This window comes from Silene latifolia, chromosome 11, assembly GCF_048544455.1.
Source record: "Silene latifolia isolate original U9 population chromosome 11, ASM4854445v1, whole genome shotgun sequence".
Classification (NCBI taxonomy): Eukaryota; Viridiplantae; Streptophyta; class Magnoliopsida; order Caryophyllales; family Caryophyllaceae; genus Silene; species Silene latifolia.
The window spans coordinates 135,558,745-135,702,923 of record NC_133536.1 but is presented as its reverse complement, the minus strand read 5'-3'; the positions used below and the strand labels follow the sequence as shown (position 1 = coordinate 135,702,923).

The window sequence follows — 144,179 nt, the reverse complement described above, 5'->3', positions numbered from 1 at the left end:
GGACCGTCACTAACTAGTCCCAAAACCAGCCCAAACTCGGCCAAGGTCCAGTGATGTGACTCGTTGCGGAGTCGAAAGTGAATGCAGGAACTGGAGTTGTCAGCAGTGTAAAAGTCGGTGTCAAAGGAATAGGAGCTAAAGAACTCGTACGTAAGGGTACGAATGGTAGCCTCCTCCATGGTAATCAGACCCGACATACCCGTCCCGTTTAATAAACTACAGACCTCCTCGTAGATGCCTAAGGTCTCTAGGTCAGCTCGTGCAAGGAAACGGGTGGAGGAGAGGGGGCAACGAAGTAAGGCGGCTAACCGTGTCCGGTGAGCCTCTGAAGTGAAACGTACCGAAGGCATCTTCGGTAGAGGTGCAAGTGCGCTCTCCCCTGTAGCAACAGCCGCAGAAGGGCTGGAAGTGATGGCTAACTGGCTAGCCTGCTGGTGTGTCCTCGGTGGCACCATACCAAGCTGCGGGAAACGGGGCCTGAATCCGCATTCCAACAAGGAGAAAGGCCTGGGAGTGATGGCTGGTGAAGCCTGAACCGAGCTCCCGGCTGAGCTGGGTGCGCCGTACACTGTCCCTGCAGCTGAGACAAGTAAAACTGGTGCTGTGGTGGTGACTGAGGCAGAGCTAGTGGTAGCAGTAGGAGCCACTTGCTCGCTCACAGAAGAGCTGGAGGACGTACTACTAGAAGACAGAGAACTCGCGTCCATCCTGCAAAGTGTCAAAGGGCACGAATAAGAAATATGCTGCTAACCGTGATTAAAATGAAGCGTTAACCAGCATGTGACAGCAAATAAAGGCCCTATTAGTCGGGAAAACCGACTTCCAGAAATCAAAAACAAGCAATTCCTCAAAAATTTTCGAAAAAACAGTATGTGAGTGGCAAGTGATAAAACAGTGACTGCAGAAGGGTGAATACAGCATGAAGCCGAAAATGGGGGCATGTATCACTCCTTGCAGGCGAAAATAATCACTCACAGTGCAAGATTCCCAAAGAATTCACAGCATATAGAGGCGATAGGGGACGGGAAAGCAGTTAACAGCGGTTAATAACAGTGACAGGAAGGCGATAACCGCAATTACAAAGCAAAACAACCGTCTGACAGTCGAAATTTCCGACTCACAGTGACCCTAGTCGTGGAAATCGCGCAAAACTCGAATTTAAAATGCAAAAACAGTGAGGAATTGCTAAGATAACATCAACAAGCTAATCAAGGGCAAATAAACACAATTTAATCGAATAAATTCGACTATACATGGGATTTTCGAACCCTAATTCAAATCACCTCATAAAAATTCGAAATAATCGAAGATAAAATGCAAAGAGGTTGAATGAACACTTACTTGATGATGATTGACCTACAATCTAGCAATTAAACTTCAAATAGCAAGCAAGCAAGGCGGATTTTCGATCAAGAAAACCGCGAACCCTAATCCCTTTTAAAAATCGCAAAAACGAGCAAGATGGAGGGGGAAATTAAGGGGTTACTGAAGATTAATTGGTTAACAATAGAATGTAGGTGGTGGATTGAGTATTTTGGGCAAGAAATGGGGATTTGGGGGAAAAAAATCAATCGCAATTAGGGAGGGGTTTAGGAGAAATTAGGGACAAAACATTAGAAATGAAAAACTGAAATAAGGAGTTAAGTATAGGAAAAACTCCCGTCACTGTTCATTTCACTCGATCGAGTGATTTTAAGTCCCTCGATCGAGGTCTTTTGGATGTCCCTTTACTCGATCGAGTAACAGTCCTCTCGATCGACCTGTTCCACTTTGGCCTTCCTCGATCGAGTGGCCAGCAGACTCGATCGAACCATCTTTCACTCGATCGAGTACAAAAGTACTCGATCGAGGACTTCCTCGTGTATATTTCCTTGAATTTCTACCTTTTCTTCCTCGAAATGCGTGCATTTCCCAAACCTGCGTAAAACAATTCCAAACATATCCCAAATACCAAAAACGCAGCAAAACAGTCTATAGTCTTAGTCTTACGCTAAAAGAATTGTCTAACTAATTGTCCTAATTAAAAACATAATAAAAGAAATTCAAAATAATTCAAACGAATATCTATTACAATTTGTTACACGGGGCATTTCCCCGTTTAATTCCCATCAGCTGTCAGTAGCCCCTTCGTGGGCTTCTGACTGGAGGACGTCACCTCAGCGATACTAACTGTCCTCTTTGACTTCCACGAGCTCGAATTTCTGTGAGGAGGAGGAACATAATTCCAATCTACGTAGGTCCGAACTGCCTTCGTTTTCGCCCCTCTGTCATCTTCTTTGGCATCCTTTGCTCCGGGTTGATTGATAATGGTCTTACCACGTCCCTTGACAGCTCCTTTCTTGCCTTCATCTGTACCTGCGGTAAGGAAAACAGACGCATCTTCCTCCTTTTTGCTATCAGTATGAGGCGGAGGGTTGGCAATAATAGCAATATTCTCCAAAATTGGAGTGTCGATAATAGGGTCAACAGAAGAGAGGGCATTGCAAGGCTGAGCTTGCATGGGAGCCCTCCGGAACTTGGACTGATGAAAAGTCAGCTCCTCATCCCCTACCTGGAAGGTCAAAGTCTTCCCCCGACATCTATCACCGCACGAGCAAAGGGACAAAAATGGTCTCCCTAAAATGATAGGGGTATGCACATCTTCGGGGATATCTAGGACGACAAAGTCGACGGGAATAAAGAACTTCCCGATCCTAACAGGTACGTCTTCCGCTACACCTAGTGGCCGTGATAGACTACGGTCGGCCATCTGGACAATCATATTGGTGCAACTCAGCTTGGTCACACCAAGTCTCTTAGCTAGAGACAAAGGTAGAACACTTACGCTAGCGCCTAAATCGCATAGCGCATTATCAATCAACTGCATTCCTATGTGACAAGGGATCGAAAAACTACCCGGGTCTGATTGCTTAAGAGGTAGCTTATTTTGAGATAGGGCTGACCCCATCTCAGTCAAAGCTACAGTCTCATTATCATTAACGGTCCTCTTACGTGCTAAAATATCTTTCATAAATCGTAAATAAGAGGGTACCTTCATAAGCAATTCAGTGAACGGCACGGAAACTTCCAAACTCTTCAACAGCTCAACAAATTTGCTAAACTGTTGATTAATCTTGGTATTCTGCAATTCCTCGGAAAGGGAACCGTAATTGGAATCTCAAGTCCCTTGTTTCTCGCCTCCAAAGTGTCTTCCGGCGCAAGTTCAGTATCTTTTGGACGCTTCTTACCTCTCGAACGAGGTCTTTCTGGTGATTCCTCGCCTAAACGAGCACTAGCAGGCTCTCGAATAAGCTTCCCGTCAGTGATATCACTCGATCGAGCAATGTGTCCACTCGATCGAGCTGTTTCTTCAGCAACTTCAGTCGATCGAGCAACAGTCCCCCTCGATCGACCTTCTTCAGCTTCCTGGTCACTCGATCGAGTAGAGTGACTACTCGATCGAGGGCTTTCCTCATCAGTTCCACTCGATCGAACTGTTTCAGCACCAGACTTCAGTCGATCGAGTAACTCTTGTGTCGTGAGTCCTTTCTTCTTACCAGAACACTGTTCATCGACAGTTTCAGCTATTTCCAGGTCTGATTTCTTCATTTCTGGTCCCTCATAAGAGAGACCGCTTCTCAACTCTATCAAATGTACCGTCTCATTTGGGTTCTTGTCATTTTGAGTCGGTAAATGACCGGGCTTCCTGGAGGATTGATTCTCAGCCAATTGCGCAACTTGAGTTTCAAGTGCCTTGAATGCCGTGTCCTTCTCCAGAATCGCTTTGCAATGGACTGCATCATGGTCTTTAGCTCACTTATCTCACTCACCCCACTAGATGACGAAGCACCTTGGTTAGGAGGGTTGAAAGACGGAGGCTTCGATAGCCTTGTTGCTTCGATGATGTGGCGGGATGTAAGGTCACGATTTGGAGGAGCGGTGGGATTGAGTACGTTGCTCTGGTTACTCCACCTCAAATTGGGGTGGATATTTGGCTCATACTGGTTGTTGTTTTGCCTATAATGTTGAAAGGCAGCACATTGCTCATAAGGACTAGGACAAAATCGAGACATGTCCGTCCGCCCGCACCTCGCATGCACGAAGGGACCGTCTGTCATAGCATTAACCTGGTACATCCCTGGCTTGAAAGTTCCCCCTAGTTCATACTTGTCGAACCTAGCAAGAAGGGCTTCTAATGCGGCTATCAAGAGGATTCAGCAGCTCTCCTTTGGTTTCCCCTTGAATTCCCGTACTCAGCCCTATGAGTGGCTAAATCATCTATGATTTTCCAGCCCTTCGTCGGCCCCAAGTTGTCAGAAAACCGACCGTTGGCTGCTGCATCTAGTATAGCTCTCTGATCATCATATAAACCATTGTAAAAATGGTTACATAGACTCCATTTCTCGAAACCGTGGTGCGGTATGGTTCGCACTAGTTTCTTAAAACGAAGCCATGCCTCATGGAAATTCTCGTCGGGCCCTTGTTTGAAACTGGTTATCTGGGCTCTGATGGCTATGGTTCTCGAAGCAGAGAAATACTTCTTATAAAACGCCAATGCTAGCGAATTCCAATCCGTTATGCCGTGAGCAGCTCGGTCCAAATCCCTGTACCACTCCCTTGCAGCATCGCGGAGTGAGAAAATGAACATAGTTTCTTTGATTTGATCACCATCACACCAAAGGGGGAGGAGGTATGGAGCAAAGCGATAATCAATGAAGGTCTCCATATCTTTGCCGCATCTTCTTTTGCAGCTCCCCCGAACTGGTTTTTCTCTACCATGCTGATGTAAGACGGCTTCGGTTCGAACTTTCTGGCATCTCCCGGCAGTTCGAACCCTTTATAAAGATTGTCAGCTGTGGGCTCGGAGTGACTAGCAATGGTCGCTTCCTCGGCCATTTCTGGGAATTCTGGAAAAGTGATAGACTCGAGTGATGAATTTGAAACTGGAGAAGATGGTGGATTGTCTTCGAAAAGCTCGTTCTCGTAAAAATTTCCGCGAGAACTGGGCTCTTCCTCTTCCTGTTGCTCTTGAAATAGCAGTCTCCTTTTTACGCGAAGAGATCTCTCAATCTCGGGATCAAAAGGTAGTAGTGGACCACCTTGCGACCTGCGCATAAGACGAAACTACAAACAAGATATGAGAATAGTCTAAGGAACGATGTTCCTTAAACTAAAAAGAAGAATTAAAAATAAAAACAGCTGGTAATTGGAACAATTGCCTCCCCGGCAACGGCGCCAAAATTTGACACGTCTGTCGCGTACCTGTCAAAAATAAACCTAACGGTCTCAACTAAAAATGTAGTAGAGGCAGTCGAGTATCGAATCCACAGGGAGGAATGCAACTACAGCTATCTATTTCTAATTCGATGGTAACAATTGGCTTGATTAATTTTTGGTTCCAAACTACGGAGTTGAAAGGAAGAGAAATAAGGCAAGAGCAGCAAAGCAAGAAGACGATTTAAAACTATCAATAAGAGGAGGACATATCGGGAACTCGGTTCACTACGGCAGCTCAACAACTTAGCAGTAAATGACTCAGACGAACTAATGCGAGACGGATATTAGAAGGTCCTTTCGGTCCACTTCCCACCCTAAAATACCACTAACTTAACTTTCGTCCTCGCTAGGCGCTCATCATGTTTATAGCAGGCCTAATTAATCCAATCTTTCGATCCAGGACTAATTGTAGCCAGATTAATGGGTGACATAGAAGCGTGCACTCAACTAGGTCGATAATTACATTTATATTGCTATAGTGACAGAATCTCTTTAACCAATTCGTCTAATTCATTTACTACGTCGTCATTATTCTACCGCAGATCCCCTAAACCCAACATGAAGGGAGATTAGCTACTCATATCTATTGGTAAACTAACAGCATGTAAAATTCCAGCAGAAAACATAGCGAAATAATAATAAAAAGCAATGATAGTAATTAGGGCAAGGAAGAATAAAAACAATAACATAAAACAGGAATTAAAACAACAAAGGAAGGTTAATTATTATTAAAAAGGGGAGAGAGAGAATTACAATCCGAGGAATTCCGGCGTAAAGAACAGAATCCGATCAAAGCAATCCAACGTCGAAAGTAGCAGTCTAACGTAAAAAAGATGATAAGAGAATAAAAGATAGTAAAAAGGATTAAAAGATGACTAATAACCTAGTTAAACATAGGTTATATAGCCGAAAAGCCTAAGTGTTTATGCGTAATTAATAAAACACGGACTAATTAAAGCCCACAGACGAAATCCACTCGATCGAACAGCAGGGTTCTCGATCGAGGGCTTGATCAAAGGCTGGTTACTCGATCGAGGAAGGAACCTCTCGATCGAGCTCAGGGAGCTTCAAGGAACCTCTCGATCGTCCTCCAAACAGCTCGATAGACCACTTGGGTCTTCAATTCAGCTCACGTCTTCACCCAAATGCTTCGTAATGCGTGCCACGACACTTCAGGTGCAGCATCTCACTCTGGGACAATCCCGTCTCCTCTAAATGCATGCAAAAAGGACGAAATGGAGCATGGTTTCGCTTCTTTCGCGATTATCCCTACAAAAAGGACAAAATACACCAAAGTAGCCAATTCGGGGCAAAATACTATAAAAACAGTATATAAATGCATGGAAATACGTGCTGAAATAGGCCAAAAAGACCGTACATTAGGCACGTATCAGTAATCTTTATGGCGTACTTGGCAAAGATTACTTAAATTCGATTTTGAAACAATTCATCATACTCAAAGTATATGAAGTGTTATACATCATTACCTTTTAATTGATTCGGCAGCGGAAGCAAATGGAATCAATCAAATATGTTCAATTTAATTGAACTAGTCATGAATCTTATCAACATAAGACTTCTTACTGACGCTAATATCATGTGGATTTATCTTCATAAATCCGGATATTCAAGATGTATTATAATACTCCAAAAGTCTTAAATCATTCTTGATGATCAATATGTCATCCACATATTGGACTAATTAAAATTTCCGTAACTCCCACTAAACTTCATGTATAAACACAACTTCTCGATTTATCGAGAAATGTTTTATCACATGATCCAAAATGTTGATTCCAACTCATTGATGTCCTACTTAAGACCCTCTCTTAAGTTTCACATTATTTTAGGATTGCAAGAATCTTCAAAACTCAAGACATGTATTGAATACATTCCTTCTATTGAAGAAGTGGGTTTTAGATTCACTCGCTATGTATTTCATAACCTCATGATGAAACACAATCCCTAAGAAGATCCAAATAGACTTAAGCGTTTCATTTGGTGCAAAACCCTTTGCAACCAATCAAACTTTGAAATTTGTCTTTATTAGTGCAAAACCCTTTGTCACTAATCAAGCCTTTTATTTCGGACTTTTATGGCTCTAAGCCTTGTATTGAGTTGTGACTTAACCAATCTTATGTAAGTCATATGTTCATTACTTTCTAGAAGTAATCAATTTGAATCAAACGAATTTCTTTGTAAGTTATAAGCTCTTTACTTTCTTAAAAGTAACATGAATTCATCATTTTTAACAAGTGACGAATTTTAACCTCCTAGGTTTTGAAGAAACAATGTCTTACACAAAACGTCTCATGTAGCCAAGAAAGACCAGTTTCTTGCGACAACGTTTTACACAAAACATCTCACGTAGCCAAGAAAGACCAGTTTCTTGCGACATAACATCTTTGTGGCTCTTTCAATAATTTCTCCCACTCTGTCTTCTAAAAATAAACTTGTATTTTAGAAAGACAGCTTCATGAGCCGCAAACCCGTCGTACTCGTGAAAATAGAAAGGGAAAAATGAGCATTTGTTTCTTGTGAGAACTTACAAGCATGGTACCCTTACCATTTCATATCTCATATGATTCGTTTTAGTGGAAAAATAATTTAGACAAAAAATGATAAAATCCCCAGAAGAATCAAGTAACTCAAAGTAACTTGATTGAAGTCCAAACCATATCGAATAGCGTTTGATTTCTTATCCAATCACACATTATTTCATAATGCGTGCTAAGAGAGATTAACTTGTGATATTAGATCACATTTTCATTGGCTTATATCAAAGTCTTCACTTTGATAATCCCATCACGACTAAATCGTGATTTCTTTAACTCTTTAAACTTCTTTAAAGATTTTCTATTTACCTTATTAAGTTAACACATTAGCGTCAACTTAAATCGTTGGTAAAAGAGAATGATCAACCTATTATGGATCAATGATTTATAACCTCGATCTCCTTTTCAACAAAAAGGCACGAGACATCTTGCTTTGAATACAAGATACGCATATACCATTAACAATCTAGTGGTTTCAAGAGTACTCGATAACTCTTTGCGTTCATCATTCCAAAATATTAAGGTTTAATCTTGGGTTACCAATTTGAGTCTTGCATCATCTTCATGATATATTATTCTAGTTTGGTTTAGAATATACTCACCTTGATAATGGGCTAGCCATACATCAAATCGTGGTGTATAGGGTTACAAAAGTGAAACCTCTTTTGTATCTTAACAAGTTTATATTCTTATTTAGAGTTTATGTACTTAATAGTCACAATTAAGTACAACTCCAAATCCAAAAACTAGATTGAGTACACAATTACTCTATCTCTCGACATTATTGATGCTAGTCGTCATATTCTAATCATCTTTTGTGTCGAAAACAATGATGAAAACCTCCACTGGTTTCTAATATTGACGAAGTTGTACTAGCAAAATTTATGTTTAATCAAATAAACATTTTAAAGAAGAAGGTCCCATTAGATGTCCCACAACTAACTTGTTGATTCTTCAATAATTTGGGGTAGTTTCCTTTCTCGTGTCCAACATTTAAGACAATAGAAACTATATCGGTCGGGATTGATAGGTTTAGTATCGTCATTCTCAACAACTTTACCTTTAACATTACCTTGTATCAATTCCATTATTATCTTTACTTCTTGAACCTCGTCCTCATCTTAACGGTTTAAGAGAATGCTCCCACTCAATTCAATGAGTCTTTACTTAGAGAAGCAAAGTTGAATCTTATGAAGATTACTCTTCATTTGTTCGTTTTAGTCTTAAAACTTTCATTGAAGTGGTTGCGTTATTTTGGTCAATTACGAATTCCAACAAATCTAATTACCAAAACAATTTATCGCTTCAAGATACTTAATTCAATTAAGTATATGAATAACAATCCATTGCAAGTAGATGTGTTAGTCAAGAATCAAAAACCTGTTTGATAATGAATAACTTTAATCTATACTCTTTACAAGAGATCCTTAGCAATGGTTCATTTGAGGTTTTAGAAGCAAATTCATATTTGTCTTTAGTTACGATATTTTTATGGAGATTTGAATCAAAAATCGAAATGATATCGTATATGAATTGTGAAGAAATAGAACAATATGATAACGGAATAGTGGAAAACTCAACATTTATCGTTTTAATAATAATACTTGTAAATAAGTATAGCATTTACATAGTGACCTCTACCCAACTATGATAAATGATTCCAAGATCCAAATTCATATTAACTTAGGCACGGGGTAGCCGATGCAACCTTCATCAATATAACTCGGTGGATTAACCTTTTAATCGATTCTACTTTTAGAACTCTTGGTCGATAAAATTACTCTAATGTTTATCTATACCCCAAAACACATCAACAAGGGCACGGGGTAGCCGATACATCCCTTATTAAATACTTTTGTTGAGTTCAATCCAAATTTCGAATAAATGTGTCCATTATCCAAACCCACATCAACTTGGGCACGGGGTAGCCGATACATCCCTTATCAACATGAATTCGGTGGATTAACATTCATCACCCACTTCCCCTACGTAACAAGGTTTGTACCCCGGTGTGGCCGAGTGCACTCCCTCACGAAATAGGTTTTCATGGTTTCTACTATTTGGTAAGGCTATGTCTCAATTAATTGTTTTAGCGAGAGGTCATGTCAATTTATTATCTATCACGTTTTAAGTGAACTAAAGCGGTGAACTACGATAATTCTAATTGACACGGTCGATAAACTCGATAAGACAATGCATGTTTAGTTATGGCGATTTAGCGATGCATGTGACATAAAATAAAATGCAAGCATAAAAGAATAAATAAATCCTAGTATGGCCTTTCCTAAAATAGAAAAACTCTTTAACTATTACAAATTCGGAAACCAACTCCATTGGTCCCTTGAACTTCGGTTGTGGCACGCATCTCGAGGTAACACCGTCTTTATGTATCGCCATTCTTGAAGAAATCCGTCTTTAGGAACTCCGGAATGAATAAAATTACATAATAAATTACATAATTTCCTATTATACATTTGTAACTAAAATAAAATAAATCTATTAAATTACAAAACGGTGATACGAGATCACAATAAAATTACAACCGAATCGATATTCCCATACATTTCGGGAAATACCAATTAAAATCTAAGGCCATACTAAGTAAAATTACATAATTCAAAATTACATAAATTAAAATTATGACAATCATAAAGTAAAATGCAGCATTATAATATGTATGAACATGCTCAATTTTATGCTAAATCGCCTTTAATTTGCCAATATCGTATATTACTCGGTTTTTACGGATTTGCGTGATTTCAACATTTTATAATCACAAAAATGCATAAACTCATATTTATGCATAAGTTAATTACCCTAACCTCTTAGGACTCAAAATATAGTCTCCACTAGTAATTTGACCATAATTAACTTTTATTTACAAAATTGTTCATAAATGGACAAAAAAAAAATTACAAAAATAAGCTATTAAACTTCAAATAAATCCAAAAATTTCAAATAAATTCAAAATTCAAAATTTAAATTCATGAACATTCTGGAAAAAATTCCATGACACTCATAATGTTCAAAATCTTAGGTTAAAAATTTCGAAATTTTTCCGGAAAAACAATGTTGCGGTTTATCGATTTTTACTAAAATAATCATAAAACATGAGGAAAAATATAATCATTAACTTTTCAATTTTAGATCTGAAAAAGATAATAAAAAGCAACATTAGACGTTTTTCCTAAGTCATAGATTATGTTTTATTAATTTTCAACTAATAATGTCACTATTTATGCCATTTTTCTTCAAAAATTCATAAATCATGCTAAAAGACTTCTTTATAGCCAATTATTTTACACACATCTTGTAAAATTGCATGTGACAACATATTAATTTTCTATGACCAGATTCGAAATTTAACTCATATTAACCTATTTTTCTCTTAAATCCGAATTTAATGATGAAAAATTCATTTTTCGAGCATAACAAGTCCAAAAATTATGAAAATTTACAGGTTATCTCAAAATAATATATGTAACAACATATCCAAAAACCAAGTGAAAATTCGAAGTATAGCTAATTTTCGACCAAAAATGACATTTTTACTCATAAAATCACATTTAAATGTCATTATTATTAAATATGAACAATAAAAATCCGAAAAATTAACCAAAATATCCTAAAACACTTTAGGACCAGAAATATTAACATGCATGTAATTATTTCGTGATATATCATAATAACACAAATTTTACAAGTTTTATTTTGTTATTCATATAACTCGGAAAAACTTTTAACCAATTTGCATGCAAACAACCGTGGCTCTTGATACCGATTGAAGGAAATGTAGATTCATATACACTTTAACATACTCATATATGTCTAAAATAATTTGTCATAAAATTAAAACGGATTTTATGCATGCAAACAATAATATAAAAGAAGAGAAATAATGTCCTTACATTCAATATTTCGGTTATATTGGGCACAAGAGAGATCACCTTTCTCTTCTTGTTCTTGAGCTATTCCAATGGATGAACAAGATCTAAGAATAAGATCTCTCCCTAAGCTTTATACCCAAGGCTTTCACTTAATTTGATTAATATTACAAGAACTAGTATAATATTAATGTGGTAGAAAAATTGAACCAAAAACATTTTTTTTTTTTTGGTAAAATGTAAAAAATATATTGATGCTCAAAAACCATGTACAGAAATTGTTGACAACCATGTTCCTATTACAAACTCATCTATATCACCTATCATACTACAAAAACTAGAAAATCATACTAGCTAGTGTAGTAACTTCTCAATCCACTGCTTATCTTTTCTTGACACTGTACCCTTCAACTGTTGCTGAATCCTGTTCCTGATGTCAGCTTGTATCATCACCACACACCTGCCTGGACTGAGTATAACACTCTCATGTCTGCTTGCATTCCTCTGGTTCCAGATATAGTACATAGTAGCATTGAGAATGCTATTCAGTACCCCATTCTTCAGCCTCGTGAACCTCCTGTGCTGCCACCAATTCTGTGTATTTGCAACTGACATAACCACTCCTGTCCATTCCTGAACTCTCTGAATAATTCTCCTGCTGTATTGACACTGAAAGAAGAGGTGAGATGGTGACTCTTCTTCTCTAGCACAAATACAGCAGTTGCTGTCAGGGACAATACCAAGTCTGTATAGCTTGTCTTTGGTATTAAACCCTTGCTGGTAATGCAACCAAAAACATTTATAAACACATAAATGTTTCGGTTTTATGGAGGAAGAAGAAGAGAGGTTTTTGTCTCTCTAGAATTCTATATTTTGGATAAGTAAAAGAATGAATCCTCACTAACACATTTTAGTGTAATATTAGGTAAAATTGGATGAAAAACCAATGATGGTTTTCACATCAAAAACCGGGTGGAGGGGGGTTTATTGGGTAGCCAATGCATGCATATATTTGTCTTCACAATGTTTAGTAGGCTTGCATGGCTACTAAAGCATGTAATGATTGTGTTTACCACTTAATAAAACAACCACAATATTAGCTTAAACCTCCTCTTATTTTCGGCACATATGTTAATATGGTATCCATATTATTTTTGTCAATTGTAAATATGTCACATGTCATATGTGACATAAATTTGTTATGTATTTTTAACATATTAAAAATCAACGTATTAATAAAAATACGTCACATACAAAAATCGACTTAGTAATTTCATAATTACTTGTGCCAAAATATTTTTACCATTTATAAATTACAACCGATTGTATTTATAACAATTCATTCAAATTTAATTGTTACATTAAACAATTACTTCATCCGAGTAATGAAACAATTCGATTACTCAGACCGTATCTCATTTAATCACATTTCAATATGATACGTAAATTTTACTTCCAAAATCGTCCGTCAATTTTCAAGTAATTTAATTAACTCGTAACATTATACGATCAATTAAATAATCAATTAAGAGTATTGCCCTTTAGGTATGACCTAGGGGGTCAACTGATCACCACCGTCACACGACAGTAATGTCAAACTCTAGTCAGCCAATCATTACCGATATATGTTGACCAGTTGACAGTAACAATATTACTTCCCAATTGTATTCTTTAAAATGAGATTTAATAATGATTTTAAATCATATGATCGCACTATTGTTGAGGACACATTTCCCAACACTATATACATAAGACACCCGAAAATTTAGTTAACACACTATATATGACGTGTAATGTAAAACAATTATGTAGATTGGACTGACTATATTTCTCCTCTTGACATTAGTTGGTCATGGAAGAGAATTACCCATATTATGCAGATTTTCAAGTAAGCATACATTAAGAATATATGGCTTAACACTGATAATGATTACAATATGAAAGATGGCTATGAATGGTTGAGGAACGGCAGTCCTAAGGTTGATTGGGGGTTCTTAAGCTGGAATTCTATGAATATTCCAATGTGCTCTTTTATTTTCTTGGCATTTAGTCATTGGAAGCTCCTCACTAAAGACAGGTTGTGATTAAAATGGGGATGCGTGTGGGATATGTGAGATTTGTTGTGCTGAACCAGAGGATCATACTCACTTGTTTTATCATTGTGTAAGAAAAAATATAAATAACATTTTATGATCACTTAGTAAACACAAGAAATAAAATCGATAAGGGAGTTCATAGTCAAAAATGGTGAAGTATAGAAACTACAATTTCACACTTAATTTCAATTTTTGACAAATAGATGAGTTGCAAAGTGCACCTTACTTGTTCCTGAAAGATCATAGATCCATATTAGACTTTATAATAAAAATTAAATTATCTCATAATTTATCATTTTGGTGATCTATGTAACATGCATGCAAATATAAAAGCATGCAAATGAAAGTTTAAGGAAAAACAATTTCCTTACATTGAGAAATGGTAGTATTTGGGCACAACCAAGATCACCCATCTTGGTTGTTCTTGAGCTATTAAGAATGGCAAGATCATCCAATCTTCAAATTCGAAGAGCTCATTTAAGTTGCACCCAAGAACAAACCTCCAACTCATATGATTAATTTTAACTAGAAATTAACCATATAACCCTTGAATATTATGTAAATAATACTAACACTCTTAGTATTTGTTTTGTTTTACTAACAATATTAGTAAAAATGATGCTTATGATTTTTAGAGAGATAGACAAATTATTTTTCACATGCAAAAGTGTACAAGTGAAGTAGTGTAAAAATGAACAACAATTGGAGTGTATAAAGGGGGAAAGTGGCGGGTGGAGTGAGGGAGTCAACTTGTTATAATTTTTGTCCAATATTTATCACATGCACATGATCATATGACAATATTATGGAAGAATAACAAGCAAAGTGAAATGTTTATAATCATCCACTACACTCCATTAACACGGTCCAATTGTCCCATTTACGGGTCCATTTTGGTTCTAATATTTGTCGCACAAATACTATGGGGTAATATCCGTATAAGACCCTTTAAATTTAGGACTATAACGTAAATTTAACATGTGAAATATGGTCATAAACGAAATACAACAGTGAAACGATAAAGATTAAGAATCAACCTCGGGTCCTTTGATGCACGGCGTAAAGAACAGAAATCAACAGAGATTTCCTCCTAATTGTTGCACCCAAGACCGTCTGAGACTATGCCCTTGTGCTAGAAATGCTTTCTAATTGACTTGCAATATAGAGAAAGCTCTTGTGAGGTTTTACGATGTGAGATCTAGGAATTTCAGAGAAAGTTGCACTGAAACCCTAATGGTTTTTCACTAATGATGATTAGGTTAAGCAAGAGGAGAAGCTCTCCTTTTGTTCTCCTAATCTCGGCAAAACCGAGAGGGGCCTTGGGAAGTGGGCTTCCACTTCCTTTTAGAATTAGCTCATGGTCCGGTTCGTAAATCGCTAAAATGTATATGACGCGGTTTTGTTATAAATCGTCATCGGTTATCGGTTATTAAAGCATCAACTAATAATACGGATTAGTTGAAACATTAATACATGTCCGACAAAGACGATATTGTATAATTATATTCAATATACATTTAATTAAATATAAAACGCTTATATTCAATTTACGAATTAACTGCTTAATTCGCCTTAGCCATTATTATTTAATCCGTATTAAATAACATATCTCAACATCACATTTTGACTTATTATTAGTCAAATAACTCGGACTAACTGGTTAGTCAATTTTTGGCATCTACATGACAGTATTTTCATACCATCACATCTCTCAAACGTATCCTATAGGTGTGACTTTTAGGGACCAGTTGATCACCGCCATCTGTATGACAATAACGTCAAACTTATCTAGCAAGCCAACCGTTATTGATAAACGTGGATCAACTGATAATAATACCAAAAGTATGCCCTTTGATCCTTTTAGAGATTTATAAGTCCTTGCACTAACTGTTAAGGACACCAACCCCAACAAGCTCCCACTTGTCCGTACAAGTGTATGTGCAATGACGTTATCCGCACTAACTGGAGGACACAAGCTCCAACAAACTCCCACTTGTCCGTACAAGTGTATGTGCGATAACCGATTCTCATATTCATTTAAAATTTCTCCCACTCAATGTAAAACAATTTGCAGATCTGGATCCACAAAGGTCGTATTTTACAATCGATCTGGATCAAGAGTGGTTTCCCCGACTAGAGAGTAACTTAACTGATAAAACGAATCCGTATCCGAGAATGGCCATGCATTTCGATTCTGACTCCTCGAGTGGCCCTGAGAAATATCGAGTACCCGATAAAGGCTGAATATTTCCTTCAACTCGAACTCCTTCCGATCTAAGCACAAAGATGAAATGACCCGTAAAAAATCTACTTGGCCCCCTGTTACGGATGACCGTGAGAAAGAAACCAAAGTCACCCAAAATCTGCCTTAGTCTCAAGAGACAGTCGATAGTCAAAAGAATCGACTCTTAGGATCACCATGGAAGTCTTATCCACGACCGGGCACCGAATGTTATAAAACATTTAGGACTCCACGTCGATGTCACAATTGTGTCCTACGAAATATCCGTATTAATCGCCTCTGTGATTGGTCAGTCAACCTTTTGACTCATGGCTCGTTGAACCCACCATCAACCAACGTCACAAAATAATTGCCAGAGTTATCAGCTCATGTGGGCAATTAAGGACTGAAAAATATAATGTTCGTTCAGTTCACTTTGTGGTGTTCAAAAATTGTCGTACAAAACCACATGAAAAACAAAATATATAAATAATTATCAAAACGATGATGTCGTATAGAGTACAAAGGAGAATGAATCTAATCCATAAAAGAGTACTACAACTTAGGAACACGTTTAATTCCCATGGAATTAACGTGCCCTTCATGCTTATCTTGTCATAATGGTTTAGTGAGAGGATCTGCTATGTTATCATCTGTAGCAATCTTTTCTATCACTACTTCCTTTTGCTCCACGTAATCCCGGATTAGATGAGCTTTCCGTTGTACATGTCTAGACTTGTTGCTAGACTTTGGCTCCTTAGCTTGGAAGATGGCACCTCTATTGTCGCAATAGATGGTGATCGGGTCATTCGAACTAGGCACTACAGATAGTCCATGTAAGAATTGACGCATCCATATCGCTTCCTTTGTAGCTTCGTACGCGGCATAGTACTCGGACTCGGTCATAGAATCTGTAACAGTTTTGTTTGGAACTCTTCCACCGATCTGCAGCGCCATTAAGAGTAAAAACGAATCCAGACCGAGATTTCGAGTCATCACGATCCGTTTGGAAGCTAGCATCTCACAGAATCTTAGGTTGCGCATAGCTTTTGAGGGCCTCCATAAGTCAATGCCCAATCTTTAGTCCTCCGTAGGTACTTAAGAATGTTCTTGACACCATCCAATGTGATTCACCGGATGCTTTGTTGGAATCGACTTGTCATACTCAATGCATATGCCACGGCCGGACGTGTGCATATCATGGCATACATGATTGATCCTATAGCCGAGGCATAAGGAATCCGTGTCATGCGCTCTTTCTCTTCCTGTCTCCGGTGACCGAGACTTGCTCAAATGCACCCCTGGAGCCATGGGAAGAAACCCCTTCTTGGAGTTAGTCATGCTGAATCTCTCTAGGACTTTGTCTATGTAAGACTCCCCGACGAGAGATAGCATCCGTTGTGATCTATCTCGATAGATACGGATGCCCAGAATTCTTTGTGCCTCTCCCAGATCTTTCATCTGGAAATGGTTTTTCAACCATACTTTCACCGAAGTTAAGAGAGTAATGTCATTCCCAATCAGGAGTATGTCATCGACATACAATATTAGGAAGACAATCTTGCTCCCACTCGACTTGATATAAAGACATGGTTCCTCGACCGATCGAGTAAATCCATTTTCTTTAATCACTTGGTCGAAGCGATGATTCCAACTCCGAGATGCTTGCTTAAGTCCATAAATGGAACGCTTAAGTTTGCATACTTTCTTAGGATGTTGTGGATCGATGAAACCTTCGGGTTGTACCATGTACAACTCTTCCTCCAAAAAACCGATTTAAGAAGGCGGTTTTCACATCCATTTGCCAAATTTCATAGTCATGAAAAGAGGCGATCGCTAAGATAATCCGAATGGAACGCAGCATGACTACGGGTGCAAAAATTTCATCGTAGTGCAAACCTGGCACTTGGGTGAAACCTTTAGCAACTAGTCGTGCTTTATAGATATCTTGTTGACCTTCCACAGAATGCTTTATCTTGTAAAGCCATTTGCATTGAAGGGGACGAACCTTAGCAGGTAAGTCAACAAGATCCCATACGTTGTTCTCATACATAGAGTCCATCTCGGATTGCATGGCCTCAAGCCATAGCTTCGAGTCGAATCGGTCATGGCACCTTTATAGGTTGCGGGTTCACTACTCGTTAAGAGTAGAACGTCATCTATGTCATGTTCCTCGACCATACCAATGTATCTGTCCGGAGGAATAGAGACTCTTCCCGACCTCCTAGGTTCCTCAGAATGTTAACTGCAGCGGGATTGAAGGAACAGTTCCTCCAATAGTTGCTCGGTACTTGGTTCTGGAATCTCCGACAGTTCGAAGGTTCTATCACTCTTTGCATTCTCGAGAAATTCCTTCTCTAAGAATGTCGCACTAGCCGCAACAAAAACACGTTGTTCGGTTGGCGAATAAAAGTAATGACCAAGCGTTCCTTTAGGATAACATATAAAGTACGTCTTGACCGCTCGCGGGCCGAGCTTATCCTCGTGTCTCCACTTGACATAAGCCTCGCAGCCCCAAACCCGTATAAAGGACAAGTTAGGGACCGTTCCCTTCCATAGTTCATATGGAGTCTTGTCAACAGCTTTAGACGGACTTCGGTTAAGTATTAGAGCAAATGACGAAAGAGCATAACCCCACAATGAGTCAGGCAACACGGTGTGACTCATCATGGATCGAACCATGTCAAGTAGTGTTCGATTTCTCCGTTCGGACACACCATTCAACTGAGGTGTTCCAGGTGGAGTTAACTGTAAGGCAATCCCACAGTCTTTAAGGTGTTGATCAAACTCGTGAGAAAGATACTCGCCACCACGATCCGAACGTAGTGTTTTAATCTTTCTGCCCAATAGGTTATGTACCCTATTCTGGTATTCTTTGAATTTCTCAAAGGATTCACTTTTATGTTTCATTAAGTAGACATAGCCATATCTACTTAAATCATCCGTGAAAGTCATGAAATACCTATAGCCTTCTCGTGCGGTGATTGACATAGGACCACATACATCCGTGTGTATGAGTCCTAATAGGTCAGCAGCGCGCATTCCAACACCTTTGAAGGAAATCCGAGTCATCTTACCGATGAGACATGATTCACACGTGCCATATGATTGAAAATCAAAGGCCGAGATAACTCCATTCTTGATGAGCTGTTTAACGCGTTTCTCATTAATGTGTCCCATACGGCAGTGCCATAGATACGTTTGATCTTTGTCACCAACCTTTAACTTTTTATTCATTACGTGTAATATTTCGGTGGTCTGATCTAAAACATAAATTCCGTTCATGGTGACTGCCTTGCCATAAATCATATCGTGTAAAGAGAAAATGCAAGTATTATTCTCTATTACAAATGAAAATCCATGTTTGTCAAGTGCAGAAACTGAAATAATGTTCTTAGAAAGACTGGGTACATAATAGCAGTCATATAATGACAACTCAAATCCGCTAGGAAGCTGGATCACATATGTCCCCTTTGAGACGGCAGCCACTCGTGCTCCATTCCCGACACGCAGGTCCACCTCACCCTTTACGAGGGGTTCGATGTTTCGGAGCCCCTGCACATGATTACACAGATGAGAACCACAACCAGTATCAAGTACCCAAGTTCCGTAACTTGCGTGGTTAATCTCAATCATATGAATAAAAGTAGAAGAGGATGAAGACATACCAACAGGTTTAACACGACCTGCCTTTAAGTCCTCATGATAAACAGGACATGTACGCCTCCAATGCCCAGTCTTGTGGCAATGATGGCACTCCATATTTTCATTCTTGCTCTTTGTCGTGCCTGATGAGGTGCTCGACTCACCAGGCCCACTCTTACCTGAACCTGACTTCTTGAACTTCGGTTTACCTACTGCTAGGTTTGCCTGAGCTTTGCCCTTACCTTTCCCCTTGTTTGTCATAACGAGAACATCCTGTTTCAAGCTCCCACTGAACTTCATGTCCTTCTCGGTTTGTACGAGAAGGGAGTGCAGTTCATGGGGGGTTTTCTTCAAATCATTCATATAGTAATTCGCTCTAAATTGCGAAAAACCATCGTGGAGTGAATGAAGCATGCGGTCGATAACAATGTTCTCGCTGATGTTACAATCAAAGGTCTCCAGACTTCTCGACATTCTCAATCATGCTTTGAGAATGTGTGGGCTAACAGTTGGCCCTTTCGGAGTCTCGCATCAAAGAAGCGAGTGGTATGCTCATAGGTCACGATTCTCGGTGCTTTCGAGAATTCCTTGGTGAGCGTGGTGAAAATCTTGTTCGCACCATGGGCTATGAAGCGTTTCTGCAAATTGGGTTCCATTGCAAAAATGAGTACGTTTTTAATCGCACCCGCTTCCATACAGAAATCATTAAACTTGGTGATTTCAAAGAGCTCTAGCCGTGGGACCTGGGTTTGCCGGGATGGGCTCTAATAGATATTTGAGCTTCCGTCGCCAGCGGCAGATTCCGTAATGCCGCCTCCCGGTCCGCGAAGTTTGATCCATCATTCTTCGATCGAGTAGACCGATTCATCCGATTCATGAAGATCCGAAGCCAGGACTCACGGTCCAATGTGGCACTTGGCATTGGGTTATCTGTAGAACCAGCCATTTGTTTTTAGCATTTTAAAAGTTCGTGATCTACACTGAAAAGAAAGAAAAACAAAAACGAAATAAGCAACTCATCGAAGTGATTTAAGTCTATTTAAAAAAAAATATTTTAACGTGTAGACTCGCACACTTGCATAATTGATCTCCCTCAAAAAAGATACAAGTGATCCCAAGACTCAATTTCTGTAAATTGATAAGCCAACTGTTTAGCTAATTCTTCCGGAAGAACTCTTGGTCGATAGATTTCCGTAAATCCTATCTATAGTCCACCATAGTCACAGGATCGTACGAGTGACCATAGTGTTGAGATAAAATAGGTCAATCGGTTCCAACTTACCCGACGTAGAAGGGGTCATATTATGCCTACCGACGAAGAAGGGACTCATTGGAGTTTGACCTATAAAGACTGTTCTCAATTTTTGTTTATACGAGGAAGATCCCATCAACTAAATTATAATTCATATTAAGTGAACGAATAACTAGCGTCTGCGTGAATGAATTAATTTAGGTGATGGCTTAGCATAGATCGTGTGACATGAGAATGTCAATGAAAACTAACTCGTGACCTCTATATGTGTCAGTTTTCATGCAATAAATAGGTGGTTTGGTTTTTAGGCGGAATATGATGCATATAATCGTTACGAAAAATAAATAGAAGAATGCAATACGTAAATAAAATTCCTAGTGTGGCCTATCCTAATAAAAGAACATAAAACAACTTTGGAATCCACCGTTGGACCCGAGAAGCTTGTCTTGATGTTCCATCTTGATCCATGTAGCGGGAGTGAGCATCCGATCTCCATCTTTGGTCTTCTCAAAAATTACAATTTAAAATTACAAATATAAACCTATTTACATTCTAATTAAAAACTGTAATTACAAGTGAAAATTCCAAAACGGAGATACGAGATCTCAAAATACAACCAAGACCGTGTTCCATCATTACGGTAACACGTTCTACTAAGGCCACACTAAGTTACAACTGATTGTAAAAATAAATACGTAATAAAAGGCATTCAAAAGCATTCAAAATTAACGATAAATAAATGCATCAACTAAAAACAAATTCATTCGTGACATAATTCCGTAATTATGTTAAATTTATCCAAACCACCTTTTAATGATTAAAATTCATGTGATAAAACCGCTTCTATCAATTTAATTTTAATCTAATACAGTCCGTTACTTTAAATACGCTTTAAAATAACTTAATGGTACGTGTGTGAACCGTTTCACAATCATAGCGAGTGTACAATATCCGTATAAAGTACATATTAAGGCCAAAAGAAAATTTAAAGCAAAAAGAATAAATTTTCAAAGCTGCCAAAACCAAATCCCTCGATCCAGGGACATTAGTGCTCGATCGAGGAACAAAAGGGCTCGATCGACTGAACTGCAAGTCGATCGAGAGGATGGCCAAACAGAAAGTGCTCGATCGACTAAACTGGTGGTCGATCGAATACTTTTATCAGCAAATCTGCTCGATCGAGTACGAGGACAACTCGATCGAGCAGTGGGGTTTTGAAAGTGGTCGATCGAGTACAACAAGGACTCGATCGAGTAAAAATAAGACAGAAAAACCACTCGATCGATTGAAAACTTGCTCGATCGAGTACAAAAATCTCTGGAAATGCAAAACCCTCGTGAAACAGTTTGTCAAAACAAAAACTTATTGCAATTTTAATCAAAAACGCATAATAACAATTTTGCAAACTGACAAAACTTGACATATTGTTATAATCTCCGTATAAAACAACAATATGCACAAAAACAAATCGAAAATAAGATGATAGAACCGTGTAAAACATGTCACGGTTTCAAAAAAAATTTCAACCGTGTATACATGGCACGGTTTTCGAGACAAAAACAACCGTTTCAAAATCGTTTTATGAAAAATCACAATGAAAATTTACGTGGCCTCGCTCTGATACCACTTGTGGGGTAATATCCGTATAAGACCCTTTAAATTTAGGACTATAACGTAAATTTAACATGTGAAATATGGTCATAAACGAAATACAACAATGAAACGATAAAGATTAAGAATCAACCTCGGGTCCTTTGATGCACGGCGTAAAGAACAGAAATCAACAGAGATTTCCTCCTAATTGTTGCACCCAAGACCGTCTGAGACTATGCCCTTGTGCTAGAAATGCTTTCTAATTGACTTGCAATATAGAGAAAGCTCTTGTGAGGTTTTACGATGTGAGATCTAGGAATTTCAGAGAAAGTTGCACTGAAACCCTAATGGTTTTTCACTAATGATGATTAGGTTAAGCAAGAGGAGAAGCTCTCCTTTTGTTCTCCTAATCTCGGCAAAACCGAGAGGGGCCTTGGGAAGTGGGCTTCCACTTCCTTTTAGAATTAGCTCATGGTCCGGTTCGTAAATCGCTAAAATGTATATGACGCGGTTTTGTTATAAATCGTCATCGGTTATCGGTTATTAAAGCATCAACTAATAATACGGATTAGTTGAAACATTAATACATGTCCGACAAAGACGATATTGTATAATTATATTCAATATACATTTAATTAAATATAAAACGCTTATATTCAATTTACGAATTAACTGCTTAATTCGCCTTAGCCATTATTATTTAATCCGTATTAAATAACATATCTCAACATCACATTTTGACTTATTATTAGTCAAATAACTCGGACTAACTGGTTAGTCAATTTTTGGCATCTACATGACAGTATTTTCATACCATCACATCTCTCAAACGTATCCTATAGGTGTGACTTTTAGGGACCAGTTGATCACCGCCATCTGTATGACAATAACGTCAAACTTATCTAGCAAGCCAACCGTTATTGATAAACGTGGATCAACTGATAATAATACCAAAAGTATGCCCTTTGATCCTTTTAGAGATTTATAAGTCCTTGCACTAACTGTTAAGGACACCAACCCCAACAAATACATGTAAATTTTATTTAAACATCGTACTATGTTTAAATACTTCCCGATTAATATCGTCTAAAACACTCCGTAAAGATACGTGTACCGCTACACATATAATTTTACGTACCAATATTAATCACATTAGTCAATTAGTACTAATTTAATAATTAACTGCTTAATCATTAATTCCCGTCTCAAATAATTATTTATTTAATTATCGCATTATTAAATAATAATTTCCGCAACTCGAGTTCAAACCTCGATATCTCTTTAAATCAATTTGATCGACTAACCTTTTAGTTATTTTATCAAGGGACTAATTTAAACTGTATTTCATACAATTAATTAGCATTCGTGTTGGGGCTCGTTCCTTTAGGTGTGACCGAAAGGGATCAGCTGAACACCGCCGTCTCACGACAGTAACGTCAAACCCTAGTTGACCAACCGTTATCGATATACGTTAATCAGCTGACTAGTTTTGCCAATGAATATCCCATGCATATTCCTTAATGAGATTTAATAATATTATCATGCACTATTGTGGAGGACAAAACTCCAACAATCTCCCACTTATCCGAGACAAGTTGTGCGATGATTATAACAGACAATTGTGGATAACTCCTTATCCCAACATTATCCTGCTTGTACTGTACAAGGGTGTGTTACCGATTCTCTTGTCCGTTTTAAGAACAATCTCCCACTCAATGCAAGGTGTCTTTCAAGCCGCACTTGCACATGAACATATCGCGAGTAGTTTTCTCGATCGGTAGTGTGACTACCTGACCGGAAAAATCTCTCACAGATTACTTCCGAGCGTCGCCACGCATTTGTAGTCATAACTCCTCGAGTGGCCTTGAGATGTTTAAACCCAACGTGGGTGGACAATTCCTGTCTGCCCTATCTATCCTTTTGCACAATACAGATCACCATGACCCAGTAGATGTCCTTTGGTCCCCTTTCACGGCACGACCTATGACAAAAACCAAAGTCACTCGGAACTGCACTTGCTCAGATAATAGTCTCCAGTTTAAAGAATCGACTTATAGGAATATCATAGAAGTCCCTGCCACGACCAGGCGTCTGTAATAGATCTAAGGGACTCTGTAAATGTCACTGCCCGGCAAAGTGTCCCACAGTCTGCCTATGTAAACGACTAGTCATCATTATGACCTTATGGTGCTGAACCTACCATCAATCGTCTTACAATCTAGTCACTCTGAGACATCACCTCATTAAGTGACTAGGGGCTAATACAATGTTCATCCTATTCACTTGAATTGGGGTTCAACATTGTCTCCACAACCAATTCGGATAAACAAGGTATTCTTGTTTTCAGTCAAACTGAATAACTGAGTTCTTAAAGAGACTCAAACAATTAATGCGAACATGACATACGTAAATATTAATATGCTATCCAATATTTACATAACGATCTTTAGCAATTAAGGTATACTCTTCAATCACATTGAGATGACATAACCATCATGTCTACCTTATGCCTACGACTTTGGTTAGAGGATTAGCAACAGTTGCATCACTCTAATTTCCATTGCTATTTTCCTTCGTTCTATGCAATCTTTTCATCACATAGAGCCTTTCTAAGTACATGTCTAAAAAAGTTTTAGACTCTAGTTCTAAAGCCAGTTAAACACTCCCACTGTTTTCACAGTCTCTCGGGGAACGATATTCGGCAAACAGAACTACTCTAGTTCCATTAAAATCCGGATATCAATTATCTCTTTTACAACATCGGATGCTGTAATGTACTTAGCTTTCGTTCATGATTTGTACGTATAACACTTTTACATACACATCCTTCATATGACATCTTTTATGTATGACTCCTCATACATGTTTGCTTTATACATGTATAACTTCTTATATACATATGTATAACTTCTTATACATATTATTCTTTATGCACATAGCCCTCTTACATGCTAAGCATTCCTTAACGAGGCCCATAACATCTTATAAGCATAGGAATGTTTCCGTGTAATCCTTTTACACAAAATTCATAAATTCCTCCAATCAAGAGTAAATCCTCAGTGCTTCTCAAGTACTCAAGGATGCTCTTGATAATCATCTAGTGACACTCACTAGAAAATGATTGGTAATGACTTCTCATATTCTCAACATGATAAGTCCCGACGAGAGAAGCTTTTAGCATTTTAATAGATCCTGCAGCGGAAGCACAAGAGATCATATTTATTGTTCAACAACTTAAACGAGTCAAGAATCTTATCACATAAGTCTCTTGACTATAATGCTAATATCCATGTAGATCTATCTCATTAGATTCAGATATTTATGATGCGCCATGCTACTCTAAAATATTCACCCGAGAATATTTCTAGTCACTAATATGTCAAGCACATATTTAGACTAAGAAACTCACTTTAGCTCCCACTAAACTCCATTTATCATCATGATACCTCGACACTCGAGTAATACCATTTTGATAAACTATATGATTTAACCCAAAGTTCCAACTCTTTGACGTATATAGATCACAAAAGGGATCTTTCAAGCATGCCATGCTTCTTAGCATTGACAAGATCAACAAAACTTCTCCGAAGGAGAAAGTTTGCCGAATCTCATCCTCATGAGAGGCTATATTGCTAAAAACATACGAATTGATAAAGGCATTTGAGTTGTCACAAACTCTCTATAACCAACCCAAATTTTAAACATCTTATGTAACCTTTACGAGAAGATCAGGGTAACCTACCAAAGTATTCACCTTAAATCAAGTCTCGAAAACATCTCGTGTTTCCTTCCTTATGGCATCGTGTGCAAGGAGATCAATTTGAATTGCATGGTGACACGCCATCACATATAATTCATACTATAGAAAAGCCTTTGATGAGGGTTTAAGATTCGTCACTTTTGAAAAGTAACGCAATAATATCGCAAAATTATCTCCTTATAACCACTGAGCCACAATAAAGAACGTCTTCTTGCATTGTACTCACCACCGAGCCTCAATAAAGAACGTCTTCTTGCATTGTACTCAGTTTGTGGGTCTTGTACTTCCGTAAGTTCAAAATTTCTCCCACTTTGTCTTCCAGAAAATGAAAAGCTTTCTACAACGACAGCATTACTAGCCACAAACTCTTCGTTCTCGTTTTGGAGGAGTAAAAACCAAGTGGTTCAATTTTGGATAACCCTCACAAATACATAAATTGGTTCTGAACATAAACATTTATGATCCCAAATGTATAAAAAGACAAGTTAGTGACTCTCCCTATCCATATCTCATATGGAGTCATTTAGGCTATTATAGTCGGGTTTTAAACTTTTAGTGAGAAAATAGCTTACAAAAATTGTGAAAAACCTCAAACTATATCTCATAAAGTTCGGTTTATATACTTGACTACACCATACTCTATGGTGTCCCAAGGAGAAGGTATTATGTGAACTGGTTCACAATCTTCTTAGTGATTCTCAAGGTCATTACTTGATATTACCCATTTGATCTTCAAAGTCATTACTTTGAAACTTCCGATCAACATCTTGATCTTGACGTGATTTTGGTTTACTACTTCATTTTGAAAATATTCCACGTTTCAAAAAACACTTTTATGTCTTATTAAATAGATACGAGGTTTTCATATCTACTTAACAATACCTTAAAAGTAACCAAGTATGTATATTACCAACTATCGGTCTTACACATCCGTATGTATATGGTCAATCACCTCACTATTGTGTTTCTTTTCTGCAAAAGAAAACATAATTTATGCACACACACCATAAGATTCTCAATCAAATGGTTGTTCGATGTGCTTATCGTTTATTCGTTTAAACGATTTTACTTGAGGTTTGATCAATTGGGTTCACCAGATTAGAGACTTTAAAATCTACAAGATAGTATAACATTTAGTTTTTGTGAAGAATGTAAAATTCCTCTAACTTAAGTGGTCTAAACCAACCATCAAGTTATCATAGGAGTAGGTACAACCTTTTATTTTAAATCACATAAGTGATTCCTTCTATGTATAAACATAGATGATTACATTCTTTTAAAACCAAATTTAGGTACATTTGTCCCTATCAAAATCATTGCTACTCTAGCACCATTTTGATACAAAATGTCCTATGCTAGACGTCTTACGTTTTATCAATTCATGTAAACTTCACTACAAAGAAATGACCCGTACTTGGTATCTCATACCAAGATCGTGGAACTAGCCTATCCATTGAGTAGATGTCTCTTTCAACTTTGTTCTATCGCATACATCTAGGGTTGATTCCTCTTAACTCCCACTCACTTTCATATTCCTCTTTGCTTCAATCAAGCAAAAATGAATCTTATGAAGACCTCTCTTCAAGTCATTCGTGATATTTTATACACTTAGTAAGAGTGAATTACTATAAAGTGAGTGCAACATGTGGCAAATTTCAACTTCTTGCGAAATTGGACTACCTAACCGTTCTATTGTTATCATATGCCTAAACTCTTTAGCGCATAAACAATTGATTTTGCCTTTCTCGAAGTGAGCCATTTGACGGTATCATTTTGGAGTATTCTAAGTCTTTTTGAAAAAACTCTTTTCACAAAGTTTTGAATTACTCTTGAGTAATTAAAACTAGTATGTCATCTTCATGACGGAGGTGTCACTTCCGAAATCAAGACTCTCTTGATAAAATGTGACTTCCTTTTAAACTCGTAATATGAGTTTGCAACATAAAAACCCCCTTTTAAATATGTATGGATGTTAAGTTGTATAATAATCGCAATAATTGTTGTAAGCTTATGTAGGTGAATTAGTAAATCATGTTACCAATCATTGCTACCAAATTCCTTCAAAGAAACCGCTTCCTATGAAGGAACTAAACGAGTATAATTATAAATAGAGAAAGGAGGATGAAGTGCGCGATGTCATACATTTATGAGAATGAACGAAAAATAGAAAAAATTAACATTCAATGTTTTAAAAATACTTGTGAAAACATGTTCAACAAGTTTTAACATTTATATAATGATCTCTCACTAAATTATATAAATGATTCCAAGACCCAAATATTAAACAAAAGTGAGCATCGCTTGGGCGAAACATCCCATAATTGTGTAAATTCGGTAAGTCACGTTGACTAATTCTACCTCTAGAACTCTTGGTCGACGAATTTCCTTAAATCCATCTACTAGCCCCGGAACACAAGACCGTCTTATATCCTGTTGAGTCCAACCAATTTTGGCATATGATAACCGCTTACCACCCTACTTATTCAAGGTAAAAAGAGAACACCCCGCTTGGGCGAGCGTGGCTCTAATGAACAAGAGATTCATAGGTGTTACTAATTGGTACGGCTAATCTCAATTTTAATTATGTGAGAGATCTTGTCAATTTAGTCATAAATTCCCTATAATTTAACTAAGTCGGTGAATGTAAATGACGTGAATTGACAACCGCGAAAATAAAATGCATGTGAATGGCGATTTTGGCATGCGCAAAAATAAAACAAACAAACAAGTAAGCATATGAATAAATCCTAGTATGGCCACCTAGTTAATAAAAACTAGTCTATTACATTTTGAAAACCAACTCCTTGGTCCCTTGCCTCTTCATTCCAAAAGTGGCTCCTTCTTGTGGGATTTGGAACACCTTCCAAAAATAGTCTCCGTCTCGATGTAATCCGTCTTTTGGAAACGCCGGTAAAAATAACTATTACAATTGAATTACATAGCCATTCCTATTATACATTAATTAATAAAATAAATAAAACTATTAATTAATTACAAACCGACGATACGTGATCGTATTTAATTACAAACAAATCGACATTCCCATTCATTTCGGGTAATAACGATTAAAATTAAACTAGGCCATACTAGGTACAACAAGATAAATACTTTAAATAAATGACAATCATTCATTCAACTTAAATAAATATGCTTAAAATGCTGTAAATTGATGCAAAAATTGCCCTATCTATCAATCGTTGGTACCATCTCGGTTTTTGGGGATTTAATCGATTTTTAACATGTAAAAATCAATAATCAACTCTTAAATCTCATTTAAGTCCAAAATAATTATCCAAACTGTTTTGAACCTCAAAATTAGTCCTCACTAATTTTATTATGAATAATTAGTTTGATATGGTGATATTTTGCTAATTTAATTGGTAAAAAATCATAATTTTTAAGTAAAAATCCAAAATAATTGAAAAATTACCCAAAAAATTAAAACAAAATTTTTGAGTATTCTAGAACACTCCCAAGAACACCAAAATGTCAGAAAAACTGCCACAAAAATCAGGATAAAATTTATGAAGAAAAAGATCAATATTTATCGGTTTTTAACCACCAAAACCAATAAACATCAAAACAAAGTGAAAACACATTTTAAAATTCATTTTTAAAATTTAAATAATATGTTTAAATGTACATAAATTTATCATGGACAGAATCAAATGTTTCGAAATTATGATTATTTTATTTTACTTTTATCGACTTTTATCTCATAAAATCAATAAACATGCAAAAAAATCAAACCAACCTTCAAACTTTTGCATACAATCATTAGAAAACATTCATGAAACACCATAAAAATTTCATGGTCCGAATCATCCTTTAATTATTTTTAGTCAATTTATAACTAAAATACGGCATTTTGACTCGGTTTTCTACCAAAAATCATTAAAAATAGCAAAATAACTTCATAAATCACCAAACTATACCACAAATCCTTTACTATCAGTAGGTGTACATGCCCCAAAAAGTTCGTGCTAAAACCTCTTCTAACACAATTTTAAGCATATTAATAAATTATCTTATAATTCATTAATATGCTTAAAATCAACATGCAAATTACAAGCCTAAGCTCTGATACCACTTGAAAGATCATAGATCCATATTCGACTCTCTAATAAAAATTAAATTATTTCATAATTTATCATTTTGGTGATCTATGTAACATGCATGCAAATATAAAAACATAAAAATGAAAGTTTAAGGAAAAACAATTTCCTTACATTGAGAAATGGTAGTATTTGGGCACAACCAAGATCACCCATCTTGGTTGTTCTTGAGCTATTAAGAATGGCAAGATCATCCAATCTTCAAATTGGAAGAGCTCCTTTAAGTTGCACCCAAGAACAAACCTCCAACTCATATGATTAATTTTAACTAGAAATTAACCATATAACCCTTGAATATTATGTAAATAATACTAACACTCTTAGTATTTATTTTGTTTTACTAACAATCTTAGTAAAAATGATGCTTATGATTTTTAGAGAGATAGACAAATTATTTTTCACATGCACAAGTGTACAAGTGAAGTAGTGTAAAAATGAACAATTGGAGTGTATAAAGGGGGAAAGTGGCGGGTGGAGTGAGGTGGAGTGAGGGAGTCAACTTGTTATAATTTTTGTCCAATATTTATCACATGCACATGATCATATGACAATATTATGGAAGAATAACAAGCAAAGTGAAATGATTATAATCATCCACTACACTCCATTTACACGGTCCAATTGTCCCATTTACGGGTCCATTTTGGTTCTAATATTTGTCGCACAAATACGTGTAAATTTTATTTAAACATCGTACTATGTTTAAATACTTCCCGATTAATATCGTCTAAAACACTCCGTAAATATACGTGTACCGCTATACATATATTTTTACGTACTAATACTAATCACATTAGTCAATTAGTACTAATTTAATAATTAACTGCTTAATCATTAATTCCCGTCTCAAATAATTATTTATTCATTTATCGCATAATTAAATAATAATTTCCGCACCTCGAGTTCACAACTCGATATCTCTCTAAATCAATTTGATCGACTAACCTTTTAGTTATTTTATCAAGGGACTAATTTAAACTGTATCTCATACAATTAGTTAGCTTTCGTGTTGGGGCTCGTTCGTTTAGGTGTGACCGAAAGAGATCAGCTGAACACCGCCGTCTCACGACAGTAACGTCAAACCCTAGTTGGCCAACCGTTATCGATATACGTTGATCAGCTGACTAGTATTGCCAATGAATATCCCATGCATATTCCTTAATGAGATTTAATAATATTATCATGCACTATTGTGGAGGACAAAACTCCAACAGTTCCAAGCCTCTAATTAGTAATTATCATCATCTTTCCGACCAAGTATTATAAAATTGTATAGTAAATCTCCTCATTAGATTTGCTATTATTATAGATTTAAGTACAATTCAAAGATTAGTAAGGTTAATGTGTTCCTATAAGTTAATAATTTTGTGTGACACATAATTATTATCATATCGCCTTACTAGTTACCACTAAATATTTATCGGATTTACTGCTACACAGTCACACAAACTTTAAATCCGTTGATAACATTTTCTATTCGCATGTATACTCAGACGTGCTCCAAGTCACTACAACGTAGATTCGGGATACGGCTCGGATGCGAATTTGGTACATTGGTATTCTAATGGCAGGGGGTCCAAGCTTCAGAGAAGGTATAGCAGCTTATGAAGGCTATTAAGGCAAGGTTTCGAGGCTTAATGTCGGTTTGGTCTTCACAAATGATATATAAGTTGGTTTCAACAATTTTGCATGATCGTTTTTCCGTAATACTAGGTGTTTTTCTTTGATGATGTATTGGTTTATATGAAGAGTTGTAAACATAACATTCTTTTGAGTTTAATAAATCGCTTAACTTTCCCCAAAAAAAGTAAAACAATTACTAAGATGGAAATGAGAAAACACAAAGAGATGAAAATGATTGAAATGAAGAAAATAAAACATACATTCCATTCCTCTAGTGTTATGTGATCATACAATTCTGGCGGTGTCCTTTGTATTGCTCCCGTCTCGCCATATAGCCACTCTCGGACTAAGGTGCATTATCACTTTCTCCATAAATTCCCCGCCTTTATGAGACACCAATTATGACGGTCTTCGATGACGGTGAAAGTGCCCTACACAAATGACAAATTAAATGAAGTTAGCAGAGTTTACTTTCTTTTTTATACTACACTTGTACTACTATGCATGGTTTATTTCAATTTAGTATGCATCTGTGTGATTCACTATCTTCTAATATATCCAGCAGCAATAGTTTTAGGTCATGCAACTTCAAGAGAAAACCACTCATGCACAAACTTAGGCCGTATGATATACAAGCATTCCTACAAATATCACTCAAAAGAACTCATGGTTTTTTTACTTTATGTACAACCAGTTTCGTTTTAGTTAAGTCATAAAGGGGGTGCCGTAAGGATAATGATTATAATAGCCTTCTGCTCTTTTGGGTTCTTCCAGTAAAACAGGTGGTGAGATAAAAGTTGTGATGTGACAAGCATTGACATAATAACACAAAACCCACAAACTACAACTATAATTTCCCCGGGATTAAATTTAGTTAACTCAAATATCCACTTTCTGAAACTTCATATGGTTCAAGTAGAAAATATTTAGCATTATATGACTTGAAAGGATAAAAATACACACTTTAGATACACATTTTGCACACCAATACACGATCCATGGGACTGTCCAAAGGACGGTCACATGTGGAATGCAATAGGGCATTAATTGGGCATTAAGCTTCAATTTACAAGGGTTGTGTTCAAAGCTTCATATCACCACTATTATATACTCGATTCCTATGGTTCTTATGTAAATGGAGAGATGAGAGTGTTAGCTCAATGTGAGAGTTGGAATCAAGTTCATATCTTTTATGTGGCTCGAGTTATAGTAACTGCAAGATGATGGCGCGGGTGAAGATTGTACAGGTCAGAATTGACCTAGAACTAACCTGTCAGCAAAGAAAGGACCATATCTCACAATCTAGAAGGTTTTTTTTTGTGTGATTCCAATTGGAAATGAAATCTAACTCAATTAGATTTCATTTGATATATGTTTGGGCATTTTTATTCGACTTGAGTTAGGAGATATGAAGTCTGAAGTTGTTGCTGCTGCACAAGGGAATGCTGAACTTTCAGAACAGATCTAAACTTGCTTACAACTTTATAAATCACAATACAGGCGATACTTTTGTATAATTCCAATTGGAAATAAGAGCCAGCTATTCTAGCTTTCATATGGTGCATCATTGGCTAGATAACTCAATCTGAGATAAGAGATACAAAGCCTTAAAGTTATTGCTAGAGTAAGGGTTAATGCTGAACATTTCTGAACAGACGTGTCGCCACTCAAACCCGAGTATAAACATTAAACACTTAAACCTGTGCTAACTTGAATATTTTTATTTGTAGCCTTGGAGGCAGTGCTAACCTGAATGTTTTAATTTTACACTATTTTATACATCAAACTTAACACCCCTTCTCCCCAAAAGACTAATTTACTAAGTATAAAATATATAACTAATAACATACGTATATATGGCGTCTTTCATTCACTACGCCAAATAAGTCATCCAATAACGGTCAAATAATGTAAATTACCGTTTTTAAATAGAAACACGGGTCTGTTATTGCAACGACGGTTGTTAAATATATACAACAGTTGTAGAATAGCAAGCGATCGTTATATAACATCAAGAACTGTTGTTAAATCTTAAGAATGGTATCAAATCCATTGTCGTAGTTTACTATTGACAACGTCTTATCGTTCCAAAACCGTTGTTAAATATTATATATGATAACGGTTCATTTCGTTATCTTATTTAATTGAATGTCAAAATTTAACAACTGCTTTATTGCGTGCAAAACCGTTGTTATATTCATCTGATGACAACGGTATGTAACCATTATCTATTTATATTGATGAAATTTTGTCAACGGTTCTGCTTAAATAAACCGTTGTAAAAGTTTTGAACTCGACAACGGTTATCGTTCATTATCTTATATTTTTGGCGGTTTGAATGGGAGGGAAAATATGTCAAACGGTTATTTATCTAAATAAGACCGTTGTCAAATAATTGTTTGCAACAGGTTGTTTTTAACCGTTATCATTTTTATTTTTTTATTTTTTTTAAAAGAATGATTTTAGCCTGTTCTAGCATCTCAAAATGCTATTTTTTCAAAGAATATTTTGTAGCATTTCTTTGAAATGCTATTTTTTCAAATTGCTACTTTGAAAAATAGCATTCCAAAGACTGTGGCGGTGCAAAAATTCAATCTCGTATAAAAATATTACACCCCGCAATCAATTAAACCCGTTTAAAAACAAGATGAAAACAGGATGATCAACAGCCAAAACACAACTGCTATTGAGAAAACAAAAGAAACCAATACACAATGGGTCTATATATACACACTCGTACATAAAGCATGAGAAAACTATTGAGACCTCGGTAATGAAACAACATAACTGGCCCACATATTTCTCATCTGGTTGATGTCCTCTGGCGAATATTCCGGGGCTTTGTTGAGTATTTGTGGAAACTACAATTCAAAATATACATAATATAAATAGATGTAATACATGGAAGTATACAGAACTGAACTCAATTTACGTCTGAAATAGGTTTTAAATCACACTAACCCATATCGGAATGGTAGATACTTTTCTGTGGATAACCTCCCACATGGACTGGCAAACGTAAAAACCGCATTGTTTGTCGTCTGGTGCTTTAGGAGACTATTATATAAATCACACAAAAATAAGCTAAATTAGATAATCAACCTCTCGCATAAACATTAATTAAATGATACGAGTAATTATTAAGAATACACTTACTAATGGCGTGATAAAATTGGGAACAACGTCGCTTTCATATTTCCCAAGTGGACATAATCTTTTTTTTGCTTCAAAAATACTAAATCATAAATATACACACATGCCATTATTATTTGCATATATATGTCTCAAGTCATACAATAACAAATGACATTATTGAAGGTTGTAAACTTACTCAGTTATCATCCTTACACAACTGTCAGAGGGTTTGCCTTCGTGAGAGTCAATCCAGTACACTATTTTTGTTTCCACTTGGATTGCCAGTAGCACCCAATGCTTCCATTCAATTTGGGACATTGAACTGTTAGTTCATTTACACGCATTTAAGAATGTTAGTAATAAATTTATAGAATCATGATTCATTACAATAATCACGTACTATACATACATATTCTCATTGTAGGGGGCAAGCCATAGTTTTTTGGACGACATCAATCGACGAGCGATACTATTGATTTGTTCTTCGTATGAAATTCTGTGCACAGAGAACGCCTTAGGACTCAAGAATCCGTAGGCCTGAAATGGGACCTTCCACTCACCGAACTGATTATTCAGGTACCTATTACGCCACATGGAACAAAGAATGTTATTGTAATTGATAATTTAAACAAAAATCATTATTCGTAAATGAAAATGACTTAATAGTTTTTTTAATAAAACTTACTTCATCCAAATCAAAATGTGAACAACATCTAAATTGTCAAGGTCGACGAATTCCATCAATTGCTTCGGGTCCAGTACGGCTACATCAGCTGCGCCCATAATTTTCTGTTCAATATTAATCATGACTACATCCCCTCTAGGTGACTTCTTTACAGCCAGTTTGTGCAAAGCCATCAGCGAAGCAGTTTTCATTTTTTTTCTTATAGTCACACGATTCATAATAAGAATCATAAGCAGGCTTGACTGCAACAACTTCTATTGACGTAGTAGTAATTGCTTTAGCTGCTGCCATGGCTTTGCTTAACTTCTGCAAATGTAAAGATTAAAGTACTTACGATGTGCTAATAATCGTACCCTAATATATTTAAAGAACAAGTAATAATTAAAGTCTGCGTATAGGTGCCTCGGAAATGACAACATTGATGAGGTTGTTAGTGTAGGGTAATATCCGTATAAGACCCTTTAAATTAAGGACTATAACGTAAATTTAGCATGTGAATTATTGTCATAAAATGTAAATACAGCAATGAAACGATAAGTATAAAGAATTAACCTCGGGTCCTTTATAGTGCGGCGTAAAGAACAGAAATCAAACGAGATTCCCTCCTAATTGTTGCACCCAAGACTTGTCCGAGATATGCCCTTGTGCTAGATGGTGTTCTCTGATTGCCTTGCAATATTGAGAGAACTTGTTGTGAGGTTTTCGAGATGTGAGATCTAGGTTTCAGAGAGAAACTGTCTCCAAAACCCTAGTTTTCTGTAAAATGAATTGTCTAGGTCACAAAAGGAGAGGAGCTCTCCTTTTGTGTGTTTCGGCCAAAACCGAGAGCCCTCATGGGGAAGTGGGCTTCCACTTCCTCTTACTTTTAGCTCGAGGTCCAGTTCGCCAAAAGCTAAAATGTATATGACGGTTTTATTATAAATCGTCATCGGTTATCGGTTATTAATACATCGACTAATAACACGGATTAGTTGAAGTATTAATACATGTCCGACAAAGACAATATTGTATAATTAATATTCAATATACATTAATTAATTATAAATCGCTTATATTTAATTTTACGAATTAACTGGTTAATTCGCCTTAGCCCATGATATCTAATCCGTATTAAATATAATATCTCAACATCACATTTTGACTAATTACTAGTCAAATAACTCGGACTAACTGGTTAGTCAGATTTGGCATCTACATGACTGTATTTTCATACCGTCACGTCTCTCAAACGTATCCTATAGGTGTGACTTTTAGGGACCAGTTGATCACCGCCATCTGTATGACAATAACGTCAAACTTATCTAGCAAGCCAACCGTTATTGATAAACGTGGATCAACTGATAATAATACCAAAAGTATGCCCTTTGATCCTTTTAGAGGTTTATAAGTCCTTGCACTAACTGTTAAGGACACCAACCCCAACAGTTAGGCCATTGCACATAAGAGCTCAGGGCTTCTTTCAAATACGTGACCTCCTCTGTAGGAAATTGTACTTGTACTTCCCCATACTCGTCTTTATATAATTGAAACACTTCCACTTTTCTGCAATTGTGACGAAGGGCTATACCATGAACCTTAACTTGTTGAAGCCAGTCGTAAGCGAACACGTATCCCCTGGCAACAACAACTTTCTGTTTCCCCTGTAAATAGAACAGACGACAAGGCACTTTGCAATCGCCCTTCACGACAGCTTTAATCAATTAGTACACATACATTCACTACCTTTAATAAATTTCATAAGTAAAAAATGTGTACTAAGATGAATAATTATAAACTAGCAGCTATTAACTTTTTCGGTGTTGAGAAGAACGTCTGATCATTAACGACCTCAATCTCTTCTTGTGTCACGGCCTTACTGGCTTCCTCTTCCTGTTCAACTGCCTGATATCGATCCTCGGCTCCCACCTGAGTCTCCTTTGCCATTTCCTTCTCCCTTGCCATGTCCTCCTCGGCTTCCTTCTGTACATTAACACTTGTCCATATACCACGTACTGATTTTCCAAATCATATAACACATTGTATATATATAAGACATAAATATTATTACCTCTTTTTCCTCCTCCTCCTCCTCATCCTCCTCTTGCTCCTCCTCCTCCTCCCTGATCCTCCTTCCCCTCCTCCTTCCCCTCCTCATCTGCTTCCTTTATGACTTCTTGAACCATATCCAACTCTTTTTCTGATGGCTTTTCCCCAGTTTCCAACATTCTCATAATCGACCCAGCTATTTTATGTAGCTATGTAGTAGGATTAATGTCAGCATATATAGTTATAAATTACGTTGGTTCAAATACAGTATTTATAGATTACCTTCTTGGAATCATCACCACTTCGAGTAGTTTTCCCAAAATACTTACTGATACCAACATGCGTCGATACCCCTCTCACACGACCTGGATGCTCTTCTTTGCCGATTGCCGTAGCAAGAATGTCATCACGTCCTTCAGGCTTCCATTTTCCTTCCTCTACCTCCTTCTCACAGATCCTCTACATACACATAAAACCATTAAGAAACACACAATTATATAACTCCGACTACCAGTGGTAGGAGTGACATATTTATTCAAACTTACAATTTTCTCTTTGATATCCTTATCATATTCAGTTTCCGTCTTTCCATTCTTAGGAGTGTGATCTTCCACCCAAGCGTCGTGACGACTGAATTTTCCAAGCTCTGCCTACAATTCATTCATCACATTGATATCCTCTCAAAATATGTATGATTACGATGAACATATATAACATCCGACTAAAACACCCAATAGTCTAATACTATAACAATTATGTACTTACAAGTTTCTTCTTAATCAATCTATAACCACCTCAGGAGCCATAAAAGACGGTCTTTTTGCTTTGAAATGTTTGCCTTGTTCCTCTCACTCATAGCCTTCATCAAATAAATTGTATCAAGAAACGTAAGCATGACCAAACACTAAACTAAGTATACTTCTTTACTTATTATTATTATTAAGTTACCTTAAACTTGTCAGACTGCCTATAAGCGATATAGCTATCCCAATGGTCTTGACTGACATACAGATACTTCTTTGTTGGTGGGTTCTTGTTCATCTCCTCGGTTTCCTTGTTGAACAAGTGGTTCTCAGCCATCTTTAACTTCCAAGAACTAAGGGCTTCCCTTGTCTTTGTTTTTAGGTACTTATCATACTTTTCGGGGACAACGTAAGCTAACTGCATATATGATGAGCATAGTTGGTACAAGTGTTTTGGCTAATACACATATCAAGTAGTAACTTAATTTCAGCAAAAAAAATTTATTATTGTATATACATACCTTTATTCTGCTTATTAGCATGGTGTTCCGTATTTTACTCAGTTCACTGATACGCGGCGTACCGAGAGGCACATACTGTCTTACACAACAACCAAATCACCTCGCAAAATACCCGGCATGCTCACCATATGTCAACCCCGTATCTTTATCCCATTGTAAAGGATTAGGTATCTTTGAATTTATTGCTTCTAGGGAAACCCTGTGGCGCATTCGACCCGAAGTGTGTTGCAAATTATTCTCATCACCTGAGTCGTCGCTTGACGCATTTCCATCGTTTCTTTTGCGCTTTTGGACCATATCTAAAGCATAAATTAATAAACAAATAATAACAATGCATACTTATAAAAACAAACAAATCTACCGAGAGGAGGGTTTATTACTTCTTTAAAGAGGAGAATCCGGATTGATCTGGCGGCGGCAATGGCGACGATGACGATGATTGCGAGGACGATGGGTAGGCTGGTGGTAAAGGGGAAGCTCAATGTTTGAGAATATTATGTGGGGGAGGGGAAGCTCAGAGTATATATGTGTGAATAATACAACAATTCTTGCAAGACCTTGTTTATTGGAAAGTAATAAGCGTGGTATAAGAAAAACCGTTATATTTTGTTTCCAAATAGACTACGATTATGTTTGAAACCGTAATTGATTCGTACTATCTACAACGGGTCAGAAATAACCGTTGTCTGTAATATTTTCATGTTGTTTGATTTTCCCGCCAATAAATAAAGCATCAGTTTTATATACATAACAACGGTCTGAACCGTTATAACTGTATACGTCCTTAACAACGGTTTGGGTATAACCGTTTTATTTTATATTTCATTGTGTTTGATTTTACCGCCAAGAAATAAAGCATCATTTGGTATATGCCAGCTAATTACAATATGTTTCTTAGAAAATCTTGCTTATATTTCCAATAATTTAAAGGATTATAAGTATACACATAAAGAGTACAAACTACCACCATACATAATAAACTAGGTAAATAACAATTAGAAGAAGAAATTTGACAATTAACTTAAGCCATGCCTCATTATTTTTGAGTTCTACGATATCCATGGTTAACTTCTTGCATTCTTCTTTTGCCTTCAATATTTCACTGTCAGTTCCCCGCTTCGATTCTTCAAATTGATATAGTATACTTCTCACTTGAGTAATCTTGATATCCATGCTCTTTTTCTCATTCACTAACCTGTTTATAACATTTCGCTGCCACGCATTTTAGTCTCGGGATTATAGAATTTGCAAGAAAGAAACTTTCTTACCGGATTTTGCAAAGTCCAAGAAGTCCGCAATGCTGCCGGAACTGAGCAATTACATACATGTCCCTGTTGAAATAGAGGAAGAAGAAGAGTTACCACTTGACATAATTTGAGTAATAAGAGAGAGAGAGAGAGAGAGAGAGAGAGAGAGAAAGAAAGAAATGAAGAAATAAAGAAAGAAGGTTATTTAAAATAATGTTATTCAGCAATTGCATAATTTAACACGGTTCTCATAAGAACCGTTGTAATTATCTTATTAATATCATCGAATTTCCATTTATTTTTAGAGGTGTTTATGATCTAACACGGTTTTTATGCACTACCGTAGTCATTATATTATAGGTTATTGTTTCATTCATTTGTCTGTTCGCAAGTTAATTAAAATCTATGTTAATAAGCATTTGCATGTAATAAAGAGTAGAACAATATATTAAAACGAGCATATTGTACAATGGCGTAAAAAAAACAGTACAACAAGGGGAAAAAAAGGAAACACAATAAAAAATAAAAAAAACCACAAAACAAATAGCTAACTAATTAGTATACTAATCAAACACCCTAAAAGAAGTTTGACTAGGAGGTGGGTACTGAGGATAAACATGATTATAAATCAAGCGTACTACATCGACATCAAGACGGGGATCAAAATGAGGCACTTCTTCGTCTTTCCATGATTTCGGTACATTAATAAAATTGTACGGAATGAGCCTTCTCATCAGATGAGTGTCCTCAGCGGTGGTAACCCATAAGTGAGGCCCAGCGTGAACATAACGATCCCTAGGGTCGTCGCTATAATAGTCACTTTTGCCCCTTTGATGGTCACGTGATGCATACCTTGCAGCGAGTTGTTTTGCTTGGTAAAAATCGTCAAGACCATCCCCTCGAAACACGATAAGAGCATATCCAAGAAACCCACGACCAGAAGTCCAAGCCGGGTAGATTGCCCTAACATTTGAAAACCCATTCTCAATGAGGATGTCCCTCAATGGGTTAAGAGACTTAGAAGCTGGATTCTGATGTGACTCATATTTGAGCACCTTTAGTCCCCGAATTAGCCTCGTTCCTATGCTTTATAGTGCATAATTGGGTCATTTACTATCTTTAGTTTCCCATTTTGCATATTCTTTGAGGTTTTGTTTCCTTGGTAGGAGAGGAGTGCAAATCTTGAATTTACATGGCGAAATGGAGCTAAATTGATTGCATCTAATGACCAAGCATCAAAGGGAAGACGATACTAGAAGGCCTATGTAGATAATGAAGTGAAACGGGCAATGCCGAAAGGATCCTTGCATCCCCGGATTGATCCTCGCGGATTATGAAGGAAAAAAAAGAAGAAAAGCTGACTGCCAAGGGATCCGAGCGGATCACAGAGGATCCGAGCGTCTCCCCACCACCATCCGAGCGTCCCGTGACCAAGACACTCGTTCTGAAGCAAGAAGATCCGAGCGTCTCCCTTGATAATCCGCTCGGATCGTACCCCAGAGAGCCCATGCCTGCTTTCAAGTCGCTCGAATCATGGTAAGACTCGCAAAACGGAGATGCTCATTTCCTTCGAGAGGAGCATTTTCTCAACTTTTCTTAAGGACTTAATAGTCATTTAAGCCCTTAGTAACCCTAATTTATGTACCTAATCTTTAGTATAAATACCCCATTGTACTACTTAGATTATCATGATTTCTTAATCAAGTTCTAATCAATTAGTAATCATCCCTTAATCTTGTAATCAACTCTTAATTTACTCTTAATACAAATCTCAATACTTAATCTTTCCTTAAATTCTCTATTGTTCATCATTTATTTTGGGTAATTAGAAGATCATTTGGGTTTATTGGGAGATTGACAACCTTCCATCAATCATCAAGTACTTCTATTATTCTTTGCATTATTATTTTGGAATCTCCATAGGTATAATTCTCTTAATCCTTGCTTTAATTATTGTTAATCATTTTCATTCATTCATCATGTTTTGCCTTGTTAATGTGATTGACAACCTTGTTAGCATGTTAAACTTGACCATGAGTGAGTAGTTTCTTTAGCTAGGGTTAATGGGTAATTAGGGGAAGCCAACATGGGGAATGATTCATGCTTAATCAAATATGTTCACATGATTTATTTGATTTCTTGTTGTGATTTCAACTTATGCACATGTTATGTTTGATGAAATGCGAGCCTATCACTACAACAAATAAGGTAATTGGCGACCATATAAGGCGACTGAGAACAGTCGCCATTTAGAATAAAGCGACTAAGGCCCGTCGCCCGCACTTCGTAGCAAGGTTTGGTCGCTTTTGGCGACAGTTAAATCGCCAATTTTGGCGATCAATTTTTTAAAGCGGGCGATCAAATTGTCGCCAAAATTGGCGATCATCATTAGTCGCCAATTTAGCGACTGCCATTTGTCGCTTTTTAAATATACACGTCATCTCCATATCCTCCAAAATGGCGACGGGTAATGGTCGCCATTTTGGCGACAGAACTTGGTCGCCATTTTGGCGACTGATTTCCGTCGCCAATAACACTGTTTTCCGTCGCCAACGTCCCTAAAATTAATTCATGACCAGAGACTTAGCGACGGAATGCCGTCGCCAAATGCCCAGTGTCCGTCGCCAAAATTACATGTTTTTTTGCCTAAAAATCGTTTTTGACCTAGCCAAATACGTAAAACCTGCAAATAAACCAACACTTCCAAAGAGAGAACACATGGGAAGCCAACACAACCAAACTTGATAAAGAAAATCAAGTTCCATACACACAACTACGAGTTCTACGAGTTTGGTCATCTAACATTATCCGGGAATAACTACGAGTTCTACTACATAACTACGAAACAGGGAAACTTGCTCCCGCTCCACTACCACCTCCATGATTAGGATCTCTAGGATCCTTTGGTTGCGGGCGCCACCCAGTGTTGCAATTGGCGAAGAAGGAGTTCATCCGTTCCATTTCCTCCTTCATCCTCCGAATTTCAAAGATCTCTCTCGGCATCCCGCCTCTCCCTCTCGGCATCCTGCCTCTCCCTGGCGGCTAATTGAGCTTGGAGCACACTCACGACACTTGGGGTATAAGGTTGTTGTTGGGAGGAAATTGACCCTCTTCTTCTTGTAGGAGGGTAGAAAATCTCCTTTGCCGACCCGGCTCCATACACATCTCCTCTTTGGAACCCCTCAACAAGATCAAACCATAGCTCATTGTCATCAATTTCCGGGTTGTTCTTCCTACGGACAAGGAATTGTTCCTAAAAAATTGATAAAACATTAATGGTTAGAGGTTACTTATCTAAAAATTGATAAAACATATACTTTAAAAAGCTAAGAAATTTTTATTTTTTGACACTTACATATAACTGTTCATCCTTTTCCTTCGCGAAGATCAACTTGCCCTTGCTTGTCTTCTTTGCGTGAGTGTCAACAAAGAGATCAACAATCGTGGGTACCTTACCCTTATTCTTCTTGGTCTTCCGGAAAAAAAACAAGGAAATTGTTACTCAAACATGATAATTAATGAGACTAATTAAATTAGAAGACTATTAAATTAAAAGCTAAGACAAATAACTTACATCTAATACCACACGATCATGAAAAGATTGAGACCCTCCATAATGAGTAGGCTCAACTTCCGCGTCCTTATCTCCTCTTTTCCCGTTGATCTTGTTCCGGGCCGATGCTTCCTTGAACTCAGGATTGTTCCGGTACTTGGTATATTCCTCATATGACGAACCCGTAATCAATAAAATAACAATTATTAATTAATATATTTTCAAAATATGTAATGAATTTTAACTAATTACGGGTATTAAAAGAAACTAAATACCTTTCATGAAAGATGGCGCCTTCTTCCTCTTAGACACCTTATACATGTTGTCCCTTAGCCTCTTCTTGCCAATGTCATTATACCTTTGCCAAACTAGGCGCTCAAGGTTGGTTGGCCAATAGAACACACGCTACAAAAAGTAAACACATAGATGAGAAACAAATTAATAATAAGGTAAAAAGAATAAATAAATTATATTTAATAATATATATTTTATAAATAGATACCCGGAAGTTGTTGAACCACATCTCCTTATCTTCATCACTAGCGTTACTCCAACAAGTAACGCCGTGTGTCATGTTCTCTTGGGTGCTATTAGTCACACCACGAACAACTGTTTGACTTCTAAACCTGAAATCAAACATGTTAAAAACATAATTATATAGGAAAAAAAAATAATGTATAATTAACATATGTCTAAAAAAAGTCATTTATTACTAAATAAAAAAATTACAAAATAGAATGAATAAAAAATTACCAAAGACCATTCGGATCAAGGATCATCCTGTTGTCGGTATGTGTCGGGGTATAGCAACCTCCTCCTCCTCCTCACTCACCTCCGTAGTAGAACGGTCAACGTCCTCCTCCTGCTCTCGGGAGCTACTACCTCCCTCACTATAGCCTCCGCGCTGCCTACTTCCTCCAGGAGCCATGTGTACTACAATTGAATAAAAAGTGTTAGCAAATATTACAAGATAATTATTATAAGATACAAAAAAATAAAACCTAATAAACAAGTATAAAAGACAAAATAAAACGCTAATAATTGTTTCCAAATTTTGATATGTATACTTTTAATACCTTCTCTTACTCATCATCATCATCATCCTCATCTTCTTCTTCTTCTTCTTCTTCTTCTTCTTCTTCTTCTTCTTCTTCTTCTTCCTCTTCCTCCTCCTCTTCTTCTTCTTCTTCCCCCTCTTCTATCCCATCCCTCTCCTTATCATTCTCTTCTTCTTCCTCTTCTAACTCCTCCTCCGCTTCTATCTCATTTGCATAAATAATTTCATCATGATCAACTGGGGACAAAACTGTTTCTGATACAACCTCTTCTTGGAAAAAAGATGTATCAACTTCTGATCGTGCCTTTGTTTTAAAAACGGCCCACCATTGCTTTTGTTGTCTATCATTGCTTGTGCTCGGAAGAGATGCAAAATAAACTTGATGAGCTTGTTGTGCAAGTATAAATGGGTCATATTGAGAGTAGGTTCGAGTATGATTCACTTCCACGAGTTTGTAACGATCATGGACTCTCGTTCCAGCTACGGAATTATCCCTCCATTGAATCTTGAATAAGACGGTTTTATAACTCCTATCCCGGCCATTGTAGCACAACTCAAAGATATCCTCTAATATGCCATAATAATCATTGCCATCAAGAGAAGAAATAGTAACGCCGTAGTTGCATTTAGCCTTACTTTTGCCATAGTCAAATGTTTGAAACTTAAACCCATTAATTGAATATCGATTCCACGTCACAACCTTTCGAGAAGGACCCAAAGCCAAGCTTCTTATCACATCATCTTGAATATTTAGCTTACATACATGCTTCCGAAACCAGGCTAGAAATTGATCCTCATGCTTATGCCAAACATCCTCTCTGTTCACATTAGGGTGATCTTTAATGAAATCTGTCACAAATTGAGCTTCATATGGCTCCAAAACCTCACAATTAGATAGCACATAAAGGTGGGCACGGTTATACTCCTTGTCATCCGTAAATCTTGTTCCCCCAACTGATGAACACCCTATTTCATCCTGCATTTGGAAACACTTGGGTATACTTGTGTCTAGTTCATCCGCTTCATCAATATTCAAGTATTTTGCTTTGGTCTCAATATGTTTTTCAAAATAAAGAGAGCAAAAATTGGCAATCTCTTCCGTTAGGTAGGCATTGCATATAGAACCTTCCACACGAGCTTTATTACCAATTTTTTTCTTCACATGATTAAGAAACCTTTCGAAAGGATACATCCACCTATATTGGACGGGTCCACCAACTTTAGCTTCATATGGCAAATGGATAGGTAGATGCTCCATCGAATTGAAAAAGAAGGCGGAAATATCATCTCAAGTTTACACAAAATTTCTGGTATTTGGTCTTCTAAACGACTCATGTCCTCAACCGATATCGTGGAGGAACATAAATCTCTAAAAAATTGACTTATTTCTCAGAATCGCATTCCAAACTCGTAGTCGGGAGTAAATTTTTAAAAGCCACGGGTAATAAGCGCTCCATGAAAACATGACAATCATGACTTTTCAACCCTTTCAACTTCAGTTCCTTCAAATCAACACAACGGCTCAAATCGGATGCATATCCATCTGGAAACTTCAAGTTTCCTATCCAATCGCACAATACCTTTCTTTGAGCTTTGTCAAGAGTAAATATGGCTTTTGGTTTAGCCCCATCCTTACGAATATGAAGTTTAGGACGATCACAAAATTTCTTCAATTCTATTCTTGAATTAATATCATCACGTGTCTTTCCTTTTACATCCATAATCGTATGAATAAGTAACTCAAAGAAGTTCTTCTCTATGTGCATCACATCCAAATTGTGTCCGATCAACATTGTTTTCCAAAGAGGGAAGCTCCCAAAAATACTTCTTTTAAACCAACCATTTTTTTTCTTTTTCAACTCTTTAAACTCTTCTTCAATCCCATCGACAGTTGTTGGCAAATCACGTACAACCTCCCATATCTCATCCCCTTAGAGTCGAACCGGAGCATTGTCACGCACCTCCTTACCTTTTAAGAAAGATTTCTTGTTCTCTCTATGAATATGTCCATCCGGTAAGAAACATCTATGACAATCAAACCAACTAATTTTTTTGGAATTAGGAAGATAAAATGCTTTACTCCTATCCATGCAATAAGGACATGCCTTTCGCCCGGCGGTTGCCCATCCTGATAGCATACCATATGCGGGAAAATCATTTATAGTCCATAACAATGAAGCTCTTAGTTGGAAATTTTGCTTCTTCGACACATCAAATGTTTCTACACCAACTTCCCACAAATACTTCAGTTCCTCCAAAGAACGGTTGTAAATAAACATCCAGATGGTTTTTTGGGTTATCGGGACCGGGAATAAGTAAAGAGAGGAAAATAAATTGTCTTTTCAGACAAAGCCAAGGAGGTAAGTTGTACGGCGTGGTCATTACGGGCCAACATGAGTAGTTTCTACCAAACTCACCAAAAGGGTCAAACCCATCCGTACACAAGCCAAGTCTCACATTGCGAGGTTCCTCGGCAAAATCGGGATATAACCTATCAAAACGCTTCCACTCCTCCCCGTCACTCGGATGACACATCTTTCCTGGTGTACGAGGATTTTCTTTGTGCCATCTCATTTGGTTGGCAAGATTTTTCGTGGCATACATTCTTTGAAGTCTAGGAGCTAATGGAAAATAAATTAATGTGTTTTCTGATATTGGTTTCTTTCTCTTTCCACTCCTTTTATTACCCTTCTTCCCCTTCAAAACAATATTTCCTTCACTTGTCTCATATCTATCCCTTTGACATTTCTTACATTTGTCAAGCAAAGCATCATCTTTCCAAAAAGCATACATCCTTTAGGACATGCATCAATCTTTTCATGTGGAAGTTGAAGACCTTTGACCACTTTCTTGGTATTATAGAAATTTCTGGTCATAACATTATTATCGGGTATAACATCCTCAACCAACGTAGCAATACTATCAACGGCTTTAAATGGCATATTATACTCACATTTTAAAGAAACTATCCTGGATGCAACTTGTAACAATGTCATTCTACTCCCCTCATATAAGGTTTTTCGGAAGTACTTAGCATGTCCAAAAAGGCTTTTGCTCTTGGGTTTGGTTGTTCTTCATCAATCATTGGTACACGGTCGTCATTAATGAAATCATTAGACTGAAAGGCATCAAGTACCATTTCTCTATATGGGTTCTCATTTTGTTGGATTTGAGGTTCTTCGGGATAATATTTTTCTCCATGGGAGATCCAATTGTAGTAGTTTGGAAAAAAACCATTTGTAACAAGATGCTCTTCTACTTCAATGTCAAATAAATATTTTAAGTTTTTACATTTAGTACAAGGACACCTAAGTTTATGTTGTTCCAAATCATATGAATCTTGACATCTAGCAAATTCAATAAATCCACGAACTCCCTTTACAAATCTAGCGATAGGACGTTTCTTCTTATCTACTCTTTCTTCGTACATCCAGCTACGTTCAGATCTCTTCATTTTAATCTATAAGCAATATATAGCAAACTAACCATTTTAAATAATAATATTTAATTTCAACAAAAAAAGCAATGGTTATCTCATCCTCCATTTTATGCTAATTTCAAGATTTCAATTGGGTCCTTATCACTCCAACCTAAACCCATCAATGTACGTTTCAAGTCACTAGCAAACACACATTTGTGAATTATTAATGAGAAAAAAATTCGGCAATTCCCCTTAGTTCTCCAAATACACAATGTGGAAAAGATACATATTCCACATATGTATTCAGAGAACATTGGAGAAATTTGCAACCAAATTCTTTTCTCATTAATAAAATCACAACTATGTGTTTACTACCTAAGTGACTTGAAACGATAAAGACAAATCCCAAAATGGGGACTATTCAAGAATTGCTCCTAATGAGTAATTCTTGAACGGGTACTAGGTCATTATATATTAAACAAGTTGTCAAAATTATAAGGCAAATTTATACAATCCCCTAATCAAATGACATTACTAATTTAACAAATTTATACATCATGCTCATTCCATTCAAGAAAAATGCTAATTAATTTTTTAAAAATGCTAATTAAATCATTCTAACTTAATTAATTTGGTTAATTATACAAGTTGTCAAAAATGCTAATTTCTAACCCTAACTCAAATTAATTAACAAAAATGCTAATTAAATCATTCTAACTTAATTTGGTTAATTATAAGGCAAATTTATACTACCTTCATAAAACTATACTACCTTCAACAATACTACTTCAATATTACTAAATCTAAGCATCACTAATCAAATCACATTACTAATTTAACAAAAACCCCAATTTCTACCTTCTTAAAACTATACTACCTTATACAATCCCCTAATCAAATCACATTACTAATTTAACAAAAACCCCAATTTCTAACCCTAACTCAAATTAATTAACAAAAATGCTAATTAAATTACAACTACATACAATAATAAGCATCACTAATGTATAAATTACAACTAGATACTAAATAAACATCACAACTTAAACAAAATATGAAGGATTGAAGTAATTAAATCGATTTGAGTCGAAAACAAACCTTTATTATAAACAAAGGGTCGGTAGGGATGTAGTGTGCGGATGGCGGCGGCGAGTGGTGGCGTCCGGTGGTTGTAGTTGGTGGTGGCGTCGGATCGTCGGACAAACTGCTGCGTTTTTTTTTTTTTAAGTTGATTGAAGTGAATGAAGGGGACGGGGTGAAGAAATTGGCGACAAAAAAATAAACAAAGGGTTGGCGACCGTTTTTGGTCGCCAAATTGGCGACGGGTTTTGGTCGCCAAAATTGGCGACTGATTTCGGTCGCCAATTTGGATAATATTGCGTCGCCCGTGGATTTCATACGGATTTTTGGATAAAAAGGTATAGTCGCCAAATTGGCGACGGATAGTGGTCGCCCGTTTTTTTTTTCCTGTCGCCAATTTGGCGACTGTAGTATGTCTGTCGCCTTTATCGTGTTTTCTTGTAGTGTATGAAGCCTTGATTTTTTACCCAATACTTATCTTTTCAATAAGGCTTGTAAGCCATAAACCAACTCGAGGCTCATTAGACCATGCATAATGTTGAATAGGAAGGATTAAGTCGACTTGTAGGTGTTGTACAATCTAATCGATTCGGTTCCGGGACCCAAACCTTCCTAGGATTGTAAGATATACACTAACTCGATTCCATCACAACAATAATTGCTTGCTTATAATTTGAGAACATGTTTGTATGATCAACTCCCATGTATTCCCCTATGAACCCATGATACCCTAGTGCTTTTAATCAATTGTTTACACCCTCATTTTATCTACCTTGCTTTGTTTTTATTGTTGATTAGTTTTAATTGATCTTCTATCTCAACCCCAAATTGTGACACCCTAAGACACGATCATTTACAATTGAAAATCCTACATCAATACCCATCCCTTGGGATCCGACCTTTGCTTGCCTCTTTACTAAGAGTAGTTGGTGAAGTTATAAATATTGTTTTGGTTGGGTAACTTTTGACGACGAGTTTTACGACACACCAAAAAATGGCGCCGTTGTCGGGGACGGTGTTAACTTGATTTGATTTTCTTTAATTGTTTTTAGTTGTGTCTTTCTTTACCTTGGGGAAGTCAATCTCCTCAAGGTTGTTCTAATTATTTTCAAATTGTTTGATATTTTGCATGTCTAGGAGATCACAAGGTAACTTGTTACCCATTGATCTGGAAATCGAAAGAACTTTGACCAATAATAGAAGACTTGCTAGGAATACTTTGAGAGGTATTGGTGAGATTGTGGACATTCAACCAAATAACATTGAGTTCATCAACCCTTTTGCAAAAGAAGGAGAGGATAACCCGATACAAAACCCCCCACAAAATCAACCTACAATGCCTAAATTTTCATCACATTCCGTACCAGCCGAGGAGAACCTACCAAATGGTACTCCTACACCACAACATTTAACCGGTAATTTCATTGCCAAATCCGAATTTATATAATTAGTTTAGAGAAGTCAATTTGGGGGGATGCCTAGTGAAGACCCTCATTCTCATATGGAGATTTTTTGTGACTATTGTGATGCAATTTCTCAAACCGGAGTTACTCAAGACCAAATTCAATGGGTCTTATTTTCTTTTTCTTTGATTGGTACCGCGAAACAATGGTTGAAGAGCCTAGATAAGGCTACTCTTGGTATTGATTATTGGAAGAAATTGGCACTTGCTTTCTACAAGAAATTCTATCCTCCGGAGAAGACTAACATGTTGAGAGCCCAAATCACCGGGTTCAAACAAAGGGATGAGGAATCTTTGTATGAAGCATGGGAAAGATTCAAGGACACTTGTCGATCTTGTCCACACCATGGATTTAGCGAGTGGTTCCTTGTACAACAATTTTGGAATGGTCTATATGAAGACTCCTGAAACATTCTCATTATGGGATCAAATGGTATGTTCACCGAAGTTGATGACAATCAAACATGGAACAAAATTGAAGAAATGGCGGTCCATAACTCGCAATATAGTAGACCTCGGAAGGCTATTAGAGGAGGAAAACATGAGGTGGATTCCATTACTCAATTGGGTGCTCAACTTAGTGGTCATATTGATACCATTAATTTGAAGTTTGAGAAGGCCATGACTAAACTTGAAGAGGCCTCCAAATCACCCAAGCAACATGTTAGTGATATGGTGGCATCATCATCAATATTAAGCGGAGTATATGAGAGTTGTGAAACTTTGGGACATGACCAAAGTGAATGTAGGGGAACAAGTGAATGCTTTCCAAGCATACAAAAGTGGCACCAATTATTCCAACTATTACAATGAGAATACCAAATTCCACCCCAATCTTTCATATAAAAGTCAAAATGTTCGAAACCCTCAAACATACACCCCACCTTAAATGAGAAACCAAGCTCAAAGACCCTTTTACAATCAAAACCAAAGTTATCAAAATCAACCTCCATACAATCAAACAAATGACCAAGGTTTTGATGTTCAAAAAGAGGTCCTCCAAATGCAAAAGAACCAACAAGAGTTTTTCACTCAAATGCAAAAGGATGGCCAAGCAAAAGATATCACCATCAACAACATACTAGCTCACACAAAGATGTTGGAGACCCAAATGTCTCAATTAGCATCTTCTAGCTCTCAAAGACAAAAGGGGCAATTACCACCTCAAGGTAATCCCCCAAGACATGAGTCGGTGAGTGCCGTCCATTTGAGGAGTGGTACAAGGTATGAACGGCCGAAGAGGGCTGTTGATGAAGATGTTGTGAATGTTAGTGACAAGGAAAGAGTTGAAAACTCTAAGAACCCGCCTCCATTCAAGAAGTTTGATATGGACAAGAGTTGGTCGTCACACATCCAATCAAACACAATTTATAACTTCACAAACAACTCTACAATTAGTAAAGAGGCAAGTAAAGGTCGGATCCCAAGGGACGGGAATTGAGATGAGATTTCTATTGAAACTAGTGGTGTCTTAGGGGTGTCACAATTTGGGTTGATGTAGAAGGTCACTAACTAAATAGCAATGAAAGTAAATAAGCAAGATGAATTGAAAGGGTTGTAAACAATTGATAAAAAGTACTAGGGTATCATGGGGTCATAGGGGAATCATGGGAATTGATCATACAAACATGTTCTCAAATTATAAGCAAGCAATTATTGTTGTGATGGATTGAGTTGGGTTATATCTTACAATCCTAGGAAAGTTTGGGTCCCGGAGCCGAATCGATTAGATTGTACAACACCTACAAGTCGACTTAGTCTCTCCTACTCAACAACATGCATGGTCTAATGAGACTCGAGTTGGCTTATGTCTTACAAGTCTCATTGAAAAGATAGGTGATGGGTAAAAAATGCAAGGATTCATAGGCTCACATTTCATCAAACATAACATGTGCATGAGTTGAGATCAAAACAAGCAATCAAATAAACCATGAAAGCATATTAATTTAAGCATGAACCATTCCCCGTGTTGGTTTCCCCTAATTACCCATTAACCCTAGCTAGGTCACTACTCACTCTTTATCATGTTGAGCATGCTAGCAAGGTTGTCAATCATACCAACAAAATGAAACATGATGAACAAATGAAAGTAATTAACAATAATTAAAAAGGGATTAAGAGAATTATACCTAATAATGATTCCAATAATAAAGCAAAGAATAAAAGAAGTACTTGATGCTTGATTGAGAGGTTGTCAATCTCCCAATAATAACCCAAATAATCTTCAATTACCCAAAATAAAGGATGAACAAGAGAGAGATTAAGGAAATAAAACTTGTATTAAAACTTGATTAATTGTTGATTACAATACTAAAGAAGGATTTGATTGATATTAACTACTCTAATAATTGATAAGAAGAACATGCTCTTCTAATTAGACTAATGGGGTATTTATAGTGGAAATTAGGTGGATGCATTAGGGTTAAATAAGGGCTAAACTAGTAATTACACTTTTTAGATTGAGCAGGGAGACGCCGGTATTTTTCGAAGGAAGGGCTTCTTTCTTTGAAGTTTGAAGAAACGGATTTGTGCTGGGCTGGAATCCGTGGGTCTCTTGGACAACGGGTAGGGAGAGCTCTTCATGCCATTTATTACATAAGCAAAACCCTCGACCCTTCTCAAGTAAATTATGATACAACCGAAAAGGAGCTTCTTGCCATTGTATATGCTTTGGATAAATTCAGTTCCTACTTGCTTGGATCCAAGGTGATTGTATTTTCGGATCACCGTGCTCTTCGACATCCCTTGATAAAGAAGGAGGCAAAACCAAGATTGTTGAGATGGATTTTACTTCTTCAAGAATTTGACTTGGAAATAAGAGACAAGAAAGGAGCCGAGAATGTAGTGGCGGATCACTTGTCAAGAATCCGGTTTCATGATGAAAATGGAGAAACCCCGATCAATGACTCATTTCCCGACGATATTTTGATGGCTATTCAAACACAACTTGAAAGGCACATCACCCCATGGTTTGCCGATTATGCCAATTATATTGTTGGAAAAGTGCTCCCTCCAAATTTGAACCACAACCAAAGGAAGAGATTCCTATTCGAAGTGAAGAGGTACTTTTGGGATGACCCAAACCTCTACAAGGAGTGTAGTGATGGGCTCTACCGGAGATGCATCCCTCAATGGGAAATCCAAGGAATCTTGGAAGGATGTCATTCATCACCCTATGGTGGGCACCATGGAGCAAGGAGAACCGTTGCAAAAATTCTCCAATCGGGCTTCTATTGGCCTACAATGTTTCAAGATACAAGAGAATTCATCATTCATTGCGATGCTTGTCAAAGAACGAGGAATATATCTTGGAGGAACGAAATGCCACAAAGGGGCATTCTAGAGGTAGAGATCTTCGATGTTTGGGGAATTGACTACCAAGGGCCCTTTGTGACATCCAATGGGAATAAGTACATCCTTGTGGCCGTCGATTATGTCTCAAAGTGGGTGGAGGCAATTGCCACCCCAAATGATGATGCAAAAACGGTCACCAAGCTTTTCAAGAAGATAATTTTCCCAAGATTTGGAGTTCCTAGAGCAATCATTAGTGATGGAGGAACACAATTCCATGAGAAGAAGCTTGCATCCCTTTTGACCAAATATGGTGTTCAACATCGAACCGGCTTGGGATATCATCCTCAAACAAGCGGTCAAGTAGAAATTTCAAATAGAGAGATCAAGCAAATCCTTGAAAAAGTTGTGAACAAGACTCGGAAAGATTGGAGCACAAAGCTTGATGATGCTCTTTGGGCTTATAGGACGGCCTACAAGACTCCCATAGGAGCCTCCCCCTACAAGCTTGTATATGGAAAAGCATGTCATTTGCCAATCGAATTGGAGTACAAAGCTTATTGGGCAATCCGAGCACTCAATCTTGATCTCAAATTGAGCGGTCAAAGGAGGATGATTCAAATCCAAGAGTTGGAATAATTCCGACTACAATCCTATGAGAATGCAAAGATTTACAAAGAAAGAACAAAATTGCTTCACGACAAAAGAATTAGACAAAAGGCCTTGCATAAGGGAGACAAAGTCCTTCTATTCAATTCCCGCTACCGACTCTTTCCGGGAAAGTTGAACTCTAGATGGATGGGTCCCTATGTGATAACCGAAGTTGGAAAATATGGAGATTTCGAACTCAAGGCGGAAGATGGAAGCAAGTTCAAGGTAAATGGTCAAAGGTTGAAGCCCTACTATGAAGGAGCATTTGTTGGAGAGGTCGAGGCTACCTACCTCGGGCCTCCTCCCCCTTGAAAGCACCATCTAAGGGAGAGTTTGGTGGAGTCCTCCCTAAACCACCATTTGTAAATATACTAACCCTCTAACTTATGTTTATTATTGCATTTGTTTTAATAAGTAGCATAGACTCTTTTCATGAGCGTAAGTGAGGGAGGGTCACTAACGAGTTTTTGAATGAAGGAAGGAGCAAATCCTCGAGTGTGGGGACGCATTGAAGAAAGGAAAGAAAGTCAAAATTCGCAGCCAGAATCCGTGCGGATTCCCGAGAATCCGGCCGTCTTGTCAGAATCCGGGCGTATAGGGGAGAAACCGTCCGTCAGTCTGCTACGCGAGAAATTGAAGATTTCTGGACTGAGGTCGAATCCGAGCGTCTAGTAAAGAATCCGCCCGTCCCGTGGAATCCGGACGGATTTGAAGAAAGACGCCCGTCTTTTCACCTATGCATTTCAAGAAAAATCTCTGTATCAGAATCCGCCCGTCTTCTCAAGAAGACGCCCGTCCCACCTTTAAAGAATCCGAGCGTCTTATGCTCGGGACGCCCGTCTTGTGGCGTCAAAATTTTGGGAATTTCCTCTGTGGCAAAATCCGAGCGGATTGTGAAGAATCCGCCCGTCCCGTGAAGCAAGAATCCGAGCGTCTTCACCTCGAATCCGCTCGTCTTCTCACAGCGTCTTGACCCGACTTCTTCCCAATTAAAATACCCCCCACCACACATACTTTGACACATCACTATTCCTTCCACTTACCCTATAAAACCCACCTCCTTATGACTCCCATACATATCCAAATCACTCTCTTTACCCTCAAAATCAAAAATCCCCAATTTTCTAGGGTTTCCAATACTCAATCAACAAGGAACATCCTTAGCAATCTGTAAATCAAAGGAACCCAACAAAAGAAGCAAGAATGGCACCAAGGAGATCCTCCTTTAGAAGTGCAAGAAGACCAAGGATGGTGGGAAGTTCCTCTACCTCACATCTCAACACCATTAGAAGGGAACATGTAGAGATTGTAGATCTCACAAGGCTCGATGATTTCTCGAATGTGGAATTCCTTGATGATGTGCAGCGATTGGTCTTCCACCGACTCTTAAGTAAGAATATTCTTCCCACTAAATTTCTTTGTCATGATACCTTAAGAAAGCTTGGGATTTTTCACCAAGTAGAAGCACTCTTTGAGGTTTTTGGTCTTTCAACTCTCTTTCGCATGTATGAACCTACCTATCGGTCCCTTGTGCTAGAATTCTTAAGCTTTTTGAAGATTACAACCGTAAACAAAGTGATATGCATAGAGTTTAGGTTGGAAAATGTTTCTAAAATGATGACCCTTGTCGAGTTTGCCAATGTGTTCGGACTTGATGTTTCGCCTACCCGAACATCAAAGCCCAAAAAGTATAATGTTGCACCATTGTGGAGGGCCATGACGGGCCGGGATTTCATTCTTACTAAAGAGTGTCTTGCTTTTCACATCCAAAACCCGATCTTGAGGCTTACATATCGATTTCTTTCGGGTACTCTCTTCGCCCGCCGAGATCCGGCCATCGTCAACCAATTGGACCTTGTATTTATGGAATCATACCTCAACATTCAAGGGAGAGATAGGTATCACTTCAATGCACCTCTAGTTTTGCTAGAGAAGTGGGCAAGGTTTAGAAATGGGGATGATGATGGAATGAAGCACATAGTGAATGGTGGACTCATAACTAGACTTGCAAAGCACTTTAACCCAAGGTTCAATGAGAACAATGAGTACACTCCACTTACGGGGGGAACAAGAATTAATGAAGATCTACTTGTCGTCCAACACCATTGGATAACCCTTGAGGGGGTTGATAAGCGGATAAAGTGGTTGAAAAAAGGGAGCGATCCAATCTATCTCCCAATAACCGATCTACCACGAATCCCCAAGAAGAGGAAGCTTGTCCCCAATGCCCTCCTACCTCATCCCAAGTCAAACAAGGCAAACTCCACCACCACAAAATCCACCACCACAACAACAAGAACAACAAACTCAAAATGAGAAGATAAAAGTGCCTCCTTACCCCTTTCCCTATCAACCATATAACCATCCAAATCCCTTCATCCTCCCCCGTGACGACTTTGTCACGGGAATTTTGCAAGATTTACACTACCGTCAATATGAGACCTCCGTGGACACTTATTATGCTCTTTACCCCCAATACCATGAGATGGCTCAAAAAGGACGGATTAGTGAGGAATGAGCTTTCCCCTCATGGGCTCAAATGGAATTGCTCTTTCCCAACTCGGAGAAGGCTAATGAAGGGGCGAACGGTCGCAAAGGGGAGGAGAGTGGCGATTCTTGTGGTGGTGACACGGTGAAGCTTGAGAGTGAGGAAGACGAATTCATGGATCCAAGTTTAAGTGATTCTTCAAAGGATATTTGGGATAGCGATATAGAGGGAGATGATGCCGATGTCTAGGAGACCACTTCATCACTTGGTGGAGCAAAGCAAGAGCACCCACCTAAGTTCAAGTGAAGTTTTCTCATCTCTCCTCTTTATCTTTATTTTTCATGAAAAGAAGTTTGTGTCTTGTCTCTTTGTATTTTATTTAATTTTGATCATTGTTGGAATAGTCCTAGCAACATCAAAGGACTCACACCTCGGTACCATTGAGGTGTTCTTATTTTATTGTTCCCATTTGTAAAATCCAAAATGACAAATTAGTTTCATGCATAGCATAGTGTGTGCATGAACTATACCCATCCTTGGACATTAGCAATAGTGTCTCACTCGGTTTGGGGAAGTTAATGCATACGCAACGGGAGGTAATCTAAATTATCCTCTCCGTCATAACAAAAACCATGCATCATGTAGTGTAGCTTAGTATAGAATTGCATTTAGTATAGAAATCATGCATCATCTTTGCATAATTTCCATCATTTTGGCCATTGAGGATAATGCCCATATTAGTGTGGGGATGGGAATTCTAACATTTAACTCTTATTCAAAAAACCCATAAAAATTGAAAAATTTCAAAAATCATAAAAATTGGAAAAATTGAAAACCCAAAAACAAGTTCATTTCCTTTGTATATATTGTCTTGTATATATTGTGTTTGTTTTATCCTTGTTCACATTGATTGACTACGCCACATCCGAGACATGGGGATATTGAAGACTGCATGGTATGATCTTTCCAATCTCCTTTTTCCTCTTTATGTTAATGACTATGTGGCTTGTTGCATCATGGCATGTAGTTGCATGGTAGACATGAGGATATTGAAGACCGCTAGTTGCATCATGGCATGTAGTTGCATGTTAGAAAAATTTTGCGAAACCGTCTACTTGGGAAGCTTGACAAGTGTATATAGGCCCTAGTAGATGCCTTTTGTTCTTAAGACTTTGTTTGTTAGAATGCTTGTAAAACACCCTAGGATGTGTCATGCTAGTATCCTTTGACCCATGGATTAAGGCCGAGTCAAGAGTACCTTGTGGTGTGATAACTCCTTGGCTACCGTTTATTCCAAGGTGACCCTTGAAACCATGCAACCATCATTCATCCATGTTCTACCATACATTTTGTCAACAAAAGGGAATGGGCACAAAAAGAAATCAATTTGAGTTCAATGAAATGAAAAGTGAAAGAAAGTTTGCAAAAATGCATCAAATGAAAAGAGGAGCAAAAATAGAACTCCTAAGCTTCAAATACAAGGCACCCTCGTTACTAATTGGGGTGACTTTGAAAATGTTCAAAAAGAAATGCAAAAAAGTTGTCAAGTATTGAAATGCCAAAAATCAAAAAGAAATGGCAAAGAAAGTGTTCTCAAATGTCAAATGCCACAAGAAATTGGGGGGGAAAACAAAAACAAAAGCAAACTCCCAAAATGAAACTCAAATATCTATTGATCCCTTTATCCATCATATCCATTTTTGTGCATGGTAGAGAGGGGACGACCCTTCTTCTTGTCTAGGCAAGAGGGGGAATTCCGCGATCCTCCAGTGTTTCTAACACCATAGGGAGTCTACTCTTGACAAAAGCATTTAACGATTGAGGACAAAGGTACCCTAGCTTGACACAACTTGGAGGTGATTTATTGGTATCCTTCTAGACTTAGTAGTTTGAGCAAATTGCATCTATGAAGGATTGTATACCCTTGAATTGCTTCCCTTGTAGATAATTTCCGCCACTTGATGAGGGAGTGGCTATTCTTTTTGTAGATGCATCCATTATGTGTTTTTGTGTGCTTAATGTTTGGATGTGTCGCCATTTTGGCAAGACCCACCTTGCCTTGCAAGAAGGCATCCTACCTCATGGTTGTCTTGTTGTGAGTTGAAGGGGCGGAGTGAGACCCGCTAATTGTCTCATATCGGCTATATTATTAGGATAGGTTAGTATTGGTCCTAGTCTTTGTCACCTCTTTACTCGGGACGAGCAAAGGTTCGGTTTGGGGATATTTGATGTGACCATAATTGGCGCATATTTAGCCCCCGAATTAGCCTTGTTTCCATGCTTTTTAGTGCTCATTTGGGTCATTTCTTATCTTTAGTTCTTTGTTTTGCATATTCTTTGAGATTTTGATCCCTTGGTAGGAAAGGAGTAAGAATCTTACATTTTCATGGCAAAACGAGACTAAATTGATCGAATTCAATGACCAAGCATCAAGGAGAGACAAGATTAGAAGGCCTTTGTACATATCATAGGAGAAGAGCAATGTTGAGGAAAGATCCTTGAGTCCCCAAGGAAATCCCCAAAGAATTTATGAAGAAAAGGGAAGAAAAGAAGAAGTTACTATGCTGACTGACAATCCGAGCGGATTGTCAACAATCCGTCCGTCCTGCACAATCCGAGCGTCCCACGCCAGAATCCGCTCGGATTCCCCCTCAACAATCCGCCCGGATTCCCCAGAATCCGCTCGGATTCCACCGCCCAAATCCGTCCGTCCCGACCTTATTCCGCCCGGATTTCTTCACAGCACGGATTGTCTTCTTCAAGCTACGAAAAGAGAAGCCCTTCTCTCAGAAAATACCGGGTCCTCCTTGCTCAACTTAAAAAGTGTAATTACTAGTTTAGCCCTTAGTTAACCCTAATGCATCCTCCCTAATTTTCACTATAAATACCCCATTAGGCTAATTAGAGGAGCATGTTCTTCTTATCAATAATTAGTGTAGTTAATATCAATCAAATCTCTCTTCAATATTGTAATCAAGTATTAATCAAGTTTTAATCCAAGTTTTAGTTCTTTAATCTCTCTTTTGTTCATCCTTTATTTTGGGTAATTGAAGATTATTTGGGTTATTATTGGGAGATTGACAACCTCTCAATCTAGCATTCAAGTACTTCTATTATTCTTGCTTTATTATTGGAATCATTAGTAGGTATAATCTCTTAATCCCTTTTTAATTATTGTTAATCACTTTCATTTATTCATCATGTTTCATATTGTTGGTATGATTGACAACCTTGCTAGCATGATCAACATGATAATGAGTGAGTAGTCTCTTAGCTAGGGTTAATGGGTGATTAGGGGAAACCAACATGGGGAATGATTCATGCTTAAATTAATATGCTTTCATGTTTTATTTGCTTGTTTGTTTTGATCTCAACTCATGCACATGTTATATTTGATGAAATGCTAAGCCTATGAATCCTTGCATTTACTATCATCTTCTATCTTTTCAATGAGACTTGTAAGACATAACCCAACTCGAGTCTCATTAGACCATGCATGTTGTTGAGTAGGGAAGATTAAGTCGACTTGTAGGTGTTGTACAATCTAATCGATTCGGCTCCGGGACCCAAACTTTCCTAGGATTGTAAGATATAACCCAACTCAATCCATCACAACAATAATTGCTTGCTTATAATTTGAGAACATGTTTGTATGATCATATCCCGAGATTCCCCTATGATCCCATGACACCCTATTGCCTTTAATCAATTGTTTACACCCCTTTTTATTCATCTTGCTTGTTTATTTTCATTGTTATTCTAGTTTAGTAACCTTCTACATCAACCCAATTTGTGACACCCCTTAGACACCACTAGTTACAATAGAAATCTCATTTCAACTCCCGTCCCTTGGGATCCGACCTTTACTTGCCTCTTTACTAATTGTAGAGTTGCTTGTTAAGCTATAAATTGTGTTTTGATTCGACCGTGACCAACGACCACATCTTAATTTGTGAACACTTAGCGGAGTCGCATCAGAACCCTTATCAAATACAACAATCATTAACTCGATGGTATCATTAGAAAGACAACTAGCTTCATCCAACTCACTATTTAACCAATGATTTAGGCTGCAATATAGTGAATAAAAATGACAATAAAAACAACGATTGAAAACGAATTCACCATTAGAAAATTAGGGAACATGTACGTCAATGTGTAACAAAGTTATTGTCTAAAAGGGGCAATATTATACTTGAGAGGTTGTCAATTCAGGTATATTATTAGTTCAGTTTTTTCATCAAACACTTGTTAGGCATCATGTTAAACAAGAATTAAATACAAGAACATTAGTTTTTCTCAAATAAACAATGTATTAAAATGGAGAAACAAAAGCATCCCTATAATTACATCAACTGAAGACGATAAGAAACTAACATAAACAAATATTACGAAAACCTGATGATAGATTGTGATACCCCCATATACCAAGGAGCCTTACTAAGACCTTCCCTAGCATATAAGGACATCACCATCTCGGTTGCCCGAGGTAAGTAATCATCAAAGGTCAATAAAAGAACATTTAAACTGTTTACAAGTGTTACAACCAAACTGCTAAAAGAAAGATACAACTCATCACTATAAACTATATCCTGTCGTAACTCGTGAGGACTCATCCCAGCCCGGACTCCAGCAACCATCCAAAACAACACATGCCAAGACTGACTGCTCACCATAAGGGATCACGGCAGACACAACAAAACAAACAAGACAAACCAAACAAGGTCAGTAACTGAGACAAGACACAACAAACATAACCAACCTATAACAACCACAACCGCAACCAAACACACACACAATCTCAACCACTCCAACCAATCTTCGTCACCACCTAAACCTCGCTCATCATATTGAGCGATAACCATGTCCCATTAATGTGCACATCCCCTCCCGTGGCGGGTTCCACGGAGGGTGAAACTAGGGCGTGAAGCCACTCCCGTAAGTGACTCCACTCAGCCGAGGACGCACCTCAAGAACCAACGACAATAATCATAGACAGCTGCAATACAACAACAATCAACGAAACAGCATACACCAACCGATTACCATGTATACTCAACCACACGGTCACGACAACAACACAACGACAACGCAGCAACCGACACACAAGACAATCAATAGAAACTGAGTAGGCGAACCTACCTTTAAGCGACTGCAACAATTCTGTGTCCACACACGCGACACTCAACAATCAAGCAACACCTATACACACAATACAATCCTCTATCATTACCCTTCTAACCCTAACTGAAAACACAAAGACACGGATGATGATGATGACATACCTACATGTGGAAATCTGGCAAAGGAACTGCTACCCGACTCAAGCTATACACTCCTATGACACAAGCACCCTCAAAGGCTCCCATGGAAGGTACTTGGTGAAAGGAAGAGGAAGGGACGACATCTAGGTTTAGAGAAAAGAGGCGGAAATAATTTGCGGTTTTGACGAAACAAGATTATAAACCCCCGCTGAAAAGACGTTACTCGATCGAGTAACTAACGTACTCGATCGAGTGCCCCCTACTCGATCGAGTACCCAAGCTACTCGATCGAGTAGCCTCTACTCTATCGAGTACCACCCACATAGAAAGGCAAACACGACAAATAGTAACTCTGGCACGCACCACTAAGGGATATCACCTGCTCCCAAAGTCGGTCAAGGTTGGTCAACGACTTCCTAAAAGGGCGGGTATTACAGTCTTCCCCCCTTAAAAAGAACTTCGTCCCCGAAGTTCCACTCACCCTTCCCAAAAGCACAAGACACAGAAACAAGGTCGACGCCACCGTTCTTCCAACATAGGTCACTACTCTCTAGAAGTACCATCCCCCATGTCATCATCATCAACTGTCTAATACTATATACACAAACTTCCACGAACCATAACGTTAATTACCAAATTCACCAAATGTACTAACACAATTAACAACCATACTACGATTTGTGAACTTTCACCACGTTCACCACACAAATGCTATGGAACTATACTCTCACTAGTCCATGATCGCCAACACGAAATATGTCACACCACACTAACATGTTACCAAACGATCCTATCACAATGCATGACTCAAAGCTGTACTACTTCGTTACCGTTCCTGACATACTTATCTCTCTATGACCGTCCTTTCATAACAAATTACTCAACCTTTACTTAAATATACAAATTACTCACCGCAACAATTGAAACAACTGCAACAATTAAAACAATCGCATCAAAACAATTAAAACAACTACAACAATTAAGACAATTACAACTTCATGCGAGAATCATAACAGAGACAATAACGAGCATTGCTAACAACAACGAAATTAGCATAATATACCACAAGATTATTATAATATCGGCTTCTTTATTTCGCGATATTACTCTTCCCCTCTAAAAAGGAACTCCGTCCGCGAAGTTCACCTTTAAACAAGTTGTCTAATACAAACTGCCCTTGTCGACATTACTCGTTAATTCCAACTAACATTGTCATACATACAAATATATGCTACCTTACGAGGATAATTATCATGAATCATAAAAACATGCATATATCAATTGTATGTAATATAGCTATGGAAATTCTGCGAAATAGGTAACAAGTCTTTTCGATAATGAATAAGTTAGGCTTGCTTGTGAATGTAATAAAAGAACCCTTTATGTCACATCTATTCCCACAAAATGTCATTTATAAGTCAAGCACGGACCCAAGTATAACTAATAAGTCGACCCAACTATGTCACTAATCATCAATGACCATTACAAGTATCAAAATATGCAAAAATAAAAGCATTCAAACAAATAAATTTTCGAAAAGTTCCTGTAACAGTGACACTCGATCGAGTGGATTAGGTACTCGGTCGAGCGTGTCTTACTCGATCGAGTATCCTAGTTACTCGATCGAGTAGCTTCAGGTCAAAAACTGCTCAAAATCTCCCAAACACGACATCAATATCTATATTCATAATCGCATAGCCACGAGTCCGATGAAAACCCGACCATAAATCCTGCAAACAAGTCTAGGGAAAGCAAATACGGCCTTAAGGCCACCGATACAGTCCGAACATAAAAGCACGAAAAGATAAAGTTCCAACCAAAGTAAACTAACATCCGATACAACTACTAACAAAGTAATGTGACATTCTATTCTCGACTTATAGGTATATATATATATATATATATGAATCTCATCGGGGCACGATCCCCTTCAAAGACCCAAGCACCATCCAACCAATGATATACATGTCAGACCACTACTCACCATTGACGGAAATTATCAACGGATCAACATAGATAGTTATAAAAGAGTTTGAGACACACGAAACAAACAGTCAACCACATGGTAGAGTAGAGCCAATCAACACATAAGGAATCCTCAAGGTGACAATGCACAAGAGTTTGCAACCACCAACACATCACAATCAACATCTCAATCAATACCTCAATCATCATCTCAATTATAGTCAAGTCATGCGATCTCGCATATGGCAATTGGACACAAGTGCGTGCTTTAAATCACACGTCACAACATCAAGCACGCTACAAATCACACGCCAGCAATATCAAAACGTGCTACAAATCAAACGTCAACAAGTGTTACTCAAATCACACGACGAACATGCTTGACCACCCTCGTCGGATCATAAATATGCACATTCCCCTTGTGGCGGGCCCGTGAATGGATACTCTAGCGGCCCTTCGCGTACGGCGGTAGCCCAAGGATCCTGGTTACCCGTACCGGTCCCCAAATCACAAGTCCAATGCTAAACTTAACATCATATAACAATAACATCATTCAATAATCAAGAACAACCACATGATCTCATAGAACACTATCACAATTCCTATATTAATCATAATCATCACATAAACACATAATCTCATGGATTGAGTAGAGAAAGTCTCTACTTTTTTGCCTTTCATGCTTAATCAAGCCAATCAATCGGTCAATGACACAAAAATCGTCACCTGCATGTATAATCGCATATACCATTATCAATCTAACGATTACAACCTTGATTGCAATCAAAAAATCAAAACGTCATTCAAATTCTCTTAGAAAGTCGATAACTTACCACCAAAGGTTGGGATAAAACATAAGAATGAGAAAATCCTAAATTCGTTGAAGCCAAATTTCCATGCTAAAGTCCCCATCTTGAATTATGGAGATGATCTTCCAAGTGCCTTAGTGAAAATATCTGTGATTTGCTCTTTAATCCGTACATGCGAAGTAGACACGGTTCCATTAATGAGATGATGACGAATAAAATGACAGTCAATTTTAATGTGCTTAGTAAGATAATGAAAAACCGGATTTTTTGAATATCTAACGCAACTTGATTATCACAAAGAATCTCCATAGGCCGAGTATGACGAATTCCAAGTGACGAAATAAAAGACTTCAACCATATTAGTTCACTAGTCACGGACGTTAAGGCTCGATACTCGGCTTCAGCTGTCAAGCTTACAACCGTGGTCTGCTTCTTTGCTTTCCATGAAACAAAGATTTCCCAAAGCTACAAAATACCCGGTTAGTAGACTTGTCAAGACCTGAACCGACCCGAAAGTCGCCCGTAACCCGACCCCTAAGTAACCCGCAAATAACCCGGTTATTTCAACCCGAACCCGAAAGATACCCGAACCCATTTCGACCCTTAAACAGCGGGTCAAACTCGACCCGCATCGGGTTGACTGTTGGGTCAAGACAATATATCTTTTTTTTAAATACACAATGTCATATAGGTATTTATGACATAAATTTTTGAGAAAATATATGTATATGCGCGTTATGTCACGTCATCACCTCAAATCATATGCCATGTCATCGTGTTCATTCCTCACATGTGTTCATTCTGTTTTATCAGTAACTCAGGGTTCTCCCAGCCACATTATGTCAAAACGAACATAACAAAGAACATGAACAAATAATCAAATTAGATAAGTTATGAGTGAATCGACTTATAACTAAACATGGGATCATACGTGTTTAAACCAACAAGGATAAAAGAAATGATGGAATAAACAAGTAAGTAAGGCATAAGCAACAATAAAATAAATGGAGAAGAAAGACAAGGAAACAGACACGACCACTTAGCCACGAGCACGTATTTCAAGGAGATATGACCAAAGTAACCATCCCAATAATGCAAGACATTTACTACTCTTAGACTATAATTTCCCCGGGTAGGACTACGATAATGATACGGTCCTAGTCTAAATCTGCAGATTCTCGGGTGTACATCCCGATTCTACGTGCGCCAGCACCGCATGCACCCAAGACTCGACTACTCATGGAGATCGAGAACCCCAATCGCCAGAACAGCACGAAAGTGGCGGAAAGACTAAGATAAGACTCACTTGCCAGCACCGCACAAGTGGCCCAAAACCACACTTGCCAGAACAGCACAAGTAGGCCAAAACCATACTTGCCAGAACAGCACAAGTAGGGCGTAAATGCATGTCAAGCACATACGATGGTATTATGGCATTTCTACAAGAATACGACTCACAAGTGTAAGACCAACACAAAGTGTAGACGGAGTATCCGACTCAGAGGCTACCTTGAAAGCATGTCCGAGATACCACACACAAGACTACATCCTAGACTCCAACCTCCTGGTAGGACGACGATCATATCGCAACTAGAGGGCTTATAGCTCACCTCTAGTATCCGATAGGACCAAGACTCAGAGACAGGATTATTAATGTCACATTCATACTTATGGCTTGCGTCTCACCATAAATACGGATGGGAACATCAATCCCGACGATCATATCATAACTAGAGGGCCTATGGCTCACCCCTAGTGTCCGATAGGACCAAGACTCACACAACCGGACAATACTAGACATTATTGAGAATACGACTCACTACAAGTAACTATTTATAATAAATATCTCATACTTGCATTATGTTAATAAATATTTCATTTTATAATTTAACGTGCCGGTTAAATACAATATAATAAGCGATAATGACTAATTTACGTTATGTGAAATCTACAGGATAAATGTGACCAACTCAAGTGACTCATTTATGAGCCCATCAAACAAGTCATAAAAACCCAATACTTGAAGTCACAGGAAATCCATCAAGTTAATCATGCAAAGTCCAACCATATAATCATGTGAAGTCCAACATTTAAAACATAACAAGCTCAAAAGAAGGAAGTATGTAAATTCCCCATATAAATTATAGTGAACCCAATCTATAAAATATAATGAGTTGTGATGAATAAACGTTTCCTTTCTCATTTACATGTTACTTGAACAAAGTATAAATAACCGATAACAAATGAATTAACTAATACGGAACACGAGGCAAAACGTAAACAAACCAAAATCCGAACCACCCATAAGCATATACGAGTCAACAAGGGAAAACTTTGGTCATGATACGAATAAAAAGCATAAACAACCATCATACACAAAGGATATATATATTTATAGAACTTGAAACGGTAAAACGGGCGCCATTTACTCATACGGACTCCGAATCGAGTGATTCAAGTGGCTAAACCACCTAATTTTTCGACGCTAGTCCATCTGTCATATTTTCAGTGGCATTGGAAGTCGCACCGGTCAGATACAACAGGTTCCAGGCCAACACGTGTCACCCAAAATAGTCTCAAAAATGCAACTTTTGCAAGCTAAATGGAACCGTCTCAAAACTGAAACTTTAAGCAAGTAATTATACTAGTGACATATAACAACAACCACATCTAATTACCCATCTCATAAGAAAGCCAAAGATACCATCTTAACTCAATTTAAGCAAGTAAAACCTTGTATAAATCCATCTTAAACAACTACACATATAATCTCATAAGAATCACAATTACTAGCTTATAACAACAAAACATAACATATAAACATACAAATGACATAATACCGAGTAACCCATCACCGTTACCTCATTATTTCTTCAAAATGCAAGATTTCGACTCAAAACCATGTCGGTTGCCCAAAGGGAAGCTCAAGACTCGAGTTACCAAGTAAGACCTCGAAAATCATGCCACAAAAATCACGGCCAGCAGCAAGGGTGAGGGAAAGTCAAGATCTTTCTTACCTAGGAAGATGGAGGGCGAGGAGAGGAAGAGATAGGCGTGAAAATCGTTGAAAACCGATAAGAAACGAAGGTTTTATGGCCATTTTAGTGAAGGGAGTGGAAGTTGTGTAACAATGGTGTTGTAGTTGTGTGTTTGTTGCTGAAAAATGAATGGTGGAGGGAGAATATAGGGTTTAAGCTCTTATATGGGTGGAGGGAAAAGAGTAGGATGAAGACCCAAAGTTATCTTAGGCTCAAACTATCATTTTAAGTCGATTTTACCCTAAAATACAACCCGGACCTACTACAAACTTAAGACGGATATTTTTTTATCAACATTAATATTATTTTACATGTAAAGCCGCATTTTTATAAAAACGGTTTTAAAATACAAATAAAATAATAAAATGGCTAATTATATTATAAATGCCAACACGGAAAATTCGTGGGTGTTACACAGGTCCCATGGGCGTCCTCAGCAACAACTGACTCGAGCTCCTAGGACGAAGGACCTCAGCCACGAAAGCTGGAGCGTCCGGGTAGTCCTCCCAAGGTCTAGGCACCCACTTAGATAAGCAAACGAGAGGTCATTCCTATGATCGGATCTAAGCGGGAAGAGGGGGGTCATTCCTATGATCGCTTCTAAATAAAATACATAAAGGAAAAGTTATCAAAGGTACTTACGTTCTCCAACTTCAGGGCATTCACGCCCCTCCGACAGATATTATAAGAAGAGCGCTGGCTCATCCTACGGCACAATACCCGGTCTCTCACGACAGGGTACGCGCTCGGCTCAGGCTCCGTCCTCTTGGGCGCGAAGCTGGGAAAGTAGGAGTACACCCACGGCTGCAGACAAGACAATCATTTATTTTTTCTATGATGGTGATCTTTCATAATTCAATAGAAATAGATATAAATGAAGAAGTAATGATTTTGCATGATACGAAATAAAGGTTCATACCTCCAACAAGAGTCCAGGACAGACAGTAGCAGGAGAAGTCCCCTTCTCCATTAGCTCATGACGTACCATGGCCCTCATGTAGCGAGTGAGGACCACAAAGCCAGGAGTAACCCAGTCCCACCGACCTAGGCTACTCAAGTCAGACAGAAAAGGAAGAAGCTTCATCGACAGCCTCTCCCCCTTGTCTCCGAGGTAAATCGAAGACAAGAACCACCATAGCCACAAGCAAGCCCTCTGCTCCGCACTGCTCCGTAGCACAAGCAGGAGGAGCCACCTTCCTCCCATCCATCATCACCGTCGTCGGGGTCCTACCCGCAAAGTAGTCCCTGACGTAAGAACTCGGAACCAACCCGGGAACGCTGACAGCACCCTCCGCCAAGTTCCAGCCGATCAGCCTCCTCACCTTGGCTGAGTCCACTCTAAAGGAAAGCTCGAGTCAGGCTCCTCTCCACACGGCAGACCCGAGATCATGCCGTAGTCCTCCAAAGTGACCCCGACCTCTCCAAAAGGCATATGGAAAGTCGAGGTCGTGTCCCAGTACCGATCAAGGAAAGCTCGAATCAGGCTAAGGTTAGCCCGAATCTTCCTTTCCCTAATCACCCTCCACGCTCACACCAGAGCCCCGAAGGTTCCCAACTCGACGATGGCCCTCTCTTCCTCCGACAGTCTCCCGAAGTCATCCATCATCGTCGAGTAACTAGAAAAGCACCTCATGTTCTCGGCCTCCTGTATCAATTCAAAACAATGCTATCTTTAGCACAAGACAAATGAGAAATGAAACGACGAACAAATAGGAAATGTAATAAGAAATGACAAGTTCAAAACTTACCAGACTCCTCGCCGTCCTGTAAGACATGTGGCTCTCTGCCGCCCAAATGATATGTCTACCATCCCATTTCTCGGCCCACTCAGGCGCACCCACTAGCTGGCGACCGCCTCGTCCCACGTTGCCCCGCCTTGGGACCTCCTCAGCCTCCTCCTCTCTCTCACCCCCTACAAGAGCGAGAGAAGGGTCGAAGTCTACGTCTACGTCCATGGGAGCCTTCCCCGGTGAAGAAGGAATGTCACTTGCAAAATTAAAGTAAATTAGGCCGCGTCAAGCCACGACAAGCCTCGATGAGGTTGTTTCAAGCATTTTTCAAGCCCTAAAAGTGGCCTTTTCTCGCCATCTTTGGCTATTTCTCTCGAAACCCGACCACTCTTGTGGAATATTGGGTCAATTCAAGTCTAAGTTCAAGCCAAGTCATTGGTCTGAGTCGAAATTTCGGCAGCATTTCGCTATAATGGCGATTATGCCCTAGAAAAGTGTCCTAAAAAGTCGTCACAAATCAAAAATCCAACATGATAGGAAGTTTGCCCGTTATACAAGGGTTCCAAAACACCAAGTTTCATCAAAAATGGACAATCCTAAAGGCATATTCGAAGCAATTTTCGAACCAGCTGAGAAACCGTCTCAATTTCACTCAAATGCTCAATACTTGACGAAAATTCAAAAAGAATACATGGTTATGTTCCTAACATTGCCAATTATCCATTTCTAATATCAATTTTATCCAACAAATACGTTAAGGGCAAAACCCCCAAATTTTCGACATAAAGGGGAGGGAAAACCCTAATTGTTTGGCTCTAAATTGATCAAAAACGAGAATTAAAAGCAAGAATGTGATGCATACCTCGATTGGTCATGATTAATGGAATGGATTGATCAAATTTTGACGGAAATTGGTTGGAATTTGAGAGAGTTTTGAAGTAAATTGTGTTTTGTAATTATGAATAATACACGGTTTTTAACGCGTTTACTCAGACATGGACAAGCCCAGGAAAAGACGCAACACCTGCTGCGCCCTTTCCAAGAGCCGCAGCTCTTGCTGCGCCTGTTCCCCAGCATCTGCCCAGCTCGATTTTTGAAAGTTCGTTATGAGTTCGTGGGCCCAAATTTTGTGCGCCTCTTCTCCAACGCCTTATATCTTATATTTGGTCTGTTGGGCGTTTATTTTCGTCCGGACCCATATTTTTCTAGACAGACTGCAAAACCGTCACGATGTTTTATCTCCCCGCAGGGATCTTTTATCAGGATATCGCTTCCAACAACGAGCGGATTTCCAGCTGTGCTCAGGAGCGCCATAATCAGTCAAGCCTTTTCATTTTCTTTGACGGTGTTTTAAGACACACCTTTATCGATACTTTATTATCCATCGAGAGTTCATGACAACCGATTGCACTTCTCGAGAGATGGAGTTTGTTTGGAAGTAGATAAAAGAAGATTTCGCAAGAAATGATTCAATCCAGACAGAATCATCAGCATATTCCCCGACAAGAGTTCGCTTGAGACCGACGCAAGCAAATTCCCCTAGCAGTTTCTACCGACGTCCTGCTGCCCTCAATTTTATTTGTTCTTATACCAATCTTCTCTTAGGTTTCCAAACTACCCAGGTTCATGCACCTAGCCTCTACCTGTAGAATTATACTCCTTTAGGATCGCCTTTTCTCAGGGTTCATACATCCAAACCATGGTTACCCTTAGGCCGCCTTCTCTCTGATGTTTTCCTTTAGGGCCGCACACCCTAGCACAATCCTTACATATTTTTTACGCTTAACATTAGCTCCTACGTAGCTCCGGAAACATCTCGAGAAAGAAGTCATAGGTATGGTCTCTTTTTATTGATGGCGAGCCTCCTTACGTAATCTAATGGACTTTAAACGACCCTCCTCGATAGTCGACAGACTCTAAAATGTTCCCGACGACAGGTCCTTGGTTCAGACCCCTAGAACCGCCTCGCGTCGCCATAGTCGTCAGGTTATAATCTTCGATTGACCTGATGGCTATACTTTGACATTCGCCTTGTCCAAGCCTCAGTCAAAGTGGGGGATCTGTAGATACCTCATTTCTGCACCTCCCGCCAACCACCCAGTGATGATTGGGCCGCATGTTTGGTACACGGAATGATTTATGACAATCCGTAAGTTTATCATCAAGTGATAGCTCAAATTCTTGTGTCTACCCCTTGGTCGTCATCTAGATGTCATTACGGTCATTTTGGCATTAATTAGAGTACATTTGGAGTCCGGGTCAAAAACCGCTTCATTTTCTAAGAAACCGTTTAAAATGTCGAGTCGGAATGCTCTAGAATATTCCGGATATTTATTTCATAATTTAGTTTTATCTTTTGGTAAAATATATCTCGTATATCTTATTTTAAGGAATAAGGAAGTATAGATCTACCGCAATTGCATAATAGAAACTCGAAAATCTTTCTTCCGCAGGAGGAAACCTCTGGGGAAATGACGCAGCCAGATCTTTGCGCCTCTTGAAGGATCGCAGCACTGTGCGCCCTTTCTCCACTCGTTTACACTGTTTTCGATTTTTTTCCGTGATTTGTTTCCAAAGTTTGAGTCATTCCATAACTCTCCAAATTTTTTAGTATAAATAGGGACCTTCGTTCCACATATTTTTTACCCGAGTGTCCGCCCTTCTCTTCTCTCTTTGCATTCTAAGACCGTGCTCTAAGCTTTCGACGCCTACGAGCTTGATCAATCGACCAAGTAAGCTCAGATCATTCTGAGTTCCAGTCACGTTGCATGACCGACCAATTTGACCACTACACATCAATCAACTTAATCTAAATCCTCTTATGTGGGCACTTTCTTCATACATTCGAGTCGAGCAATCACTAAACGTTAACTTAGTCAATCTCGTTTCGTCAAACTTGTAAGTCTGAGGGTGTAAATCCCATCTTTTTATTGTATTTTATTTTTTGTATCAATTATTGTAAAATTCACGTCAAAAATATATTCAAAACCGACTTCTAAAAACCCTCTTATCAAACTGTTTTTACAGATCAGCAGCAACCAGACGTCGAGAAGAAATGCAGCAGCTGCTGCGCCTCTTCGAAGGGTCGCAGCATCTGCTGCGCCTCTTCCAGAGGTGTCACTGCTTCTGCTCTTCTTCTTCTTCCTCGGTTTTTTCTGTTGATTCGTTCCTTTTGTTTTTTCTTCTTGTTTTCTTTCTTTTCTTTATATATAAAATAAATTTTAATATATCTCTTTCAAATTGTTACGTTTTATTTACGACTTAGATCCCTTATAATCAATATTTGCGAGTTTTCGTCATTAGATCAAACTCGGATTTTAGAAACTCGATTTGTTCATATCAAGTTTCTGGAATTCGTCCTTTGTACATGTTTCCATTGCTTATTTCCAGTTTGTCACATTCTTTCAAGTTCGTTTCCGTCTTCGTAAATAAACCTAATTCGTCTTAGTCTGTTTATAATTCATTCTTAACTCGTTTTGATCCATTTTAATTCGTGTTTATCACTTTTATGACGTTTTTATACACAATTAATATGTTAAATCACTTTCACTTGAGTCAAATATCGATGATCAATCATAAAACATACAAATGAACATTAACAAACCCGCGGTTCTTACTTCACAGCCAGAACGCAACTCTAGAACAGACGCAGCAATAGCTGCGCCTCTTCCAAAGGACGCGGCAGTGTTGCGCCTGTTCTGAGATGAGTTATGTCCCTGAACTTCCGTTCTCGCTTTGACCTAGCCTTTAATTACGCAATTAATTGACTATTAATCATAATATCACTCTTAATCTGTCTAATTTTTAACCCTTTTGTTTTCTTTTCTTCAAATTTCCGTCTTGAGTGTATTTTTTACGTAAATCAGTTAAATCATTGTAATTTTATTTATTGCTATTTTATTTATTTATCGTTTCTCGTATGATTTATTTACTTGGTTTTCACATGTAATTAATTCTAATTCCCAATTCGACATAATTGAGTGCTAATTACTTGTTCACCGACTTAGTCTAAAATTCACATGTCAGGATTAAAACGTTGGATGTTGCATTGCATGCATATAATCGACGACATATCAAATATGAACGATTTCCCCAATCATTAGTAGAGGCCGCTATCGAGGCGGGCGGGATTAGGTGTTCAGTAAAAGGACTTCCTAATACGTACCCTCACCCCTTACTCCAGATATCTGTGAACATCCATGTTTATTGGCATCCATGAGAGTCATTCTAGACATAGAATGCTAAGGGTAACGAGTTCTTGGTGTTCATGTCACTACTTTGTGTCTTGACATGACACGAGGTATTCAAACGGTTCTAATTTCCCATAAAAATTAGTGGTGACTCCACAAATGCAACGCTTGTCCCAAGTGCCCCCATGGCCCATGTCCACACAACCACATACTCAAATCCCAAGGATACTTCCCAGGAATGCCACTAAACCCCATCAGAAAGAATACCTTTGCACCTTTTAAGGAAGGAGACCCCCAAAAGATACCACTAGGCTTGGGGTACAAACAGACAAAGGCCGAAACTCTCAAAATGCCTTCTCAAGTTCAAAATCGCAAAAGTCAGGGGATCCAAATGCAACCCTATCTCCCTACACTAAATGGTTACTTCGTTAGAGAAGGGGATTGTGAACATTTTCATGCATTTCCCGAACCTTGGAGGTACAAAGGCATTCAACTAGCTGGAAACGAGGTCTTCCACGATTGCTACTTCATTCCTCCAGAAACGGTTCCTACCGTCAAAACTCGTCAGATACCTTATCTCAATGAATAGGTTGTTAGCCTTCTATTTGGAGAAGATCGATTCGTCAGGGCAGCACAGGATGAGATCATTACCATGATACTTCAAGACGACCATTTCAACCTTACAACACTGATCACTGACACCAACTCAAATCAGCAGAAAGGATGGAGAACGTCGATCAAATGGACCAACAATCAAGGAAAGCTCGTCAAGGTCACTACTGGAGAAGGATAAATGTTCAAAGGAGAACCCAAAGACGATGAATTCGAGTCAGAGTCGAAATCAGAGTCGAAGTCGGAACCTAAGTCTAGAGAAGTCACTAGAGAGTCCCCTCTTGTCGTCACTCATCACCCCTTTGTTTCTCCTAGCATAGCATCGCCTAGTAACAGTAGATGGGGGAATGTCTCAGCTATCCCTTTACTGCCACTGACTACCGCACAGATGGCTTCTTTGTTTCAGCTGTTTTCAAACTTTAATATGAATAAATCTGATTCTGCTTACTCCTTGTATTATTCTGAATGCAATTCTATTTACGATGATAATGAGGATGATCCTGACCCAGACTCAATCGAATTACCTCCCTACATAATGAAAGAAATACTAGAAGAAGGGGAAGGGGCACCAGTTATAGAAAACACTGAACCTATCAACGTAGGAACGGAATTAGAACCCCAAGAACTTAGGATAGGGACAACCCTAGACCCAACTAAAAGGGCCAATTTCATCGACATCCTACACGAGTTAAAAGACGTCTTCGCTTGGTCTTACAAGGACATGACAGGGATATTGCAGAACATCGCATTCCAATGAAGCCAGGTTTCAAGCCTGTAAAACAGAAGCTTCGTCAGATGAGGACAGAGTGGGCTCTTAAGATTAAAGAAGAAGTCGATAAGCAATTCAAAGCCAGATTCATCAAAGTTTCCGAGTATTCAGACTGGGTGGCTAATATAGTTCCCGTACCAAAAAAGGATGGGCGAATCCGGGTTTGTGTTGATTTCAGAGACTTGAATAAAGCGAGTCCTAAAGACGACTTCCCTATACCACACATCGATATATTAGTAGATAATACACCAGATCACGCGTTGTTATCCTTCATGGACGGGTATGTAGGGTATAACCAAATTAAAATGGTCGTGGCAGATATGCACAAGACAGCCTTCGTCACTCAGTGGGGCACATACTGTTATACTGTTATGCCATTTGGACTAATCAATGTTGAGGCTACATACCAACGTACTGCGACTATTTTGCTACATGACATGATGCATAAAGAAGTGAAGGTGTACGTGGATGATATGATTGTCAAATCTAAGAATAGGAAAGGGCACATCGATAACCTTCGCAAATTCTTCCTCAGATTGCGCAAGTACAACATGAGGCTCAATCCTCAGAAATGTGCATTCGAAGTAACATCATGCAAGCTTCTAGGATACGTTGTCGGCCAGAGGGGGATAGAAATTGATCCATCCAAGATCAAGGCCTTAATCGAGATGCCACAACCCCACACAGAAAAATAGGTTAGAGGATTCCTGGGCAAAGTGCAATACATAAGTTGATTCATCGAAACTCACTATGATATGCGAACCTATCTTCAAAAAGCTCAAGAAAACGGACCATACCATATGGGACAAAGACTGTCAAAAGGCATTTAACATGATAAAGGAGATATTGGCCAAACCGCCAGTGCTAATTGAAGGAAAAGTAGATCTATATACTTGGCATATTCATATATGTTGTAATTTAATTTGTCATAAAATTAATTAAATGATCTTATGCATGCAAATTAATAAACAATATAAAGAAGAAACTTCCAGCCTTACATTGGATTTTCGGTTTTAGGGCACAAGAGAGATCTCCTTCTCTCTTGTTCTTGAGCTTTCCTTTTGGATGAACAAAGACCCAAGTGTAGGATCTCTCCCAAGGATTTATACCCAAAGCTCACTCTTAATTAAAATTAATATTATAAATACTAGTACAATATTAATTTTTGTAGAAAAATTGACCCAAAATAATTTGGTTTTTGACTCCTAAAACCGGGTAGGAGAAAGAGAAGAGGAAGGTGAAATATTTTTATCTCTCTAAAAATATTTTGGTGAATGAATGAATGAATGAGAACAACAATTACATTATTGTGTATATGGGTAAAAAGATGAGAAAAACCCATGGTCTTTCTCCTCTTAAAAACCGGGTGGATGGGGAAGGAAAAGGAGCCAATGCATGCTTTAGTTGTTCTTCACAATGAGCAATAGGTATGCATGGCTAGACAATTAGGGCAATCATCATGTTCTCCACTAATTTAAACAACACAATATTAGCCTAATTTTTCCCTTAATTTCGGCACACATAGATAATATGGACTCCATATTATCTTTGTCAAAATGTCAATTTGTCTTATGTCACATGTCATATGTAACATAAATTTGTTATGTATTTTTAACATATTAAAAATCAACGTATTAATAAAAATACGTTATATACAAAAATCGACTTTAGTAATTCATAATTACTTGTACCAAAATAATTTACCAATTATAAATCACAACAAATTGTATTTATAATAATTCATTCAATTTTAATTGTTTCCTTAAACAATAATTTCATCTGAGCAATGATACAATTCGATTACTCAGACCGTATCTCATTTAATCAAATTTCAATGAGATACGTAAATATTACTTCCAAAATCGTCCGTCAATTTTAAACAAATTAATTGACTCGTAACGTTATACGATCAATTAATTGATCAATTAAGAGTGTTGCCCTATAGGTATGACCTAGGGGATCAACTGATCACCACCGTCGCATCGCACGACGAATGTCAAACTCTAGTCACCAATCATTACCGATATGTGTGGACCATTGATAAAGAAAGAAATTACTTCCCAATTGTATTCTTTATAATGAGACTTAAACATGTGATCATCATGATCAACAGTCGTGATCGCATTATTGTCGGAGGACACATATTCCAACAATCTCCCACTTGTCCTCGACAAGTGTGCGTCACCAATTCTCTTGTCCTATTACTATCTCCCACTCAATGCAAGGTGTCTTTCAGGTCGTACTTGCAAGTGATCATATCGAGAGTGGTTTCCTCGATCTGGAGAATAACTGATTGACCGGATTTATCCACCATGGATACATTCCGAGCGTGGCCACGCATTTCCAGTTCATTACTCCTCGAGTGGCCCTGAGATATTGTTATAACCCTGACTAGAGGTGGACAATTCCTATCGCACTCATTCCCTTCGACTAGCCACAACCATCATAACCCAAAATATGCCCATTTGACCCCATTTACGAAGGTCGTAGTAACATAAATTAAAGTTAATCTGAAACTGTGCCATCTTAGGCGAATAGTCTTTAGTCAAAAGAATCGACTCATTTGAATACTATAGCAGCTCTCGCCATGACCAGGCTATATAAATTTGCCAAAACTCTATAAGCGGTCATTAGGCCCGACAAAATGTTCCTAACAGTCTGCCTATGTGATCGACTAGCCATCTCACATGACTCTATGGCACTTGAACTTGCCATCAATCGCATCACACTCTAGTCACTTCGAGACGTCACCTCATACAAGTGACTATGGGCAAATACAATGTTAATCCACGTTCACTTTAACGGGGTTCAATTGTCTCCACAACCCGTTTGGATATAACAATGTATTAGGTGAGTTAATAATAACTCAAACGACAAATGTCGACATCACACTCGGGTAGTCAATACCATATTACAACCTAGTGATGCACATCGTAAGTGTATAAACACTTGTTGATTGCAATAGAAGTTTAACATGTCCTGTGTCCATGTGTTCAAACTTCTTAATCGTATTATCCTTTATATTCATGTTATCACTCATAGCATGAACCTTACCAAGTACACATCAAGGTTCCCGACCTTGGTTTCGGTTCTTTATCTTGAAAGAACTTCCTTATCGATTATCACATAACGAACGAATTTGTGGTGAATGATATAACTTGTACTGATCAAGTACTCCATCCACACACAATGCACTAGGTATATGTTTTGCAGAGTCTTGCAACAATTTGCCAAGACGATTGACCTAGCACTTCTCACAAGTCCTAGCATATTAAGAAAGATTAGTTTTGAGTAACTTCTTATTCAACTAAGTATCTTTCCAAAACTTCTTATTTCTCCTTTTAACTTGAAAAGTTTAGGATTTTCATAAATCTTTACGTGTGTTCGGACTTTCTATAATATGTGCAACCTCTTAACACATAATAGAGTATTCTGTCAAACACTGAAATTTCTCATCGGATTCTCCTTGAGAATTCATGACATTTCTATTATGGCTTACCAATGAATCATCATGCTCTTATGCATATGATTCACCATTGGACATGTGCATGATTATTCTAATGGCGGAAACATTAGTTACTAATAATCATGAGATCAACCGTTCATAGGTTCAATGAACGACCATGACTGCTAATGGCAATTCCATTTTCATCTACATTAATAACCTATGTGTATGTTGATATGATGTGTATCTCTTAATACTAATCCAATATTTCTTGACGTAATTGGAATCATCATAGTCCAAATTCATCCAGAATTGAAAACTCAAATAATTCTTTGTGAAAGAAGATATTAGCTCGTCATTCCTAATGAGTAATGAGTTGTAAACATTCAAAGGATGATAGCTCCCACTAAATTCCATGTCTTCACATGATAATTTCTAATGCTCCCACTTAATTCCACATGTTTCGAAATTGATTATTCAATTGAACACATTTCAAAATTTGGAATGTATGTTGCTTTGCAAAGTTATTAAGATGAAACCATATATGTTCCCATCATATCCTTTCAAAATTCCTATTTCGAAGAGGTCTCATCTTAACCTTATGGAAAGAGATTTTAAATCTTTAACACATTCATGTCATAATGATGTGTGGCAATGTCATTTATTAAATATGAGTGATATCTAATACACATCCTTCAAAATATCCCTTTTAGAAGGAGGTTTAACCAATTCATTTTCATAATGAGGTTAAGTAATGACATCTGCGTGGTTTAACACTTTGGCTATTGAAGATATCGGTATATCAATCCTTGCAACCTCTAGTCATAAATATCGCTTATTACTAGGATGTTACATTGATTCATTTAGGCTCTTAAGTAAATCTCAAGGTTGAAACTATTTGTCAAAATTCTCATAAACTAGTCAAAACTCTTGTTAAGACTTTACATTAGTCATTTTGATCCAAAACTTTCTTTTGGTCTCCTCGTGTATTTATCTTGAGAAAATATTCCTTTGATTACTTCACTTTGTCTCTTTAGTCATATAGAACTTACTAGAGACCATAGATCTCATCTATTAGGTATATTATATAAATAGATATACCTTCATTCAAATCATTTTCTCTTGCGTAGATCTCATTTACACAATCTTATCTTGGTGTGAGTTGTGTCCTCATTTTTCTCTCACTCTATCTTTAGAATAAATACACTAGAGATTCAAAGATAGCATATGAGACACAAATAATGATGTTTAAGTTATAAGGAGAACTATCTCATAGATTGACTTATAGTTTTAGATTTCATATGTGTACTTGGTGATTGACATACCTTTAAGAGACTTCGTAGACTCAAGGTTACTTTGTAAATGATCATACACAAGCCTTAAGCATGTGGACATATAATGAATCCCGTCATTATATTTGTCTATTAGATCACTTTAAGTTATATGTTTCTAAGAACAAGCATTTAAACATGGATTTTAGAACAAAAGGATAAAATGATAAAACGGGTGACTTGGGTTGCAAACCAAGTCACCATTATCCAAAATACAACCAATTATCCAAAATACCTTTCCATGTCGAACACGGAAACTTAAGGTTCTAAAAATCCAAAATATAATTTAAAATAAGACAATAAAAAGCGAAGCTCCATAAAAGCTATTCCTAGCTCCTTGATGGTTTCTTAAGCTTGCTTTTCTTTTCCTTTGTCTTTGCTTGGTGGAGGCCCTATTTAAAATAAAAAGGGAGATACATTATCACAACTTTGCATCATAATACCATAGTTGAATTAGAAACATAAAAGAAAGGATAGTCATTTACCTACTGGAGTAATCTTTCCAGCCTTAATATCACCAAGGTATTTGGAACAATTACTTTTCCAATGTCCCATACCATTACAATAATGGCATTTATCAAGAGGACCCTTCTTGATTTTTGAAGTGCTAGCTTCATAAGTCCTAGCTTTGGTGAATGTGGGAGCTTGCTTCTTACCCTTCCTCCCATTCTTCTTGAACTTCCCCTTACTCTTAGTGCTTATGTTAAGCACATCCTTTGGAGGGTTCACATTTAACCCCATGTCCCTCTCGGCTTGCACAAGTAACTTGTGCAATTCTTCAAGAGACACATCCTTGTCTTGCATGTTAAAATTCACCCGGAATTGAACATACGCTTTGACTTTGGACAAGGAGTGTAGAATCCTATATACAATGAGTTCTTTGGGGATTTCAACCTTTTGAATTTTCAAGGTCTCGACAAGCTCCATAAGTTTGAGCACATGAGGGCTAACCTTTTGGCCCTCTTTGAAGTCGAGATCAAAGAATGCCGCGGCCGCCTCATATTGGACGATCCGCGGAGTTTGTGAAAACATTGTCACAAGCTTGGAGTAAATCTCATTAGCGTTGCCCATTTTAAAGGCTCTCCTTTGGAGATCCGCCTCCATCGCAAATATCAAGACATTTTTCATTGCGGCGGACTCCTTTTGGTAAGCCTCATATGCTTCCCTAGTGGCGGCGGTCGACCTAGTAGTAGGTTCGGGTGGAGAGGCCTCGGTAAGGTAACGAAGCTTATCGTCACCTTGGGCGGCTAATTTGAGTTGGGAATCCCAAACGGAGAAATTTGACCCATTCTTTTCAAGTTTACATCGATCCATGAAGGATTGGAGCCATGATGAATTAGCGAGAGGCATTGCAATAGGGGTTGGTGTTGCCATTTGTTATGAGAAAAAGAAGTGGTCTACAAAACAAAATAGAAGGAGTAAAACAAATGTCGTTTTAATAATAATACTCGTAAAAATTTATAATTTAAACAAGTTTTATGCATTTTTCTAGTGACCTCTACCCAACTAGATTAATGATTCCAAGACCCAAATTTATATCGACTGAGGCACGTAGGGCCGATTCATCCTTTATCAATATAACTCGGTGGATTAACGTTTAATCGATTCTACTTTTAGAACTCTTGGTCAATAAACTTACTCTAATGTTTATCTATAGCCCGGAACACATGCGACTACGGTCACGAATACTTCCGTTGAGCTCAATCCAAATTTCGAATAAATGTGTCCATGATCCAAATCCACATCAACTCGGGCACGGTAGGGCCGATTCATCCCTTATCAACATGAATTCGGTGGATGGACATTTATCACCCACTTCCCTACGTAACAAGTTTTGTACCCCGGTAGGGCCGAGTGCACTCCCTCGCGAAATAGGTTTTCATGGTTTTTACTATTTGGTAAGGCTATGTCTCAATTGATTGTTTTAGCGAGAGGTCATGCCAATTTATTATCTATCACGTTTTAAGTGAACTAAAGCGGTGAACTACGATAATTGTAATTGACACGGTCGATGAACTCGATAAGATGATGATGCATGTTTTAGTTATGGCGATTTAGCGATGCATGTGACATATAAATAAAATGCAAAGCATATAAATAAATCCTAGTATGGCCTTCCTAAAATAGAAAAACTATTTAACTATTACAAATTCGGAAACCAACTCCATTGGTCCCTTGAACTTCGGTTGTGGCACGCATCTCGAGGTAACACCGTCTTTATGAATCGCCATCTTGAAGAAATCCGTCTTTGGGAACTCCGAAATGAATAAAATTACATAATGAATTACATAATTTCCTATTATACATTTGTAACTAAAATAAAATAAATCTATTAAATTACAAAACGGTGATACGAGATCACAATAAAATTACAACCGAATCGATATTCCCATACATTTCGGGAAATACCAATTAAAAAACTAAGGCCATACTAAGTAAAAATTACATAATTCAAAAAAATTACATAAATTAAAATTATGACAATCATAAAGAAAATGCAGCATTATAATATGTATGAACATGCCCAATTTTATGCTAAATCGCCTTTAATTAGCCAATATCGTATATTACTCGGTTTTTACGATTTTGCGTGATTTCAACATTTTATAATCACAAAATTACATAAATTCATATTTATGCATAAGTTAACTACCCTAACCTCTTAGGACTCAAAATTTAGTCTTCACTAATTGTTTGACCATAATTAACTCATATTTCTAAAATTTGTTCATTAATGGACTTAAAATTATAAAAATAAGCTATAAACTTCAAATAAATCACAAAAATTTCAAAATTTGAAATTTAAACTCATGAACATTCTGAAAAAATACCATGACACTCATAATGTTCAAAAACGTAGGTTAAAAATTTCGAATTTTATCCGGAAAAATAATGTTGCGGTTTATCGTTTTTAACTAAAATAATCATAAAAACATGAGAAAAATTATATTCACCAACTTTTCAATTTTAGATCTGAAAAAGATAATAAAATGCAACATTGGACGTTTTTCCTTAGTCATAGAGTATGTTTTATCAATATTTCACTAATAAAGTCACTATTCATGCTATTTTTCTTCAAAAATCCATAAATCATGCAAAAAGACTTCACTATAGCCTATTATTTTACACACATATTTTAAAATTGCATGTGACAACATACTAAATTTCTATGACCAGATTCGAAATTTATCTCATATTAACCTATTTTTCACCTAAATCCAAATTTAATAATGAAAAATCCATTTTTCGAGCATAAGAAGTCCAGAAATTATGAAAATTTACAGGTCATCTCAAAATAATATAAGTGATAACATATTCAAAAATCACTGGAAAATTCGAAGTTTAGCTAATTGTAGTCCGAAAATGACATTTTTACTCATAAAATCATATTTTAATGCCATTATTGTATAATATGAACAATAAAAATCCGTAAATTAACCAAAATATCCTAAAAACATTTTAGAACCAGAAATTTTAACATGCATGATGATTTTCGTGATATATCATAATAACACAAATTTTACAAGTTTTATATGTTATTCTTATAACTCGGAAAAACTTTTAACAGATTTGCATGCAAACAACCATGGCTCTTGATACCGATTGAAGGAAAAGTAGATCTATATACTTGGCATATTCATATATGTTGTAATTTAATTTGTCATAAAATTAATTAAATGATCTTATGCATGCAAACTAATAAACAATATAAAGAAGAAACTTTCATCCTTACATTGGATTTTCGGTTTTAGGGCACAAGAGAGATCTCCTTCTCTCTTGTTCTTGAGCTTTACTTTTGGATGAACAAAGACCCAAGTGTAGGATCTCTCCCAAGGATTTATACCCAAAGCTCACTCTTAATTAAAATTAATATTATAAATACTAGTACAATATTAATTTTTGTAGAAAAATTGACCCAAAATAATTTGGTTTTTGACTCCTAAAACCGGGTAGGAGAAAGAGAAGAGGAAGGTGAAATATTTTTATCTCTCTAAAAATATTTTGGTGAATGAATGAGAACAACAATTACATTATTGTGTATATGGGTAAAAAGATGAGAAAAACCCATGATTTTTCTCCTCTTAAAAACCGGGTGGATGGGGAAGGGAAAGGAGCCAATGCATGCTTTAGTTGTTCTTCACAATGAGCAATAGGTATGCACTGCTAGACAATTAGGGCAATCATCATGTTCTCCACTAATTTAAATAACACAATATTAGCCTAATTTTTTCCTTAATTTCGGCACACATAGATAATATGGACTCCATATTATCTTTGTCAAAATGTCAATTTGTCTTATGTCACATGTCATATGTAACATAAATTTGTTATGTATTTTTAACATATTAAAAATCAACGTATTAATAAAAATACGTTATATACAAAAATAGACTTTAGTAATTCATAATTACTTGTACCAAAATATTTTACCAATTATAAATCAGAACAAATTGTATTTATAATAATTCATTCAATTTTAATTGTTTCCTTAAACAATAATTTCATCTGAGCAATGATACAATTCGATTACTCAGACCGTATCTCATTTAATCAAATTTCAATGAGATACGTAAATATTACTTCCAAAATCGTCCGTCAATTTTAAACAAATTAATTGACTCGTAACGTTATACGATCAATTAATTGATCAATTAAGAGTGTTGCCCTATAGGTATGACCTAGGGGATCAACTGATCATCACCGTCGCACGACAGTAATGTCAAACTCTAGTCAGCCAATCATTACCGATATGTGTGGACCAGTTGACAGTAAAGAAATTACTTCCCAATTGTATTCTTTATAATGAGACTTAAACATGTGATCATCATGATCAACAGTCGTGATCACGTTATTGTCGGAGGACACATATTCCAACACTAATGCCTCCCCAACGAGATCAACCTCTTAGTTTATATCTCAAAGTCACTAAAACAGCCGTGCGGGCTATGCTCGCGCAAACTGTTTGAAAGGAAGAAAGTGTTAGGTTCATATACCTATTATTAGACTCTTCTAATAGTGAACTAATTAACTTCTTAATTTGTGTTCTTTAGATCTAGTGCATGCATAACAAAATAAGAGATTAATAAGAAAAAAAATGTCTCTTACATTGTGATTTTCGGATTTATGGGCACAAGTAAGGTCTCCTACCTTCACTTGTTCTTGAGCTATGATGAGTATTAGGATGATCCTCCAAAACTCTATATTAAGAGCTCTCCTTTTGATTGCACCCAAGATTAGCCCTTATCTCTACTAAATAATATTAACTAGATATTTATTTAGTAGTCTACCTTAAAATTGATTACTAATACTCATATATTACACTAATAATATTAGTAATCTTATTGAACAATTTGAATCAAAATTTCTCAAGTTTTGGTGAAAGAGAAATGAATATGTGTGAGAGAGTTTGCATGTGAATGAATGAACATGCATGAAGAGAATGAATAATGGACAAAAGTCCCTTGTATTTGTGGGTGTGTACCGGTTTTAGAGGGGTTAGAGGACCAATATATGGTCCTTCACTTTTTCTTTTTCTCTTACCCAAAATGTAGGCTTGTAAGCTAGTGTAGTGTAGGCTTATTATTTAAATTTTATCACATAAAATAATATAACCACAACCCACTACTACCTCCTCCAATTCGGTCTACTTACATAAAATGGACTACCATTTTATTTTGTCAATTTGTCATTTGTCACACAATATGTCACATGTATTATATTACATGTTATTAATTAATTTAATGCATATTTATCAAATAAATATCATTTTATAAATCAATTAAATTACATACAACAAATTGACTTAGTGATACTTGATCACATAAATAAAATGGGTCATATAATTATAATTCACAACATCTTGTAATTATAATTAACCATTCATTCTCATCTCTATTGTTTCACAAACAATAAACAATTTTAGTAATACAGCATTTCAATTACTAAAATAAATCTTATTTAATCCCATTACAATAAGATATGAATATACTCTCTCACAAATGAATTGTTCAATTTTAAGGAATTGATCAACTTGTATCACCATACAATTAATCAATTTTACTGATAAGGGCATCATCATTTAGGTGTGACCTTAAGGGATCAACTGATCACCACCGTCCTACGACAGTAACGTCAAACTCTAGCAAGCCAATCGTTACCGATTAATGTTGCTCAGTTGACAACTTAATTTATCATCCCTTTAGTATTCTTATTATGAGATTTAATTGTGATATTAAATCATGTGATCGCACTATTGTTGAGGACACATATTCCAACAATCTCCCACTTGTCCGAGACAAGTGTGCGTCACCAATTCTCTTGTCCTATTACAATCTCCCACTCAATGAAAGGTGTCTCGCAGGTCGTACTTGCACTTGATCATATCTTGAGTGGTTTTCTCGATGTGGAGTGTAACTGTCTAACCGGAATTATCTACCATAGATACTTTCCGAGCGTGGCCATGCATTTCCAGTTCACTACTCCTCGAGTGGCATTGAGATTTCAGACAACCCTGACAAGGGGGTGGAGAATTCCTATCGCACTATTCCCTTTGCTTAGCCACAGTTCATCATAACCCAAAATATACTCATTTGACCTCGATTCTGACAAATCGTAGAGCATAAATCAAAGCCAATCAGAAATTTGTGCCAACTTGGGCGAATAGTCTCTAGTCAAAAGAATTGACTCATAAGAATACTATAGCAGCTCTTCACACGACCAGGCTTTATGAATTACCAGAACTCTATAAGCGGTCACTGCCCGACAGAGTGTCTCATACAGTCTGTCTATGTGATCGACTAGTCATCTCATATGACTCTATGGCACTTGAACTTGCCATCAATCGCATCACACTCTAGTCACTTCGAGACGTCACCTCATATAAGTAACTAGGGGCAAATACCATGTCAATCCAGTTCACTTTAATGGGGTTCAATTTGTCTCTACAACCATTTGGATTTAACAAAGTAATGGGTGAGTTTAATAAAACTCAAACGATAAATGCGATTATCATATATGAATAGTCAATACTCTATTACTACTTCATATCTTATAATCTATAGTGTATCTTTTACACTTGTTGAAATGCAATAAAAGCTTGGCAAGTGGATACCATATATCCATATATTCCAACTTTATCAATTGCTATTTCCTTCTTTTCAATGTTATATCCAAATAACATGAATTTATCTAAGTATTAGTCTTCTTACCAGACTTGGGCTCTTTAACTTGAAAGATGCTCCCACTATTATCGCATAACTTGTGATAAAGTCAATTGTAGAGGGATTCACTCTTAATCCTTATGTTGACCATTTTTATCACAATTCACTTAGATTCCTTTTGTAGAATTTGCAATGCACAAAACTAAAACACCTTTCTAGTTTCTCACTCCTTAGTCAATAAAATCAGCCTAGGATTTTGACAAATCCTTTTCAGTTTGGAAACTGAAGCTAGTGCAACCCTTCAACACATAACTTAGTACATCATCCAGACATATGAACAAATCCTTAATTGTTCTTTAAGGCTTTCACAAGACCATCTTAAGAATTAACTTGTTATTGACTTATTACACTCTTAACATATGGTTCATCACAGCTTGTGCGTCTGTTGGCATACATGATCATTTTAATGGCGGAAACATTAGCAAACGATTTCATGTAATCAACAACTAAATAGGTTCAGTGGACGACTATGACTCCATCATAGTAATTCCACTTTCATCACCATGAATAACCTATTCAACCTTGTTGATTTTAAACAGATTTGAAAGATCTTATCATCATAAGACTCTTAACTCTATGCCAATATTCTCTCACATAGATTCAGAAATCTTACAATATATTGCACCTTTTCCTAGTCTCCCAATCACTCTTTCACAGAAGAGAGCATTGGTACATTATTCTTAATAAGTAATATGTTATCAACATATAAGACATGGAAAAAATAATTCTAGCTCCCACTTAACTTCATGTATAATCATGATTCTTCAATCATGTGAATGAACCCATTCTCAATTATCACATGAATGAAAAGTATAATCCTTTAATGCTTGCTTAAGTACATTTTGGAATCACTTAAGATAGCTACGCATAATATGTTAGGATTCTTAGATCTTCATCTAAGATTTTGTGTTCCAAACACATCCTTCTCTAAATTCCCATTTTAGAAAAGCGAATTTTAATTATCATTTGCCATTCTTCAATGAAATGCGGCAATTCCTAACATTATTTATCTTGATTAACATCTTCATGTCAATCTATGCACTTAGGTACTCTAAAGCTCTATTTACTTTTAAGGAGACCCTTGCCTTAAAGTAAATCTACTCTTGAGTAACAATTTTTGGATTTTAATGCTATGGCTCGTTTGTAACAAGGCAGATTTGGGACAAGGTCATAATACCATTACTTTCGAAAAGCAATATTTTAACAATAAGACATATGTGCTATACTCCCATTCTATCTTTATAGATTATAGTTCCATTACTTTCACAAAGTAACACATTAACTATAAGACATGTTTGTAACGATCCAATCTACTCCCACTCTATCTCTTAGAAATACATCTATATTCTTAAGAGATAGCTTTGTGAGTTACAAACATATATGATGGAGTAATTGAAGTTTGTCTAGACTGACGTGTTAGCACATAAAAGACCAACTCCATCATGGCAGTTTGATTCATGTAACATGCGAGCTTGATCCATGTCATTTGTTAAATAGACTCTCTATTTTAGGTATCTCCTGGTTGACCATCCGTTTTTAATAACATGTCCGTTTTTGTAACACTCCCATTTATTCAGGAGCCTTTAGCTAGACATTCCCAAATAATTAGGACTGTTACCATCTCGGTTTCCGGAGGTAGTGATTAACAAAGTACAACAAACCAAAGTACTTTAAATTAAAACTTAACAATTACATGTTTATTACAACTTAACTAATTAAAACTTAATATAAAATAATTACAACTCGCAGCGGAAATAAATAAAGTGATATAATTATTCTATGTGATCTAGACTTCAACTATGGTCCAACTCAAGCTCTCATCCAAATGCTCCCAAGTCAGCTAATCTTTAGTACCTGTCAAATCTGCTCCCCATAAAACGGTTCACCGCAGGTGTTCACGAATACACAGTCAACCGCGAGGTTGAGTAGGAATAAATACTAACAGCAAAATATACGATAACAACCCAATTTCCTTTTTACATTGCACAACCCCCTGAGAATGTGCTCCTCCCTTTTACTTAGCACACTTAAGCCAAGTTCTACGCGCTACACTAATCATCCCGCCAATCCCTGGCCGGGGCAGCCTCAACCCGAAGGTGAGTAAACACACACTACATTACCAAAAGGTAATGTCTGCCTCAACACATAGTTGAGTAATATCCACCAGATGGCATGCAAACCAATCTGGGGCCTGCCTCGAGTAAACACGATAAATATCGTATGCCAGAATAAATCTGTTCAACCACTCCACATTACTATAAATAATGTCTGCCAGAATAAATCTGTTAATACTACAACAATACTCCACCACAATATAACCAACATATACTATGTAATTCTCCCTTCCAACAATTTCAATGATATCAACCAACACAATTCTCATATGATCAATTCATTTTAATATAAGCCATCTAACAAACATTATCGAGTAAAAGTTGAGTAGGATTTATCCCTATCTGATAAGCGACACCAATTAAGCAGCTCAAGAAATCCAATAAATAAAGCAATCCGATCCGATTATAATTCTTCACAACCGTCACCTAATCCAAATATTATAATTCAATTCAATTTAATTATTTACTTATTCCTTTTATTTAATTATTCAAACTAATTATTTATTATAATTTTTAAAGGTTTATGATAACTAAAAACCCGATTCAATTATAACCCGAGTCTCCCAAAATAATAAACCCGACTTTTATAATTAATGAAACCCAAATACCCAAACCCAAGTAACCACCCGTGAATACCAACAAACCACATAAACCCCATATAACACGGTTTTAACCGTGCTTGACACCCCTTCCTTAACCTGCCAAAACCCGACTCCACAAGCCACCACTGACACCTCTCCACCTAGCCACCACTAGCATGCACCACGACGCACCCAGACAACCACTAACCACCAGCCACATCGTCTCCAGCACCCCACAACCTCACGCCCTAAAAGCTCCCACGACACCACCCATCAACAATCAAAACCAACAAACACCCTCTTTAAACACATGGTTTTCAGCCACCAAACACAAACCCACGACCACCAGTGGCCACCACCGTGGTCTCCCTTGACCCACGGTGGTCCAACCACTAGCCATGACCCCTCACGGCAACCCACATCTACGAAAACCGACACCAACAGCCACTACATCCCTATTCCCCTGTTTTCGCGTTTTCCGACTGCCACCACCATAAGCCACCACCTACAACCGCCAAAACACCCCCAACCTGGTCGACTCAACCACCTAATTCTATCCCCACCAGACCCAAGTCAAAGCAACGAGTAATAAACGGGTTCCTAACGTGGTTAAACACAATCTGCCCTAGCTCGCGATTCCGGCCGATCACCGTTCCAAACACCAGCAAGAACCACACAAGACAACCACAGGGTGTCGACTATCACCCCAGGTGTCAACCCATCCTAGATTAGGTCCAATTAGACGAGTTTCGTGGGTCAAAATCCGTATAACCACATATTGTATACCCTCTTCAACCACCCTCGAAAACCCGCCTGAAACCGCCCTCTCCCGTCAGTCAACAGTGGTCAAATAAGGTCAACGGTGATCCTTGGTTATCCACGGTCACAACGATACTTACGGCCGGATCTATGGTGGTCTAGATAACAAGTTATAATTTCTCAAAGTATATACATAAGACGATCTTAAAGAATTACCTTGAGGCGATAATAAAATTAATTCCTTTGCTTTTCTCTTCCTTAATTCTTCTCTTCTTTCTTTTAGATCTCTTCCTTCTTCTTTTATGAATTGTAACGCCCCTCATTTTCGGCTAAATTAAAACTAACTTTTACATATAAAACTGGCTGAAATACAGAGATATTATAATTAATATACAAAGTTTTTCTTACAAAATGTCTCTTAAAACAAAATACACAAAATGAACTAAAACTTTTATAAGCACTTAAAATAAAATCTTGTCTTGAAATAAAATCCTTTTTAAACAGCAGCGGAAGACCTGAAAGCAAAATCGGAAGACAGAAAGGAACTATCCCCATGACGAGTAGCCCATAAGGGAGAAAACACGTCAGCCGGAAGGCTGAGTAACAGATAATACCTCAATATAAGCAGAATCGTTTTTGGTCATGGCGTGGAAACACAGACATGTAAAAATAAAAATAAACACATAGAATAATAAAAACACTCCCCATAAACTAATCTGAACTTTTAACTATTTCCATACTATTCCTTTAATACAACTCTTATCTCATTCCTCCACAATTAACCGAGTTTCATCTCACTACTCCGTCTCACTCATTACTCCGTCTCATAATATAATACTCCATAGTAACCAAGTATCGTATTCTCATCGTCGAACGTAAGCCAAGGACAAGGGGTGAGTGAACTGGCGGGTAAGACCGCGACACAATACTTCCATCTCAATATCAATTTCAAACTCAAATAACTCAATAACCATGGTCACTCTGGACCGTATACATAACTTGGCTCAAAGGCCCCATAACTCATAACTCAATACCAGTAACCAATTTCCATCTCAATTTCAATATCGATATTGTCAAATATTACATTAAAGGAATTGTTCAACACTTAAAGTACAAGACTTTAAGCTACTCACCCGCGAGTCAAGGTCAAAGGAAACGGCAATTTAATACAATACAAAACCAACAATCAAAATCCATTAATAAACGTCATTGTCCAGTCTCGTTTCCGAAACCATAACTTAAACTCTATCTAAATCTCACAACACAGTATTCCTTCCATCCATTAAATATTTTTACACCAAAAGCTGTGATTAACAATTCTACGTCAATTCTTATTCACATAGCATACAACCACGTCACTCGTTGTCTTAAATTTCCTCAACTATGATTTCTTTATAATCACAGCATCCAAACTAATCGACTATACAAACTACCTCCAACTTAATTGAACTGATATCCCATCTCACCGAAAGACTAATATACTGAGTACAAAATATATGATTAATAATATATGTAAGTAATACCAACCAACAATAATATACCGTCATTAAAATTGCAGCACATAAATCAATTAAACCAATAACAATTAGCAAATATGCACACAGCCCCGAACAATAATATACTGATAGGATCGGTAAAATCATGTTACCTTAAAATCATTCCGAAATTGCGAGTAAATTATGGCTCGATAATACAATGAGATATATAAGAGATGACCAAAGGAATTAACTAGTAACAACGGTGCAACATCATTGTTGTAAGGCAAGTTGGACTGTTAACTCAATTTTACGTCAGGAAGAGGAATTATTGCAAATAAGAAATTATGATAGTGGTGTACATCATGATGATATTCATGAGAATGGTGAAGTTGATAAACGAACGTTTTAGGGGAATTAATGAATTAAGATTTTCACAGAGAATTGGGTTTCATCCGTCGGCTTACGAAAACCAAAGCAAGAGAATGGTAACGAAGGTTTATATAAGACAAAAGTATAAATATTAGGTTAGCTAGGGAGATTGGGATTAGGAAATAAGATGGGTTAAAATTCGATCTAATTACGACACTAACTTGTATGAGAAAAATTATTTATTTAGTCTTAAATAAATAACGGTACGATAAAATAATTAAAATAAAACAACCAAAATATTTGGGGTATTACAATCTACCCCTCTTAAAAGTAACTTCGTCCCAAAGTTCGAGTTTAGAAAATATTGACACTATAAAATTTGAGTGGTATTACACTCCACCCTCCTTAAATATAAAGTTCGTCCTCGAACTTAAAATTTCAAAGTTAAGAACTCAATGTTTTTTGGAAAAGTTAAAAATGTTAAAACAGTCGATGCTAAGATATGATGATCTCAACACCTAACCAAGAAAGAACCAGCAAGCTCTGATACCAATTGGAACGCCCTTCATTTTCGGCTAAATTAAAACTAATTTTTACATATAAAACTGGCCGAAATACAGAGATATTATAATTAATATACAAAGTTTTTCTTACAAAATGTCTCTTAAAACAAAATACACAAAATGAACTAAAACTTTTATAAGCACTTATCTTTTCTTGAAATAAAATCCTTTTTGAACAGCAGCGGAAGACCTGAAAACAAAATCAGAAGACGGAAATGAACTACCTCCATGACGAGTAGCCCAGAAGGGAGAAAACACGTCAGCCGGAAGGCTGAGTAATAGATAATACCTCAATATAAGCAGAATAGTTTTTTGTCATGGCGTGGAAACACAAACATGTAAAAATAAAAATAAACACGAAGAATAATAAAAACACTCCCCATAAACTAATCTGAACTTCTAACTATTTCCATACTATTCCTTTAATACAACTCTTATCTCATTCCTCCACAATTAACCGAGTTTCATCTCACTACTCCGTCTCACTCATTACTCTGTCTCATAATATAATACTCCAAATTAACCAAGTATCGTATTCTCATCGTCGAACCTAAGCCAAGGACAAGGGGTGAGTGAACTGGCGGGTAAGACCGCGAAACAATACTTCCATCTCAATATCGATTTCAAACTCAAATAACTCAATAACCATGGTCACTCTGGACCGTAAACATAACTCGGCTCAAAGGCCCCATAACTCATAACTCAATACCAGTAACCAATTTTCATCTCAATTTCAATATCGATATTGTCAAATATTCCATTAAAGAAACTACTCAACACTTAAAGTACAAGACTTTAAGCTACTCACCCGCGAGTCAAGGTCAAAGAAAACGGCAATTTATTACAATACAAAACCATCAATCAAAATTCATTAATAAACTTCGTCATTGCCCAGTCTCGGTTCAGAAACCATAACTTAAACTCTATCTAAATCTCACAACACAGTATTCCTTTCATTCATTAAATATTTTTACACCAAAAGATGTGATTAACAATTCTACGTCAATTCTTATTCACATAACATACAACCACGTCACTCGTTGTCTTAAATTTCCTCAACCATGATTTCTTTATAATCACAGCATCCAAACTAATCGACTATACAAACTACCTCCAACCTAATTGAACTGATATCCCATCTCATCGAAAGACTAATATACTGAGTACAAAATATATGATTAATAATATATGTAAATAATACCAACCAACAATAATATACCGTCATTAAAATTTCAGCACATAAATCAATTAAACCAATAACAATTAGCAAATATGCACACAACCCTGAACAATAATATAATAATAGGATCGATAAAATCGTGTTACCTTAAAATCATTCCGAAATTGCGAGTAAATCATGGCTCGATAATACAATGAGATATATAAGAGATGACCAAAGGAATTAACTAGTAACGACAGTGCAACATCATTGTTGTAAAGCAAGTTGGACTGTTAACTCAATTTTACGTCGGGAAGAGGAATTATTGCAAATAAGGAATTATGATAGTGATGTACATCATGATGATATTCATGAGAATGGTGAAGTTGATAAACGAAAGTTTTAGGGGAATTAATGAATTAAGATTTTCACAGAGAATTGGGTTTCATACTTTCATCTGTCGGCTTATGAAAACCAAAGCAAGATAATGGTAACGAGGGTTTATATAAGACAAAAGTATAAATATTAGGTTAGCTAGGGAGATTGGGATTAGGAAATAAGATGGGTTAAAATTCGATCTAATTACGACACTAACTTGTATGAGAAAAATTATTTGTTTAGTCTTAAATAAATAACGGTACGATAAAATAATTAAAATAAAACAACCAAAATATTTGGGGTATTACAGTTTTGGATTGCAAATTCCCAAAATTGAGTTCGATAACTCAAACCGACTCATATTAGTTTGATCTTACGGGTAGTGACACAAGGTCATAATCCACATTTAATAAATCAAATTTATTACTTAGATCTTTGCCACTACGATCGGATCGTAATGCTTTAGTACTTTGTTCAATTGGTTATCTACGTCATTTAGAAATTCTTTAAATTTCTCAAATGCTTCACTTTATTTTTGATTAAGTAAACATACCCATATCTACTTAAATCATTGGTAAAAGTGACGAAGTAGTCATTTATTCCCCTTGCGGTGATGCTCATTGGAACACATACACCGGCATGTATTAGTCCTAACAAATCGCTTGCTAGTGTCCCTTTACTACTAAAGGGAATATGAACCAATTTTGCGAAGGAGACAAGATTCGCATATACCATATGATTGAAAATCAAATGGTCCAATAAATCTAGTCGACACTAGCCCTTTAATGCGTTTCTCATTTATGTGACCTAATCGAAAAAGCCAAATGTACAAATCATTTGGATTACTAGTTATGAGTCTTTTGAATTGTATGTTATAGATATCTTTAGTTGAGTTGGAAGTGTCTAAAACATGAATACCATTGATAGAAGTGGCTTGGCTCACAGTCAAGTTATATTCAACAAAATACAACAATTGTTTTTGATCACAAAAGAAAGGAAAAATCCTTCTATGCCTAACATAGAAATGGTGATAATGCTTTTAGACAAAATGGGTACATAATCACCATTATGTAGATTACAAATCAAAGCCATTATCTAAAACAAGTACATAAGTCCCTCTCGAAGTGGCGGCTACCCTAGCTCCATTTCCTTGTCGGAGATTTATATCACTCTTGTTTAGCTTTTCCACATTTCCAAGCCCCTATATACGATTAAAAAGGTGAAAACCACAACCGGTATCCAATACCCACATTGAGGTGGATGTATAATTAATATCAATAACAACGATTTCGGAAGAAATAGTACCAAGTGAAGTGACAAGTCCAGCTTTGATATCTCCTAAATACTTTGGGCAATTTCGTTTCCAATGGCCCATGACATTACAATAATGACATTCTTCGTAAGATTGGGCACCCTTCTTGGTCTTGGTTGTGGTAGTCTCACTATCCATTTCCAATTCATTATCAGGTTTGGGTTTCTTACCCATCTTTGCCTTTCCTTTAATAATACCATTACTCGTTTCAGTTGCAAGAACATTCTTGCTAGAACTCCCACTGAATTTAATATTTCTCCTTGTTTCTTCAAACAAGGATGCCTTGGGTTTAGTGAGATTTTCTTCACAAGATTTTCTTACCAAAGTGGTGGGCATTAAAATTGGAGTGGGTGGTATGGAGGTGGTAAAGAAGCAAAGATTTCCATCCTGACCAATGCCACAGCGTAATTCTCTAATCGTATCATTGTCATACTCGGAGCACTTTTCATCGAATGATTGGAGTCATGAATTAATGGTGATTGGTGTAAGAGTATTAGATGAATCCATTGTGAATAAATAACTACAAAATCGGAAATGAAGGAAATAATTAACATCTATCGTTTTAATAATACTTGTAAACAAGTATTGCATTTATATAGTGACCTCTACCCAACTATTATAAATGACTCCGAGATCCAAATTCATATTAACTCGGGCACGGTGAGCCGATTCATCCCTTTTTAATATAACTCGATGGATTAACTCTTAATCGATTCTACTTCTATAACTCTCGGTTGATAAAAATTACTTTAATATTTATCTTTAGCCCGGAACACATGCGACTACGGTCACGAATACTTCCGTTGAGCTTAATCCAAATTTCGATGTAATAACATTTTATTACCCACTTACCCAACGTAACAAGTTTAGTACCCCGGTGAGCCGAGCCTACTTCCTCACGAAATTGGGACTCATGGTTTCTACTATTTGGTAAGGCTAATTCTCAATTATTATTTAGTGAGAGGTCTTGTCAATTTATTATCTATCACGTTTTAAATGAACTAAAGCGGTGAACTACGATAATTATAATTGACACGGTCGATGACTCGATATGATATGCATGTGTTGTTATGGCGATTTGGCAATGCATGCAATATATTAAAATAAATGCAAAGCAATAATAATAAATTCCTAGTATGGCCTTCCTAAAATAGAAAATCAAATAATCTATTACATATTCGGAAACCAACTCCTTTGGTCCCTTGAATCTTCAAGTGGCACGCCTCACAAGAACACCGTCTTCGTCGGAACACCTTTCCGAATGGAACCGTCTTGAAGAAACTCTATGATTACAAATAATAATAAAAATACAAAGCTATTCCTATTATACATTTGTAATATGAAAAACTAGTAAAAATAAAAGTGATAGAGATCACATTAAATTACAACCGAATCAATATTCCCTTTCATTACGGATAATATTGATTAAAACTAAGGCCATACTAAGATAAAATTACATAATTCAAAATTATATAAATAAAAGACATTCAACAATTGAAATATGAAGCATTATAACATGTGTCTATCATGCCAAATTATGTGTTAAATCGCCCTATTTAACTTATATCGTTTATATAACCCGGTTTTATAGAAATGCGTGATAATAACTTCTTAATATCAGAAATCAATACTTAAATCAAAATTAAGCTCGAGTTAATTATCCTAACACTCTTAGGACAATAATATTAGTCATCACTCAATTTTTGATAATAATTAAACTTGATTTAATTTTATGCTCATATTTGACCTTAAAATCATAACATTTATGAAATAAATTCAAATTAAATTACAATAATTTCAAAATTTTAATTTTAAATTTTTGAACATTATGGAATAATTCCATGGCACTCATTATGTCAAAAATCATGGTTAAAATTTTCGACTTTATTTCGAGAAAATATAGTTGCAATTTATCGGTTTTATCTCATAAAAGATCTAAAATATCCAAAAATTAATCCAATCAATTTTACAACTTTATATCTGATAAGTGGGATATTTATGCAACCTAAAATAATTTTCTCATGCCATGTAATTCGTTTTAGCTATTTATGCTAAAATAGTCACTATTTATGCCATTTTTACACTAAAAAGTCATAAATCATGCTAAATGAAATCATTTCATTTCAAAATTTACATACAGTGTGTAAATCATGCATGTGACAATATTTTAAAGTTTCATGGCCTGGTTCGAAGTTTAACTATATTTAACTATTTTACCTCTTTTAATCCATATTTATCTCATAAAAATCATAACTCATGCAATATTATTCAAATTAACACGATATTTTACACACAATTTGTAAAATATGCATGTGAGGTCATATAAAATTTTAAAGGTCAGAAACTAAGTTTAACCAATTTTAGTCATTTAACCTCCATTTATGCCATTTTTATCACATAAAAATCATAAATCATGAAATATTAATCACATTAATATGAAATTTTGCATACAATACATAAAATATTCATGTGAGGTCATACTAAAAAAATCACGGTCAGTAGTGAAGGTTAACTTATTTTAGTGAATAAAAGTTCATTTTACTCATAAAAATGTAATTATTTCATCAAAAATCATTAAAATGAGCAATAAAATACCATAAATCATAAAAATGGCCTAAAAACATTTTAGGACCAGAATATATATGTGACACCCTCAAAAATCGCGGAAAAATTAAACACGTAATTATAGAATAAAACTGCATGGATATATTTGTAATAGGTTCATTTGGGTAAAAACCTGTAATTTTTAAAACCTGAACCTGTTATAAAGATATCCAAATTGGAAGGTGTCAAACATACAAGGTCTAAATAGAAGTTTCATAACATAACCATCGCTAAAGTCGCGAATAGCAAATTATACAACCAAATGTAAAGAGGGAGACATATGTCCCTAAAATGTATGTGACATAAAAAGTGTTTAAGGGTCACAATAAAATAAAGCCAATCTAGGTTCCAAGGTTTCTTTGCTCGCTAGCTCGTCCGTGTACCCCATATAAGCATCACCTACCCACAATCGCATTTTATACAAACACGAAAGCCACGGTCGGTGGGGAGTAACTCCGAGTTCTCCCAGCCACGAAATGCCATAATTAATATAACATGTAAACATAAGAATATGAATATGAATAACACATAGCCTTAGCATATAAATGTTAGACAATCGTGCTTATCATGTGAACAACAATATAACGACACATAGTCCTAGCATGTGAATACTAGACCGACTCATACTACACTATCATGTGAATCACAAAACACACGGGAATCCAAACTCTATCAACCATAGCCGGCTTGCATCTCACCTTCTATGATTCATAGAATCATCAAACAAGAAAGGGCAATATATCTAGAAACAGGCATAAGTTACTAGTACAGTTAATAGTCACTTTGTAACTCGAGTCTATACCACGAGGTAGGGAAGCTAGTATTTTGGCTCAGAGGTTACATTTAAAACATGGCCAAGATACGACTCAACCCTAAACCTAGACTCACAGAGACCTAGAGAAATGCGGATAAAACCACCGCACCCAAGACTCATGATAAAACCACATGAGTACCCTAAGGAGTCCGCCAAAGGGTTGGCTAGTACTTAAGCTGACCATCTCCTCACAAAATAGGCAGAAAGGTCATGCCCCAGCTTGGATATAAACCCACCAAGCCAGGAACACAAAGGCTATTAAGCCGCAAACATATACTCGTCAAAGACTATAATGGCCTATCTATGATGAAGGCCGAAATACTCACCTAGGACCTAGTCCCAGCTTGAATACTTTAGCCCACACCACACAAGACAAGTAGGACACCCAATTAACCATAAAAGGGGCAAAGAGTCCAAACTTGTACACACAAAAGATCATACACATCCTAGTATATGAAAGGCTACGCAAGAGCATATTCAGCTGACAATCCAACAATATCTCCAATATCAATAATAACCCAAATTCCAGCTAACCAACAATACCATAATCCATGAGAACAAGCTAAAATGGCAAAGAGGCAACAAGAAGACTCAAGTATAAGGCAACCAATTCATCCAACAACCAACATGTGAAATGATAGTCACAAATATTAAGGCATCAACGTAAAACATCCAATAACAACCAATCTCACCTCAAAGACAAACCCTCGACCCGAGTCCCGCTATGGGTCATCGGTCAAATCGAGGCTGACCGGTTTAAACCTAGTTTGACCAAACTCGTTCGGTCAATCTGGCCCAGTTCAGAGTCTTGGCCTACTTTGGCCAAAATTACAAAATGTATCACAATGTCATTCTCATGCTATTTCCAACTTCTATCATGTGAAAAACGAAAGTAAGACATTATCAATCACCTAAACACTTAACAAACACCAAACACAACATCAACTACAATTGTGACATTAATTCGTCGAGTAACTCGGAATAGTTACCTTAAGCTAGCAAAGAGACAAGTAATAACTTGAGAAAGCTTCTAAAACCCAAAATTACTCTTCATCTTCAACCACATATGAGTCACCTAAAATAATTATGTGAAAGGATGATATTAGCGAATTATCGTTATATAAAATATGAGACGAAAATTAATTTAATTATATTTTAAATAAACCGAGTTAGCGCCAAAACAATTTATAAACACAACTAGCCCAAAGTTACCAAATATAGCTAGCCCTTTTATCAAAATTAAATGAGTCCAATAAACTAAATATGTGAAGGAGCAATATTAATGATTTACGTTATATGAAATACGAGGCGGGATTTAAGTCATTCAAAAGAATCACATTTGTGCCAAAATAAACCCGACCCACGACTCAAAGTGGCCATTTGGATAGCCCCTACACGAACTCAGACAACCAGCCACCACCACAAATGCGGGACGACCAGTTTTGGGTTCTCAAAAACCCGATCCAAGCATTCATTTTAGCCATCTAAAGCAGCCTATTCGAGTACCATCTAGCAGACCCAAAACAATCCCTACATGTCGGTATACACCGTCTCAACTATAAAAGACAACAATTAGCACCCAAAACAATCCTTACATGTCAAAGATACCCCGACTTAAATATACCACTTACTAGCTAGCATCCCAAATGATCCGTACAGGTCAGTATACACCGTCTCAATCATCTCCACATATCAGTATACACCGTCTCAACTATACAACTGACTAATTAACATCCATAAGGATCCCTATATATAATTATACACCGTCTCAATTATAAAACAGACTAACCAAAGATTCGAAATAAACATATTTTACAAGTAATATCGAGTAACCAGTCATCGTTACCTTTTTTCCGATCGAATTAGTCCTTCATGACTAACAAATCTTATACAAGACCGTCTATCTTAGCATCTACAACCGTCTTATAATAAATAAAGCTGAAAGTATAAATTGCGTTTGTAAAAATACATGACGAAAATGAATTTTACTTACAACGGATTGACAGAACGATGAAAGCGAAGATCACTGGGAACGAAAATCATTGATAACGGATGACAAACGGAGTGACAAAATCAATTTAAAATTAAAAAAAATGAAACAGAACGAAAAAGAAGAAAAAGGAAGGGAGAAGAAGGAATGATACGTGAGAAATGAGGGAGCAGCTAGCTAGCTAGCTATTTATTATACGTACGTTTCTTCGTCGTTAAGAAACTTCGATAGTTATTAAAACCGTTTCGAGTTAAATTTAACCGGTTTAAGAAAGAGTCTCATAAATGAAACGGAATCAATAATAAATAAGTTTAAAGAATGAAAAATAAAATAAACTCAGATAGTTAACGGAAATAATAAGAAATCGGCTTGAAACGGAATTATTAGCGATTTTACTAAATTAGCGGATTTTAACGAAATTTGTTCATTTAGCAAAATAAATTCAAAATGGTTAACTCGATGACTTTTTTTTTCCCGGGTCCGACTTGAGTCCACTAAGGACTGAATTTAAAAAAAAAGACTCGTAAAAGATACTGAAATAGTTAAATGACATAATTAAATCCAAAATATCAATTAAAATAATTTTATCCAACTTAATAAAATACGGGGTGTTACAATCACCCCACCTTCAAAAAGTTTCGTCCTCGAAACTTGAAAGTAGAAATGAAAGGTTATATAAAACAAAACTGGAACTTTGGAATCGGTAACCAAAACATTTAAAAGGTTACTTATCGTAAGAATTAGAATTCTTTCAAAAGTTTCAAATAAAATTTTCCAACAGAACCAGGTTCTCATCAAAGGAACGGAAGTGTTCTCGTTACGTATTCAAGAACATCACATTCCAAATCAAAGATAAGGTCAAAAGCAAATCATTTGTATAAATCAAAAAAATCAAAACACTTTCAAAAACATTAACGGAAAGTTTTCAAAAGTGTAAGTCTCATTCATGGAACGAAATTGCTCTTGTCGTGCACACAAGAACGCTAACTTTCCAAGTCAGAGACAAATTTAAAACAAAAACTATTCGCCGACAAGCGTAGAACAAGTTATCAAACGTCTCCAATAACTAGTTCTAACATCCGATCAACGTTAAAATCAAAATAAGAGAAAGGTAATCTACTCAATTTTTTCTTTTGCGAAAAGCCAAAATAGAAATAAAGGTTTCACTTTTAAACCCAAATGGGGGTCAAATCCCTGAAAGTGTAACATTAAACTTTGACAAAGAAGTCATAAATAGATCAAAGTTAACAGAAATTGGACAAAACTTAACGAAATCTCGGGTCTAGTAATTAAAATTACGATAAATGAGTTTATATTCAAGGAAGGAATAAGGAACTAAATCAAATTTTCATTTTCAGATCTTTAAAAATAGGTTAGGTTTGCACAAGTGACATAAACTTTTAAGAATGAATCGAAACTGGTAGCTTGAAAGTTTAGAAGTTGTACAAAAAGAAAAGTAACTTAGATAGCATAAAAACAAAGTATGTTAAGAGAGCTCAAACTTAAGCCACAAGAGAGCTATAATGAATTTCATAGGGTAAAAATTGAAGTCAAAATTACAAGGATGTCAAAGATAGAGTTTCACAAGATACGAGTGTCAAACTTAAAGGAGGAGCAAGATGAAGCGAGAAAATGAGGTATGAACGGTAACGCTTATGATCGAGGAGAAAGGGAAATTATACAACAAGGAAATGCCAGATACTCAAATCTCAAACAACAATATCATCACTCCACTAAGGAAACAAAGGGTAATAACCAGGTCAGGAAATGATAGGAAATTTAAAAAGGGATATATGAACATGTCAAGATGTGAGACTAAAAGAGTCGAATCATAAAGATAACTAGTTAACAACCAGTAAGAGATATTAGAATTAGGGAGGTATTCAAGACAAGGAAATAACGAGTAAACTTTTATACTTAAGAATCAAATCCAACCAAGGTATGAACGAAAGGGAGGAAAACGATTAATGGTACGAAAGAGGATTTTAAGGCTTAATCCATACGCTTCCTAAAACTTAAGGTCCTCTCTAACAAGGTCACGTCTATTAGGGTATTGTACCTTCATAACAAAACGACCAAATCCCAAAACAAGGGTCAAGGTAAAATAAACGCTCGCTTAAGGGGTGATAAATCGGTTAGATACTTCTTCCACCTATCTTATCACATATTAGGATTTCCCTAAAGCAAATCTACCACTCAAGTATAAAAGCATCTCTTTATCTCAAGCACTCGACACAACCTCAATGTTTTAAAAACCAAAGAATGAATTGACAAAGACTTCTCAACAAAGTTCTCAAAGAACAACTAACATCAAATCACATCACCAACCTATACGGGATTGTTAACATCTAAAAATGAGTTTTCTTCCAAATTCATATTCTAAACTTATCTCATGTTTACTCCTAAGGTGACGACGCTCAATCTACTAAGCTTTCAAATCCCAAACATAAACAACATGGCCAAGTTCTATAACTTTAATCACATAGGCAACTCATTCCTAACACCAAGAATCCACCAATCAATTATACTCACTTTATCAAGGATCTAGGTATAAGAACCATCAAGTATGTCTCATCACACTACCCAAGTCTTTCCAACATCAAATCCTCTCAAAACCAGGAAAGGGTCAAACACAAACAATCCCTTCAAAGGTCATAATTTCCAACCAAGGTCAACATTTCTCAAAAGGAATAGTATTATCAAAAGGCGTTAAGGAAGGATAAGCAAGAAACAAAGGACAAGTTAGGAAATACAAGAGTGACTCACAAGGAGAAAGAAAAGAGGATTTAGAAGAAGGAATAGGCATTAAGAAGTAAATAACAGGACAAGGTACACAAAGAATGAGAAACATCTTCGAGGAAGTAGAAGCATTCTTCAAAGTTGAACAAATCTTCAATTTCTGGCAATAGGCACCATGTCTTGATCTTCACGTTGATAAGTTCACAGTTATTGATCCAAGAACGCAACAATTATTAAATGACAATCAACAAACAGGTTAGTACCTAACAAAGAGCAAACACAAAGAGACTACAACATAAGGTCCTAAGTCTACCCATCTTACCCATCTCTCAAGTTTATTATTTTAAGGTCAAGTTATTTATATTGGGGTGCACAAACGTGCGTCGGGAGCAAATATGCTCTGATACCAACTGTGACACCCTCAAAAATCGCGGAAAAATTAAACACGTAATTCTAGAATAAAACTGCATGGATATATTTGTAATAGGTTCATTTGGGTAAAAACCTGTGATTTTTAAAACCTGAACCTGTTATAAAGATATCCAAATTGGAAGGTGTCAAACATACAAGGTCTAAATAGAAGTTTCATAACATAACCATCGCTAAAGTCGCGAATAGCAAATTATACAACCAAATGTAAAGAGGGAGACATATGTCCCTAAAATGTATGTGACATAAAAAGTGTTTAAGGGTCACAATAAAATAAAGCCAATCAAGGTTCCAAGGTTTCTTTGCTCGCTAGCTCGTCCGTGTACCCCATATAAGCATCACCTACCTGTCAATCGCATTTTATACAAACACGAAAGCCACAGTCAGTGGGGAGTAACTCCGAGTTCTCCCAGCCACGAAATGTCATAATTAATATAACATGTAAACATAAGAATATGAATATGAATAACACATAGCCTTAGCATATAAATGCTAGACAATCGTGCTTATCATGTGAACAACAATATAACGACACATAGTCCTAGCATGTGAATACTAGACCGACTCATACTACACTATCATGTGAATCACATAACACACGGGAATCCAAACTCTATCAACCATAGCCGGCTTGCATCTCGACTTCTATGATTCATAGAATCATCAAACAAGAAAGGGCAATATATCTAGAGACAGGCATAAGTTACTAGTACAGTTAATAGTCACTTTGTAACTCGAGTCTATACCACAAGGTAGGGAAGCTAGTATTTTGGCTCAGAGGTTACATTTAAAACATGGCCAAGATACGACTCAACCCTAAACCTAGACTGCGCAGACCTAGAGAAATGCGGATAAAACCACCGCACCCAAGACTCATGATAAAACCACATGAGTACCCTAAGGAGTCCACCAAAGGGTTGGCTAGTACTTAAGCTGACCATCTCCTCACAAAATAGGCAGAAAGGTCATGCCCCAGCTTGGATATAAACCCACCAAGCCAGGAACACAAAGGCTATTAAGCCGTAAACATATACTCGTCAAAGACTATAATGGCCTATCTATGATGAAGGCCGAAATACTCACCTAGGACCTAGTCCCAGCTTGAATACTTTAGCCCACACCACACAAGACAAGTAGGACACCCAATTAACCATAAAAGGGGCAAAGAGTCCAAACTTGTACACACAAAAGATCATACACATCCTAGTATATGAAAGGCTACGCAAGAGCATATTCAGCTGACAATCCAACAATATCTCCAATATCAATAATAACCCAAATTCCAGCTAACCAACAATACCATAATCCATGAGAACAAGCTAAAATGGCAAAGAGGCAACAAGAAGACTCAAGTATAAGGCAACCAATTCATTCAACAACCAACATGTGAAATGATAGTCACAAATATTAAGGCATCAACGTAAAACATCCAATAACAACCAATCTCACCTCAAAGACAAACCCTCGACCCGAGTCCCGCGACGGGTCATCGGTCAAATCGAGGCTGACCGGTTTAAACCTAGTTTGACCAAACTCGTTCGGTCAATCTGGCCCAGTTCAGAGTCTTGGCCTACTTTGGCCCAAATTACAAAATGTATCACTATGTCATTCTCATGCTATTTCCAATTTCTATCATGTGAAAAACGAAAGTAAGACATTATCAATCACCTAAACACTTAACAAACACCTAAACACAACATCAACTACTAATGTGACATTAATTCAACGAGTAACTCGGAATAGTTACCTTAAGCTAGCAAAGAGACAAGTAATAACTTAAGAAAGCTTCTAAAACCCAAAATTAGTCTTCATCTTCAACCACATATGAGTCACCTAAAATAATTATGTGAAAGGACGATATTAATGAATTATCGTTATATAAAATATGAGATGAAAATTAATTTAATTATATTTTAAATAAACCGAGTTAGCGCCAAAACAATTTATAAACACAACTAGCCCAAAGTTACCAAATATAGCTAGCCCTTTTATCAAAATTAAATGAGTCCAATAAACTAAATATGTGAAGGAGCAATATTAATGATTTACGTTATATGAAATACGAGGCGGGATTTAAGTCATTCAAAAGAATCACATTTGTGCCAAAATAAACCCGACCCACGACTCAATGTGGCCATTTGGATAGCCCCTACACGAACTCGGACAACCACCACCACCACAAAGCGGGACGCCCGTTTTGGGTTCTCAAAAACCCGATCCAAGCATTCATTTTAGCCATCTAAAGCAGCCTATTCGAGTACCATCTAGCAGACCCAAAACAATCCCTACATGTCAGTATACACCGTCTCAACTATAAAAGACAACAATTAGCACCCAAAACAATCCTTACATGTCAGCATACCCCGACTTAAATATACCACTTACTAGCTAGCATCCCAAATGATCCCTACAGGTCAGTATACACCGTCTCAATCATCTCCACATATCAGTATACACCGTCTCAACTATACAACTGACTAATTAACATCCATAAGGATCCCTATATATAATTATACACCGTCTCAATTATAAAACAGACTAACCAGCATTCGAAATAAACATATTTTACAAGTAATATCGAGTAACCCGTCATCGTTACCTTTTTCCGATCGAATTAGTCCTTCATGACTAACAAATCTTATACAAGACCGTCTATCTTAGCATCTACAACCGTCTTATAATAAATAAAGCTGAAAGTATAAATTGTGTTTGTAAAAATACATGACGAAAATGAATTTTACTTACAACGGATTGACAGGAACGATGAAAGCAGCACTGTGGAACGAAAATCATTGATAACGGATGACAAACGGAGTGACAGAATCAATTTAAAATTAAAAAAAAATGAAACAGAACGAAAAAGAAGAAAAAGGAAGGGAGAAGAAGGAATGATACGTGAGAAATGAGGGAGCAGCTAGCTAGCTAGCTATTTATTATACGTACGTTTCTTCGTCGTTAAGAAACTTCGATAGTTATTAAAACCGTTTCGACTTAAATTTAACCGGTTTAAGAAAGAGTCTCATTAATGAAACGGAATCAATAATAAATAAGTTTAAAGAATGAAAAATAAAATAAACTCAGATAGTTAACGGAAATAATAAGAAATCGGCTTGAAACGGAATTATTAGCGATTTTACTAAATTAGCCGATTTTAACGAAATTTGTTCATTTAGCAAAATAAATTCAAAATGGTTAACTCGATGACTTTTTTTTTCCCGGGTCCGACTTGAGTCCACTAAGGACTGAATTTCAAAAAAAAGACTCGTAAAAGATACTAAAATAGTTAAATGACATAATTAAATCCAAAATATCAATTAAAATAATTTTATCCTACTTAATAAAATACGGGGTGTTACAATATAACATGCATCATGATTTCTTCACTTACTCTTATAAATCACCAATTTTTAGTTTTAATTAAGTTACATTTAACTCGGAAAAACCAAACCGATTATGCATGCAACATCCTATGCTCTGATATCACTTGTTAGGTTCATATACAAATTATTAGACTCTTCTAATAGTGAACTAATTAACTTCTTAATTTGTGTTCTTTAGATTTAGTGCATGCATAACAAAATAAGAGATTAATAAGAAAAAAAATGTCCCTTACATTGTGATTTTCGGATTTATGGGCACAAGTAAGGTCTCCTACCTTCACTTGTTCTTGAGCTATGATGAGTATTAGGATGATCCTCCAAAACTCTATATTAAGAGCTCTCCTTTTGATTGCACCCAAGATTAGCCCTTATCTCTACTAAATAATATTAACTAGATATTTATTAAGTAGTCTATCTTAAAATTGACTACTAATACTCATATATTACACTAATAATATTAGTAATCTTATTGAACAATTTGAATAAAAATTTCTCAAATTTTGGTGAATGAGAAATTAATATGTGTGAGAGAGTTTGCATGTGAATGAATGAACATGCATGAAGAGAATGAATAACGGACAAAAAGTCCCTTGTATTTGTGGGTGTGTACCGGTTTTGGAGGGGTTAGAGGACCAATATATGGTCCTTCACTTTTTCTTTTTCTCTTACCCAAAATGTAGGCTTGTAAGCTAGTGTAGTGTAGGCTTATTATTTAAATTTTATCACATAAAATAATATAACCACAACCCACTACTACCTCCTCCAATTCGGTCCACTTACATAAAATGGACTACCATTTTATTTTGTTAATTTGTCATTTGTCACACAATATGTCACATGTAGTATATTACATGTTATTAATTAATTTAATGCATATTTATCAAATAAATATCATTTTATAAATCAATTAAATTACATACAACAAATTGACTTAGTGATGCTTGATCACAAAAATAAAATGGGTCATATAATTATAATTCACAACATCTTGTAATTATAATTAACCATTCATTTTCATCTCTATTGTTTCACAAACAATAAACAATTTTAGTAATAAAGCATTTCAATTACTAAAATAAATCTTATTTAATCCCATTACAATAAGATATGAATATACTCTCTCACAAATGAATTGTTCAATTTTAAGGAATTGAACAACTTGTATCGTCATACAATTAATCAATTTTACTGATAAGGGCATCATCCTTTAGGTGTGACCTTAAGGGATCAACTGATCACCACCGTCCTACGACAGTAACGTCAAACTCTAGCAAGCCAATCGTTACCGATTAATGTTGATCAGTTGACAATTTAATTTATCATCCCTTTCGTATTCTTATTATGAGATTTAATTGTGATATTAAATCATGTGATCGCACTATTGTTGAGGACACATATTCCAACAGAAATAGCTATCTACTACCTTAGTAAGAAGTTCTTGGAGTACGAGAGTAAGTATACACCTCTCGAGAAGACGTGCCTCGCTCTTGTGTTGGCAACAAAGAAGCTTTGCCATTACATGCTTAGCTACTTTGTCAAAGTGTATTCTAAAATGGATCTAGTCAAGTACCTCTTCGAGAAACCCGTTCTCAATGGACGCTTGGCAAGATGGACCTTAATGCTCTCAGAGTTTGACCTCAAATACGTACCTTTGAAAGTCATAAAGGGACGTGTTGTGGCTGAATTCTTCGCAGATAACCCTATCAACGATACGCAAGCAATAAACATGTGGTCATTTCCAGATGAGGATATTCTGCAAACCAGTATGGATTCTTGGGATCTTTACTTTGATGGGGCATCCAATTTGAGAGGATTTGGGATAGGAGTGTTGCTCATTTCTCCTGAAGGCGAGCATACACCACTTTCTGTCAAGCTCGACTTCGAGGTGACAAATAACGCAACAGAATATGAAGCTTGCCTCATTGGTCTATAACCAGCAGTAAGTTTAGGCATCACGCATCTTCGAGTTCACGGCGACTCATCCTTGATCATTAACCAAATCACTGGATCCTGGAAAATTCGAAGTGAAAGTCTAGCACCATATCAGGCTAAGATAGATCAAGTTGCTCAATTCTTCGATCCGGTTACTTATTTACACCTGCCTCGCGAAGAAAATCAGTTTGCGGACGCTCTTGCAAAACTCGCATCCTTGATTAACAGGCCAGACAACATGGTCGAAATGCCTTTATACATCGAACGGCGATCAGAGCCAGCCTATGTGCACTTCCTTACGGATGAAAAGGAAAACCCAGGGGAACCATGGTTCTAGGCCATTCTCAATTTCAAACTAAATTGTACATACCCACCAGATATGGATAAGAGTTGACAACGCGCCATACGCCTACTTGCCTCTCAATACCTCCTCATGTAGGGAGAGTTGTACAAAAGAACACCTCTTGGTGCCGTCTTACGTTGCATTGATCATTCACAGGCACAGAAAGTAATGGAAGAAGTTCACGATGGAGAATGCAGTCCTCACATGAGTGGACCTATGATGGCAAAGAACATTACGCGTCTAGGGTATTATTGGACGAAAATGGAGTCAGATTGCATCAAATATATCAGACATTGTCACAATTGCCAGATCTTCGGGAATGTGCAACACGTCCTTCCCTCAATGCTATATACCATGACATCTCCTTGGCCATTTTCTGCTTGGTGAATAGACATCATCGGGAATATCACTCCAGCTGGGACAAGAGGTCACTGTTTCATTTTAGTGGCTATCGATTATTTTACTAAATGGGTCGAGGCAGCATCTTACAATAGCCTTACAGCCAGACATGTGGCCAAGTTCATACAAACCAACATCATCTGTTGATACGGTTGCCCACATGAAATCATCAGTGACAATGGATCACATTTTTAGGCCGAAGCTGCAAAATTTTTAGCCAAATATAAGACCAAGCATCACCATTCCTCGCCATATAGACCTCAAACTAATGGTGCGGTAGAGGCAGCTAACAAGAATGTCGTCACAATCCTCAAGGAAATGATCGACAATTATCGCAATTGGCCTAGCAAAATACCCTTTGCATTATGAGGATATTGCACGTCAGTTAGGACACCCACTGGGGCTACTCCTTTCTATTTGACTTACGGCATGGAATCTGTACAACCAGTAGAGCTAGAGATCCCATCTCTATGCATTTTACTCGAAAGTCAGATCCCAGAAGCTGAATGGAATAGGGATATGTATGATGAACTCGTCCTCTTAGACGAACGAAGGCTACGTGCATTACATAATGTGCAAACATACTAAGCACGCATCAAACGAGCCTTTAATAAAAGGGTCAAACTCAGAAATATCAAGGAAGAAGATTTAGTACTAAAGTCAGTCAGAGCTCTCTTACCTGTCGGTCCACGAGGAAAATTTAAGCCTAATTGGACAGGACCATTCTTGGTCAAGCCCATACTTTCAGGGGGTGCGGTTAAGATCACAGACCTAGACGGGAATGAGTTTTCTAATCCAACTAACCTAGACCAATTGAAATGGTACTACCCTTAGAAATAGGATAAAACGCGCCTCGCATGATCCACGTGCCGCTCGTGCGACACGAAATAAAACCGGCCCCTGGCCCGCTAAAAGCTTATGATATTTCGCTCTTGCGTTTTGACGTTTTGACATCCTCATATCATCAAATAAATCGAATCGTATTTCCTTAGGAGTAAGTAAAGCACATGCTTATTTTCTAAGTTCATTGCAAGCTCTTGCTTCGAACATTTATTCTTTTACATTTTCTCGCACTACGTATAGGGTTTGATTTCATTTTTTTCTAATGAATACGTAGGCAATCCTTCACAGGATACAACCCGTCATTTTAAGATGTAAATAGAAGGACGTTTGCATGTTGCATTTGAAATTCGGCAAGAATAAATAAAGGAAATTTATGAAAGTTTATTAACTAATAAATCTTTTATTCATTATTCCATAAATAATAGTAATACGCCGAATACATATAAATTTAAATGCTGAAAATTAAAATGATAGGCTAGGATTCTAAAAACCCCGCCATTTATTACAACTCAAATAATAATAAATAATACTATTATAAATGACTAAGGCTACTCTTCCATTTTCCCCTTGCCTTTGTCACTTTTGCCAAAATTCTTGTCTCGACCACGAGCGGACGCTCTTGCATTATTTCCGACCTAATCACCAACGGTCGTTCTCGCGGTCTAGGTTTCCTATTTCGATCCACCACCATCTTCTCGGCAGGAGCATTCTTTGGTTTCTTCGACGGACGAACAACCCGATATCCGACCTCTTCTTCCTCCTCAGTCAAGTACCTTTGGTTCTCCTTCTCCACTTCACGAATTTTGTAGTCTATGGGCTCGTGCTTCCATAGCTTTTCACGCTCCTCAGGAGTGCTAGCTTTCCTCCACTGCAGATATGAGTCAGAAACCCATAATGAGCCAACCGGGACAGGTATGAACCACATGTTCCTTTGGGACCAGCGAATAGCCCACTCTCAACAAGACTCCGTAGTATGCGCCAAGGCAGTTTGAGGGACAGTGTCTAGCTTCGGGATTTTCTGTTTTAGGCCCACTTGCCTTATCAATCTCTCCGAAAAAGTATGGACCATGAATTCCAAGCCGAAAACGCGAATTGACCGTGTCGGGTCCAAGGATGATACTCCAGTCACCGATCTGAGATGCCACCATGGCACTATCCACCTGATCAAGAGCCCACCTTCACTCTTCAGTTTATTTTCCCAATAATCGCATACTCAAGTGAAGTCCACCATGTATAGCCTCGTCCTCATCACAATTGATCGAGAGCGATATCATGTCACATCAACTGGGGGCTTGATCAACCGCAGTCTTTCCATCAACTAAATCTGCAAAGAAGGAGACGGGAGTCAGTCCCATATTCGGCTAAAAAAAACGGAAATAATTAAATGGCCGAATAAGATAGGAAAAATGTGTTTTTTACCTGTAAAATAATAGGACTCCCAAGATAAATATTCTTGCGGTTCGCCTTCCTGTTGTCCAAGCCAAGAGTGGTCTCCCCTAGAATCAAGCATGCTGGGCTCCTGCGCAGTTCCATTTGCTCCACTATGCCTAGAAATCGAGGGTCACCCCTCATCTCTTGGTCCACATGCCCTCGCAGAATATAGCAATGAAGAAGGCAAAATCCATAAGCTCGACGCCTCGCCACATAAGAAATAGTGGGGTCCTCCCTATTTATAAATCGATCAACAAATTCAAACATGCGGACACCTTTTGAGGTTACAAGACGGTCTACCTCAGCCTTGGTCAATCCAAGTAAGTCTCTAAATTTGTTATTATATCCCTGAGAGCCAAGAGGTATACCCGTAACACTTTCTGCGTCCCATCCTCCAACCGCAGCTATTTCTTCAGGAAAAGGACAAATTTTACCTCTCGGAAAGGCAAATACATGGAAATTCGGGTCCCAATATTAAAGACAAGCATCCAAAAAGGGCCTAACAACCTTCACTAGCTTCAAACTTATGATTGATCTCAAATTGAAAGCACCCATATCGTGTTTCTCCACATTTGTAAATTCATTCGTCCACTCCTTAATGCGATTTTCAAAGGCATCCATATTTTGTTGGAAAATTTTTGAGAAAGTATATAGAAGGTTTTATGTAATAGACGAAGTCGAGGAAGAGAGAATTGTGAGAATAGAAGCTCAACCGAGGTCTCTATTTATACTATTCGTTGTTTCCTAATTTCAGCTGAGGACGGACCAACTGGAGAGAAGACGCAGCAGTTGCTGCGCGTCTTAGAGGGATCGCAACTCCTGCTGCGCCTCTTCCCCAGGTCCTTTTTTCCTGTTTGACGGCCGTGGATCTTTCCTAAATACGTTTTAGTTAAAATTTCCTATTCCTATAGGGATTTAATTCGGTAATTCCGAATAATTACCAAATTCTTGTTTCCTAATCTTTACGGATTCGCTTTTCGAGGCAAAATCAACATTTTTGCCTAATACGCACACTTACTCATTTTTTTTAATTTTTTTTTTCGGGGAATCATTTCACTCCCTCTTTTTAAATGTTTCTAATGAAGGAAAAGTAGATCTATATACTCAACATATTCATATATGTTTTAATTTAATTGTCATAAAATTAAATGGTGGATCTTATGCATGCAAACTAATAAACTATATAAAGAAGAAATCATCATCTTACATTGTGATTTTCGGATTTATGGGCACAAGTGAGTTCACCTACTCACTTGTTCTTGAGCTTTCCTTATGGATGAACAAGATTCAAGTATAGAATCCCTCCCAAAAGCATATACCCAAGGAAACTCATAATTAACCAATATTATTTAGATCTAGTAATAATATTAGTTTTACTATAAAATTGACACAAAATAAATTGTATTTTGGCTCTTGAATAATTCGGTCAAGAGGGAGTATATGAGATTTTATTTCTCTAGAAAAATCATATATTGTAGAGATTATGCATTTTCTTACACTAGAAAAAATTCTATTGTGAAAGGAATGAATAATAATATGTAAGAGAAAAGCTCTTCTCTCTTTTCTTGTGGAATGGCCGAAAAAATGGCCTTGGGTAGCATGCCCAATGCCTTTCATTTTTGCTCTTCTCAAAAGGTAGGTGTGCATGGCTACTACTTAGATATGATAATTGTGTTTTCCACTCAAGATAAAAACACAATACGTATCTTACACTCCCTCCTCATTTTCGGTTTTAAGCATAAAATGGAGAATCCATTTTATTTTGTCATTTGTCAAATTTCTCACATGTAACATGTTACATGACATGTCACAATGTAATGTATTTTTAACATATTAAAAATCAACATACTCATAAAATATGTCATTTACAAAATCGACTAGTAATTCGTAATTACTTGTACCAAAAATGTTTCCAAATTATAAACTACAACATTCTGTATTTATAGTAATTTATTCATTCCGTTTCAATTGTTTCTGTAAACAATAATTTCATCTAAGTAATAAAATAATTCGATTACTTAGACCGTGTCTCATTTAATCATATTTACAATAAGATACGTAAATTATACTCACAAAATCATCCGTCAATTTTAAGCAATTTAATTAACTCGTATCGGTATACGATCAATTAAATAATAAATTAAGAGTATTTCCCTATAGGTATGACCTAAGGGGATCAACTGATCACCACCGTCGCACGACAGTAATGTCAAACTCTAGTCAGCCAATCATTACCGATATGTGTGGACCAGTTGACTGTAAAATATTACATCCCACATGTATTCTTAAAATGAGATTTAATAATGATATTTAAATCATGTGATCGCACTATTGTTGAGGACACATTTCCCAACAATCTCCCACTTGTCCTCGACAAGTGTGCGTCACCAATTCTCTTGTCCTATTACTATCTCCCACTCAATGCAAGGTGTCTTTCAGGTCGTACTTGCAAGTGATCATATCGAGAGTGGTTTCCTCGATCTGGAGAATAACTGATTGACCGGATTTATCTATCATAGATACCTTCCGAGCGTGGCCACGCATTTCCAGTTCATTACTCCTCGAGTGGCCCTGAGATATTGTTTTAACCCTAACAAGAGGATGGACAATTCATATCGCACTCATTCCCTTCGACTAGCCACAGCCATCATAACCCAAAATATGCCCATTTGACCCCATTTACGAAGGTCGTAGTAACACAAATCAAAGTTAATCTGAAACTGTGCCATCTTAGGTGAATAGTCTTTAGTCAAAAGAATCGACTCATTAGAATACTATAGTAGCTCTCGCCACGACCAGGCTATATAAATTGCCAGAACTCTATAAGCGGTCATAAGGCCCGACAAAGTGTTCCTAACAGTCTGCCTATGTGATCGACTAGTCATCTCACATGACTCAATGACACTTGAACTTGCCATCAATCGCATCACACTCTAGATAGTCACTTCGAGACGTCACCTCATACAAGCGACTATGGGCTTATACTATGTTGATCCGGGTTCACTTTAACGGGGTTCAACATTGTCTCTACAACCCGTTTGGATGTAACAAAGTATAATAAAAGAGTTTTAAAATAAAACTCGAACGACAAATGCGATTATCACACATGAATAGTCAATGCCTGATTACTATTTCATGTTCTATAATCTAATTTGATCTTGTAGTAGTTGTTCATTTCAATTCAAGTGAAATGACATGACTCATCATGTTTAGCCTTTGAGAAGGCTTTGGTTAGTAGGTTTTATCAATTTCTTGTACCTTACTCAACCTTACTACATACTCGTTTTCCTCTGTAATGTATACATTTGCATCACAAAACTTTTTGAGTGCGTGTCGAGATCCAATCAAGACATAGGTCCTCTAGCCTAAGAATAGCTCCCACTGTTTTCACAGTGTGCGGGACTCATCCTCTTGCACATCTCATGATTGCAAGTGTACTCAATTTCCGTTATAAATATCTCTCATTGTTTTTTATTGCCTAGAACGATTCTAGAAAATCTACTTCTTAATTAACATAGCCACAATGGTATCTTAACCATCTTAATGTGTTTTGATTATGGTTTTGTCGGAAACCATACGCAATCTCAATTGTCAATTGTCACTTGTGTAACACCCTTACACAAAATTGCATCATAAACACTTTGCTTTACTTCCTTAATGCTTCTGCAAGCACTTAAGGGTAATCTTTATAGCTTACTTGGTAAAGATTACTTAAATTCGATTTTTTGAAAACAATTCATCATACTCAAAGCCTATGAAGTGTTATACATCATTTCTTTTTAATTGATTCGGCAGCGGAAGCAAATAAAATCAATCAAATATGTTCAATTTAATTGAACTAGTCATGAATCTTATCAACATAAGACTTCTTACTGACGCTAATATCATGTGGATTTATCTTCATAAATCCGGATATTCAAGATGTATTATAATACTCCAAAAGTCTTAAATCATTCTCAATGATCAATATGTCATCCATATACCAGACTAATTAAAAATTCCGTAACTCCCACTAAACTCCATGTATAAACACAACTTCTCGACTTATCGAGAAATGTTTAATCACATGATCAAAATGTTGATTCCAACTCATTGATGTCCTACTGAAGATCCTCTCTTAAGTTTCACTTTATCTTAGGATTACAAGAATCTATAAAACTTATGACATGTATTGAATACATTCCTTCTATTGAAGAAGTGGGTTTTAGATTCACTTGCTGTATGCATATCCTCATAATGAAACACAATCCCTAAGAAGATCCAAATAGACTTAATCATTTCAATTAGTGCAAAACCCTTTGCAACCAATCTTGCTTTGAAATATCTCTTTATTAGTGCAAAACCCTTTGTCACTAATCAAGCCCTTATGTTTCGGATTTTCATGGCTCTAAGCCTTGTATTGAGTTGTGACTTAAACACTCTTATGTAAGTCATATGTTCATTACTTTCTAGAAGTAATCAACTTGAATCAAACAATTTCTTTTGTAAGTTATAAGCTCTTTACTTTCTTAAAAGTAGCATGAATTCATCATTTTTAACAAGTGACGAATTTAACCTCCTAGGTTTGGAAGAAACAATGTATAATGTCTTACACAAAACGTCTCATGTAGCAAAGAAAGACCAGTTTCTTGCGACATAACATTCTCTGTGGCATTCTTTGTGGCTCTTGAATAATTTCTCCCACTCTGTCTTCTAAAAATAAACTTGTATTTTAGAAAGACAGCTTCACGAGCCGCAAACCCGTCGTACTCGTGATAATTGAAGAGGGAAAAATGAGCATTTGTTTCTTGTGAAAACTTACAAACATGGTACCCTTACCATTTCATATCTCATATGATTCGATTTAGTGGAAAAATAATTTAGACAAAATGATAAAATCCCCAAAAGGATCAAGTAACTCAAAGTAACTTGATCGAAGTCCAAACCTTATCGAATAGCGTTTGAATTCTTATCCAATCACACATTATTTCATAATGCGTGCTAAGAGAGATTAACTTGTGATATTAGATCACATTTCCATTGGCTTATATCAAAGTCTTCACTTTGATAATTCCATCACGACTAAATCGTGATTTCTTTAACTCTTTAAACTTCTTTAAAGATTTTTCTATTTACCTTATTAAGTTTCACATTAGGGTCAACTTAAATCGTTGGTAAAAGAGAATGATCAACCTATTATGGATCAATGATTTATAACCTCGATCTCCTTTTCAACCAAAAGGCACGAGATATCTTGCTTTGAATACAAGATACGCATATACCATTAACAATCTAATGGTTTCAAGAGTACTCGTTAACTCTTTGCGTTCATCATTCCAAAATTTTAAGGTTTAATCTTTGGTTACCAATTTGAGTCTTGCATCATCTTCATGATATATCATTCTAGTTTGGTTTAGAATATAATCACCTTGATAAAGGGCTAGACATACATCAAATCGTGGTGTATAGGGTCACAAAAGCGAAACCTCTTTTGTATCTTAACAAGTTTGTATTCTTATTTAGAGTTTATGTACTTAATAGTCACAATTAAGTACAACTCGAAACCCAAAAACTAGATTTAGTACACAATGACTCTATCTCTTGACATTATTGTTGCTAGTCGTGATATTCTAATCATCCTATGTATCAAGTACAATGATGAAAACCTCCATTGGTTTCTAATATTGACGAAGTAGTACTAGCAAAATTTTATGTTTAATCAAATAAACAATTAAAGAAGAAGGTTCAATTAGATGTCCCACAACTAACTTGTTGATACTTCAATAATTTGGGGTAGTTTCCTTTCTCGTGTCCAACATTTAAGACAATGGAAACTTATCGGTCGGGATTGATAGGTTTAGTATCGTCATTCTCAACAACCTTACCTTTAACATTACCTTGTATCAATTCCATTATAATCTTTACTTCTTGAACCTCGTCCTCATCTTAACGGTTTAAGAGAATGCTCCCACTCATTTCAATGAGTCTTTGCTTTGAGAAGCAAAATTGAATTCATGAAGATTACTCTTCATTTGTTCGTTTTAGTCTTAAAACTTTCATTGAAGTGGTTGCGTTATTTTGGTCAATTACGAATTCTTGACAAAACTAATTACCAAAAAAAATTATCGCTTCAAGGTACTTAATTCATTTAAGTACATGAAAAACAATTCATTGTAAGTAGATGTGTTAGTCTAGAATCAAAAACCTGTTTGATAATGAATAACTTTAATCTATACTCTTTACAAGAGATCCTTAGCAATGGTTCGTTTGAGGTTTTAGAAGCAAATTCAAATTTTGTCTTTAGTTACGATGTTTTAATGGAGATTTGTATCAAAATCGAAATGATATCGTATATGAATTGTGGTAAAGAAATAGAACAATATAAAAACGGAATAGTGGAAAACTTAACATTTATCGTTTTATTAATACTTGAAAAACAAGTATAGCATTTACATAGTGACCTCTACCCAACTATGATAAATGATTCCAAGACCCAAATTCATATTGACTTAGGCACGGTGGGGCCGATACATCCTTTATCAATATAACTCGGTGGATTAACGTTTAATCGATTCTACTTTTAGAACTCTTGGTCTATAATATTACATTAACATTTATCTTTAGCCCAAAACACATCCGACAAGGGCACGGTGGGGCCGATACATCCCTTATCAAAAACTTTTGTTGAGTTCAATACAAATTTCGAATAAATGTGTCCATGATCCAAACCCACATTAACTTGGGCACAGTGTGGCCGATACATCCCTTATCAACATGAATTCGGTGGATAGACATTTATCACCCACTTCCCCTACGTAACAAGGTTTGTACCCCGGTGGGGCCGAGCGCACTCCCTCGCGAAATAGGTTTTCATGGTTTCTACTATTTGGTAAGGCTATGTCTCAATTAATTGTTTTAGCGAGAGGTCATGTCAATTTATTATCTATCACGTTTTAAGTGAACTAAAGCGGTGAACTACGATAATTCTAATTGACACGGTCGATAAACTCGATAAAAGAAGATGCATGTTTTAGTTATGGCGATTTAGCGATGCATGCGACATAAAATAAAATCCAAGCATAAAAATAAATAAATCCTAGTATGGCCTTTTCTAAAATAGAAAAACTATTTAACTATTACATATTCGGAAACCAACTCCATTGGTCCCTTGAACTTCGGTTGTGGCACGCATCTCGAGGTAACACCGTCTTTATGTATCGCCATCTTGAAGAAATCCGTCTTTGGGAACTCCGAGATGAATATAAATTACATAATAAATTACATAATTTCCTATTATACATTTGTAACTAAAATAAAATAAATCTATTAAATTACAAAACGGTGATACGAGATCACAATAAAATTACAACCGAATCGATATTCCCATACATAATTCAAAAATTACATAAATTAAAATTATGACAATCATAAAGAAAATGCAGCATTATAATATGTATGAACATGCCCAATTTTATGCTAAATCGCCTTTAATTAGCCAATATCGTATATTACTCGGTTTTTACGGATTTGCGTGATTTCAACATTTTACAATCACAAAAATTACATAAATTCATATTTATGCATAAGTTAATTACCCTAACCTCTTAGGACTCAACATTTAGTCTTCGCTAATAATTTGACAATAATTAAGTCATATTTATAAAATTGTTCATTAATGGACTAAAAATTACAAAAATAAGCTATAAACTTCAAATAAATCACAAAATTTCAAATAAATTTGAAATTTGAAATTTAAACTCATGAACATTCTGGAAAAATACCATGACACTCATAATGTTCAAAAACTTAGGTTAAAAATTTCGAAAGTTTTTCCGGAAAAACAATGTTGCGGTTTATCGGTTTTAACTAAAATAATCATAAAAACATGGAAAAATTATATTCATTAACTTTTCAATTTTAGATCTGAAAAAGATAATAAAATGTAACATACAACGTTTTTCCTTAGTCATAGATTATGTTTTATTAATTTTTCATTAATAATGTCACTATTTATGCTATTTTTCTTCAAAAATCCATAAATCATGCAAAAAGACTTCACTATAGCCCATTATTTTACACACATCTTTTAAAATTGCATGTGACAACATACTAAATTTCTATGACCAGATTCGAAATTTATCTCATATTAACCTATTTTTCACCTAAATCCGAATTTAATAATGAAAAATCCATTTTTCGAGCATAACAAGTCCAACAATTATGAAAATTTACAGGTTATCTCAAAATAATATATGTGACAACATATCCAAAAATCACTGGAAAATTCGAAGTATAGCTAATTTTAGACCGAAAATGACATTTTTACTCATAAAATCACATTTAAATGCCATTATTGTATAATATGAACAATAAAAATCCGTAAATTTAACCAAAATATCCTAAAACATTTTAGGACCAGAAATTTTAACATGCATGAATTAATTTCGTGATATATCATAATAACACAAATTTTACAAGTTTTATATGTTAATCTTTATAACTCGGAAAAACTTTTATCCGATTTGCATGCAAACAACCATGGCTCTTGATACCGATTGAAGGAAAAGTAGATCTATATACTCAACATATTCATATATGTTTTAATTTAATTGTCATAAAATTAAATGGTGGATCTTATGCATGCAAACTAATAAACGATATAAAGAAGAAACCATCATCTTACATTGTGATTTTGGGATTTATGGGCACAAGTGAGTTCACCTACTCACTTGTTCTTGAGCTTTCCTTATGGATGAACAAGATTCAAGTATAGAATCCCTCCCAAAAGCATATACCCAAGGAAACTCATAATTAACCAATATTATTTAGATCTAGTAATAATATTAGTTTTACTATAAAATTGACACAAAATAAATTGTATTTTGGCACTTGAATAATTCGGTCAAGAGAGAGTATATGAGATTTTATTTCTCTAGAAAAATCACATATTGTAGAGATTATGCATTTTCTTACACTAGAAAAAATTCTATTGTGAAAGGAATGAATAATAATATGTAAGAGAAAAGATCTTCTCTCTTTTCTTGTGGAAGGGCCGAAAAAATGGCCTTGGGTAGCATGCCCAATGCCTTTCATTTTTGCTCTTCTCAAAAGGTAGGTGTGCATGGCTACTACTTAGATATGATAATTGTGTTTTCCACTCAAGATAAAAACACAATACATATCTTACACTCCCTTCTCATTTTCGGTTTTAAGCATAAAATGGAGAATCCGTTTTATTTTGTCATTTGTCAAATTTGTCACATGTAACATGTTACATGACATGTCACAATGTAATGTATTTTTAACATATTAAAAATCAACATACTCATAAAATATGTCATTTACAAAATCGACTAGTAATTCGTAATTACTTGTACAAAAAATGTTTCCAAATTATAAACTACAACATTCTGTATTTATAATAATTTATTCATTCCGTTTCAATTGTTTCTGTAAACAATAATTTCATCTAAGTAATAAAATAATTCGATTACTTAGACCGTGTCTCATTTAATCATATTTACAATAAGATACGTAAATTATACTCACAAAATCATCCGTCAATTTTAAGCAATTTAATTAACTCGTATCGGTATACGATCAATTAAATAATCAATTAAGAGTATTTCCTTTTAGGTATGACCTAAGGGGATCAACTGATCACCACCGTCGCACGACAGTAATGTCAAACTCTAGTCAGCCAATCATTACCGATATGTGTGGACCAATTGACTGTAAAATATTACATCCCACATGTATTCTTAAAATGAGATTTAATAATGATATTTAAATCATGTGATCGCACTATTGTTGAGGACACATTTCCCAACATCTAATACACTTAGACATTTCTTTCAAATTCTTTTTTAGGGGGTAGCCCTCCCTACCGTCCGGCGGCATTTTTATCCATTTTCAACCCTCCCTACCGTCCAGTCGCGTCATTTTTATCCATTTCCAGGCACTTTTTTTATTTTTGTCATTTTGTCCATTTTCGGGCACTTTTTTTTTATTATTTTCGCGCTTATTTAGGTCATTTATTTATTTTAATTCTTTTTATTATATGCTTTGCTATGTGATTTTCTACGTGAATTTCGGCAGCATGACGGCGCAAACCGTCACATGCCAAACCTGTTTCTAAGCTAACCTGCAGACACAGCAAACACCCAGCACCAAAGGCACACAGGCCATCATATATACAACCAAAAAGAAATGTACATCAAAGTACGGGCTCCTGCCCAAAGTGACATCAAAAGAAATATACAAATGTACAACAAACAACCAGCAAACTAGTCCTGACGACCCCTCAGCTCAGCTACTGTCACCTCTAGGGCAGCGATCTCAGCATCTCTAGTCTCTAGCTCTCTCAGCAAGCGGGTTGTCTCCTCCTGGGACTGCGCCACCTCATGCTCCAAGCTACGCTCCCTCTACACAGAAGAAATGGAGCAATATTTTACTTCACTTCGCTTCGCAGAATTGGAAGTAGTAAAAATAAGAAATAAGAAACGGGTACAAAAGGTTCATACCTGCCGTCCCGAGCCACCTTCAAGGGCCTCAATGGCTATAGCTCGCAGCCGGTTGGCCATCCTCCACAGCTCCACGTGCCTGGACGGTGCCACCTTCATTCAAATACGGAGAAGGTTCAAGCAAATGCATTCATATATAATAAAACAGAAAACACAAAAGACAGCCAAAGCTGGGGGCTTACCCTCCTCACGATGTGCTTCCACTCGTCCAGACCAGCGTCAGTCACTGCCTCGCTGAACTCCCAGATCTCTGAGTTCGTCGTCATGCCCGCCGAGTCAGTTTATTCCAGTGTCTCTGGAAAAGCTGGGGGCTCGACGCCCACCACCTCGATCTCCTGCAAAGCTCAAATGATTCGTTATTTTGGTGATCATTCATCATTTATCGGTTTTATCAAAAACAACAAGTATGCTCACCACGATCGGCCAGTACGCCAACCTCCGGCGAACAAACGCGGCGTACTCCTGGCCAGGAAGAAGAAGAGCGTCACCACTCGCACTGGCCAGGTCAGTCGTCCTTTTAGCCTCCGAGGGCTCCCTAAACATCGTCTGTGGAGGATCGATGGGAACCGTAAAAGTGTCACGGGAGCACTACCGAGCCAAACGCTCACCCAGGTACCACACAGGCCCCATGGGCGTCGACAACAGCAACCGACTTGAACTCCCAGGACGGAGAACCTCAGCCACAAAGACTGGAGCTCCAGAGTAGCTCTCCCAAGGCCTAGGCACCCACTAAAGCAAGAGAACGAGGGGTCATTCCTATGATCGTTTCTAAGTAAAAAAAAAAAAAGATAAAATGAAAATCAAAGATACTTACGCTGTCTAAACTCCGGGCGTTCAAGCCCCTCCAGCAAACGTCGTAAGCAGTCCGCTGGCTCTTCCGACGACACATGATCCAGTACCTCACGACGGGGTACTCTCTCGGTACGTCTGCCGCCCTTATGGGCGCGAAACTGGGAAAGTAGGAGTACACCCACGCCTGCAGACAGAATAATAGTAATTATAACTCATTATCTACAAAAATGATCTTTCATATTTTCAAAAAGAGAGAAGAATAATGAAAATGATCATCTTTTATACTTGCAAGAAAGGTTCATACCGCCAACAAAAGTCCAGGACCGACGGTGGTCCTCTTCTCCATCAACTCCGGATGAACTATGGCCCACCTATAATGCGTGAGGACCGCAAAGCTAGGAGTAACCCAGTCCCAAAGACCCAGGCTACTCAAGTCAGCAAGAAGCGGAAGAAGCTTCGTCGACAGCCTCTCCCCCTTGTCTCCACCACAGCCACAAGCGAGCCCGCTGCTCAACAGTGCATGGAGGTGGAGGCACCATGCGTCCATCCATCCTCACCCTCGCCATAACCCTGCCGCCGAAGTAGTCCCTGACGTAAGTACTCGGCACTAAACCAGGAACCTGGGCCACGTTAGCAGCCAGGTTCCAGCCGATCAGACTCCTCGCCTCGGCCGAGTCTACTCTCATGGTCGTCCACGGCCACACCACCAACTCCTCTCCACACGGCAGACCCGAGATCATGCCGTAGTCCTCCAGGGTGACCCTAATCTCTCCAAAAGGCATATGAAAAGTCAAGGTCGTGTCCCAAAACCGATCAAGAAAGGCTCGAATCAGGCTGAGGTTAGCCCGAATCTTTCTTTCCTTGATCTCCCTCCAACCTCGCACCAAGGCACCAAAAGCTCCTTGCTCGATGATGGCCTTCTCCTCCTCCGTCAGCTTCTCAAAGACTTCCATCATCGTCGTGTAGCCGAAAAAGGACCTCATATTCCCAGCCTCCTGCGTCAATTTAAAAGAAAGCTTTCTTAGGCATAGAAAAGCGCAAATAAACAAACAAGGATATATGTAAAAAATAAAGAAGTAAATGAATCGAGAAGTGACAAGTTAAAGAGTCACCATACTCCTCGTCGTCCTATACGACAAGTGGCTCTATGCCGCCTAAATGAGATGCCTCCCATCCCATTTCTCGGCCCACTCAGGTGCTCCTGCGAGCTGATAGCCGCCTCGTCCCACATTGGCCCTCCGTGGGGCCTCCTCCTCCATATCATCTGCCTCCATATCCTGAACGGTAGAAGGCTCAACATCAATCTCCATGGGGTCACTCCCCGATGTAGAAGGAACGTCCTCTGCAAATCAAAGCAATGTTAAGCGTGTTTTCCAAGCATTTTCAAGCGTTTTCAAGCATTTAAGACAGCATTTCTAGCCATATTTGGCCATACTTTCCAAAGGGTAACCACACACGTAGTAGTATGGGTCAAGAAGAGTCTAAGTTTGAGCCTAGTTGCGGGTTTGAGTCGAAAATTCGGCAGCATTTCGCTACAATGTCAATTATGCCATATAAAAGTGTTCCGGAGAAGCTGTCACAAATCAAAAATCTGGCATGATGACAAGTTTACCCACTACTCAAGGGTTCCAAAACACCAAGCTTCATCAAAAATGGGCTAGCATAGGGCCATTTTCGAAGGGTTTTACGGTTTAGCAGAGAAACCGTCACATTTCGCCCTCAAATCCTTAATACTCGAGGAAAATTCGAAAGGGATATATGGTTGTGTTCCTAACATGGCTAATTACTCATTTCTAATTTTAATTTCATGAGACAAATTCATTTGGGACGAAAACCCCAAATTTTCGACAATAATGGGTATAAAAACCCTACTTTTCAACCCAAAAATCAAGCTCAAATGCAAATTAAAGCAAGTACAAGACACATACCTTGATTAGTCATGGTTTATGGCAAGATTTGATCAAGTTTTTTGACGGAATTTGGTTGGGTTTTGTTGAAGAAACGAAATATTTATGTTTTGAAATGAAAAACAAAACACGACTTAAGTCCGGTTTTTACCCAGACAGGGACGAGCTCGGGAAAAGAGGCAGCACTAGCTGCGCCTCTTCCAAAGATCGCAGCTTTTTCTGCACCTTTTCCTCAACAAGCTTCCTTAAAATTCGTTGAAATTAGTTATAAGTTCGCTATTTATGGGCCCATGCTTCATGCGCCTCTTCCCCAACATATGGCTCCTTTTTAGGTGTCCTCTTCCGAATTGGTATTTTCTCCTCAGCAGACTACAGACAACCCACGACATTTTGTTTCCCAACGAGAGTTCGTGATAACCAAATACAGCTCACGGGGTTTCTCCTTTATTTACTCCTCGGCAAAATAAAGGGCGTGTCGGACCTTTATTTCTCTCAGGACGTGTCAGGCCTTTATTTCTCCCAGGGCGTGTCGGACCTTTATTTCTCCCAGGGCGTGTCGGACCTTTATTTCTCTCAGGGAGTGTCAGACCTTTATTTCTCTAAGGGTGTGTTGGACCTTTATTTCTCTCAGGGCGTGTCGGACCTTTATTTCTCTTAGGGCGTGTCGGACCTTTATTTTTCCTCAGTAATGCAAAGGGCGTGTCAGACCTTTATTTTCCTCAAGTATTTTTTCTTCTTATGGCTGGCGAGCTTCCTTACGTAGTCTAATGGACTTTAAACGACCCTCCCCGATAGTCGACAGACTCTAAAATGTTCCCGACGACAGGTCCTTGGTTCAGACCCCTTGAGCCACCTCGCGTCGCCATTGTCATCAGGTTTTAATATTCGATTGACCTAATGGCTATACATTGACTTTTGCCTTGCCCAAGCCTCAGTCAAAGTGGGGGCTCTGTAGATACCTCATTTCTGCACCTCCCGCCAACCACTCAGTGATGATTGGGCCGCATATTTGATACGCGGAACGATTTTATGACAATTCGTAAGTTCATCGACAAGTGATAGCTCAAACACTTGAGTCAACCTCATGGTCATCATCTACACACTGATACGGTCGTTTTGACAGTAATTAGAGTTCATTTGGAGTCCGGGTCAAAAAAACCGCTACATTTTCTAAAAACCATTTAAATACGGAGTCGGAATGTTCCGGAGTGTTTTAGAATTCTATGGATATTTATTCATAATTAATTTAATATTTTTAAGGAAATATATTCCGTATATTGTGTTTCATGGAATAAGGAAGTATAGATCTACCGAAATTCCATAATAAAACGCGGAAATCTTTCTTGCTGAGGAGGAAACCTCTGGGGAAATGACGCAGCAGGTATTGCGCCTCTTCCAAGGGTGGCAGTGGCTGCTGCGCCTCTTCCCCAGCCCTCTTTCCATGCTTTCAAAATATTTCCGTGATTTGTTTCCGTATCCGTGTCATTCCTAAACTCCTCCATAGGTTTAGTAAAAATAGAGACCTTCGGTCTCCATATTTGGCACGCGAATGTCCGCCCTTCTCTTCTCTCTTTACATTCTAGACTACGCTATTGCTTTCGACGCCTACGTGCTTGATCAATCGACCACATAAGCTCAGATCATTCTGAGTCCCAGTCACGTTGCATAGACCGGCCAAATTGACCAACTCCTTTTTAATCAATCTTTTAAATCCTTTAAACAAGGGCACTTTCCACGCATATTTGAGTCGAGCAATCACTAAACGATAACATTAGTCAATCTCGTTTCATCAAACATGTAAGTCTGAGGGTGTAAATCCTATTTATTTATTGTACTTTTATTTTGTAACGTTAATGTGAGGTTTATATTAGAAGCACGTTTAAAATCCATCTTCAAATCAATCTTTTAAAACCGTATTTACAAGACAGCATAGGTATGACGTCAAGAAGAAACACAGCAGCACCTGCGTCTCTTAGAAGGGTTGCAACACCTGCTGCGCCTCTTCCTGAGGCTACCGCTGCTCCTGCTATGCTTCTTCTTCCTCGACCTTCTGCAATTTTCTGTTTTTCTCTTATTCTTTCGTTTTTTTTGTTCGTTTCAGCATATAAACATGTTTTTAACTAATCGATTTTAAATTATAATGCATAATTCGACATAAATCTCTTATAATTCAATATTTGCGGGTTTTCGTCATCTATACAAACCCGGATTTTACAGGTTCGATTTTCTCATATATTTTCTCTGGAATTCGTCTTTTGTACATACTTTTCTTTATTCAGTTTTAGTTTATCAAATTTAATTCAGTTTTCAAGTTCAAAGTCTCGTTCTTTTCGTATTTCCGACATCGTATTAATATTAATTATGTAAACCGTTGTATTTTCTCATCTTTAATTCGTTTTATGACGGTTCCAGATGTATGTAATCAATTAAAACACTTTTATTCGAGTCTAATATCAATAATCGATGTTAAATCTACCAATGAACGATAACAAATCCGCGATTCTGAATTCACAGCCAGAACCCAACTCAAGAACAGACGCAGGAAGTGCTGCGCCTCTTCTAGAGGACGCAGCAGATGTTGCGCCTGTTCTGGGTTGGCTTATGTCCCTAAACTCTTTCTCGTTTTGATGTAGCTTCTAATTACGGTTTAAATAAACTATTATCCGTATTATCACCCCTAATCTAACATATTTTCATATTTTTATTTTTATTATTTTATTTTATTTTCTTCTTTAAAATTCCGCTTTGAGCGTGCTTTTGACGTAGATCAAATAAACCTTGTAATTCTTGTAATTTTAATCATTGTATTTCATTTATCACTATTATTATCATGTAGGATTTATTTACTTGGCTCTCACATGTAATTAATCTAACATCTACTTCGACCCAACTGTTTGCTAAATTACGTGTTAACCGACATAGTCTAATTTCATATGCTAGGATTAATCTATGTTTGTTGCATTTCATGCATACAAATTGACAACATATCAAATATGAACAACTTCCCTAATCATTAGTAAAGGCCTCCATCGAGGCGGGCGGGATTAGGTGTTCGATTAAAAAGCTTCCTAATACGTACCCTCACCCCTTACTCCAGTTATCTCTAGACATCCGTGTCCATTGGCATCTCGAGAGTCATTCTAGACATAGAATGCTAAGGGTAACGAGTTTTTAGTGTTCATGTCATTACTTTGTATCTTGACATGACACGAGGTATTCGAACGGTTTCCAACTTTTCCACAATAAATTGGTGGCGACTCCACAAATACAGGCTTATTCAACCTTTCACCGGTTTCAATGCCTCACAAATCGGTAACGGCCCATGACGTGGTTTGGCAAACCAAGGTTCCATGGGAGAAGTGCCGCTGCCTCGAGACCAACGCGCAGGTGCGTGCGGTGCGGGTGGCCCATATCCACACCTTAATTTCTCCTTATTATTCATCTTTGAGTATAATATTTTGTGAAGTCATGCATAAGAAAGTTTCTCTTTTCCGTCTTAAAATTTTATTTTCGAAAATGAATGACCTACCCACCCAGATATTTTGATTTTTCTAAGTTATTTTTTGCACTAATCAATTCGTAATGCTTTGAATTTGGCCTATAGTGACATGTACCATCCTATGACGAATTATTTTTGTATTAAAGTCCTTAAAAAATTTGAAACGAATGACCTTATGCTAAAGTTTTAATAAAACATTTCGCATTTGAGTAAAGTTTGAGTAAAATTGCATAATGAGAAACAACATTTTACAAGTTAGTAAAGTTGCTAAAGTTCAGTTTTGAAGTTGCATCGTTTTACAAGTTCATCATATTTCAAGTGTGCCATTAGGGCAATTTTAAGGTGTCGGTCATGGATTTCTTATCCCCTCCATGTTATTTGATTTTCTATCTTTTCCTTATCCATTCTGACTTGTTTTAATTTCCACTATCCTTATACGTTGAGTTAACCCGAGATATCCAGGCATAGAGTTGTGTGTGAACCCAAAAGAATGCTTTCTCGCCGTAGCTTTAGGCATATGTATTCGACAAGACGAGTGATTTTAGACATAGTCATCCAGTTTTATAACTTGGGAACACTAGGACGGTAGTTGACCCATGTAACCTTTTTAGTATGGTGAATCGATCATGAGAGACAACTTACAAATAATGAGTGAAATGCAATCAAAATTGGTTGAATTAGAACTTGTGGAATGATGAAGGAATAGTTGAGGCACCCGGAGAGTTGAAAAGAGAGTGATAATATGAATTGAAAAAGTAATTGGGGGATGTGAAATTTGGCTTGGGGAATGATATGAGTTAAATAAATGGTGATAAGATTTAGGAATCTGGAATACGAGAGAGAGAGAGAGTACTAGAACGAGAGATGAGTCGGAGATTTGCAAATGGTAGCTCGTCATTCGGTGAGGAATTTGTTTTAAGTTTCAAGTGAACCGTATGAAGAGGTATAATTGTAAATGAGTTGAGTTCTAATAATCGAGATATATGAAATTGTGGATTTGGTATCACCAAGTTTGGGTTTGGGGTCATGAGAGTAAGAGTGGGGCATTTGATGCTTAAGGATTCAGCCTTATGGTTGATAAGGTTGATGATTTGTGATACATAGTGTAACCGTTAACCTAAGTACATAGGCATGATAGGTTAAAGTGGTTTTGTCGGACTCCGACCCTGAGAGTGGTAGTATAAATTTTGTTTGTAGAATTGCCTCCAAAACGTTATTGTAAAATGCCCACGTTGTACAGTATGATTTGGTTGTAGTGCTTGAGTGGGTGATGATGTTGTTATTGTTATCCCCTAAGAGTGATTAGTGATTAGGTCGTGCCCCTGAGTTAGAGTAAGTGTTACGTTTACCGATGTGACTAGAGTATCGCACTACGGTGCAGCTGTTGATGATGAAATAGTATGTTTGTGTTGGAAGCATGCCTTGGATGTTTTATCTTAAGTTGCAATGATGGCTATAAGGCCAATTGCCGTGTTTGCTTCAGTTATTTAATGGTATATGAGTCACCATCGAGATTTATTAGCATCGATGTGATAAAATAAGAAGTTTGGGAACCGAGTTGGGAATGAAAACATTCTGCCCCATGTGACACTCGACCGAGTTTACCATGCACTCGACTGAGTGGTCGCCTACTCGGCCGAGTGGCCTTCTGCACTCAACTGAGTGGACTGCTTTGACCCTTGTTTTGTGGATATTTAACCAAATATTGAGCATGTATCTTTATTTCGCGGTTTATATTAGTTGACTTGGCTTGAATGACCACGATTGACCTTACATGTGTGATATATGTGAATTTTTTACGTTAGACCATATGGTGTAGAATTTTGCAAGTAATGGAAATCGTTGATTCGACATGAGTAGATTGATGATAGAAATGATATGATAACCTTGTTTTATATATGTTATCGACGTGATCCAATTTGATGTTGTAAAGTAAGAGGAAATATGCAAATTATGTGTTGCATAGTGATCATTTGCATGATTTTATATGGTCTTCCGTATGAGCGGAAGTGTTGGTAATAGATGGGAATAGATGTTGAAAACACATGTGTGATCATGTGGTGGATTTGACGTGGTATATGCATGGCATGGTATCCGGAAAATAGGAATGTTGAGCATAGTTGAGTCGTATGACGAGTGACGTTACATCATTTGGTTGTTTCATAGAATTTGCATGTTCGTGATTGATTTGCATACGTGTGCATGTATGAGATTAGACGTGATATATATGTGTATAGTAATGATCGAGTTATACCCCGAAACTTATGCGTAGACTTAGAACCATGGGCGGGACCTTGTACCTTGACGTTTGGGACCTTGTATGAGGCCGTATTCTGAGGTTGATAGTTGAACTTCGGGACGAAGTTCTCTTTTAGGGGGAGTGAATGTAACAATTCGTAAGTTTAGGAAAAAGGAAGTACGGAAATATGAGTAAATGTTGAGAGTGGTGAGAAAATAGTGAGAATGGAACACCTAACTTTGGGAAGAGTGTGTACATGAGGTTTGAGGGAATAGCCGGAAAGAGAAGAGTGAGGTGAAACTTCGGGGACGAAATTTATTTTAATGGGGGAAGATTTTAATACTCCGTATTTAATAATTATAAAATAATAATATTTTATTTATACGAGTTATGTTGAGACGGAATAATAATGATTATAATAATAAATAATAATAATATTACATTATACATGTGTTATATACTCCCTCCATACATATACATACTACCCTTATCCACCCTTATCCCTTAACCCTATCCAATTGTAATCCACCATCAAATTAGAGAGAGGAAAGAAGAGAGGAAAAAACAAGAAAAGGAGATCGTCTTTTGTCCCTCCACCTTGAGATTGTAAGGTAAATTGTCTTATACTAGCCTTTAGATTATTTATTTTATACCTTTAACCCATCCCGACCTTGACCCATCTTTGACCACCCTATAGGCTGTCGTTGACCACCCATTAAGGGATTTGACCGACTATTTTATATGGGTTTTCGGGGGTTTTGTGATGCGGGTTTAGGCTGCTGTTTTAAGGGTGTGTCGGGTCGGCTTGGGTCCGGATTTTGGGTGGTTATTGTCGAGAGTGGTGAGGTGAGTAAAGTGGTGGTCACTGGTGGTGGATATGGCGACTAGAGGTGGCGGAAATGGGGGAGGAAAACGAGATGTCGGGGTGGTGTTGTTGTTGTGTTGTTGCTGCTGTCGTGCTATTTTTATTGCTGCCGGTGGTAACCACGGTGTGGGGGGTGGTCACTGGACCCACCGTGGTTAGGAACGGTGGCCGGTGTCGGCAAAGGTAGTGGTGGTGGTGGTGGTGGTGGTGGTGGTGGTGTGTGTGTGTGTGTGTGTGTGTGTGTGTGTGTATATGACGGGTGTGGTGCTTGCGGGGGGTGTTGTGGTTTGTGGTGGCCCTGGGCTGCTGCTGCTGGCCGTGGCCACCATGGTTACTAGTGGTGGTCCACGGTGGCAGCGGAGGTGGTGGTGGTATTTGGGTTGAGTCGGGATTTGTATAGTATATATAAGACGGGTTTTATTTATTTAATTAGTCGTATACGTATACGTATTTGTATAATGTATTAGTTTATTTATAAGTATTGGATTAGTATATTTATACGTATTTGTATTATTAGATGAGTATATTTATACGTATTTGTATTATTATCGTACTTTAGAAAATGTGTTTTGTGAGACGGTTTTATGAGACGGGCCTATCTTGTGTGACGGTTTGCGTATGTGGATTTGCTGTGAGGTAGGTTTATCCTACTCAGTTTCATTGTTGCATTTATTTATAAAATGAGTCTTTTATCATTCATTTGCATTGAGTGAGTCGGCAGTTGGCATGTTATATGGTACATCGTATTTGTTGTGTTGTCTTGTATGTCGGAGGACATGGTGGTTTGTTTGGTTACTTGTTTTGGAGACGTAAGACGGTTGGGAGACCGTCTTACGCTTAAGTCGCCTCTTGGAGCTTCTCATTCCAAGAGAGATGTGCACATTAATGGCTTAAGTTACGAAGGGACTCATCTGGTTGAGGCACGACGTCTGGCAGGGGATCCGGTTGGCTTTCGGACCCGACACGTCTGGGCGTGTCCCGGTACCTGTTTGTGGTTATCGGTATGTCTGGGCGTATCCTAGTATTAGTGTGGTGATCAGTATGTCTGGGCGTGTCCCGGTACCAGTGTGGTTGTCGGTATGTCTGGGTGTGTCCCGGTACTGTGGTGGTGGTTATTGGTGGTGGTTCATTCATATCATAGTCATGTTGCATGTTCACACTCGAGTCGTGTCACACTTTATTTATTTAATGAAACTGACGTTTGTGTGTCTGTGCATTGTCACCTATCTCTTTTGGGGTGGCCTGTGTCGATCCATATAATATCCTTTAGTCATATGGGGAGCAGGTTATGTTCAAGTTGTTTGGATAGTACACGGGAGACGGGACGAGCTTGATGTTATCACGAGACGAGTCTAGTTGGCTAGAAGAGTATAGATGTCATGAGTTGTATTTTATTTATTCATTTGTTTACGTTTATGTAAATCATTAAACATTACATTAATAAAATGTTCTTTGATTGGAGTTTTGAAACCCTACCTCGGGAAACCGAGATGGTATTGCTCCAATTATCTTGGCCGGATAGTTGGGGTGTTACAGTCCGTCGCAGGCTTTTTTTATACACGGGTTTTACCCCGTCTCCCTCATATCTCTCTTCAATTATTTCGATTCATATTTCAAAAACCCCTAAATCCTTTACTCCATCGACAACCACATCAACCACCACTCCGACCACCACCCCGTCACCACCGTCGTTGCCCCTTTCTCCTCTCTCCTTTCTCCTTTCTTCTTTCCCCTTTACCTTTTCCCTTTTCCTCTCTTGTTGTCGCCTTGCTGCCGTCGCCGTCGCCTTGTGCCGCCTTGCCGAGATCCCTTGCTACTCTTCCTTCCTTGCCTCACCTTAATTAATACAAGGTTTATTTCTACTTTTAATTAAAATTATATCTTTTAGTTAATTTGTGTTTTTTATAGTTAGTTTGTTTAGTTTAGTTTTAAGATAATATTATTGTTTTAATTAATTAGGGTTGTTTTATGGTTAGTTTGTTTAGTTTAACTTTAGGATTATTCGAATAATTTAGTTTAGTTAAAAGCCAATTTAGGATGTTTAGGATTATTAGAGTAATTTAGTTTAGTTAAAAGCCCATTTAGGATGTTTAAAGCAATTTTAGGATGCTTAGTTTAAATATGTTGACTAGCTCTCCATTGACTTTACTTTTGCTTAGTTTTATATGGTTTATTAGTAAGCATTAAGTTTGTTTTGATAAGTTGTGTACATTTAATTATGTATTAAGTTGTGTCATGTGTTTTTTTACAAAGATTAATTCACCATATGCTTGTGTTGTCGTGAAATCATAATGTTTTGTATCTGTGATTATTTATATATTTTTGACCTAGTACCCGTTCAGGGATTACACATTAAGTGTGTTTCTTAAATAGTCCCCGTTTTAAGACTGTCTTTGCATCTTTTATGCCATTTAGGTGGTAAATACTCTTTTTTTTTTATTGTTATGAGACAAAATTTGATTTACATTTCCTTTAATGTTCTCTTAATACATATGTAGAGTGAGAATTCAGTCTACATAATGTATTTGGAGAAGTGTAAGGAACGGCTGCCGAATTTTTGTCTCATTACAATCAAGAAAAAAATTAGTATTTACTAATGGTATGAAAGATTCAAAGATGGATTTAAGTTGGAGAGATAAGCACCTCAATACATAATGCATTTTTTTGCAGGTTATTGTTGTTATATTAATACCCGCCCCGTTAAGGACCCGTTGACCACCGTTGATTGACCTTAGACACATGTATAGACCTTTGGAAGCCTTACTAGTTCAACCTTACGTCATAGTAACCTTTGAGTTTGAGAAACTCGATCTAGCGGGGGTTACTTGATCGAGTAGCTCTGTGACTCGATCGAGTAGAGGCCACTCGATCAAGTAAGTCCTATACTCGATCGAGTAACTGGAGTTCAGCGGTAAAATATAAATTATGGAGTTGTGAAACCAAAATCATTTTTATTTCATTTCTTCTAAACTTAATTGTCGTCACATCTCTCTCCTTCACCAATCTTCATCCTTTGGAGTCCTTTGTGAGTTGAAACACCGTGGGGATGGGAAGCATGAGTCGGGTAGTGGTCTTGTCGCCGGAACGCTGTGTATAGGTATGTCATCATCATCATCATCATCGTCTTCCTCAGTCTTGGTTACGGTTGTGGTAGTAGTAATGGAGTTGTCATGCTGTATATAATAGGTGGTTATGGTGGTTCTTTGTCGTCTTATGGTCGTATGTGGTATTGCTGCGGATTGTTAAAGGTAGGTTTTCCCACTCAATATTGTTGGTTGTTTAGTATGTCGATTGTATTAGTTAATTGAATTGGTATTGTTGTTGGTAGTGTGAATTGGTGGTAGTGGTTTTGTATGTTTGTCTCTGGTTCGTGAGGTGTGTCGTCGGGTGAGTGGAGTCACTTGCGGGAGTGGCTTCATGCCCTTGATTTGCCTCTTGTGGAACCCGCCACAAGAGGGGATGTGCACATTAAGGAACATGGGTTTGCGCTAGGTAATGATGAACGAGGCTTAGGTGGGAATGGCTGTGGTCCCCCACTGACGGTGTGGATTACTGGTTGCGGCCGTAATCTGGCTGGACTTGACCTTCGGGAAGTCAGAGGAGTGATGGTGATTGGAAGTGGTGTTAGGTGTATGTTTGGGTATTTATTGTTTGTGCGTTGTCACGTAGTAGATAGTTGTTACTAGTTGTATCTTTCTTTCGTTAAGTTAAACTTGTAATAATTTTAATTGTTCTTTTATTGACATTTGATATTTATTATTCCTCGGGCAACCGAGATGGTAATGCCCTTATCTACTGGGGAAGGTCTTGTTAAGGCTCCTTGGTAGATGGGGGTGTTACAAAGTGGTATAAGAGCGACGATTTTGGAACCTGTAACCAATGAGCCTAATGAACGTAGTGAGTCTAATAAAATGAACCTGGTGTATGTGTATTGGGAGCCCCGGCGATTGCTTGATTTTGGGTAGGAAGGTGCCCTTATTCCAAAATCCTGCCCCAGTATGCTTAAACCAGCCACTTCGAATGGGAATATTGAGTCGAGAATTGTGTGTGTATATGTGTGTGTAGTGTATGAGGTAGATATAGGTGTATCTGAGTCTGGGATGATGTTTTGTGTGTACAAGTAGTAGTATAAGAATGTATAAGTGTTTGTGTGGTTGGGTATGTGTGTATGTAGGATGAGAAATGGCGGGGTGTATAGTAAGCTTGCATGAGAATATATGGTAATGTGACCGTTGGTGATGAGTTACAAGTCTTTATATGTGCTTTAGATGATGTGAATTTGTCATGTGGTGTTGGGGAATTTGTTCGGTTATAAACTCGTCGTCAAAAGCTACCAACCAAAACAATATTTATAACTTCACAAACTACTCTTAGGAAAGAGGTAAGTAAAGGTCGGATCTCAAGGGACGGGTATTGATGTAGGATTTTCAATTGCAAACAGCTATGTCTTTGTAGATACCTCATTTCTGCACCTCCCGCAAACCACCCGGTGATGATTGGGCCGCATATTTGGTACGCGGAACGATTTGTGACAGTTCGTAAGTTTATCGTCAAGTGATCGCTCAAACATTTATCTCTACCTCTTAAAAGTCATATACGTGCCGATACGGTCGTTTTGGCAGTAATTAGAGTACATTTGGAGTTCGGGCCTAAAACCGTCTTCATTTTCTGACAACCATTAAAATGCCGAGTCGGAATGTTCTGGATATTTCTATTCCATATTTTATAAATTTTTTAGTCTTTGGTAAACAATCTCCCGTAATATTAACACAAAATATTAAGGAAAACCAAATTATTCCGTTATTCCATAAACTAAACACGGAAATCTTTCTTCCGCAGGAGGAAACCACTTGGAAATAGACGCAGCAGGTGCTGCGCCTCTTCCAAGAGACGCAGTGCTTGCTGCGCCTCTTCCCAAGTCCTTTTCTGCGTATTTTTCGTATCTTTTCATATCTTTTCGAGATTCACTTCCAAAGTTTCTCCGAAAAACCCTACTTCCTCCACGTGATTAGTATAAATAGAGACCTTCGGTCTCTCATATTTCTCACGCGAGTGTCCGCCCTTCTCTTCTCCCTTTGCATTCTAGACCACGTTCTTACTTTTTGGCGTCTACGTGCTTGAACATTCGACCATGTAAGCTCGGATCCTTCTGAGTACCAGCCTCGTTTTGCATGACCGACCAATTTGACCAACTACACCATAATCAACTTTAATCAATCTTAATCGTTTTCCTCTTACGAGGGCACTTTCGTTACATTCGAGTCGAGCATCACTAATCGTTAACTTAGTTCATCTCGTTTCGTCAAACATGTAAGTCTGAGGGTGTAAATCTCTCTTTTATTTATTTTTATTCATTTTTTGTAATCATATTGTAAGATATATGTCGAAAATACAATTAAAACCGATTTCTAAAACCCTTCGTTTAAAACCTTTTTTATGGATTATCAGAGGACAACCATCGAGAAAGGACGCAGCAACTGTTGCGCCTCTTTGAAGGGACGCAGTACCTGCTGCGCCTCTTCGTGAGGCTGCCGCAGTTCCTGCTTCCTTTCTTCTTCCTTCGTCTTTCGTTGATTCGTTTGTTTTTCTTTTGTTTTCATTTGTTCTTTGTTTAAATATAACAATCTAAACATGATAATTTAACATATTGTTCATCATTGACATGTAATCCGTCATAAATTCCCGACTTAAATCTCAAATAACTAATATTTGAGGGTTTTCGTCATTAAAGTCAATCCGGGTTGTAGAAATTCGATTCATTCATATTGGGTTTCTGGAATTCGATCTTTGATATATTTCTCACCTGTTTATTATCATATTCATCATTAGTCCACCATTAATTCGTCATGTTTAACCTAATTAATTAGTTAGTTCCTTAATTTGTTAATTAATCCCCTTAAACCTTGTAAATAATTCGTTCTAATCGATTTCATCCATGTTTTATTGCTTTCATGACCGTTAATCGCATGTAAATAATCTGATAATCACTTCTATCCGAGTCAAATAATATAATCAATCATTAAATTAACCAACGAATATTAACAACTTGCAATTCCGGCTTCACAGCCAGAACTGAGCCAAGGAACAGACGCAGTGACTGCTGCGCCTCTTCCAGAGGGTGCAGCTCTGCTGCGCCTGTTCCTGGTTGATTTCTGTCTCTGAACTCCGTTGTTGCTTTGACCTAGTTCATTAGTTTACGTATTTAATTAACTATTATTCGTATTATCACCCTAATAATCTGTTCGTTCATTTATTTATTTATTTATTTATTCTTTCTTTTCTAAAATTATCCGTTTTAGATGTATTTTCGACATAAATCATTAAACCCGATGTAATTATTGTAATTTTCATTATTGTAATTTTCCTTTATTTTATTTATCATTGTACTTTTTATTGCTTGTATGCTTTCACATGTAATTGAACTTAAATCCCGATTCGACCTAATTGCATGCTAAATTAATTGTTTACCGACTTAGTGTTAATTCTCACATGTTAGGATTAAAATGTTGGATGTTGCATTGCATGCATATAATCGACAATATATCGAGTATAGATAATTTCCCTAATCATTAGTAGAGGCCGCTATCGAGGCGGGCGGGATAAGGTGTTCGATCAAAAGTGCTTCCTAATACGTACCCTCACCCCTTACTCCAGATCTCTGTGAACATCCGTGTTCATTGGCATCCACGAGAGTCATTCTAGACATAGAATGCTAAGGGTAACGAGTTCTTGGTGTTCATGTCACTACTTTGTGTCTTGACATGACACGAGGTATTCGAACGGTTTCCAATTTTCCACAATAAATTGGTGGCGACTCCACAAATGCAAACGCTTGTTTCCCAAGCGCCCCCGTGGCCCATTGTCCACGGTTGGCGACTCACTGGGAATAATACACTTACGTGTAGCCAAAAGGGTGAAACTTGAACAAGGTTAGGGAATTGTTTGTACAAGACAATTGTCGGTTTTCATAACTCGGTCTTCCTAGATCGTTTCATTCGGCCTTCCTAGGCCCAACCCAACCCATTCCACCAATCGTCCCGTCTAAACGGTCCTAATTCTTATTTGGGCCTAAGGATGGATAACGATTGACATCATCCATACCATGGTGCTTACTCTTGTTTGTATCAAGGACTTTCACTACTTGAGGAAATGGACTAGGAATCGGCCTTACTCTTGTTTGGTACGAGCCTCTCCACAGACTTCGGGTTTGATTGTTCGGTATGGCAACCCACCCTTTAAACCAAAACCCGTTTAAATGCACTCAGCATCCCATTATAATACTTGTATATTGTTTGTACCATACGTGATCACCCTTTTCTAAACAAAACCATGACGATTTTTGTAAAGTTCAAAATCCTTCTTTAACATGTAAAATTTCGAACTTGGGCCTAATGTTAGCGCAAAACACGCCGAAACTCTGTCCAATTGTCGAGTCAAAATTTGGGCCTCAAAACCCATTTCAAAACCTCACTTCGAGTCCACTCCTACAACTACACTAAAGTTGACTAGGACCAACATTTTTCAAACTTTGTCATTTCCTCAAAACTCGCTGACACAGGTGGCACGCTCCCACTTCACGAGTCCAAACATTTCTTTTCAAGTAAGTGTGCTAGAGTGGTCGATCGTGTTTTGATTCATCGTCGATCTCTTATTCAGTTTCCAAGATGCCTGGAACAAGCGACGTGAACTTCAATCAACTCCAGGATAGTAACGATCAAATCCTAACCGCGCTAGCTCGTCTCCAAGTTACTTAAGACCAAGTGTATGATCGCCATGACACCATTGAGGGCCGAATATATGCCATGGAAACGAGGATGCCTCCTCGAGAAAGTGAAATCATTGATGACTTCGTGAATGACTTCGGGGATGAAAACCCTCCCATGGGTATGACTGCAGCTGAGAAACGACTCCAATACTTAGAAGAGCAATTGATGTATCTTAAGGGGATGACATTTATAGGGAGAATAATCGCAAGTATGAGGCCATGAGTTCCAAGTTGCCAACCAACTTCAACATGACGGATATCCCTAAATTCAAGGGGCATGAAAACCCTTTGAACCATATCCGTGCCTTCAAGGATTACATGTCTATCAAAGGCATTAAACCCGAGATGTTCTTAAAGATCTTTCCTTTATCTCGTGACACCATCCCAAAAAACTGGATCTATTCGCTAGATCACAAGAAAATCGTTACTTGGGACGATGCCGCAATCGAGTTTGCTAAACAATATGCGGATAATGCTGAAATCCAAGTCAACATGCGCACCTTAGAGGTTCTTACCCAAAATGCAAAGAAGGTTTCACCGATTTCCTAAGTCGGTGGAGGAAGACTAGTACTCAACTTGTTGAATGTCCGGATGAGGCTACCCTTGTGGAGAAATTCGTGGACAACCTAAAGCCCATCTATGCAAATCATTTGAGGTATCAGAACATCAAGACTTTTAAAGATTTGACCGTACTAGGGACAAGGATCGAAGATGACATTCATAAAGGGCTCTTGTCCAAAACGATAGGTCGTGGATATCAAGGCTCAACAAGTCGTTCTTACGGCCCTACTAGCAAGACTGATGAAGTTAACCTCCTTGAGCCATCTAAAAAGAGTACCCCTCCAAGGAAATTCACAAATCTAGGGGACACATATTCCAACGCTCTGAAAAGATTGATGAAACTCGGGAAACTTCAACCCATAGGCCCTACGCCTGAACCAGAAAAGAAATCCAAGTTCTGGGATGAGAATTCGTACTGCGAATACCATAGAGGTAAGGGACATGATACAGAGAAATGCTACAAATTGAAAAATGTACTTCAAGACATGATTGAAGACGGTCGCCTACTAATACCACCTGGAGGTAAGCCTAACAACACTAAGAATCCTCTTGGAGTTCTAGTGATTACAAATGAAGAATCTATCATAGATTGTTCACATCTCATTTCTCCAGTCGAAGATGAAGTTCATGCAATAGAAATTGAAGGGAACTACTCCACCATTTCCCCAACCATCATTGATTTCATCGCATGGGCAAAAAGTGTGGTTAGGCAAGTCTTGGAACTAGAGAGTGCAGTGGCAACCTTACGTGGCCCCAACGCCACACCTAAAGAACGTGCACCACTAGTTTTCTCTCAAAACACTACAATGCAAGAAGTAGTAGCCATGGTTGATGAGCTAGTCGACCAAATTATCCAATTAGAAGCGGAAATCATGAGAAAGAGGGAACTTGTTGCTATCAATGGAATATGGGCCGACGATGACGAAGATCTGTATATCACTGAACACTACCTAGTCAAAGTCAGTGAGGAAATAGTCCAGAATTGTGAAGATCAAGATGTAGATCACCTTACTCATTCAGGACGCCCATACCAAAATACTTACCAAAATGGTCCCATAGCAAACGGTCCAACCAATGTAGTCACACCAAGTGATAATGAAGAAGGCTCTACCGACCATCTACTAAAGCAACTACAAAAGACAAAGGCTGATCTTTCAGTCTGGCAACTAATGTCAAGCTCATTACCACATCGCCAAGCTTTGCTGCAAGCTTTGGCCAAACTAAATGTGGCACATAACTCCACACCTGACGACGTGGTCAACTTGGTCTTCCAAGAATCACCAAAGCTAAGTAATCCTATTACTTTCTCGGATGAGGATTTGCCACCCTTCGGTGCTAGTCATAACTTGGCTCTTTATATCGCTGTCATTTGCTTAAAGAAGAATGTGCCAATGACCTTGGTAGATGATGGCTCCGCGGTCAATGTCATACCCTTGAACACGGCATATAAATTGGGCATGAAAGAATCAGATTGGACTCCTACCAATCAAGGTGTTCGCGCATATGATGGTACACGACGAAAGGTGGTGGGACTTGTTGACCTAACCATAGCCACAGGGCCGATTTAGCGAAAGGTCAATTTTCAAATAGTCGACATTGAAGCATCCTTCAACATACTTCTGGGAAGACCCTGGATTCACGCTTCCAAAGCGATAACATCCACACTCCACCAGAAAATCAAAATCTCACTAAGTGATAAGGTGGTAACGATCACTTCGTCGCCCATCAAGGCAATCATCGAAAAGAAGTCAAGTAATCAAGTCCTTACAGATCCAGTGCATGAACTTGGGGGCTTTCACATCATAAATGTCATAGAGAGCGAGTTGGCACTCTTATACTTCAATCCCTACTCTAACCTAGTGGTCAACCACATACTCAAAACCCAGGGATACTTCCCGGGAATGCCTTTGAATCCTATCTGAAGGAGCACCATCGCCCCCTACAAGGAGGGTAATTCACAAATAATACCCCTTGGATTAGGATACAAACCCACCAAAGAGGAAGTTATCGAGATGGTCGCTCAAATTCAAAACCGTAAGAATGTGGGAATCCAAATGCGACCCTATCTCCCTACCCTAAATGGATACTTCGTTAGGGAAGGGAGTCAAGAATTCTTTCATGGATTTCCCGAACCTTGGCATTATCTCGAAAGGAAGCTAGCCGGAATCGAGATCTTTCACGATTGCTACTTCATTCCTCCAGAAACGGTTCCTACCGTCAAGACTCGTCAAGCACCTTGCCTAGGCGAACAAGTCGTTAGTCTACTATTTGGAGAAAACCGATTTGTTAGAGCCGCGCAGGATGAGATCATTACTATGATACTTCAAGATGATCACTTCAACCCTACCGCGTTAATCACAGAAATCAACACCAATCAGCAGAAAGGATGGAGAAAATCGATCAAGTGGACAAATAATCAAGGAAGACTCTTCAAGCTCACTACTGGAGAAGGAGAGATGTTCAAAGGAGAACCAGAAGACGATGAATTCGAGTCAGAGTCCGAGTCAAAGTCGGAGTCTAGAGAAGTTCCTAGAGAGTCTCCTCCTGTCGTCATTCCCACTCCCCTTGTTTCTCCTAGCCTAGTGTCAAATAGCAACAGTAGTTCGGGAAATGTCCCAACCGGTGTCCCTTTACCGCCACTGACCACAGATCAGATGGCTTCTTTGTTTCAACTTTTCTCAAATCTTAATATGAATAAAT

At 37.4% G+C, this 144,179-nt stretch overlaps 1 protein-coding gene, 1 long non-coding RNA gene and 1 other non-coding gene across 3 annotated transcripts; all 3 read right to left on the bottom strand.

Moving 5' to 3' along the window:
- Window positions 1-44,206: 44,206 nt before the first annotated feature.
- On the bottom strand, window positions 44,207-44,698 carry LOC141615091 (uncharacterized). The gene is made up of 3 exons (XR_012529612.1): window positions 44,663-44,698; window positions 44,412-44,535; window positions 44,207-44,314 (listed from the first exon to the last, which is right to left on the bottom strand). It is a non-coding gene; the product is annotated as an uncharacterized LOC141615091 (long non-coding RNA).
- An 11-nt stretch (window positions 44,699-44,709) lies between these two features.
- Window positions 44,710-113,451, bottom strand: LOC141614047 (uncharacterized). Its single transcript, XM_074432802.1, has 4 exons — window positions 113,338-113,451; window positions 112,692-112,786; window positions 44,986-45,784; window positions 44,710-44,842 (listed from the first exon to the last, which is right to left on the bottom strand). Exons 1-3 carry the CDS (start codon window positions 113,449-113,451, stop codon window positions 44,992-44,994), a joined length of 1,002 nt encoding a protein of 333 aa, XP_074288903.1. The 3' UTR covers window positions 44,710-44,842; window positions 44,986-44,991.
- On the bottom strand, window positions 51,176-51,282 carry LOC141615772 (small nucleolar RNA R71). Its single transcript, XR_012530173.1, has one exon. It is a non-coding gene; the product is annotated as a small nucleolar RNA R71 (small nucleolar RNA).
- Window positions 113,452-144,179: the final 30,728 nt, after the last annotated feature.

Bases quoted from the DNA above. Each gene is read 5' to 3' on its own strand.
- LOC141614047 (XM_074432802.1), bottom strand. From the start codon at position 113,451: ATGGAACTGCGCAGGAGCCCAGCATGCTTGATTCTAGGGGAGACCACT. The intron at 112,787-113,337 runs GTAAAAAACACA...TCATATCTGCAG, and splicing joins GGAGTCCTATTATTTTACAG to TGGAGGAAAGCTAGCACTCC. The intron at 45,785-112,691 runs GTACTTGACTGA...TAATGTGAACAG, and splicing joins GTGGAGAAGGAGAACCAAAG to AGAGGATGTTTGGCATAAGC.